The sequence below is a fragment of the Stigmatopora nigra genome, chromosome 15 (assembly GCF_051989575.1).
Source record: "Stigmatopora nigra isolate UIUO_SnigA chromosome 15, RoL_Snig_1.1, whole genome shotgun sequence".
NCBI classification, from domain to species: Eukaryota; Metazoa; Chordata; class Actinopteri; order Syngnathiformes; family Syngnathidae; genus Stigmatopora; species Stigmatopora nigra.
The window spans coordinates 11687817-11800160 of record NC_135522.1 but is presented as its reverse complement, the minus strand read 5'-3'; the positions used below and the strand labels follow the sequence as shown (position 1 = coordinate 11800160).

The 112344-nt window shown below is 39.5% G+C and overlaps 4 protein-coding genes and 1 long non-coding RNA gene across 7 annotated transcripts; 2 read left to right on the top strand and 3 right to left on the bottom strand.

Moving 5' to 3' along the window:
* Positions 1-10180: 10180 nt before the first annotated feature.
* On the bottom strand, positions 10181-23719 carry retreg3 (reticulophagy regulator family member 3). Of its 2 annotated transcripts, none has more exons than XM_077734041.1 (10): positions 23610-23719; positions 23124-23514; positions 20816-20922; positions 19566-19596; positions 19330-19456; positions 19172-19256; positions 17399-17536; positions 16812-16885; positions 16610-16742; positions 10181-11914 (listed from the first exon to the last, which is right to left on the bottom strand). In XM_077734041.1, exons 2-10 carry the CDS (start codon positions 23369-23371, stop codon positions 11370-11372), a joined length of 1488 nt encoding a protein of 495 aa, XP_077590167.1. In that variant the 5' UTR covers positions 23372-23514; positions 23610-23719; the 3' UTR covers positions 10181-11369. The 2 variants fall into 2 exon arrangements, with proteins under 2 accessions (XP_077590167.1, XP_077590168.1); XM_077734042.1 differs by having other exon boundaries at positions 23124-23371; positions 23610-23704.
* Positions 23720-24213: 494 nt separating this feature from the next.
* Positions 24214-31189, top strand: tubg1 (tubulin, gamma 1). Its single transcript, XM_077734043.1, has 11 exons — positions 24214-24380; positions 24623-24735; positions 26197-26364; positions 26456-26524; positions 27201-27280; positions 27481-27607; positions 28302-28388; positions 28645-28794; positions 28863-29015; positions 30003-30164; positions 30233-31189. Exons 1-11 carry the CDS (start codon positions 24332-24334, stop codon positions 30428-30430), a joined length of 1356 nt encoding a protein of 451 aa, XP_077590169.1. The 5' UTR covers positions 24214-24331; the 3' UTR covers positions 30431-31189.
* A 175-nt stretch (positions 31190-31364) lies between these two features.
* On the bottom strand, positions 31365-31824 carry LOC144208284 (uncharacterized). Its single transcript, XR_013328863.1, has 2 exons — positions 31730-31824; positions 31365-31513 (listed from the first exon to the last, which is right to left on the bottom strand). It is a non-coding gene; the product is annotated as an uncharacterized LOC144208284 (long non-coding RNA).
* Positions 31825-34432: 2608 nt separating this feature from the next.
* Positions 34433-76338, bottom strand: plekhh3 (pleckstrin homology, MyTH4 and FERM domain containing H3). Of its 2 annotated transcripts, none has more exons than XM_077734881.1 (13): positions 75779-76338; positions 63038-63096; positions 56471-56565; positions 54180-54362; positions 53100-53257; positions 50776-50899; positions 48626-48923; positions 44564-44771; positions 42253-42380; positions 40263-40383; positions 37946-38404; positions 36240-36431; positions 34433-35581 (listed from the first exon to the last, which is right to left on the bottom strand). In XM_077734881.1, the coding sequence occupies exons 1-13, from the start codon at positions 75911-75913 to the stop codon at positions 35426-35428; spliced, it is 2316 nt and encodes a 771-aa protein (XP_077591007.1). In that variant the 5' UTR covers positions 75914-76338; the 3' UTR covers positions 34433-35425. The 2 variants fall into 2 exon arrangements, with proteins under 2 accessions (XP_077591007.1, XP_077591008.1); XM_077734882.1 differs by lacking the exon at positions 75779-76338 and adding an exon at positions 69628-69689.
* Positions 76339-89704: 13366 nt separating this feature from the next.
* cntnap1 (contactin associated protein 1) lies at positions 89705-107863 on the top strand. The gene is made up of 24 exons (XM_077734254.1): positions 89705-90422; positions 94472-94573; positions 94664-94857; positions 95917-96070; positions 97083-97286; positions 97357-97541; positions 97621-97770; positions 98972-99233; positions 99315-99464; positions 100660-100834; positions 100924-101030; positions 101116-101238; positions 101328-101531; positions 101599-101755; positions 101832-101959; positions 102036-102209; positions 102276-102494; positions 102571-102810; positions 104750-104989; positions 105074-105201; positions 105670-105763; positions 105849-106079; positions 106160-106204; positions 107501-107863. The coding sequence occupies exons 1-24, from the start codon at positions 90362-90364 to the stop codon at positions 107692-107694; spliced, it is 3921 nt and encodes a 1306-aa protein (XP_077590380.1). The 5' UTR covers positions 89705-90361; the 3' UTR covers positions 107695-107863.
* Positions 107864-112344: the final 4481 nt, after the last annotated feature.

Below are 112344 nucleotides of genomic sequence, written 5' to 3'. Positions count from 1 at the left end.
GTCGTATGCATTTGTGAAAAGTGTTAACGAAGGTAGTAATCTGGCAGTCTAATCATTGCTGTACTATAACTGGAATGTCTGCGTACATTGTTCAACCAGTTTAGCAACATTCTCCAAAATACACTTCATCATCAATGGTGCATACAAGACTACGCAGCATAACAGCTGAGATTGTTGAGACACCAATGAAATGCTGTATTTCAACTTAAAAGGTGTTTGACGACTCAGGTATCAAATGTACTCTTCTCTCAGGTTCCATCGTTTTCTTCTATACACTAAAGTGTGATTTGACTTTAAATACAATTTTACTATTGTACTATTATTATGAACAATGCACATTATCATTTACGAACTGGTAATTTATTACACATTCTTAAAATTCCATGTTTTGTAACAGTGGATGAAACTGGAACCAGGGTCACTTCAAGTTTACTTCGCAGTAAACTGAAAGCTGAAGAATCTAATTATACCCCCTACAAGGTAAGAGAGAGAGATAGGCCTACATATCAGCAGTTCCCCCAAGGTCTGCCCCTGCCTAAGACACTCATCAGGATTAGCACCATGGTAAATTATTGAAGGAATGAATGTTATTTTTTTTTTAACCTAAATATGAGAATTAAGATCAGAAAGCTTCATTGACTAATCTTTTCTCTCGAGACCTAATCACAGTGATAGTGCAAAATAATGATAATAAATGAAGCCCAGTTCTTTTGTTTTTACCACTACATGATGCAATAATATTGCCTCAAAAAGCCCGGTGAGGTAATTATGGGTTATTTGGGAAAGAAACATGCAGCTAAATACAACCAACCCCAATATTTTCCCAACCCACTGACCAGAATAATGATATTGATGAGTTTACAGTGGGTCGCAAACACCACTTTAACGTATTACTTGCATGTTTTCCGCAAAATGATAAAATACCATTTTGAATTAAGCAGCGTTCCCTACGACTGACTGGAAACCAGTCTATGGTGTAGTCTTCCTTTTGCTCCGAAGACAGCTGGGTTAGGCTCCAGCGACCCCTGCAACCCTTTCGAGGATGGGCAGTATGGAAGATGAATGAATAAATGAATGAATTAATTGAGTAGCATTTTTGTTACATAATTTGCTGCACCCATGGTATCCTTCCAAGTTTTGTACGTATTGTATGTGTCAAAATGCATTGCCATTTTTATTTCATAAGAACATTTTTAATTTTCACAAACCTTTGTTGCCCATAATAATCTAGCCAACTAAGTAAATGGAAATGTGTGGGTGGTTGTGTTGCAGCATTACTCCACGAAAGAATGAATGGAAGTATGGTCTTTTGTTGGGTTTCCACATTCCCTTTGGAGGTGGGCCCGCAGCTACTTTAAGGTGTGTTTGTCTGTCCCTGAGGTTAATTACATGGAGTAGGAGGGTTTCGAGTAGGTATGACAAATATGCCACATTGTTGCCACGGATGTTGGAATACGCCCTGAGTCTGAAATAACTTTAGGTGTATTGTTTTGTTATGTTACATTCCTTGCTTTATTAGTGGTAGCATCCACACAGCAAATGCTCTGAATCTTCGTGATTTATGTTACCCAAGCAAGAGATAATCCAAGAAAAATTAAATGAAGAGTTAAATGATTTCTTCACGAAATTAATGTCTATAATCAGTGTGACTTTTATTTTATTCAGTAATTTTCCGTAACACTCATCTTCACAAAGATCCACCCGTAAGCAACGTTCCCTTTAAACTGCACGCATGCGCAGTTGCGCACTACTCTCGTGTTCTCTGCGTAGAGCAAACATATGCAGTGCACAAAATAAAATCCAGCATGAATTGTAAAAAAGATAAACACATTTAAATTGTTCTGTGCTATTTTGCAACGCAACTCAGAGAGTGGCAGCCTGTCACTGAGAAACGACAAGAAATGGTGAACTACATACCTGTCAATTTGTACGTTTCACGCGTATTTTAGACGTTTTTTTACCATTTCAACTCATGTATGCCGTACACCAACGTTTGTACGGGGAATTTTTTTTTTTTGAAAAATCGCCAATATTCATGAAAACCGATTTCAACAAGACCATTTTGGCTAAAATCCAGATAGTCTCGTGGGCTGGTAGCCAACGGCGCTACTGTCATCGATCATTACCATTGTCACGGTATATCAGCAAAAACTATCCTCAATCGTATGTATTTTTTTAGCGGTGCGTACGGCAATAACGATAAAGGATGACATGCGCATGCGTAGATATACATAGAGTAAATATCGTGGAAGCGAGGAAGGAGGAGCCACATAGTAAGAAACGAGTTACCGCGAGTAAACATGCGTCGTACGATGTTTGTACGTTTTTTGGGGGGTTTGTTCGGGGAATCATAATCATTTATAAGGGCAGTTATCGGCAGAGATTGACAGGTATGGAACTATAACTTACACTGTACCCAATCAAAGATATGATGCGGTTTACGTCATGTGTGTTTATTTCTGTGGCATGAGTAAATGTTGCAGATTATCATATACAGTGTTCCCTCGGTTATAGCGGTTAATGGGGACCGGGACCACCCGCGATAAGGGAATTTCCGCGAAGTAGGGATTCCCCTTCAAAAATGCTTAATTTGAATTTAATTCCAAAAAATATATATCTTTTTTAAATTTTTTTTTAAAATTTAAAAAAAAATGTTACCCCCTGTCCTACAGTACAACATATAGAATACGGGTAGAGGGAGTGAAATTCATGTTATAACAAAAAAACCTGTTAAATATGTTGTTTAAATGTAATATTTAGTATTTTTCATTTTTTTTTCCAAAAAAAAATCTGCGAAGCTCTGAGTCCGCGGTAGCTGAACCGCGAAGTAGCGGGGGAACACTATACAGTAATACCTTGAGATACGATCTTAAGTTCTGGGACCAAGCTCATATGTCGATTTGCTCGTATCTCAAATCAACGTTTACCAGAGAAATTAACTAAATATAAATTAATTTGCCCCCATCCTCTGAAAAAAAACAACAAAAAACAGATATCACAGTGGAAAAACGTTTTTATTGGATGTAATTCACCATGTACTAAAAGAGTAACAAATAAAAATCTTGTGGTTATGATGTTCAATACTAAAATGAGACATTAATCAGTACAACGCGGACTATGCGGAAGGGAAAGAGACTGAGCGAGAGAGATAGCGAGAGAGAGAATGAGAGAGAGCGTGCTCGTAAACATAACATAAACATACATTTGACTTAGATTATGATACAGATACACTGTAAAATAAGAAGCTTTAATCTTACTTGACACCAAACTTAATTCTAATTTGTTTTACTTTTTTTTACTTTTCTTCATCTGACAACTCTTTTTGCCTCGCTTCCATCCTCACTTTTAGCTGGCTCTTTAAAAGGAACCTATCTAGGTTTGTTTTCTTTTGTCTAACGTTCAAAATATTACGACAATGACGCACACAAATGTCCTCTCGATAGGATAACGCACGACCACTTGCCAACTTGTCTGAGTGCTCCTCTCGTATTGGCGAGCCAGCTCCGTCATGCGTACATTACTCTCATGGTTTTAAATTATTTTATGCTTAACATCGATTGTCATCATACGCCTTTTATTTGCTCTACACTTCATTACACCTGCTTGCTTTGAACCCATTGTTTTTCCCTTATTTCTGCACTGACAAATGCAAAACAAGACATGGAAAAAATGCAACGCTCTGGCCAGTGCTCGTAGATATCTTTACACAAGGGAGATTCGGCGAGAAAGACATTGCGCTGTTGTCATAAGCAGCCGCTCGAGTCTTGGCCACCTGGCTGTCTTATATGCTCATATCTGTTATGATCGTGGGTGCGGATCCCAAAGCAGGCGAGGGTACAGATTAGTTCCTTTGCCAAAATCTTTATTTGGCTAGTCACGTGGCAGGCAAGCACTGGCGGGTTCCGGGTAGGTTGCGTGGTCGTAGTCCATCGATTTCTGGTCTGTTGTCTTTGTTCTGTAATCTTGGTCCGTTGTCGTTTATCCGAAATCTTGGTCCGTTGTCCTTGCTCCGTAATCTTGGTCTTGTTGATCCTTGTTCCGTTCCTTGGTCTGTGGGGCTTTGCGTGTTCGAAATCCTGAGTACAAACAGAGGTCGTTGATCTACTAGCAAGCAATAGGAAATGCAAGAGGGTACTTTACAGTAAACTGATAAGACGATCCAGCAGCATGGTCAAGTTCTGGTGGCCTTAAATACTGTTTCTTGGCTGATTGCTTTCACCTAGCATCACTCCAATCATTAGGGGCTGGGCCTGTGATAGGGTGACAGGCAAAACCAGTCACCAGTCTGGTCTCAGGCCTGACAGTTCTAGTCCTTCAAATTCCTGGGGGTCCGTGTCATGGACAAGCTCTCCTGGTCTACCAACACCGCGGCAGTGGTGAAAAAGGCCCAGAAACGACTCAATTTCCTTAGGGTAATACGGAGAAACAACTTGGACACTAAGTTTCTGGTAACCTTCAATAGAGCCACTCTGGAGAGCATCCTGGCATACTGCATTACAGTGTGGTACGCTGGAAGCACGGTAGCAGAGAGAAAAGCCATGCAGAGAGTCATCAACACCGCCCAGAAGATCATCAGCTGCTCTCTGCCCTCACTGGATTACATCGCCAGCCCTCGCTATACCAACCTGGTCACAACTGTTCAAGCTACTGCCCTCTGGCAGACGCTACAGGACTCACATAACACGGGCAAATAGACTTAGGGACAGTTTTTTCCCCCACAGCCATCAGGACTCTGAACTCGCGTTAGCACGGCACACAATCTCTTCTGTGCAATAACTTCAGATTGTGCAATAACAAGCACCGTTCTGCCAAGCACCGTTCTGCCAAGCACCGTTCTGCCAAGCACCGTTCTGCCAAGCACCGTTCTGCCAAGCACCGTTCTGCCAAGCACCGTTCTGCCAAGCACCGTTCTGCCAAGCACCGTTCTGCCAAGCACCGTTCTGCCAAGCACCGTTCTGCCAAGCACCGTTCTGCCAAGCACCGTTCTGCCAAGCACCGTTCTGCCAAGCACCGTTCTGCCAAGCACCGTTCTGCCAAGCACCGTTCTGCCAAGCACCGTTCTGCCAAGCACCGTTCTGCCAAGCACCGTTCTGCCAAGCACAGTTCTGCCGAGCACCGTTCTGCCAAGCACCGTTCTGCCAAGCACCGTTCTGCCAAGCACCGTTCTGCCCAGCACCGTTCTGCTGAGCACCGTTCTGCTGAGCACCATTCTGCCGAGCACCGTTCTGCCGAGCACCGTTCTGCCAAGCACCGTTCTGCCAAGCACCGTTTTGCCCAGCCCAACCAACGCCTGCCCGGCCAGCGCCCCTGGATGTGACGGGTCCGGCGACGGCAAGAGCAGCAATGCGCCAGTGCCCCTGGATGACGGGGCCGGCGACGGCAAGAGCGGCAATGCTCCGGCACCCCGGGACGAGGGAGTTGGCGGCCCTCCAAGCAACCAGGGTAGGGTGCCCAACCGTTTTTAAAATTCTCCTAAGGGCAGGGGGCATGGCCAATACTTAAAGGACCAGCGGGGACGCCCACCAGACCAGCCACTCCATGCCTCGTCACCGGCTGGCGCGGACGCCCGCCGGACAGACCACTTCCTAGTCTCGTTTCTGGCCTGCGCGGATGCCTGTCGGACCGACCACAGCCTCTTCTCGTTTCTGGCCGGCGTGGACGCCCGCCAGACAGGCCACGCCCACTCCTGTTCAACGGCCGGCGCGGACACCCGCCAGACCGACCACTGCCTCTTCTCGTTTCTGGCCGACGTGGACGCCCGCCAGACCAACCACGTCCTCGTCTCGTTCTTGGCTGGCGCAGATGCCACCCGGACGACGTTATGGCTTCCACCCGCCCTCCCTGCTCGCTTCTCGTTTCTCATGTACATTTGACCTTGGGACATCTAGGATCCATCCCTAAGAGGAGAGGTACTGTCAGGAGTGGCTCGTTTGCCTCTCCTGGCTTGATGACATTTTCAGTTCAGCTGTGTTCAATTACTTGATTATGTTTTCCTGGGTTATTTAAGGACTATGGTTTGTGTTCGTCATCATCGGATCGCCTCTTCCTTCATGCTGACGTCACTTCCACCACACCACGCCACGCCGAGACGTAACATTCGGCACTTTGTGGGATATCATGTTTCGTTTCAGTTGCAGTTGGTTGATTCAAGCCCCTGTTGTTTTATAAGTTTTGTCAAGTTATTAAACCAAGCCTACCAACGCGAACAGAACGGACTCCTTCTCTCGTGCGTCACCGCTCATGGGTAACGTTTGGCCCCGGTCGCGCCACTTTACGGGGCGCGTCCGTAACAGATGCTGACCCGGATGATGTCCATCATGGACAACACCTTCCTCCCCTTACATGAGTCTGTGTAGTCCCTTCCAAGCTTTTTCAGCAATATACATCAGCTGTCAGGCTCTAACAAAAAATGGCTGTGTTAATACCTACCGTATGTATGCATGCACATCTATGTATATGTATAAATGTGCTTATATATGTATGTATATATTTCAGCAACACGCTTATTTATTTATATATTTATTCATGTATTAATTTATTAACTTACTTATTACCTATCTATATATGTCTAAAATGCCTTTCCTATTCCTGCATCCTCACCCTCTGGCTACTGTGACAACAAAATTTCCAGAATACGGGATGAATAAGGTCATCCAATCCAATCCAATCCAATTTAGCCATTCCATTACCACTTTTGATGTGTGTTTGTCCTGTTGGAACACCCAACTGCACCCAAGACCCAATCTTCGGACTTTAGGTTATCTTAAAGACTTTGAAGGTAATCCTCTACCTTCATTATCCCATTGACTCTCTGTAAAGCAGTTCCATTGGCAACGAAACAGCCCCGTAGCATAATACTACCACCACCGTGCTTGACGGTAGGCATGGTGTACTTCGGGTTAAAGGCCTCACCTTTTGTCCTCCAAACATATTGCTGAGCATTGTGGCCAAACAGCTCGATTTTTGTTTCGTCTGACCACGGAACTTTCCTCCATAAGGTCTTATTTTTGTCCATGTTATCAGCAGCAAATTTCAGTCAAGCCTTAAGGTGCCGCTTTTGGAGCAAAGGCTTCCTTCTTCCATGGCAACCTTTCAGTCCATGGAAATGCAAAACACGCTTGAGTGTGGACACTGACACCTATGTTCCAGCAGGTTCTAATTCTTGGCGGATCTGCATTTTGGTGATTCTCGGTTGCATCTTCACCCTCCTGACTAATTTTTTCTCATCAGCAGGTGATACCTTGCGTTTTCTTCCTGATCGTGGCAGTGGCAAAACTGTGCCATGCACTTTATACATACAAACAATTGTTTGCATTGTTGCTCTTGGGACCTGCAGCTGCTTTGAAAGGGCTCCAAGTGACTTTCCAGACATGTTCAAGTCAAGGATTCGCTTTTTCAGACCCATGCTGAGCTCCATTGACTTTCCCATTGTAGCGTTTGTGGGCGTTTGCAACCAATGAGCCCCTTTAAAATGACCTCAGAGAAGTCAAGAGCTGTAGTCACTCATAATCACTCACAAGAAGTTAAGAGGCCATGCTATGAAGCCCATTTCACTTACACAACTTTCTAAGTCACCAAAATTGCTAATTCGTGTTGCTGTTTGTATATTTTTGACCTCGCAGATTTGATCACTTTTTTGTTAACCCATAATAAAGTCATAAAAGAACCATACTTCATGACATTATGTTCTTGACAAGTGTTTGTAAACTCTTGACCACAACTGTAGGTATTAAGGTGTTGGGTTTATTCTGTAATACCATTATAGATATGTGTGTATTTAATCATTTCTTTGTTAAACCTTTCTTCCAATTGTTCGAAGAGAACTCGGGGTCGTAACCAGTCACTTAGTCCTCTCACAAGGACTGTTTATCTGACATCTCACCCAGTCCCGGGCTCTGAGGACTGTTCATCTGGGTTTGCAGCGAAGAGTCGTCAAGGACTCTTGCTACCAGCAGATGGATATCAATCACTTCCAGGAACACTCGCATAGTGTTCCTACATCGTGACGCACATCGCGCTTCTTTATGGAATTGTTATGCAAAATGAAGGTGTGATTGTTTTAATTCAAATGAAGTTTATTTTTAGTTTCCTCTTTTCTCTTAATTGTGATTATAATCGCAGATGTTGTTTTTGTTTATGCAGTTGGATTAATCAGTAACCTTGTAATTGTTTTGATTTATCGCTTTAAAGCCATACGAGAAATTACTATTCGAGGAGATACTTTGGAGATCGGGAGGATGTCTTGAAGTCTTGATGTATCTACCCTTATAAGGTTGTTACCAGAGATGCAAATTATTTAATTAAATGTCAATAATTGAATAAGATGTCTGCCTGCAGCGATTGATAATTACAGAAGTGTAATTATTAATGAACCAATCATAAGGTTAGTATTTTAATGATCGACCACAAGACCTTTCATCAGCCTTAACAATTATTGGGATGTGCTGACATGGTAAAAGAAGACATCTATCAAGGCTACTCGCGTCTACCCAGTCAGAGCACATTTAAGATGGCAACACCCTGAGCGAGCAGTAGCAGGCACAAGTGAGTGAGTTTTTCATATTTTATGCAAGATACAGTTTATTTCCTTTTCTTGAATTTTATTCATAAATCTAAATCTCATCTCATTTTCTGAACCGCTTTATCCTCACTGAGGTTTCAGGGGGTGCTGGAGCCTATCCCAGTTGACTTCAGACCACAGGTGGGGGGGGACACCCTGAATTGGACACCAGCCAATCCCAGGGCACAAGGGGACAAACAATCATTCATGGACCAAACTCAATTTAGTCACTGAAAACACTGTGCCTCTTCAGTTCGAGGGAAATTATGCCTATCCTAAATCAATTATTTTATTTTAACCAGCCAGGGACAATTTATCTAATTATTCATTATTACCTAATTATTCCTGGCCGGTCGGCCAGCAATACGACCGCCCATGACCGTGGCGATTGCACGACTCGTGAACTTTTTCAGGATGTTTTTTCCACCAAGTCAAAAAGTCCATAAAATTTCTCCCCCATTAATTTTCTGATTTATGCTGATGGAATCATGAATGCTTCCTCCTCAGCTACCTTCTCGTTGAATTCTTCATCTATTGCCGATCAAAAGTAAATAAGAGAATCCTGAATCATGGAGTTATTGTCAAGTGCGAGTTCATCGAAGGCACTTGGCAAAATCTTCCTCCAAGGTAAGTTCAAGCACACAAGGACGAACGGTGGTCAAACAAACATAAGAGGTTCTTGAAACATGGAGTTTTTGTTGCGAGACAGCAAATGAGCCCAGGGATGTAGTGGACGTGTCAAGCAAGAAGCAAAGCATCCGAGAAAATTTCAAAATAAAATAACGGATACAGAAACTTTATTGACATTTTCGTAACTTGTATAGTTTACGTATCTTGAGGCCTTTATTTGCATCTCAAAAGCTTTCGGAAATGGAAAATTTCGTACCAAGAGACATTCCTAAGTAGAGGTGTGACTGCAATAGGGATGATCCTACTTAGCGGTTTTTCGATTATCACAGCGATGTCTGGTCTACATTATCTGAGAAATTGGAGGAAAGACTGTACTTTGGTTTGAGTCTATGGGTAGTCTAGTACAGCGAACCCCAACCTTTTTCTCACCGCGGTCTGGTAAAGCTCTTTCTATTTCCTCGTGGACCGGGCTTAAGACCAACTTAAGGCAAAAATCAAGTCCTAAGCATAATAGCAATTATTTATTATTACGATAACAACTTTTCTCATTTCAAGCAGGAGGGCGAGACTGAAATCTTAAATATGTTTTACTCAGACAGGCCAGCACTAGGTAGCTTGTGGACCGGTGGTTGGGGACCACTGGTCTAGTATCCCTCAGAAATGGAGAGATTGGTGCATTTGTCATAGATTATTAAAATTTCCTGAAAAAAGGGCAAATGACAGTGTTATTGATATTTTCAAATCCAACATCAGATTTTGATTGGACCAAGTACTTTAGTTCAATACTTGTGGAATCAAATAAATGTCATTACATACCTAATTAATAAATAAAAATACTGCTATTTCAATTAATGAATTACTCCCATTTTAATCAATGCCAAGTTTATTTATTGTATTTGTTTAAGGATGTATATATTTTTGAATGTCCTGCTGGGTCGGTCCTCTATATTAAAAGGGAGTCCTTTTGTTTTTCACATAAAATCACAAGCATTTTATATTTCAATATTTTTATTCAATATAATTTGCACATCAAAACATATAAAAACAGAAAAGTGAGGAAAATACACAATTGAACAAATTATCAATTGTTCTTTGCCTGTTTGTAAAGTGAATTGTGATTGTGAAGATGCTTTTTTTGTGCTGCTGGTTCACTGAAAGGTGATTTTCTCTCAAAATCACTTATTAAAAGACAAGAATTCTGATTGACTGGCTCACTTGAATTTACTGTATAAATGGCTAATTCATATTATCATCATGTCAATGCAGTCAGCTACATATTCACAGGTCGGTTTTACTTCACTGTAGTACTGAAAAGATTGGCCACTTTCAAGTAAATCAAATGTATTTGGTGATTGTATATCGGAGTAAAGCTCCTAAAAAAGAATAAAATAAAACATACCTCAGCATGAATTTCGGTTGCATTGGGCCATTTTACTCTTTCAGTACTATTCACCATGATAGCCGTCCAATCATTCTTCTGCTGTGAGAAACGCATTTGAATTCACACCAGCAGAATGATTCGACACAACATGATTGGATGTCTACCAATGTCAATGGCACTGGAAAGAGCTCATTTTTAACATTTTCAGTACACTTTTTAGTTAATGAGTGTTAATAATTTCTGATTTCATTGTGTCAAACCGGATTTGTCTTCTAAAAGATGTGCCAATTTTGGAAAAAGTGCAAAGAACAATAAATTGGTAGAAAACCAACTCTGATAACTTAGGCAGAAACTACTGGAAAAGTAACATCATCACGAACAATGCTAGACAGCCAATAACCTATGGCTAGGAATTTCATTGAGTTTATCCTTAGTAGACATCCAATCCAGTTTTCAAATGGGACATACATCTAAGCATTGTCAATGGAGCTAATGAGCTAAATAGCAATGACAGCACCTCGAACGATGTTGATTGTTCAATCACGCGGTGTCCACTCAACTTTCTGCTGTGAACTTCCTTACATTGAGTTTATCAGTATTAGCAACCACTTCATTTGAAGTGGGAGGGGGCAGCAAATTTACATCACTGGCACTGTCGGTGTCAGTCACTGAGGTAAAATATTTTCAATGCACTGTCCCACAACATATCCAAAGTGGTAAAGGTGATGCTAAACAGGCGGGATAGGTTGAGCTTTAAAATATCTTGCCACTGTCTAATATTTCAACTCACTAATTATTTTATTTTTTCACTGCACTTTTACCAAGCAGGCTGGATATAATGTTGGAGCTTTGACTCTCTCTATGTTGCCCTTCTCCGATGGGGTCCATTTGACTCAATTCAGACTGATCCAGCATCTCGAAGTCTTCTACATCGAAGTCTGTGTCCAGCTCTGAGCTGGACTGCTTGCGGGGTCTGCGGCAGGCACCTGCCCTGGGAGGCGCTCGTCTGTGCTGAGCAGAGGGATGTTGGGGCACCATGGCTCCGATCAGTGCTGCACGGATCATGTTGCTGGCGATGTCACCGGCGATGTCACCCGCCAGGTGGCTTGCAAAGTTTGTGGCAGGCGGCAAGCCACTCAGAGACATTTCGGCATCCAAGTCCTCCTGGTCCGATTCCAGATGAGAATCCATGTCAAGTAAGGAGGCGCGATGACTCTGCAGGCTGGGAAGCCCAATGCTGGTGTCGTCATCGTCCTCCAGGATAGTGGCCTCTGGGTTTATGGATGGGAAATCGGGAAGGTCTTGAGCGAAAGATTCCTCGGCATCACTGTGTCTGTCCAGATCTAAATAGGAAGATACAGAAATGGAGTAAAAGAAAGAACACAGTTGTCATGTTTGGCATATCACATTCTGTGGTCAGCCAAAGTATATCATCAGCATGTATTAACCTTGTTTATCTGCTCAAATGACATTTAATAAAAACATTTCTGAATGAAAGATCAAGGAGTTTAACTTATTTTCTTTAATAAATTGTTTTAAATAAATGAACAAGTCCAACATTTGTCCAAGATGGCACCGTCACACGGAAGCCAGTGGCAGTAGCTCTGTCCACTCTTATTTGTTTTTCGTGTTTTACAGCTCTTCTATATTTTTTTAATTACATTTTAATATTTCATAATACATTCCTTTTTATTTTCATTTGTACTTTATACTTTAATGTTTTTACAACTTTCTTTGTTCTGTTAGCTTGGCTTCTTTCTGCTACTTCTTTTTTGGAACCATTCAGCCATGCCTACGCTGTCATACACATGTATGTACTGTTACAATAGGCAGCAGAAGGAGCAAGACCTCAATACCGCTGGAAATTTGGAGCTGGACAAAAGTGCCGGGAGAAGAAGCAACGCTTCAGACTAATTCATTCGTTTTGTACAGGCTCTTGACTAATTCATTCAGTCAAGAGCCAGTACAAAGGTAACAATTTTTACTTACTTTTTAATATTAAACACTATGAATAAGCTGCCATTCTAAAAAATATTTCATTAAAAAGACAAAGCAAATTCACATTTTTCTTGACGCAGTAAACAAACTTACAAATTATTTACAAAAATTAAAAATACAATACAAAACTATTTACAAAAATTGCAAATAATACAATACAAACTTACAAGATTCCCAGATGTGTGGGAGTTTGTAAAATGCTTTATACTACAGCCTTTTCAAAATCAACAGTTATAGAACTAGGCTCCATAACATGGCCTTCTTTAATCTTAGAATATATCACATCATGTTCTTTGCTTTTTAGCTTTTGTGATGCAGTACTGCCCCCCGCTGGACATATTTCTATATACTAAGTGCCTTGGACATACCAGAGGGGCCTAGAGAACAATACCATGCCATGGAGCACACTTTTACTTATAGTTTAATTTTAAATAATTTCCCATTATTTTAGAAAATATATATTCTTTTTTAGAGTAGGATTTCTACTATTTTCTACTATTTATTCTATTCTGAATGCCCTTGTTATTCCTGAATGAACGTTATCTGTAACGGGTTGTATATGGTCCGCGGGCCGAGATTGAAAAACTTGCACACACAAAACCAGGGGCAGGGCGAGCACGCGTGGCGCAACGTCCGGTTAGCTGGCTATCCAGTCGGCTAACTATCCGTTCGGCTAACTATCCGTTTGGCCAAACGCCCTCGGCGAACTGTCCATTGGCAAAACGTCTTTGGGCGAACTGTTTTTAGGCGAATGGCCCGTCGGCAAAATGCTTTTAGGCGAATCGCCCGAGTACCGTTGTCTGGTATACATTATCGGCGAAATGAAATTGGAGGGAAGACTTTAGTGGGTCAAGGTATTGCATTTCTTGTCTCGTCCAGGTGGTGAATTCCTGATTTGTGTGTTGGCCCACATATTTTAAGTAGTGGTTATATTATTGGTGTGGTTATAGTATCATATTTTTGACATTATTTGTATTACATTCTTACGTAATGTAAAGAATTGGATTCTAATGTTGATTTCAAATGCTGTTCTTGCCGCTCCATGTGAGTGAAGTTGAAGACAGAGCAAGCAAGGGAGACAGAGCAGAAAAGCCTGACTTGTTTTGTTTGGTTTGTCGTCGTGGTGTTATTTTAATGGTTAATAAATAGTTTTCTTATATTTTTGCAAACATACATTTGCATTCATATTACATTCAAAATTGCTAGACTGTTTATTTGTTATTGGTTGGCTGGTAGAACTGTTAATTTTGGAACGAATTATGCTAATTTAATGTAAAATGCTGCACAACTTATGAAAAAAAAAATCCTATTTAGAAAACAAGTTCTGGAACCAATTAATTTCACAAGTAAAGGTACCACTATACAGTAATCGGTTAAAAACCTTGGATAATGTAGACCACTCACCCAAATTATTACTACCATACCAAATGTTTCCGCGCCTTTACAAAAATTCAATTATCATGAAGTGTATTAATAAATTACAAGTTATAAGGATATGAAAATGCTTTACTATCTAAATATACTATATTTACTTGCACATCAGCCACTTGTGCGTATAAGCCGTGTGAAATATGAAATACATTCGTTTAACTTTAGCAACTAGAATAGAATTTTATTGACACCTACTGGCCAAGGCCTATCATCACTTTGCATATAGCACCTCCCCTTTCTTGTTCACGCCTAAAGTTTGTCTCCGCCTACCTTCAAGAAAACCCCTCCCAGTCATCAGGAAGGTTATATTTGGCAGGGGGAGCTACAAGATTGACGTATGCTCTGTCTGTCAAGCGAGACAAAGAGGCAAGGGAGTGGCCATCTTGGAAGCGCCCTGCCATTCTGCCTTCATGATCGGCCGATGGAGTTAAAACGGTGCTCGGACGTTTGGTCGCCGGTCTTTTGGTCGCCGGACGTTTGGTCGCCGGTCTTTAGGCCACAATCCGTTCGTAAATACGTAGTAGCTAGCTAGTAGCTAGCGTAACTACCCCGGCGCTGCTAGCCACCGTTCGTAAAGCTGTGTTGATGTCGATGTCCAGGCCACAATCCATTTTCAAATTGTAGCTAGCTTGCACCAAATTATAGTGTGTTCGCTGTCATACTGGGTGTATTGACAAAAGAACTATATATCCCTGTCACTGCGCAGCACTTTTATACGGGGAAATAGTAGTCGGGGACTGCTTGCCGCAGTTGTGAGAGCTGTAGAGGATGTTCTACCCTGTCGACTGATTTATTTATTTTATCGTGATACATTTTTTTAGTATTGGTCCATATATAAAGCGCACTGGATTATAAGGCGCACGGTCTATTTTGGAGAAAATTTAACTTTTACGTGCGCCTTATAGTCGTGAAAATATGGTACATGGTGTGTGTGTGTGTGTGTACGTATATATGTATATGTATGTACGTATGTACATATATATATATATATATATATATATATATATATATATATATATATATATATATATATATATATATATATATATATATATATATATATATATATATATATATATATATATATATATATATATATATATATATATATATATATATATATATATATATATATATATATATATATATATATATATATATATATATATATATATATATATATATATATATATATATATATATATATATATATATATATATATATATATATATATATATATATATATATATATATATATATATATATATATATATATATATATATATATATATATATATATATATATATATATATATATATATATATATATATATATATATATATATATATATATATATATATATATATATATATATATATATATATATATATATATATATATATATATATATATATATATATATATATATATATATATATATATATATATATATATATATATATATATATATATATATATATATATATATATATATATATATATATATATATATATATATATATATATATATATATATATATATATATATATATATATATATATATATATATATATATATATATATATATATATATATATATATATATATATATATATATATATATATATATATATATATATATATATATATATATATATATATATATATATATATACATACATATACACACATATACAGTGATAATTTTACAATTGGCACACTGCGAGTCCCAGGGATTCGCTTGTCTGAAAACTGTGCGTCCCAGGAAACTTGTCACGAGTCCCAACATACTACGGATGCAAATAAAACATAAACAACGATATATAAACATTCAGATTTAATTTATTTATTATATGGTTTAGGGTTAGGGTTTATTTATCATTGTACTAGTCTTTCAGCTCGTAGATCCTCCTCTCTTTGCAGCCAAAAGTCTTTTGAAATGTGCGTATTTTTCCTTGCTTCCCCCGTTTTGCTTCATGATCATCGATCGAATCTTCTGCAGTTCTTTTCTTACTAGTTGTATTTTTAACTGCGAAATAACTATCCAGACTGTTTAGCTTTTTCTGAAACATTTTTTATCTTTCTTACACTATTACGAAACTCTTGCTATCGCTTTCTCTCCTTCGTCTGCTAGTGTCTGCTAGTCTCGCGAGAATTATTTCGCAAAGATTATGTGGAATAAATTGGTTTGCTATCGGATATATGTGTTTTGGTTTTTTTTTTGATAAAAAATTCTTTGCGTCCGGAAAAAGCACATTACTTGAAATTGTGCGTCTGGAAGAAAAGCTGTGCGTATCAGACGCAGGACGCAGAGGTAACGAGAACACTGATATATATATACACATATATAAGTACAATAATACAGGAATATTTGCTATTAATATAAAAGAAAATGAAAGACGAATATTTTTAGGAGAACAATAGCTCTCAACAGCTGAGTGGCAATCAAAATACTAGTTATAAAATCATTTAGACTAATTGTTGATCAATTAATTAATTTTCACATGCAAAAATAACGACCGTCTGAAAAAAATAAAATAAAATTGTGGCCGCTGATAAAAAATGATTTTGCAACTCCTGAGAAAGTTAAACAAAAAAAACCTCACCCTCAGAGCCCTCGGTTAATGGTGTCTGTCCCCGGGATAGGTTAAATGTCCCATTCTCGGTGTAGGAAATCTCTGCGTCAGAGTGTTCTGAATCAGTCAGCGTGAGTTCCTTTGCTACCACGACGTCATCAAACTGTAAGATACAACAGAGCTGATATAAGCTAAGATTGTTTGTCTGTGTTATTTGGGGAAGGGGACTAACCGCAGGCCAAAAAGCAGCAAGCTCCTCTTCGCTGTCTTCGTCGGTTACAACGCCGCGCAGAGGCATGCGCAAAACTGCAGAGAAGGTATTAAGAGGTTTTCATTCATTCCAAAAAAAGTTAAATCCTGTTTACGCTGTGGTTCTTAACCCGGGTTCAATCGAAACCTATGGGTTGAGGGAGTCGGTCTCAGGGGTTCGGGGGTGCCTCTGCCGCGGATGTCAAAACAGATTGACTCTAACATAACAACATGCCCCGGCTGAGCATCACTGGCTGCAAATTATCACGTGACATTGTTTGGCCAATCAGTAATCTATATCTTGTCATCATATTTTCGATGAATGCGCATATGAAACTGGTGGGGTTCGGTATCTCCAACAAGGTTAAGAACCACCGTGTTAACCTCCTAAGACCCAGACTTTTGCAAGGCATGCATTTTTATTTTCTCTTTGATATTTAGGCTAATTGGACATGAAATCAAAAAAATATCTTTTTACATGTGGTTTCTGAGAAAAAATATGTCCACACATGTGGACGGCAAGTTCTAGGAGGTTAATGAATGACGCTGCGTGATGGCGACACTCCTCACATTGATTGTCCAGCGGCTTGGACATCATGTATCCGTAGACGCTGAAATCGAGGCGCCGCAGGCCTGGCTCCAGCTTCACAAACACGCGCTGAAAAACTCTGTAGTAGGCTGCTAGAGGAGCCAGAAGTGCTGACAACACTGAACCAAAAAGAGAAGAAAAAAAAGATTACTCAAATGGATAAGACGTAAATATGTCCGGTCTGCGTTGATTGAGAACGACTAACTATTTTTTTTAAAAAGAGGGTTTGTTAGTACTCCTTTTTCATGGCCAAATTCTATAAATCTATTTATATTTCATTTCAAATTTTTTTCCTTAAAAATAACAGCATTTTTTAAAATTAACAGTAGTGTTAATGGTATTTTACTTATTATTATTAAATTTGACTTGATTTTAAACTACAGCGGTCCTACATACGAGCAATTCGAGATACGGGTAAAAATTCGGGCAAATATTTATCTTGAGAGACGAGACAAATTTTGATATATAAGCAGAGAGCGGACGTGAGATGTTGCTCATAAGAACATCATGGGCACTGTCTTCTTCCCCGCAACTCCCTTGTGTAATGTCTCTGGTCGCAACTCCCTCTTTGTAATGTCTCTGCGAGCACTGGGCGGAGCATTATATTTTTTCAGTGTTTTTTTTCTCGTTAGTTAGTGCGAATGGTGTATATACTACTTCTTGTTGGCAAGTGTTCGTGCGTTATCCTATTGTGAGGACATTTGTGTGCATCATTTTGGGAATACAAACACAGACAACCCTCGATATTGTCTGAAAGTCTAAAAGAGCCAACCCGGGAGAAGAAAGGTATCAAAATGTAAAACAAAATATGAATTAAGTTTAGTGTTAGGTTCGATTAAACTTTTTTTTGAGTGTCTGCTTCGTAATCCAAGTTCATTTAAATTTGTTTATTATGAAACGAGCGTGTTGCCGTGCAAAAAGCCCGCCTCTCCCCCTCTTAGAAATCTGTATAATTTTAGTACTATTAAACAAATTTTAGTAATATTAAACCACTTGTTATTTGCTACTGTGTAAATAGGTGCCGAATTAGAACGAATAAAACATTTTTTTTCCAATCGAGTATCCTGTTTTTGGTCTTTTCAGAGGGTTGGAATGAATTAGTTTTTAGTTCATTTCAATGGGAAATGTTCGTTTGAGTTTCAGTCCAGGAACGAATTAAGTGCGTATCACGAGGTACCAGTGCTAATACAATTACCTACATTAAAGTACTCTTTTTTTAATTATCATTAAATAAATGTTCAAATGTAAGTAACTCTGAAAAATACGGTATTATTCATTTAGTATTTTTTAGCTGCAATGCTTCATCAAAACTTCTTCAAAGTCAAATGGATTGGATGTCGTGTGGTGGACCTTCGACTTGTCCCTCTCAGGGGTCACCATGGCAAAACTTTAGAATCGCCCGCTAGATTTGCCACACAGCTTTACGCAGGATGCCTTTACTGACGCAACCCACACATCCGGGAATCAAACCTTGCTTATCACAACTGTAGTGGGGCGCTCAGACCACTGTCTCACCAAAAGGTCCGACTCGCGATAAAAAAATTGATGGGCAACTTGGCCGGAAAAAGAATAGAATATATGTTTTCACCAAAAAGGTGATTTTAAAAGAAGGTGCATAAAAAGTTAACAAATTCGGTGCCATTGATGGCCAAAGACAATTTGTCCCCAGTCAACGTCCAACCCATTAATGGATTGGACGTCGACTAGTGACAAACTCATTTAAATTCAAAGCAGAGGCAGTGCAAGGGACTGACCAACTGAGTAGGAGAGCACCAACCCAGGAACATAGCGTCCAATCACAGCCAACGAGAAGAAGAGGCAAGAGATGAGGATGCAGAACTGGAACACAAAAACAAAGCGCACATAAGGATTAACACTGATAGTATGCTGATAGTAATTTCACAAATCTCACCTTGCCGGGGTTGGATCTTTTAAAATGCACCACGTTATACACAAGAACAACCACGCTGACCCAAGCCTCAGCAATGTGGTGACACATTTCGGGCACGCTGAGGATGCCGGGCTGCACCAGCCCCCAGCTAGAAACAAGATACAACATTATTTATGACAACATTGCATCTGTATTTTTCAGAAATAGTTTCCAATATAGTAGTAATAGATATACAAATATTTGCCGTGGTGACTAACCTCTCACTTTCAGATTCATCTTGGTTCCTGACTGTGAAAAACAGGAATGAAAACAAGGAGTCAAATGCAGTTTTTCATTTGAACTAAAAAAAAAACAGAAGACATTCATTTAGAAATATGATTGCACTTTAGTTTACATATTTAATTGTTCATTAAGATGTGACAGAAAGTTTTTGTATGATTTACATGTTTTTTCTCAAATATATTGCTATAATCGTTTTTACTGCAATTATCTTCTGTATCAAAATTTAATTTGGTGTTCAAAAGTTCTTTTTTCAAACTGGAGTCTCAAAATCAGGATTGTCTTATGTTCGGACCAATGTTACTGTGCAGCTTGGAAATTATGGTTAGTCATTTGGAAGGCTTGATATCCTTCATCCTTCTGCTTAAGGATGGTACAGATTGTCGAAGTACTCCTCTCGTTTTGGCAAGCCAGCTCGCCAAAACCCCACTTATGTTTTTCGATTATTTCGTGCTAAATGTCGATCGTCATCATACACCTTTTCTTCTCACTACCCTTCATTGCACCGGCTTGCTTAAGACCCATTGTTTTCTCTTAATTCTGCACTGAATGATGCAACAAAAATAAAAAGTTAAATATCCAATCTGTACGTCCAGTGCTCGGATATATCTTTATGCAAGGGAGATGAGGTGAGAACGACAGTGAGCTGTTATCAAAGCAGCCTCTAGCAGACTCAGACCCCAGGCTGTCTGTTATACTCGTATATCAAATTACTAGTGTGTCAGGGCACTCTTATGTCAAGGTGTTACTGTACTTTAATAGTCAAGGTATTACTGTACGTTAATAATTTTTGAAGGGCTTAAGTGAGGACATATACATGCGCTAACTTAGTTTGGCTTGTCCACCTAAAGTATGCAAACGCAGGGTATAAATTCTTATTAGAATTTTGCCCCTATTTCGCGATAGAAGCTGGGCATTTGATCTTGAAGCCCCCCACCTCCTTTGAAGCATTTAAACCAATAACCGGCTTCCAGTTGTTGATGTTGATTTATCCGAACCAAATATAGCCCTGATTAATCTCACAGGCACCAGCCTATTGGCTCGTCTGCGTGGCTTGTCAAGATCAGGGACACAAGAGACACAGTGAGAAGCAAGAATTGGAGATTAACTGCTGTCGGTGAACCACAAATCCCTTTTTGAGTCCAGTAATTGCGGGTGGGATTGTTCCCAACAGGTGGCTCAGCTCTTCACTTTTGTGACTGGCTCAATGAAAAGAAACATGAAGCACCTCTGAGCTTCGGCCAAATCTTGTTCCTCCACGTTTCGACACAGATCACGATCGACAGGCCGGACGCCAGCAGGAAGAAAAGACGCAGAGACGCCAGGGCAAAGAACCTATGGGAGAATACAAGCTTGTCAACAATAACACGCAGTAATTGTTTGTATGTCTGCCGACTGACAAAATAAATACAGTAATACCTTGACATACGAGTGCCCCGACATACGAGAAATTTGAGATACGAGTAAATACGAGCAATAGTTGCATGAACTAAGTAACAGCAACTCTATTTTGTGATTTTTTTATATTTTTGTCATTTTTTCCCTTTGGTTTATACTGTTTTAATAAATATAACACCCAAACATTGCATAAATAGGTAAAATTCATCATCCTTTCTTTTGAAATTGACCATCAGTTTCCTAACTTTTTCCTAAAAGGCATACTCCTGCTTTGGTATTCCTGTACATAATTGTATACATGTTTGCTGTGGTACACGTGTAACTGCAATTTTCCTTTCTCATCTAACCCATTTTTCAAAAGAGATTTTTTTTATTGCGCAACTGTCTTTTGGCTCTAAATGAGTTTGTATTTGTAAAGCTGAAAGCAGACTTCATGTATGAATCACATTGTTTTTACATGATGTGCCGGACTGAACACACCATTTTTGGAATAATTTCTGCCAGCGAGTTTTAAGGTGCTCCTCGAAACACTTTTTTCCCCGTCGTGACGGGAAGACTCGGCGAGACACGAATTTGACTTTGATCATCGTCAATTGCAGGCGCTTTGCTTTAGGGGAATGACTGCAACGCACGGATAATCTGCATAACGGAGTAGTTTAAATTTTGAGTAAAGAGAGGATGGATTTTGAGTACCAAAATAAAGGGATTAACCCAGTAGTTATTTGTTAATTTGTTAATAGGTGGCGAATTAGAAAACAAATAAAAATGTTTTTGAATTGAAATGAATTAGAACAAAATGTTTTTCCATTTCAATGTCCTGTTTTTGGTGGGTTTTTTTAAGAGGGTTAGAATGAATTAATTTGTTTTAGTTCATTTCTATGGGAAACGTTCATTCGAGTTACGAGTAAATCGACATACGAGCTCAGTCCCGGAACGAATTAAGCTTGTATCTCGAGGTACTACTGTATTGTTAAATATTCCAATTTTATGAGGTTATTATTGATGGTTTGTTTTTGTACGTGTTGCACCTGTATCTGCAGTCAAAAGTTTTATAGCCATAAAATAGTTATTGAGGGTTGGATTGATTCAGATGGAGCACTACTGAAGCCTGTATGCACAGCCCGCCACTGATGAGAACTATATGAAAAGTTTTCTGAACTGCTTTATCCTCACATGGAGCCTATCCAAGCTGATTTTCGAGCATGGGGGAGGGACACCCTGAATCGGTGGTCAGCCGATTACAGGGCAAAAGGAGACAAGACAACAATTCAAACTCAAACTCTTTTGGAGTATCCAACCAGACTACCATGCATCTTTGGAATGTGGGAGAAAACCGGAATATCCAGAGAAAAACCATGCAGGCCCGGGAGAAGATGCAAACTACGTACAGGTGGACCGACCTGGATTTGAACCCAGGAGCCCAGAACTAAGGCAAAGTGCTAACTACTTAGTCGCCGCACACCCTGAAACGTATTCAACATACCGTATTTACTAGCATATAAGACGCACCCAGAGAATTGCCTTAAAATCGTTGAATTTTACAATTTCCTTAAAATTGTTAAATTTAACAATTTCCTGATTTCCTCCTGATTCACATTTTTTACCTCCATCCATGGTTTTAATCAGGAGTACAAATTAGTTGCTTTGAAGGGAAAATCTTAAGAAAAATTATTACTCGAGGTATTTCTGAGATACTGTTTGAATAAATGCACATTATCAAGGTCAATATCATAAGGAATTAATTCATCCAAAAATGGTTGTTTTCACAGAATAGAACCAATAAATAGTAAATGTTACTTTGCCGATCTACTCATGAAAAACAGTAAAGCAAGTCTTGTGCGCATATAAGCCATACTCTTAATTCAGTCATTTTTTGGTTACAAATACCGCTTATATGGGAGAAAATACAGTACTCATTTTAAATGTACTGGGATATTAATTATATTAATGTAAACCTTTCTGTAAACTAATTGTAGGGCCTTATTTAAACAAAAACAAACTTGGAGGGGAAAAAGATAAGGGCAGAAAACATCAATAACTCTCCTAAAAATGACCCAGTTCTGGCTTATTCCTTTAGATATTGCATCGGTTCCCAATTGTTGCGGGAAGTATAATAAAGCAAAGAGATTGGGCCTCACCAGAACACAACGTTGACCAGCAGGTAGAGTAGTAGACACTGGACGGGTTTTTCCCACACAAGCACCGACTGGAGGTAGGTGAGCAGCGGCTCGTAGGGCCCCAGGCGGGACTGCAGAACGGCTTTCACTGCCCGCACTTGAGAGTCCCTCTCGGTGGAGACCGGTCGACTTTGGAGAGCAGCAGTACTCGAGCTCGATTTGTCACCGGCCACCGACCCCACTTCTTTCAAACCCGCCGTTTCAGCCATCTTTTGTCAGAAATGTGTGAAAAAATAGTACTTTAATTTGGAAATACGAAGAATACGAGTGTTATCAGGCGATACGCAGTGGCAGTCCAACTTCGGCTTGCTTCAAGCTAGCGGATTTTAAAAGGATAACACCGGCAGAGTGTCTAAAAGAAGACGCATGGCGATATTAGATATTAGACAAACATATTAGATCTTATCGGAGCCATTGGAGGAAGTGAGGAAAGGGGCTAACACTTACTCTCCAGACATTTTATCACGTAAGAGCTCTCTTTGTCGAACTGAAAAATGGCGTAACCTGTTTTGCTGAGCCTTCTACCGCCCAATCAGAACATGCAGGAATAAAAGTGGCATGTTGCATTTAGTAAAATCGGAATAATAAAAACCTTTAATGTTTTCTTTAAAAATAAATATCACCCGACGAACATAGTTGATGAACATTACGGCCAATCATTTTAAATGTGGCAATCACATTTAAGTTTTTTTTAAATTTAATTTAATGTCGCTCAGTCATTTCGATCGAATATGAAAATTACCGTCCACAACTCATAAGTCAGATAGAATGCAACAAAATTCCGACCGATACTAATTGGATGAGTTGTAACATAAATAAAAATGAAATCAAAATGTGAAAAAAAACGTAACTACATGCTTGGATTTTAGTCAGTATTTTTTAGTTATGTCAAAAGTGTGTACGACATCAGAAGACAGTTTAGTTGTTCTATGATAAGTAAAACTTAAAATGTTTTTGTATTACGAGTTGGCCACCGTACTTAATCATCATGTTTATAACGCAACTAACAGTTCAGTTTCCCATATCCACCTCTAGAGGGCAGTGGTACTCGATCAAACTTTAATACACAGACGAGAAAGTGTGCTTCGAACGTCAGATCAGCACCAAGCGGGAAGAAGCCTAGCAGAGGTTAGCACGCTGGCAAAATAAAGGGCCGCCAATATACCAAGATGCCTCGGGAAATAATAACGCTTCAACTTGGGCAATGCGGCAACCAAAGTACGTGTGCCATAAAATACACAAGTCAATATAATTCGGAGCTCTCCCCTCCATCTGAGTTGTTAGCTTGCTTGGATCGGTGATTCTCTCCATCGACGTCACCGATATTCTGTCATGATGTCGGTTTCCATCTTTTATGCCAAAGAAAGTTTAAGCATGCAACTTTGCAATTCTACTTGATGTAGTAGTGCCAAAGGCTATATCCAAAGTCAAAGCAAGTGTTCGCCTGTGTGTGTTTGCAGTTGGCTTTGAGTTTTGGAAGCAGCTGTGTGCAGAGCACGGCATCAGTCCAGAAGGTATCGTCGAGGAGTTTGCCACCGAGGGAACCGATAGGAAAGATGTTTTCTTCTATCAGGTACGCCATGGTCATTCAACCCATTTATGCTAGCCTTCGAGATAAGGCATATTTGTTGTGGCTCTCAAATGGTTAGATGCGAGTGTTGTTGCGTGCCACTAGATAGCAGCAGATGAACGGAGAATGTACAACTACCAATTTATACATACATCTTTCAGTCCTTTCCGACATGCATTGAAATCTGGCAATGTGATCGTTTTTAGCAGTTTACGCTTAACTCTTTCTGTCTTTGTTGGTTGGCTTTTCAGAAAAAATGCAAACTCTTTAAATTAGTAATCTGACGCCAGCAGTGATCGACCGATGCTGTCCAAACATACGAAAACAAGATCCAAGTTCCGAAATCCCCCAAAACTTAAATGCAATTTTGGTATCCGTTATTTTATTTTCAGATTGTCCCATTAGCATTACTGCCTGCTTTACTTCCACCTGGAGCCTCCCACAACAACAACTACCGTATTTTCACACCTATAGGGCACACTTATAAGTCTTAACATTTTCTCTAAAATGGTCAATGCGCCCGATCAGTCAGTGTGCATTTTCTGTGCACTAAATTCAATTTTTGTATGGCCCTGACCGCTCGAGTAACTGGTTATATATCTTGTTAAATTTCTCCTGCCCCTTTAAGGCCATAAATCAAAACAATTACAAGGTTATTGCAGAAGCAAAAACAACACTTGCAACAATCATAGCATTTCAGGTGTTCAATAATAACAATTAAGGGGAATTCAAAACAAACTCCAATGGAATTTAAACAAACAAGCCTCCATTTGACAAATCAATTCCATAAAGAAGCGAAAAGAGCGTCACAATTTACAACAAAATGCAAGTAATCACGAATGTTTCTTGGATAGCGATCATGCTGCCTAAGCATCTTCTTAAGCGTCTTTCTAGGTCTGCATTCCTTGGGTAAACGTCCAGTAAACACCCCTTGGAACGAGGACTCGGTGACTTGTTACGATCCAGAGAAATTGAAGAAGCTTTCATACAAAAATGATTACATGCACACACATATATATATATATTATAGTCTTACAGAATTAATCCAACAATGTGTATACCAAAAGTGGATCTAAGTACTCTATGTACCCATTGTTGCAATAACGGGGGCTAAATGTTTTCTGTAACCTCACAAGCTTTTTACACACTTGCTGGTATTTTAGGAGGGTGATAATCACTGAAATTACCAACAGAAGGATAAGAAACATCCATGGGCATTTTCTTTGTCCATCCCAATGAAATAGTAAAAAAAATAATAATAATTTAACGGTGGTATAATAACCATTTTGTTTTATGTATATATTTATTTAATTGTATATGTATACGCATATATATTTGTATTCATTCGTTTGATATATTTATGTATTTATTCGTTTGATATATTTATGTATTTATTGGTTTGATATATTTATGTATTTATTCGTTTGCTCGTTTGTTCGTATGTTCATTTACTTATTTTGCCAGGCCGACGATGAGCATTACATCCCTCGCGCGGTCCTCCTGGATCTGGAGCCACGAGTAATTCACTCCATCCTCAACTCTCCCTATGCCAACCTGTACAACCCCGAGAACATCTACTTGTCCGAGCACGGCGGAGGGGCTGGCAACAACTGGGCAAGCGGGTTCTCACAGGTGCGAGTAAAATCAACTAAGATGTCTGTGAACGGCCTCGGGAATTGTCGATTCACGTTTAATTATGTGGGGAAAATCTTTTTGTCTCTAGGGGAAAAAACTCCAAGAGGACATTTTTGACATTATTGACCGTGAGGCAGATGGGAGCGATAGTCTGGAGGTAAGTTCTTAACAAGGTTATTAGAGTTCACGAAAATGAATGTATAAATTTTCTTGAAAAAAGTGTGAGTGGCAGGCCAAAAGTTAACAAAACACCATCTTAGTGCAACAGTTTGGTATCGCTTTTTTTAAGCATTGACACCTTTTTAAAAGAATATATTAATTCTTTACCGGACCATATCCATTATCTTTCAGGATACAAGGTATCACAATATGTCACCATTTGATAAATTGTCACAATCTGGATATACCATTTCAATATCGATACTTGTGTCAATTCTATTTTTCAGTTTACTAGTACACTGCTGTAAACGCTGACTGTCTCCATTTTTTAATTCTATGACTATTATTCTTAGGTGTTTTGTGTGCTTTCTTTAGCCACCGCCTCATGAAAAAACAACCATTTCCTCTCTAATGTCTGCAATTCCTGTAAGACACATATTCTTAACCCCACATCTCACCATCATTTAGTGTGTGTGAGAGAAAGTTGAAGGTTGGTCCATGTGAGCATGTGTATATTGGGAGGGTGTGGTATGTAATAAATGCCGTAGTAATAGCTAAGGCCTGAGTACAAGGCAGGTATTACAAGCAGGGAGGTTTTGGACTTTTTTTTCTGCATGTATGGTAATAATAGGCTCACTGCTTCTCATTATGAGTAACTTGAATTCTAACTGCAGGGTTTCGTCCTCTGTCATTCCATTGCTGGGGGCACAGGATCCGGTCTGGGCTCCTACCTGCTGGAGAAGCTAAATGACAGGTGCAAATATTTCTTCAGAAACTGAATACATAGTGATTTCCGTATTTTGACACCTATAGGGCGCACCAACTGAAAAGACGCCGTCTCATTTCCGGGTGCAATTTTGTTTTATTTGTAATTTTAGACTTCGGTGCGCCATATAGGTGTGAAAATATGGTATATTTACATCGATTTTTAAAACTTTTTAATGTTCTCACTAGGTATCCAAAGAAGCTTGTGCAGACCTACTCGGTCTTCCCCAACCAAGATGAAATGAGCGACGTTGTGGTGCAGCCTTATAACTCCCTCCTAACCCTCAAAAGGCTTACACAGAACGCAGACTGTGTGGTGAGACGCATTTGCTGCTGTTAACGGTGATATACGTCCAATCCAATTGATGCGGGAGACCTGACAGCGAGTGAATGTTCATTTGCTGCCAGCCTCTCATTTAAAATGGATTTCACGTAGATACACATGTATGTACCGTATTTTCATGACTATAAGGCGCACATAAAAGTCTTAAATTTTCTCCAAAATAGACAGTGCGCCTTATAATCCAGTGCGCTTTATATATGGGCCAAATACTAAAATTGTTATTGCGATAAGATCAAATAAATCAGTCGATAGGACAATTACGGCAAGCAGCCCCCGACTACTATTTTCTCGTAGATAAAGTACTGCACAGTGACTGCTGGGAAATATATATTTGGATGAATATCGGACCACAATAGTGCTGACAACTAAACCAGACTCTATTTCCGGCGCGCATTGACTGCTGGGATATAGAATTCTTCAATACACCCATATCTCTATCTCTATCGAAAGAGCATCGAGAGATCTCTCTCGCACGCTCTCTCGCACTCTCTCGCACTCTCTCGCACTCTCTCGCACTCTCTCGCACTCTCTCGCACTCTCTGGCGCTCTATCGCGCTCTATTGCACTCTATCGCACTCTCGCTCTATGCGCACATCTATTAAAGACTGAAGTGTTATTTTTGGCCATGTTACTTGTCCTTTTCATGTAATTGTGTGTGAATTTGCAGGTGGTTTTGGACAACACAGCGCTAAATCGCATTGCCACAGACCGGTTGCATATCCAGAACCCTTCCTTCTCACAGATTAACCAGCTGGTAAGTGAGCGGGACCATCTTATTAACCTCCTCCTCCTATATTTGGCTTCACGTCCCGCGATTAGCAAACTATTCTGGGCAGTTTGTTGCTTAGCAAACTTAAAATGAAATAAAAATTAAATGAGTTTGAATTGGTTATTGCAATCATGTGATTGGGTTTCTAATTCAGTAGACTTAATAATGACGAGTGAACAGTTCCTCGTTTGGATGATTCTGGAAAAACTTAAATTCTTCTTTTTTTAATTCTTGGTAACAGGTATCGACTATCATGTCAGCAAGCACCACCACTCTGCGCTACCCGGGATACATGAACAATGACCTGATCGGCCTCATCGCCTCTCTTATCCCGACGCCGCGCCTCCACTTCCTGATGACCGGATACACGCCGCTCACCACTGACCAATCTGTGAGTGGACTCACATAGGCAAGGGGATTTTTGTCATGGATTGGGATTGACGCGCTGTTTGTTTGCAGGTGGCCAGCGTGAGGAAAACTACAGTGCTGGATGTAATGAGAAGGCTCCTGCAGCCCAAAAACGTAATGGTGTCCACGGGGAGGGAGCGCCAGCCCAGCCACTGTTACATTGCCATCCTCAACATCATCCAGGGAGAGGTGGACCCCACTCAGGTACCGTAAAATTCCGATCAAATATATGCCTTGAGATACGAGTATGAGAGGCTGTTAATGATTTTTGTGCACGGTCTCTCTCGCCGCATCTCCCTTGTGTAAAGGTATCGGAGCATTGCATTCTTTTTTGCGTTAGTCATTGCAGAATTAGGGGAAAAACAATGGATCCAAAGCAAGCAGGTGCAATGAAGAGTAGTGCAAAGTAAATGCATATCATGGCAATTGATATCAAGCACAAAATAATCGAAAAACATGTAGTGTACGAAAGATCGAGCTGGCTCGCCAATACTAGAGGAGCCCCCGGACAAGTTGGCAAGTGGTTGTGCGTTATCCTATTGCGTTATTAATATAGCAAACAATCAAAAACTAAATATGTTCCTTTTAAAAAAATGCGGATAAAAGGGAAGGTGGAAGCGATGCAAATAGGGCCAAGCCCGGAGAAGAAAAGTAAAAAAAGTGATAACAAAATTAGAACTCAGTTTAGTCTAAAGTAAGATTGAAACTTATTCTTAGTGTGTCTGTAACGTAATATAATTTCATTTACCTAAATTAAATGTATGTTTGTTATGTTTACAAGCCCGTTCTCTCGCCCTGTGTGAACTCAGCGTTGTTCTGAACAATGTCTCATTAATTGGGCTGGATTTTTTCTTTTTTTTTTAGCCCGATTTAACCTCTTTCAGGGTTAGTTCCTACCGACTCCTGGGTCAGCTTTTAATTTCACGTCACTTCTGTCTATTTTATTTGTTATGGTCTTTTTTGTGTGCCTGTTAATTTTCGGTCAATATGCTGTCAGTTCCTGTAAATTCTGAGGCAGTTTTTGGTCGGTGCTTGTCAATTCATCGAGTCCCTTTGACAATCCACACACAACTCGCTGTCAATCCTCCCACTGGATAGAATGTCTCCTACCAATAAGCATTCAGTTTTTCAAGTCACATTTTGGAAATTTTGGCATTAGTAATGTACTGAAGCTCACCATTATGTGGGCAGGTGCACAAAAGTCTCCAGAGGATCCGAGAACGCAAACTGGCCAGTTTTATCCCCTGGGGTCCGGCCAGCATTCAGGTGGCGCTGTCCAGGAAGTCACCGTATTTGCCGTCGGCCCACCGCGTCAGCGGCCTCATGATGGCAAATCACACTAGCATCTCCTCGGTAAGTCTTGCATCAAGGGACACACTTTCGACTACTCTTTTGCTGAGGTTCCCCATGTTTTTGCCTAGCTTTTTGAGAGGACTTGCCGGCAGTATGACAAGTTGCGCAAACGTGAGGCCTTCCTGGAGCAGTTTCGCAAGGAGGACATTTTCAAGGACAATTACGATGAGCTGGACAACTCACGCGAGGTGGTGCAGCAGTTGGTGGATGAGTACAGTGCCGCCACCAGGCCTGACTACATCTCCTGGGGGACGCAGGAGCAGTGAAGGAAGATCATTTCGTTTTCTTGCACAATGTTTGAAAAGCTGTCAATTCCTTAGTGGTAACATTTTGATTTTTGAGTTTGTAGATATAACAGCCCTACAACCCAAGGTGTAGGTTATGGGTGAACTAAAACTGTCCAAATGCTTCCTTTTTTCACTTAAAAAAAACATATTTTTCCACATTAAGGGAAGAAAACCAAAGTTTATTTATTTCTTGTTCAAAGCAAGGCAATGCAGAAAATTCTCGCTGTAGTTTTAGCTTAATTGATATTAAGTTTTTTAAATACATACAAAATGGCGGAAATAATTTTGGGTTTTTAAAATAAGAGTACAGTTAGTATTCTTTAATTTTTAAAATCACCTTTTTCATTTTCAGCGGTGTGGTCATTTTCTTAGTGGCTTTAATTACACCTCACTGGCTGATGAAGCACACCTTGCTGGGCCTGTGATTGGGTGGCAGGCACAACCAGCCACCGATCCTTCGTGTTGTTTATCACGGTTGCAAGCAGATGTACTAAAAATGACTTTTAATGTTCATAAGCTAAGTAAAGCAAATCATTCTTCATTGCAAGCAGATATCTAATAATGTAACATTAATAAACCTAAATAAAGCAAAGCAGTCTTCATTGCGAGCAAATATATAACAAATGTGAGACTAATGACCCTAACATTCCCCCGTTATTATATATATGTACGTAATCTGATAATCTTTTTTTATTTATGACAAATACACTTGGGGGAAATCTGTTGTCTCAATCTTTACCAGAATTCACCTTACTTGCATATCTGTCCTGAAAAGGAAAAGCAAACCAACCCATAAGTCGAATCGCCATTCCTCGATGAGGTTCAACGTCGTCAATAGAGGCCAACCGCCACACTGAAATTGTATCTCCTCCACTCTAAAACTAACACTGGTAAAAACAATGAAACGAAAGCAGATAGTCCTGTTTCTTTTTCGACAGGAGTTCTATAATTTATTTGCCCCACTTCACCACCATAAGCCAAAACGTGGAATCCATGGTGCGGTTTGTCTTGGACAATGGGTACACCATGTCTCATCTACTGCACCCAGATTCAGACCATTCCCTGTAAGGTTCAAACAGGTAAAGTTAGCTCAGTGGAAAAATTGACTTGTCATTCACTGCTTTTGTAACAGGATAGACACTGTCTAAATATTTTTCTCTACAAGTAAGACATGTTTTTCTTTTGTAAAAACTTTCCCCAAAGAATGTTGCTCGAGGGAGTTGTTATATACGATCATATTTTCCTTCGTCTGGCCAATCAAATGGTAAGAAATCTTACCTTTTTCAGTAAGCATTCAACGCCTTCCCCTTTAGCTCCTGTGTCTGACGCCAAATATTGGAGTTGATCAAAACTAACCAGAAGCTTCGGTTCCAAACAGGAGGCAAGACCGACTTTGTTGCACAACTCAGCATGTCTTATAGAGTGAGTACAGTACAGTGAAAACATGTGGGACATTCTGCCGTCATTCGTCATCGTTTTGGGACCGTCTGATATCTTCATTACTCACGGCCGTCTGCTAATTCCACAGTAGACGTTATCTAGACTAATGTGTGCCACAATATTCCACAATAAGACTAAGAACAGCTCATATAGATGTTGCGCTGACAAATATATTGTAAGCAGTTACTCATGACTTGAGTAGTCTTTTCAATTAATACTTTCTCATCGACAGCTTGACCCACTGCATCACAGATTACATCAACTTCTGTGTGGAGAACATCGTACCCTCCAAGAAGGTCCGTTGTTACTCCAACAATAAGCCGTGGGTCACCAGGGATCTAAGGGCCCTCCTGAACAAGAAGAAGAGGGCTTTTAGGTATGGGGAGAAGGAGAGTCTCAAAACGGTCCAGAAGGAGCTGAAGAGAGAGATAAGGAGGGGAAAGACCAGCTACAGGAGGAGGCTAGAGAAGCAACTCCAAAGAGGCAACACCAAAGAGGTCTGGAGGAGCTTGAGGACCATCTCGGGCCATGGAGGCAACAGTGGGAAAGGCCCGGAGTCCGGAGACGGGGAGTGGGCCAACGAACTGAATCAGTTCTTTAACAGATTCAGCCCTGCCCCTGCTCCCCTGACCCCCCAGACCAGAAGCAACTCTACCCCCTCGTTCTCCTCTTCCTCCCCCTCTTCCTCCCCCTCTTCCACCGGTCTCTGCATCACTGTCGATCAGGTGACAAAACAACTAAAGAAGATCGAGGCAAGGAAGGCTACCGGTCCGGACGGCCTCAGCTCCAGACTACTGAGAGAGTGTGCGGATCAGCTTGGCACAGTGATTCTGCATATTTTCAACCTCAGCCTCAGTCTGCAGAAGGTCCCAACCTTGTGGAAAACTTCCTGCGTGGTCCCAGTCCCAAAGACTGCGAACGCCAGGGAGCCAAACCACTTCAGGCCGGTAGCACTAACCTCTCACCTGATCAAGACACTGGAGAGGATCATCCTCAACCACCTGAGCCCCCTGATGAATGCAGAGCTGGACCCTCTGCAGTTCGCCTATCGTCCAGGCATTGGTGTGGAAGATGCTACCACCTACCTGATGCACAGGTCTCTTTCACACCTGGAGAACTCGGGAAGCACGGTGAGAATGATGTTTTTTGACCTCTCCAGCGCATTCAACACCATTCAGCCGGTCCTTCTGAGAGGGAAACTGGAGGTGGCTGGAGTAAGGAACCACCTGGCTGCATGGATCATCGACTTCCTCACCAACAGACCACAATATGTGAGACTCCAGGACTGTACGTCTGATGTGGTAACTTGCAGCACGGGGGCCCCACAAGGCACAGTGCTTTCCCCACTCCTCTTCTCCCTCTACACGTCAGACTTTAAACATAATACAGACACCTGCCACCTCCAGAAATTCTCCGACGACACCGCCATTGTTGGACGAGTGACTGACGGGAACGACCTGGAGTACAGGGGAGTCATCACAGCCTTTGTCGACTGGTGTAGGCAAAACCACCTGCACATCAACACCAGTAAGACAAAGGAAATGGTCGTTGACTTTCGGAGGACACCTCAACAGACCACTCAGGTGAACATCCAGGGTAAAGACATTGAAATCGTGGACAACTTGAAGTATCTGGGTGTTCACCTCAACAGTAGACTAGACTGGTCCACAAACATAGATGCCCTGTACAGAAGGGGCCAGAGCCGCCTCTACCTGTTGAGGAGCCTACGGTCCTTTGGTGTGTGCAGGTCACTGTTGAGGACCTTCTATGACACTGTGGTGGCATCTACTGTGTTTTATGCAGTGGTCTGTTGGGGAAGTGGGAGCACGGAGAGGGACAGGAACAGGCTGAACAAGCTGATCAGGAGGGCCAGCTCTGTTCTGGGCTGTCCTTTGGACTCTGTGGAGGAAGTGGGAGAGCGGAGGATGCTGACCAGGATGAGGTCCATCATGGACAGCACCTCCCACCCCCTGCATGAGTCTGTGGAGTCCCTCCAAAGCTCTTTCAGCAATAGACTGCTACACCCTCATTGCAGGAAGGAGCGCTTCCGCAGATCCTTCCTCCCATCAGCCGTCAGGCTCTTTAACTCAAAAAAGGCTGTGGGTTAGGACCTCCCGAATTTCGGATACAGTGTAGATGTGCTTGTATATATATGTATGTGTATGTATATATATATATCTCACCAACACAGTTACCTATTTATATATTTATTCATGTATTTATTTATTATCTTACTATTAAGTACCCATTTGTGTATAATGCCTTTTCTATTCCTGCATCCTCACCCTCTTCCTATTGCAACAAAGAAATTTCCCGATTACGGGATGAATAAAGTTATCCAATCCAATCCAATCCAATTCATGGTCATTTGAGTTATGATTAAATCGACATACGAGCTCAGTCCCGGAATGAATTAAGCTTGTATCTTGAGGTACCACTGTACTTGATTTACTCCCAGGATTCTATTTAGACACATGTTTTATGGGAACTTTGATGCACAAGATTGCCACACATACAGACAAAAATAAAATAGAAATGTGATAAAATGGTACTGTTTTTATTAATAATTACATATGGTATTTATCTTATTGCACTTTAAGTTAGCTAAGAAAAATAGTGCAATCAACTATAAACACACAGATAAAGAGGTACCATGCAGCGTATAAACAAGCTGAATACAAAATAACAAAAAAACTTAGTTTTGCCACATCATCCCGGAGCTGCCTGCAGCTGCGTAGCAGGCAAAATTTGGCATATTGATCTCAATATTGAGTGGCTGCTAGCAATTTGTTTGTTTATTGTTATGTGGGCAAACATACTCCACAATTAGTGCCACATAATCGCTCATACAATACAATTAAACGCTTGAATAGAAGGCAGGGAGAGGCAAAGTTTTTGAAATCCATATCCAAAAACATCTTTGGTCCGTCCAATATTTCTAAAACTTCCGTTTTTAAAGCACCAACACAAAAAGCTCACAATTGCCAAAGGGTTCCTATGTCACGATTGCTTGAAAAAAAAGGCTGAAATTACGCCATTTCCCAAATCTATCTTTTAAAGTTGAATATTATGTTGTTGTGCTAAAAGGTTTTGTGCTTAGATTTATTTGTGGGTACTTCATTGTTCCCACCTAAACAGATGCCCCTAATTGCGCAACACAATGCCAACGGTAAAAGGCAACTAACTTTAAGACATGTTTAAACAAAATAAAAGCAAAAAGAACTTCATTGGAGTTAACTCTATGGCTGATAGATTTGAAGAGGGAAGGTTGACTGCGAATGAACAAATGTTTCATATAAAATAATACAATATAATTAAAAAGTTTTTTTAACTAAATCAAAGTTATAAAATAACGTTATAATATTTCAAAATCTCACTTGAATAAGACAGTTTGTATAAAATAAACTGTATATAAATCTGTCAAGGATTCAACAAATGAATCCTTTCATGGAGGGATGACGACCGCCTTGGTTAAAGAGAGAAAGCGGACGTGGAAGTTCTTGGTGGCAACGCCGACTTTGCGCAGCCTCCGCGTCAGACAGTGTGTGAGGGCAGCTCCAGTAGAGCATGTCCGGATGGGTGGCAGAACCCCATGGGTGTCCCGTCATGAATTTTGACGACATCGCTCTTCCCTCGTTGCATATGGGTAGCGTTGAAGTAAGCATTCATCAGCTGCGTGATCTCGTTCAGCTGGGAAACAAAGAAACATTGAATACAATTATGAATTTAAATGAGTTCATCACTAAGACCCTTCCATTTCAAATGGATCGGACGTCTATCACCCTCAATGACAACGATTGAGGTAAACATTAGGATTAGGGATTCCTGATCACATTGACTTACCGGTTCAGATCAGTGTCATCTAATTTTGAGAATATGCCGTTACAGACTACGTATCCAATATGTCCAATTTGTTAAATGAACATTGTATAGTATTTACACTTCAATGACTATTATATGAGCATTAGGCACTACTTGTACTTCAAATAGTATTAAATTAGCATTATGTAGTAGTCTACAGAAATCTAAAGACTTCACAATAAACATTACAGAAGCATATTTTGGAAATAACTAACTATTTAAACTCAATGGTTAATCCAAAGTTTTCCCAATTTAAAGATGACTTGAGGATATTATGGCTTCTGTATGATTTTTGGCCACCAGCCATACATTAGCCTTTAAAAAATATTTTTGGGAAAATTTTAAAAATATCACATAGTAAAAACATATTTTTTGACAATAGCCTTGATATTAATTTATTAGTTTCTTTATTAGTTTTTTAAAGGACTATAGTCGTTAAATATAGGGTGAAAATATGTACCTATTTAATATACTTGCATTGTTTTACCTTGTTGGTTTCAAAAAGTATGTCACGGCCATCGGTGCTGATCTTAAAGGTGTTGCTGTCAGAGACGCCATAAGAGCAGATTTGCTGGTAGGGAAAGGACTCGAGGGCCTCGGCCTCTCCTTGGCGATACAGAGAGACGCTGCCAGCTGCCACTCCCAACCATAACTTCTGGGAAAAAGTCCCCGTTGAGCTCTGGAGAGGACAATCAAAATTTCAGTGTGACTTGTACAGGGTGACTTTGTCAAACTTTTACTGATACTTCCCTTTGTTGACAAAAATTTAGTCAATGGATATAAAATATACAAAAATAGAGGATCCAAATATTCACAAGGTGAGACATAAGATAATTTGATATCATGCTGAAGAAGTCTTGATATAAAAATGTAAAATGTGAGCAGTATTTTTATTTTTTATTATGTGGGACTTATTTTTTGACTTTTTTTCTAAGCCACATAAACTGGTTTTTCAGATTTATTTTCTTTCTGTAAAAGAATTTACTGTAATTGATTGGACCTGATCATAAGCCACACCCAACAAATTCAACAAGATTGTTTTTTCTTGTATAAGGCACACTAGACAATATAATCGACATAAATTAGAAAATTAAGAACAAAAAGTTACTGCTTATAGTCCAAACATTTTATTTTTATTTTTAAGAACAATATTGGAAAATAAAAGTAATTAGAAGTAATTATTACTTATAAAAAAAAAAAACAATTCTTTCTCTGTTTATCCTCAGGTTATTGGCACACAAAGAGACGACCAATCAAACCACCAAGAAGCGGGAATCAATCCCATGCTTGCCCAAACCGAAGTCAGGCGTGTGAAGCCCTGCACAGTCAGGTGGCCAAAATGTTTTATATTTTGTGTAAAAAAAATTAAAAAATAAAATAAAAAATATTAAAAAACAAACATCAAAAGGTCAATCAAGTCAATTATTTATATAATTTGTAATGAAATGTTGATATTTTTATAGCGCCTTGTTAGCCGAGATAGGCCCTAGCCAACCCACATTTTGATGGTAAGTTGGGGTTTTGGTTTGTTTGTTTGCTTTTCGGGCTTCCCTTTCCTCTTGTGACCATTCTGCATGTACTTTGAAATCAACCTTTGTCTGTCTATTAAAACCCTATGTGTTTGTGAGTCATTGTTGGATCGTCTGCCCTGTTGGCTTTATGCAATGTCACCATGCCATGTTCCTCATTTCCCCATGTCAGGTTTGATTTTGTTATTTATTGTTAAGTCCTCGTTATTTTCTTGAATTCCGTCCTGCCTCAGTTGCTAAAGTTTCGTTAGAACACTCCTTGTTCTTTTCCCGTTTCCTGCATTTGGATACACAAGGATACGCAAAGCGGAAAATAAATGGATGAAGAATATTACTAAGAATATCAGCGTTCTTATTCAGTGGAGAGCATGTATTCTTTTTCATTTGAATTAAAATACTTTAAACTTAAAAAAAACAGCATATAATCATACAAAGAACCCAATTCTAAAGTGTGAATACTCTGAATATGGAAAATAAGCATTTATAAATAATCAACAAACTGAATATTCATATTTCAAAACTGTAGACAGGACTATCCTGTTAAAGTGATTTAATTCAATATTAAATGTAACAAAATAGTTACCAAGCCAAGTGTTTAATAATGTGGCGTTTGACCAAATAGCTCCAGGTTAGATCGCTGCATGTCATTTTTAGAAGTACTCACAATGTAGAAGTCAACTTCATAGAGCGTGCATCCGAAGCCAGACCACTGGCGTGCGATGGCAAGGTAGGCGGCCATACTGTTTCTCCTGTCGGAGCCCGCCAGTCCCCTCCACCGCTCCAAAATGGATCCCATGACGGCCGCTGCCTCCTCCTTCACACGGCTGCGGAGACGCAGATCATTTTCTGCCTTTTGCTTCTGCCCCGCGGCTGCGTGGCTCCACAGCGCTCCAGCGAAAAGGCCGCCAGGGAAACGATGAGCGGTGGGGATGCCTGTCGCTGAGGACACCAGTGATGCCAGGACGCGGGCTTCCAGCACGTGGCCGGGAAAGAGTTCATCCAGGGGTGGGCAGGGCATGTGCGTGCTGAAGTCCCCCATGACTGCTTGAAGTCGGAGAGCCGCCAGCATCTGGAGGTCCTCCTCGCAGGCGGGCAGCTGACCGCGGACCACCATCTCGTGACACTGAGGATCCAAAAATCACCAAGGTTGGAAAGGATGATAGATGTCAGTTCCATTTGAAGTGGGAGCACTGCAGCCAAAGTCCCTTCAATGTAAAGCATCCCACTTCAATTTAATTGAAGTTCTAGGTCAATGGTTGCCAATAATTCAAATATGAACTAACGTATAGTTTGTAGATAAATTGTGATTTCGGAGATAAATAATCCTAAAAACAAAATTTAATACAAAAAGTAAGGATACACTGAAAGGAAAATTACAGGCAAAATTGTAAACCGAATATAAGAACTGAGGCAAAACCCTGAACCAATAACCGTATTTTCACGACTATAAGACACAGTTAAAACTCTTAAATTTTCTCCAAAATAGACAGGGCGCCTTATAATCCAGCACGCCTTGTAAATGGACAAATATTAAAATTATCAAGATAAAATAAAATAAATCAGTCGATAGAGTACACCATCCTCTACAGTTCCTGAACGACGGTAAGCAGCCTGCGACTTCATTTCCCCCCATGTGCGGTTCATGCTGGGATATGTAGTCATTTTGGCAATACACCCAGTATGACGGCGAGCACACTAATTTGGTGCTCGCCGTCATTCCGTCTGGATTGACAAAAGAACTCCAGCCGATAGATTGGGATCAACAGATCATTCAAAGCGAGACTGCGAACTATATATATATTATATATGGATCAATATTGAGCCGCAACAGCTCTCACAACTACGGCAAGCAGCCCAAGACTCAATTTCCGGTGCACAGTAAATTTTGATATATATAAAACGGTGTTTGATTTCGGTTGAGCTCGGGGCTCGATCCAGCACATTAATTCTATGTTCGCCATCATTCCCAGTGGAAGTCTCAAGTTTGGTCTGAGCTTTCAGGGAGGGAGAAATTAATGACGACTTTGGTGAGACAGACGTGCGTGTTGGAGGCCGAATTCGCCCACCAGTTCTACATGAGTTATTAGAGAAAATAATGTTTATTCATATTGGGAGTGAATGGAGTAGTCAAAAAGCTGATTTGTAATCTATTAATAAAGTTGGACTGACCTATGTGACTGTTTTGTTGTCATTCCCGCAGCGCCATCTAGTGGATGCATAACCTAATCCCAGCCTCTACTGTAGACCATATAATGCTGAGGTAGGCCAGTGTAAAGTGGAGCAGCGCACGTTATATATGGAAAAAACATTAAAATGCTTCATTGCGCCTTATAATGCGGTGCACCTTAAAGTCGTGAAAATACGGTATCTAAAATATTTAAAAAAAAGAAAAGCGCATAACTAAGCCAAAATTTGATTTTTAAAATCTTTTCAGGTCGTTTAGTTTTTCAATTAAAAAAATATATAGGAATTCTTAATGCTGAATTACTAAACTATATCCTTGATACTTATTTAGTCCTGACATGCAAAGCATAAATTAGTTAACTTGACCACTGTAGTGTGAAAAGCAAGTTTAAAAATGCTGATAATAACCTGCTGATAATCACTGAGAAAAGTGCTTTGAGATTTAGAGCAAATTAAGTTTCCAAAACTGGAAAGACAACCTGGTAGTCACATTTTGACCTGGAGAAAAAGGAACTATGTTGCGGCTGCTCTTCCTCTCTATGTTCTAGTTGGATTGGATTGGATTGGATTGGATAACTTTATTCATCCCGTAATCGGGAAATTTCTTTGTTGCAATAGGAAGAGGGTGAGGATGCAGGAATAGAAAAGGCATTATACACAAATGGGTACTTAATAGTAAGTTAATAAATAAATACATGAATAAATATATAAATAGGTAACTGTGTTGGTGAGATATATATATACATACACATACATATATATACAAGCACCCAACACACCCTCATTCACATTCTTACCTGCTCAAAGAGGAATATATACTCAATGCTGTCCACTGGAATGCTGTCTGCATCTAGAAGGCAATAGATCTTGAAACACAGTTTCCGTTGACCTCTGGATCCGCAATCTTTGTTGGAGACGCTGCACACAAAGTCACCACACCAACAATGGATTCTCAGGGCGGATTAAACTAATATTGGAAAACACATAAATTCTAAAATTTGGCAGGAAAGAAAAAAAGTCTAACACTGTCATGATGAATTCTGTGAAATTAAATGTTTACACTGCTAACCAGTCACCTTATCACCGCCCATGCTTGATTACGTGTACAGAAAACATTTGCAATCACTGGATTAATACATTAGTAATTCTAAACAGTTTTTGTCAGTTTTGATGATTGCTGAAAGTAAAAAATGTTTTTAAAAAAATCAAAAACTAAGTTTAAGGTTAGTTTTTGATTTTTTTTGGTTACTTCACTTGGCTTTCATTTAGCTTCACACTTATCACCATGTTTTTTTATTTGTTTATTTCATTTAAAAAAAAGGTAGGACACAATAAATATTACAGTGGTACCTCGTGGTACAACATGCTCAATGTACGACATGCCCGTGGTACGACGAAAATTTCGATCGATTAATTCGCCCGCGATCAAAATTTTGAGATGTGACCAAGCCAGGTGGTCAAGACATGAGAGGCTGTTTATCATTGTAGCGCACTGTCTTTTTTGCTGCATCTCTTTCGTGTATAACAATATCTACGAGCACCAAAATATTTATTCAGACGAGTTTCGACCAGGAAACGCACAATGTGCATGCGCGGGCAAAAAGGGCTTTCTGGGTGATGAAGTATACTCGTGCATACAACGGCGATAGGCAATAGCACTCTTTCTCAGAATACAATTACATTACCCACAATCAATATCTGGGTAAGCTCAGCAGTAGCATTTCCTGTTATTATTATCTAATATGAGAAGTATTATATTACTTCTTGTTTGCTGCTCATAAGAACATCAGGGACACTGGCTCGCAACTCCCAGTGGGCCTCCTCCAAATACTAATAATGAGTACCAGTCTTGAAAAACCCATACCGGTGGATCTCCAATGTCAATAATAAAATAAATACTACATAAAAAACTTAAAGTAACTGTTGATTTCTGCTGGATTAATTCTGTAATACTATTGCAAATACTGTGCATTTAATCATTTTTGTATGGAAGCTTCTTCAATTTGTCTGAAGAGAACTTGGGATAGTAACAAGTCACAGAGTCCTCGTTCCAAGAACTGTTTACTGGACTCTTTACTGAACTTTTACCCAAGGAAGAAGATGCTTATGCTGCATGATTGCTATCCAAGCAACCTTCATGATTACTCACATATTGTCGTAAATCGTGACACTCTTTTCGCTTCTTTATGGAATTGTTTTGTCGAATGAAGGCTTGTTTGTTTAAATTCCAATGGAGTTTGTTTTGAGTTCTCCTTAATTGTTATTATTGAATACCTGATAGGCTACGAGTGTTGCAGGTGTTGTTTTTGCTTACGCAGTTGGATTAATCAATAACCTTGTAATTGTTTTGATTTATGGCCTTAAAGGGGCAGGAGAAATGACTGCACGGTAGATTTTATTCGTGGCAGAGACGATGTCGGAATGTTCCTTTGCAAGTTGATCATCAGAGAAGCCAATTTAATTAAATGTCAATAACTGAATCAGATGTCTGCCTGCAGTGTTTTCTAGTTATATTAAAGTATAATTATATATTATTATAATTATTGATGAATGTAACAATTTCTTTAATCATCTCTACTAGTTTATTACAAGTAGTCACCCAACCCTTGTGAACATTTTAGGATTGGATATTTGTTTTATGCTCTTGACAACTCTTTGTGTAATAACATTTGTTGAAAACAAGAAAATTGGATTTTTAAATTTCCCTCCTTTGTCCACTAACACCAACACAAAGGTTGCTATCAAACTGACACATGACGGTCCACAAGAGATGAAAACAAACCAGACCTGGTGAGGATGTCTACGATGAGCACGCCGCCTGACAATGGACGCTCCCAAAGCATGTTCTGCTCGTGCAGTGCAAATGTATTCTTGCTGTCCTGTAGGCCTAGTCTTTGCTGCATCCGCTGCACCACCTACAAAGAACACAAAAAGCGTTGGCTAAATGAAATGTCATCCATTACTTGAATGGATACATAGATTAAAGCAAAAAACTAAAATTAACATATTTTTTTCTGGAGTAGAAGATCGTCGATTAGTATCATTCGAGGTGGTTAATTAATAAAAGATAAAATAACCTATTTTCAGAGTTTTTATATCATATTATACATTTGCTTACAAAAAAGCACAGTAGGCTTGGCCCCTGCAATTGAAGAATGCTTTGCTCACCCTTAGTTATGCGCATATTATTACTAACATACTTTGTTTGCAATGAAGTATAAGCTTTGCTCCTGTAAGCCTTGTTTAGTCTAAACCAGTGGTTCTTAACCTTGTTGGAGTTACCGAACCCCACCAGTTTTAAACGCGCATTCATCGAACCCCACCAGTTTCATATGCGTATTCACGGAACCCTACAATGGTGTGAAATAAAATGTGATTTTTTTCAAATTCAAGATAAATAAATTCCTCGCAGCACTGATTGGCCAAGCAATGTCAAGTGATCATCTGCAGCCAGTAATGGTCAAGCATTGCATGTTATCGTGAATAGACAGAGTCTTTGTGTTTTGACCTCCTGTACAGACACTCCCTTACTTACGAATATTCAAGTTATAAACAACGGTACATAAGAACATGTCTGCGCATTGCGTTTATGTCGAAAAATGTTCGTAAGTTCATTTTTTTTATTGCGTGCCTTTTTACGAGTAGTGCTTCTTTGCGCTGCTAATACCATTGCTAATACCATAAAAGGATGAGCATGTGTGATCGAAGCGAGCGTCCCATTCAGTTTTTTCCCCCGTAAACTATGCACTTTCTGCAATAAGGGATAATGAGCAATCGTACTGCTATAAAGTTGTGTCCTAAAATAAAGCAGAACATTTCAATGCTTTCACCAGTATTTGGGAAAGGAGATGTATTCATGGCATACTCATGGATAATTCTTGCAAATGCTCGAAGCTTGAGTTTAAACTCTGAAGAAATTCAATCACTCTTCTATTAGGACCACTGAGAGCCCACAAGGCTTGTGGACTCTCAGTGGTCCCTACCTGGAATGTGGGGCTTTTGATGGACACTGCTTGTACAGTAATACCTCGACATACGAGAAATTTGAGATCAAGTGAAATTCCGAGCAAATATTTACTTTGAGATACGAGACAAACAATTGAGATACGAGCATACAGCCAGGTGGCCGACACGAGGCTGCGTTATGATTTCGCCGCACTGTCTCTCTCGCCACATCTCCCTCATCCAAAGATCTCTACGAGCAGTGGGCGAGCGTTGCATTTTTCTTCTTTCTTTTTGCATTAGTCAGTGCAGAATTAAGGGAAACAATGGATCCAAAGCATGCCGGTGCAATGAAGGGAAGCTCAAAGAAAATGCGTATGACAATCAATATTAAGCACGAAATTATCGAAAAACATGAAGTGTACGGGTGACTGAGCTGGCTCGTCAACACGTATGGAGAAGCAGGAAGTTCGCCACGAAAGCCGCGGTGGAATACATGAACATCTTTACCTTGGTTGTTGCACAAGAAGGTTTAGATTTAGTGTAACATGAGATTAAAACTTTTTTCAAGTGTGTGTAAGTTAATTTAAGTTACATTTAAAAATTCTGTTATGTTACAAGCGCATCTGTCAAGTGACTCTTTCTCTCAGTCTATCCCCTATCCAGGAACTCACCGTTGTATAAAATAATGCCTCAATTTCATAACCACTAGTTATGGAATCATAACTTGTTTTTTCTTTCTTTTTCAGTTTGACATGAATTGGACTGGGGAGCATCACACTTTCATTGTGGAAACTTCATCAATACAAACAAATTTGTAACTGCAACTCAATGAGCTTTCCAGCACTCCTGCGACCCGTGTGAGAATAAGTAGCTAAGGCCACGTGATGCTCCATGTGGACCATTCCAGGGCGCAAAGGCCGATGGGTTTGAACTGCACTGTGGGTGTAAACTGTTGTGAAGTCGACAAAGTGGGTGTAGCTAGAAGTGGAGTTATTGACCATGGCTTGAATGATGGCTGCAGTATGTGAGTTTATGTGTGTTGCAGCATTTCCTTGTTAATTATACATACCACATCATTCCTTTTTTAATGTTTTCATAACTTGGACAAATGTTCGTATATTGGAGCAAAACATTTTGATTGAGAAATCCAAACCTCATTGGCAGTGGTATGTGAACTGATGTAGATCTGGCAACACCCAGGTCCTGGATAGTGCACTATGCACATCATCTCCTGCCTGCTTATCAGCATCTGGATCTCCTCCCACGACGGTACGCGCTCACGACACTTTGTCTTCTCTAGAGCCTCGCAGATAAAGGAGGCGTAGTTGTCCATTTCCGATTCTGGACTTTGGTTCTGAATCCTGTAAGAGAGAAGTGAGTTTTGATCCGTTGGTCCAGTTTGTAATATGATAATGGACCAAAAAATTAAGGGGCGCCCCCAATGGGTGGCCAGGGCCACCTTTATAAAGTTAGCGTGTACCCCACTAGCCAGTTGACCATCGGACTGGAGTTGCATCACTCATTCATTCATTAATTTCATCCCAAATACACAGCCAAGCAAGCTGTTGCTCACTACCATTTCCTAACTCTCCTCCGTGCCTTTAAGGCGGTAGCCTGCGGGTGAAAAAAACTGCTGGCACCAAGGACACATACACACCCACGTGGATTTACTGGCCATCCCAAAATATTCAGAGGCCGTGTCTGCCCACTCCTATTAAAAATGTCTGCAGGCGTAACTGCCCCACCGTAACTGTAACTAGGAGCCTATCCCAGCTGACTTCTGGACGTCAGAGGGCCTGAATCGGTGGCCAGCCGATCGCAGGGCACGAAGAGATTGACAACCATTCACTCTCACACGCTCATGCGGATGGCAAATTCAGTGTCCAATCAGACGGACAACCATGCACACTTACACCCATAGCTAGGGGCAATTTAGAGTGTCCTATCAGCCTACCATGCATCTTTTTGGAAAGTGGGAGGAAACCAAAGAACCCAGAGAAAACCCATGCAGGCCCGGGGAGAACATGCAAACTTCACATAGGAGGGCCGACCTGGATCTGAACTCAGGACCCCAGAACTGTGATGCCAACGTGCTACCGACTCAATCGCCGCCTTAGTAATAATAATTATGAAAAAAATACTTTAGCCTACATTAAGGGTGTCAGACTCGGGTTGGTTCGCGTGCCGCATTAACGTCAACTCAATTTCATGTGGGCCGGACCATTTTAAATAGAATATTTAGATTTTTTTAATAAATGGATTAAAGGAACTGGATTAAAATCCCTAAATATTCAATTTTTTATAGATTTGATATTTTTTTTAGTAGGAGAAACTCATTTATCTAATAATTGGTTTTATTTTCAAAAATGTTCCATATTAAAGTGGAAAACATCTTTATATATTTTTAGATTATGCAAGATGATTTTTTTTACCTAAAAACACAAAGAAATTGATTAAAACATTGCAATTATTGATTTAAAAAGGAGGAAATTTGGGAAATGGAATATACATTTATATCCATCATTTTAATTTTATCCTAAAACAGAGAGTCGGCACTCATGATTTACTTTCCCGGGCCACACAAAATGATGCAGAGGGCCAGATTTGGTCAACGGGCCGCCACTTTGACACCCATGGCCTACTTGGTTCGAAATATAGTGCCCACTTATGCAAATCCTGGTTTTTAAAGTTTTTTCTTTTAAATTAACAAATATAGGTACTTATTCTTTGTTCTAAACATAAGCAGTGCAAAACATATGCCTTATATATTTTCACACCACGCAGGCTGGGGAGAACATGCAAACACCACACTGGTCAGGTGGACTGACCTGGATTTGAACCCAGAACATGCTAAACACTCAAGCCGTCTGGCCACCCGCTAATGAATGTTTGAAGTGCAAATCTTATACATTGCTCCTTTGAAAAAAGGTCTCAGTTTTGAAGCCCCGACATGACATTTGCATCCCTCACGTAACACGATTCCTTCCTTCCTTGCCCATCCCTGCTTTGTGTTTAGCCAAGACTAAGGTCATGTTAACCAGCGGTTATCTTTTGTCATACTTACAGTTAAAGACTGTTAACTCGGTCCAGTGGATGATTGGTTAGCGCATCGTCCCCAATGGGGATAGAGGGTTCAAGCCCAGGTTTGGACTTTACTGTTTGTAATTTTTCCCAGGTTTGTGTGCGTTTTTTTGTTTTGCAGGCCCCCCGATTTCCTCCCATGTCCCAAAACATGCATGGTAGCCTGGCTGAACACTCTAAATAGTCTCTAGGTACGAAAGCAAGCATGAAACTGTCCTCCACAAATCAGCAAATCACAAGAAAAGTTCTTTGTTTTCATTCAGGTTGCCAAAGCTCTGTTCGCTTTATAAACTAAGGGTGCAGAAATAACTATGTTTACTTATAGTACAAGAACATATACTTGTGCTTGTATTATAAGAATGTGATTTTGCAATGTTCTTGAACCACTTTGTACTACACTACAAGTAATAGACTTTTACTCCAAGTACGCGTACTTGGTGAGTGAATACTTTTACAACAAGTACATGTACAAGCGTTTACTCGCAGGGGTGGGAATTGGTCCCGCAGTTGAAACAAGATAAGGAATATTCCAGCACGGCTGTGGGATCCCCTCATATGTCATCTTTCTTGCTGTTTTTTTCTATCCACACATGCTTTTAGGGACAGACTGAGGGACGGAGGGGAACATAAGCTTTTTGGGGGCTTATGCCAAGCTCCAGCTTTCCAAAGACAGCGGAAAGAAAAAGTCTATGAGAGCAATTGCTCCCTTAGATAATAATTTATAGATTAACATGCTGCAAAATGGCTTAATCAGACTTGCAAATCCATGGCCTAAAAAGACAACGGGCCTCAATATTTTTTCTCTTTACTACTGTCTCACAGTTAAGTCCTCTCAACTGTATCTGACTAATTATTGCTTCAGATTTTAACCATTTCAGGGACAGAGGTCACTATGGAGGACAGTTATTCAAATATTGGCTGTGGCAAATATTTAATTATTCATTTTCTGTGCCTTTTATCCACAAAAGGGAGGTAGGGGTGCTGGAGCCCCTCATTTCCAACTTCGAGCAGTAGGCGAGCAACACCCTGATTGCCAGTCAATTACAGGGAACAAGGAAACAGACAACCATTAAGACTCACACTCTTACCTAAGGACGATTTAGTGTTAAACCAGGAGCAATATAATGATAGCAGCCAAAGAGCCCAAGAAAACATAGCATCAAGGTCAATCAACTGTTTAGGAAGGTCTTTTTTTCCTTTTTTGTGTTGCACTATGGTCACAAGTGGCAAGAACCTGCAGTTGTTTATGGTCGTTTAATAATGTTGTCCGTTTGGAATGTGCTTTAGTGATGCAGATTATTCAATTCTTCCTATATGGCCAAAAGTTTATTTCATTTTCCCACCAAAGAGGCTCCACAAAAACCAAAGGAACACCTACAAAAACCAAAGGAACACCTACGACAATCGAAAGGTTAAAGTCGGTGCTGTCAGATTATGATGGTATTCTTGTTGTAGTCTTTTTTTTTTTTAAATCACCATGTAGTGACTGGAATTGCATTAAGTTCATGTCGTATTTAATATGATAACCTAAATGTTGCAACAATCTGCACAGAAATAGGTCCAGTCCCAAGTGGAAGCCACAAGGGATTAGTGCACTACTACGTCGATCATTTAAGTATTCTAAAGCGCTTTGAACAATATTTAAAGTATGCTAAAGATACTCAGGCAAAGGAAGATAAATGATAATCTGACAAAATTCTGGACAGTGATAAAAAAAAAAAAAACTTCTGATAACCACAGGGTTTTTGGCCACTACTTGATCGCGGATTTTTGACCAACATTCTTCCCAAAATTATTATATTTGAAGCTCCTTTAAAAATATCTTCTGGACTTCATAAGTTAAAGTGTTTATATCTAAATCAGTCATTTTGCCTGTTAACTGTTCGTCACATCTTTCAATGCAGGCATATGCTCGTGATTTTTTTGCCACCCAGACAATTGCGTATGCATCCAAGTTATGTCAACAAAGGTCTGCTTATCCAACATCTAAAATTCTGTCTTTTTTTTCTCCCGAAAATAAAAGTTTGATCTTTATCTTGTGCTTAAAATTTGTGTTGATAGATCCAAATTGATGCAACATATCCATGAGAGAATGAGTTAAGGAATTTTCTCCCCATATATTTAAATATGTCACCTCTTGAGATGAAAACGTAGGTACTTGAGAACTGTGGCTCCAGGCAGGAAGGTGCAGCTCAGGCAGGTGAGCAGTTGCCAATATCGTAGGTGAGCAGCAGTGAAGGGTGAGGGGGTGTGGCTGGTCTGCTTCACCAACTGGCAGTAGACCTCATCGCGCAGTGGCCTCAGGTCAAGGCAAGTCTGGAGCACGCCCTGGATGATGGGCACGGCGTCATGCGCTGACTCTAAATGCTGAAGTCCATTAAAGATCTTGACGGCCTCCTCGCACAGTGAGCCGTAGCCTCTGCTGTGGTGGCCTGTCAATCATTCAAAACATTTACAAGATGTGGCGTTAAATCCTGCTTCTCTTGTGACTTGGAAGTATTGACTTTAATCTCATACTAATAGTGATTTTTTTTTATGTAATACCACATCTCATCTCATATCGCATTTTCTGAACCGCTTAATCTTCATTGGGGTTGTGGGGGTGCTGGAGCCGCGGTACACCCTGAATTGGTAACCAGCCGATTGTAGGGCACAAGTAGACGGACAACCATGGACACTCACACCCATAGCTAGGGGCAATTTAGAGTGTTCGGTCAGCCTACCATGCATGTTTTTGGAATGTGGAAGGAACCCGGAGTACCCAGAAGAAACCCACGGAGGCCCTTGGAGAACATGCAAACTCCACACAGGTGGACGTGACCTTTATTTAAACCCAGATCTGTGCGGCCGACTCGTACTACGTCTTTACTTTTGCAATCCTATTTTTTCTGGCATACCAGTCAACCTCGGCCAATTGCTCCGCTTTTTAACGCTTGCAATACCCTTTATTAGACAGTACAAATGCAACGCAGCACATATTTACATGAGGCACACTTAAACATCTAAAGTTTTCCCCAAAATGTCCAATCTGTCGGTGCGCCTCTTGTATTCACTAAATTCAAGATTCTGTAGATGTCTGTGTGGGTACATTGCTTGCTGACGTGCTATATTCATATAGTGAAAAGGGGGACGCGTGAAAGGGGAATGCACGTGCGCACATCATGCTTAAAGCATGACAATATTAGTGGTCGAACATGAAAATTTCGCTTGCTACCAGTGACCGAGACAATCCGGGTTAGAGCCGAAATGGGTAAAACGAGATCGGTTTCACAAAAAACGTACTTACAAAAATTAAATCCCATACAAAAGTGATTATACGGCGTACACAATTTGAAATGATAAAAAAAAACTATAAAATACGGGAAAAACGTTTACTTTGACAGGTATGCAGCACTCCAGTTGCCTCTTAACTCAGTGGACTACCTAGAAGTAAGATCAGGCCGAAAAAATCCAGCCTGACCAGGCCCGTGGGTATTAATTTTCGGCCCGACCCTATCCGAGCAATTAACATGATTTGCAAGTCAGAACCCGAAGCAAACATGAAATTTTATATTTTATTTTTGAGGCCTCGGAACTCCCAAACCGAACCCCGGAAAGAGGAGTAGTGTTTTATGATAACAGATTGAAGCCTGTCTTTTGTAATGAAATTTAAGTTAAACAAGACAGTATAAATATGAATACATCTTTTATATGATAATACAGATGATTGACAATTTCAATAATTTAAATGCCTCTTCAGCATCGAGGTGCCCGTATGAGAGAAAAGTGGCACATTGACTACATTCAGCGAAACCAACCCAAATTAAAATGTATCTAGCATACTCAACAATCAATTCGAAGCTTTTCCAAAATTCACACTTGTATCGGTGCGTATTTAGTTGCGGAACCGCAGAGCCAGAGGATGCACTGCTGCTCCGCCTCCAATTGCAATTTCATTACAGCGCCTTCTGTTTTACCCAAAAATCCCTAATGATTTATTTTATAACAATTATTCCTTAATTTAATATCTACACATTGTTTCAGTATACATTTTTTAAAACTTTTTTTTTTTAAAAAAGGTCAGCGAGAGAGACCATACATATTTTTAGTATAGATTTGTTTTCAGTGAGAGAGAAGCCCCACCCGACCGGAACCCGATGTAATGATTGACATTTTATGCCCGGGTTCGGGTTAAGGCTCAAGATCTTACCTCTAAGGCTACCGTACACTCTTACATACAAAAAGTACATAAGAAAACAGGTTCAAACCAAAACATTTGAATCATGGTTGTGTAAAAAGACTCACATGTGTGCTCCAGGGTGCCATAGGGGAAGGGCAGCAAAGGGGCATAGAGGGGGCCTTGAGTATACTTGAGAATGGGGTTGTGCTGGTAGATGTGCTCGATCACTTCAGGATTGAACTTATTCTCCTGAAGGACAAAAGGTGAAACAACAGCTCAGAAAGTTCATGTTGTTCTAAAAACATGGTCATGCAGGTGATCGAGTGCATTGGACAGCAGCTTTATGGAGTCAAGCAATGACCGGGCAAACTGTCGTGGCACGACAAACACGTTATATTTTATACCCACATGTCAGCCAGGTCAACATGTTTAAGTCTTTGAGGCCCAAGTGCCCGAATGCCTTCCAGCGGCAACAGATGGCTCGCACGCAATACGGCACTTCAGCACCTGTTGCTCATTAGTAACGCTGCTGCCGCCTCACTGGCAATTCCTCCCTGGTCCCTCAAACGCGCAGCCGACTTCCCCAGCAATAACTTCCAGATGAGCTTACTCAGCGGGGCCGAGCTGGTGACAGCCTTGTCTGTTTGAAGGCTAGGAATGTCACCAAAACACTTAAGTTCTTGTGTCATTCTGCTTCGACAATAGCGTGCCGCTGTCAAATGAAACGTCAGACAAAACTGCTCCCAAGTTTTCCTCATTATCCCAACAACGGTAAGCATGTGTGCCTTTTGTGCAACGTAAATAGTTAGTCAGGTAGGGATGAATATTCACCGCCAACCCTCCCACTTCAGATGGATTGGACATCTACTTTCATCGTGGGTGCGTTGCTGGAGCTTATCCTAGCCAACGATGGTCATCAGGCAAGGGACACCCTGAATTGGTAGCCAGCCAATCAAAGGACAAGAGGAGACAGACAACCATCCACACTCTTACTCATACCCAGGGGCAATTTAGAATGTTCAGCTAGTCTAACAGGGGTATTTTTAGGATATTGAACGAAAGCGGAGTACATGGAGAAAACTCAAACAAGCCCGGGAAGAATCTGCAAACTCCCCACAGGAACGGCCAGATCTGGGAATGAACCCTTGATCTTAGAACTGTGGGCCGACGTGCTAACCACTTGATTACCGGGCCATGGGCTGTCAATAACATTATAAGCACTTGAACATAAATTTGATTATTCCGTTGCCCATAACCAGCCTAATAAAAAAGTGAACATAAACACAATGCAAGCCACAATTACCCAAAGATCAACAAGAACTTAGTTGAAAACAGCATGTGATTAGAATATACTGGGAATCCACCAAAAATTAGCCAAAATTATGATGAAGTCACCAATACTTTATTCGTATGGCAAACCAATTTTTCCCATATAAAATAACTACCGTATTTTCACAGCTACAGGGCGCACTTAAAAAATTGAAAATTTGCAAGGCATCTGACTTCTCTGTGCTAGCAGCACTTTTAACCCTTTTAAACACTCAATATTCAAAGAAACAGCATATTCTTTATCCACGGCAACACACTCCTAACCAAACAAACTAATTTAAATTAACTTGGATTAATATATACAGACACACTCAAATATACATTTAATGTAACTTTTTAATTCTAATTTTGTTTGCATACCCTTCAAAATATTTTGAAAATGACGTGCACAAATGTCATTACAATACGATTACGCGCGACCACTTGCCAGCTTGTCATGGTGCCTATTTTCTACAAAATCCGAAAACTCTTGCCACTTCGTTGTAACTTTCCTGAGTGATAATCGGGGCAAATATCTTAATAAATTCGACAGCGGCTTTAGAATTGGAACTATCTATTATCCACATAAAAGAAGGCTCTCCATCTCGTCATGAATGTCACTGCGCCGATGGAAAATTACAGTTAGTCCTTTGGAAGGACTCTTCTCCTTAATTGCGTCCTTCTGCTTAAGGATGGTGGAAATGCAAAGCTAAACTCCGTGCTCGTAGATATATTTTATACACGAAAGAGATGCGGCAAGACAGTGCCATGGCCACCTGGCTTGGTCGCATCTCGAAATTTTGATCGTATCTAGGGCGAATTATTCGATCGAAATTTTCATCGTATCTCAAGCATGTCATAGGTATAGCTGATCGTAGGTCGAGGTACCACTGTGAAGTGTTAAGATTAGACACCCTGACAAGCAGATTACTCCAACAAACTAAAGCAGAGCGGCTTGCTTATCTGACCTAGGCCAGCCTTGGAAGGTTTGTGCTTCGGAGGAACACAAAAACAACATCTTGAAACTTTGGAGATCTGGACTTTTGTGGGGGTTCTTTGTTAACTGGGGGAGGGTGTGGATGGTTTGTAGCTAGCCTGGTGGATGCTTATCTTTGGCTGAACAAGCTTTTTTTTACCTTACCTCAATGTCCTGGATCAGGAGCTGAGTGGGTGTCTGCATCGGCGATTTGGTGTCAATAATTTTTTGGATGGCACAGGCCCAGTGCACAGCCTCATTGAAGTGCTTGGTGTACAGCCTGAAGCAGTGTTTCCGCCCATATAGTGCAATGCTCCAGTATCCTTGAAGAAGCATATTGAAATAGATCAATGACAATGACCTCATCTCATCTCATTTTCTGAACCACTTCATCCTAATTAGGGTCGCGGGGAGTGCTGGAGCCTATCCTACCTGATTCCGAGCCAGACGGGGGGGGCCACCCAGTGGCCAGCCGATCGCAGGGCACAAGGAGACAAATGACTATGCACACTCACACCCATACCCAGGGGCAATCTAGAGTGTCCAATCAGCCTACCATGCATGTACCCGGAAGAAACCCATGCAGGCCCGGGGAGAACACGCAAACTCCACACAGGTGTATTTGAACCTAGGGACCCTAGAGCAGTGAGGCCAACGCGGTAATATATGCAGAGCTGCCAACCTCAGGAGTACCCTTGTCCCATTTCCAGAGTTTTTCTGGAGTGAATGAGATTCAAGCAAAATTGATATAAAATGTAAAAAAATAACACTTGAAATAAAACTGCTATTATCATGTTTTTACATTAATTGAAATATTGTGTGGTTGCAAACTATTGAGAAAGTACAGCATCATAAAAAGACGTTTATCTTTGCGTTTGGGTCCTTCTACGTGCGTTTTACAGACAGTAATTCCATCATGTGTCACACTGAAGTCGGACAGGCATGTTGTGCAAATGTCGATCCTTTTGGAGACGGCTGACTGAACACTGAGTGGTTTCTAAACAAACCTTCAATCCCATTTTGGACCAAGTTGCTTTGGGACTTCCCAAATATACTCACAATTACTGTGCGTGTGGATGCACAAAGCGAACCACAAGACATCACATACATCAGAAAACATGGAAAACATCTGCCCCAGGATTTGAAAAAGTTTCCAAATGACGAAACAAAGGGGTTGAATACTGTAGACGTTATAGGCTGACAGATACAGTGATGGTGAGTCACTCGTGTTTGCAAGACACTCACCCGTCTCCTTGAAGGTCTGCTTGTCTGGCCAGATGACAGAGCAGAGGCTGGTGAGCACCAGCGTTCCTAGTCGGCAGGCTCCCTTTTCTGGGCTGCTGTAGTAGTCAAGCGAGTCCTGGCTTAGCACGAACCAAAAGCGCCGCTGCTTGATCCAGCTGCCTTGCACCTCACGCAGCAACCAACCTTTCACAAGAAAGAAATAAAATATAAATCAACACAAATTACACAAGCAACACAAATTAGCAATTTTGGTGACTTAGAAAGTTGTGTCAGTGAAATGAGCTTCACAGCATGGCCTCTTAACTTCTTGCGAGTGATTATGAGTGACGACAGCTGGTGACTTCTGAGGCCATTTAAATAGGCCAATTGGATGCAAATTTTGACATTAGAAGCAGTATGACTGCAACAACATCTTAAACTTAAGGTAAGAAAATTGTAATTTTCGTAATTAAAATGCATTAGGTTCTCATTAAGATAGACATTTTTTTTCAAATGTAATATTTTATATTTTGCATTTACAAAGACAGGCATTTTAACTTCATTATGATATTGACCCAAATAATGTGCTTTTATCATTCATACAGTATCTTCAAAGTAAAAATTTGTACTCCCTTTTAAAACGTAAATCTGAACATCAAAATTAGGAATAAGTGGGCGGTTTATATGCAAGAAATTGTAAAATTCAACAATTTTAGGGGAATTTTAAGGGTGCGGCTTATTTGCAAGTAAATACGGTAAATTATCTATTTCATTCCACAGTTCTTACACAACCACCAACTAAACCCTTTAAAATTGTCCAGTGTCCCAATTTTGAATGAAGATGTGAGAACCACAAAAATGAGAGAAAACTATAGGAAAATTATTAATGTCTTAAAATGACTAACAAGCATAAAAAAATCTATCCTTGTTGAAACGCCGAGGAACAAGAGGAAGCTAACGGTAGGAAACAGAAATATGAACACATGAACACATCTCATAAATCCAACAGTAAGAATTAAAACAACATTATTAACAACATAAATCAACAACAAACATTAATATTTTAGGATTTCTTTGGAATTTAAATTTTCGCCCATTTTATTAGTCGCTACTGGTTCTTAGCAATTTGGATTTAAGTTACCCTTATGCAGTGCATTTTGACCTTTGACGACTTTTCAATCATGTGTCTATAATATAACAGACAAACATCAGATATCCCTATGCCCTGTGAATGTTGGCCACCGATTCAGTGTCCCCCGCCAGGTGCCCCGAGTTAGCTGGGAAAGGCTCCAGCACCCCTCACAACCCTTCCGAGGATAGATATACATATATACACATACACACACACACACACACACACACACACACACACACACACACACACACACAAGTATTTAAATATGTGGGCATGAGGCCGAAAAAAGCTTACGTTCCCCTGCGTCCCTCTGTCTGTCCTCAAATAGCATGTGTGGATAGAAAAAAAGAAAGCAAAAAAGAGGGCATATGAGAGGATCGCACATTCTTGCTGTAACATTCGTAATTTCGTTTCAAAAGTGGGACAAATTACCACCCCTGCGGCAGTGTTGTTATTAACTCATCGGCAGTAGACATCCATTCGATTTAATGTGGGAGGGATAGTACTACTATGCTTACTTGCAGTACAAGTAAACACTTGTTCATGTACGTGTAGTAAAAGTACTCACTCACCAAGTATGCATACTTGGAGTAAAAGTCCATTACTTGTAGTACAGAACCTGGGTCGGTGGAGCCTCTGCTGCGGAGGTCATGGAACATTGACTCATCATTTCTATACGCGATAACATGCCCCGCTTAACCATCACTGGCTGCAGATGATCATGTGACGTTCCTTGGCCAATCAGTGCTGCGAGGACTTTATATATCTTGAATTTTTAAAAAATCCTGATTTATTTTACACTAAAGTAAGGTTTGGTGAAACTGATGGGGTTCAAGAGCTCCAACAAGGTTAAGAACCACTGATCTATCGGAAGTTCAATGAAGTTAATTTGCTGCTGACCCTCCCACTTAAAATGAAAGTTGCTCCATATGTCCAGTGCCTTGGTGCAGTATAAATACACTTAACCCTGTGAATCCCAATACACAAAGTGATTGACAGAAAATTAAAATTCTTTACACTGTAAACTTGTACATTTTATTCATATGATACATCGGTTTGATCATGTAGCAACTAGTTATTAAAATTTGGCCAAGGCCATTGCTTGACACAGATGCATCAGCATCAAAGCAGGAAGTGATGAACAGCAACAGTGGTGTTTATTTTGAGTGTGACTTACCTTTGACTAGAATTTCAGGTTCTTCCTCAAAGGCCATCTTAGTGTTCACCAGGATAAGGGTCTTCATCTCGTCAGCTGCGTCTGACACGGCCACTCTGCGTTGGAGAGCAGAACATAAGTAAATAACGTGTGAGCACTCCCACACCCGGGACAGGTGTGCAACCTAGAGAAAGTCTTCCCCAAACAGCTATCCCACCTACCCACACCCCCTTGGAGTTTCAAGTACAGTAATACCTTGAGATACTAGCTTAATGCGTTTCAGGACTGAGCTCATATGTCAATTTGCTCATATCTCAAATCAACATTCCTATAGAAAATAACTAAATACAAATTAATTAGTTCCCACCCTATGGGAAAAACACAAGGTAAAAAAATACTTATCTAGTGTTTATGATCTGCAATAAAATGTGACAATTGTTTACAGTATTCTACAGAGTTCTTACCTTTGAGACAGACGGTAGCAGCTAACGGCGGAGGAGAGAGACTTGACAAGTTCGGTTCGCTAAACTTTTGTGACACTATGTAACATAACATAAACTTTAACTTAAATAAACTTCACATACTAAACACATTCAAAAATGGATGTAACCTTGTTGTGCTAGAACTGCAATAAAGGTGGAAATATATTCCGCTGCGGCTTTCGAGTCGTAACTGGTTGCTCACAAACAGGTGTATCCCCGTCAATTTTTTTTTTACTTATCGAACCAGCTACGACTCGTGTTGAAGGTTTCAGCTGGCGTCGAAGTATGACCCTTTCTCACATGCTTTCTTTACTTTCAAGTGCTCGCAGATTCCGCAAACTGCTTCTCGTTTATCCATATTAAAAGAAGCCCTTCCTTCTTGTCATTTCACTGTGCTGCTTGAAAAGGACCATCATAACAGCCCAATCTTAAGCTCGTGGGTTAAATTCGGTGAGGCAACAAGAGGTGATGCGATGTTTCCATCGTGGCGGAGTGCTAACAAGTCTGAATATGTCAGTTAAGGGGTCTTGCCTGGGATGGCGGACCAGTGGAGAAGCACTATACAATTTCGTCATACGCAGCTGAGGGTATGATGACTACTAGGCTTTTTGTCAAGTCAATGATGACGACAATGCCTATGTCTGATATATTGTCTCGTATCTCAAGGCAGAAATTTGCTCAGAATTTTCCCCGTGTCTTAAATTTCTCCTATGTTGGGACACTTGTATTTCAAAGTATTACTGTCCGTCTGGGTGATCAATCAATTTCATGAATTAATTCAGTTCTTTATTATGAATGTTAGAAAAAAAAAATCTAAAAAGGAGCCTAGTAACCAATTCAATAGATTATTACATAAGAAACAATTTTGCTTCTTTGTGAAATTATTACGACTGGTAATAACAAATGAGTAAAAATAATATTTATGATATATATTTTGCATTTTATTTACAGGGTGTATGATGACAATCGATTATTAAGCACAAAATAATCGAGAAACATGAGTAGTGTACACGTGACTGAGCTGGCTCGCTAATACCTATGGAGAACCAGGAAGTTCGCCTCAAAAGCTACAGTGGAATAAATCAGCCGTTTTGCCTTGGATATTGCACAAGAAGGTTTACATTTTGTGTAATGTAAGATTAAAACTTTTTTTAAAGTGTGTGTATAGGAATCTAAGTTAATTTAAGTTAAATTTAAAGTCTATGTTATGTTACGAACACATCCGTCAAGTCTCTTTCTCATCCGCGAACTCTGCGTTGTATTAAATGTCTCATTCTATTATTAAACATCCTACCCACTAGTTATTTGTTACTCTGTTAGTAGATGGTGAATTACCACCAATCAATTTTCCATTGTAATCTCCTGTTTTTTGGTGTTTTTTCAGAGGGGGGGAACAAAGTAATTTGTATTTATTCTATGGGAAAGATTGATTTGAGATACAAGTAAATTGACATACGAGTTCAGTCCCGGAACACATTAAGCTGGTATCTCAAGGTACTACTGTGTTTCTTTATTTTTAATATATTGCGACTTTAAATCTTGTAATTTTCTCGTTATGCTATATTCTTGAATGCTTATTTTTTTCCTCTCTTTTTATGGACCTAACCCTTTGTTGTTCATTTGAACAGGGATGTCCAGAATTTTTACTTTCATTGTAAGCATTGCAAGGATAGTGTACAAACAATTTACTGAATAATTTCTGTCTATAAAACCAGTCCAAATAACTCTGAACCCCAATTTTACAAAGGACAGTGCAAAATTCAAGCATTTTTGTAACACATAAAGTCGATGCATTAACATCATTCATTGCCAAAATAAGTGAAAGACATTAACATTCAAACCTGTGTTTCTATTCTTGCTAACTAATATCTAGCAAAATGACAATTAAAATTATCTCATTGGTAAAGATGGAGGAAAAACTCCAAATAAGTACATTGACTGTGCCAGGCAACCTGCGCATTGTCAGTGTCAAGTGTTCCACTGAAGCTAGGTGGGGGTAAAAAATAAGAATATGGTGATTAAGACTCCATGGGCTTAAATGACCTTCCTGCTAAAAATACACTGTTTACCCAAGAGCACAGCCCAGAAATTGCTGGACTCAATGTGGGAGAAAGGAGGTGGGGGAGGGTGGGGGTTTGAGGGAGGACATATTTTGAGAAGGAAGGGGGTGGGTGTCAGTGACATGAAGTCTGGGCGTGGTTGTTTATGTGTGGGTGCTTATGTTAAAAGAGCGCAAAAAATGTTATAGCAGTGGCGGGCCGTGCATTTTACACTTAGACCTTCAGTAGTGCTGTGTGTGAATCAATCAAAGTATTTTATGGCTATAAAACATTTAATGCAGCTACAGCTGCGACACATAAAAACATAATCAATAATAACCTAAAAAATGAAATATTATTTAGGAAAAAAGATGTATTTTACTCAACAAAAATTTTCATATACAGTGTTCCCTCGCTTATCGCGGTTAATGGGGACCGGGACCCCCTGCAATAAGTGCATTTCCGCAAAGTAGGGGTGCCTCTTCAAAAATGCTTAAAGAAGTGTGTAACACGTGCACAAAAGCACCACCAAACAAAAACATCATAGTAGTCCGGATGGAGGATATTCTGCAGTTTTTTGCACATAAGAAACATCGTTATTGGGAGTTGTGAACATTGTTTTTTTGGGCCGTGAAGATGCGCCATGACGTCATCAATGCGATTCCTGAAGTCTCACCATGTTATTGACCATTTCTTTGATGCAATTACTGATTCTTATTGAATATTTTGTTTCCACCTCTTGTAAGATGATGTAATTTATATTTTTAACTTAATATCGTTACATTTTTTATATATATTTTTTCCTGAAAAAATCCGCGAAGCTCTGAGTCCGCGATAGCTGAAGCGCGAAGTAGCGAGGGAACACTGTATACACAAAATCCATCCTCCTTTCTTTCCTCAATAAAATTTCAATTACTCTGTCATACAGATTACATGTGCGTTTCAGGTCCATCAAGAAGTTCTATCTAAGTTTTAATTCTGTTTTGAGCTGAAAATGTCCGTTCGACAGAAACAGTGAACATGGGGATGGTCACTGTCAAACCCACTAATGTGTACAGCCGCCCCATGCTCTCACTCAGATTTTTGAAGGAAGTCAAGGAGATTAGTGGGAGATTTTCCTGTAAAATCAGCTGTGGCATACATTACAATCAGTTCCGTTCTTAGCCGAGACAGATCGAAAAGTGCTCCGCGGCTCTGCATTAAGCTGGAGAAGGCTGTATGTGGAAAAGTTCTCTGGTATTCCCGAAACCTTCTGCTTATTATTTCACCCTTGTTATTTAACCTTATGCTATTATTGCACCCATAGACTTGTTGAACACTATGTACAGTTGTGGTCAAAAGTTTACATACACTTGGGAAGAACCTAATATCATGGCTCTCTTGAGTTTCCAGTAATTTCTACAACTCTGATTTTTCTCTGGTAGTGATTGGATTGGATACAGTGTTCCCTCCCTACTACGCGCTTCAGCTATCGCGCACTCAGAGCTTCGCAGATTTTTTTCAGGAAAAAAAAAAAAAATTTAAAGATATTAAGTTAAAATTGTAAATTACATCATTTTACAAGAGGTGGAAACAAAAATATTCAATAGGAATTAATAATTGCATCAAAGAAATGGTCAATAACATGGTGAGAGTTCAGGAATCGCATTGATGATGTCATGGCTGTTTACAGGCGCATCTTCACCGCCCAAAAAAAACAATGTTCACAACTCCCAATAACGATGTTTCTTACGTGCGAAAAAACTGCAGAAGAGCCTCCATACGGACTACTATGATGTTTTTGCTTGGTGGTGCTTTGGTGCACGTGTTAGACGTTTCTTTAAGCATTTTTGAAGGGGCACCCCTACTTCGCGGAAATGCACTTATTGCGGGGGGTCTCGGTCCCCATTAACCGCGATAAGCACTGTACTTCTTTGTCACCAAAAACATTCAAGTTTGGTTCTTTTATGACTAAATTATGGGATAACAGAAAATGTGATTAAATCTGCTGGGTCTAGATTTACATACAGCAACACGAATTAGCAATTGTGGCAATTTTTAACTTCTTTTGAGTGATGAGTGACTACAGCTGGTATATTCTCTGAGGCCATTTAAATAGGCTTGGATTGGATGCAAACGCCCACAAACGTTACAATGGGAAATTCAAAGGAGCTCATTATGGATCTGAAAAAGCGAATCCTTCACATGAAGTTAGGAAAGTCACTTGGGGCCATTTCAAGACAGCTGCAGGCCCCAAGAGCAACAGTGCAAACAATTGTTTGTAATTGTTTTGTCACTCCCGTGGTCAGGAAGAAAACGCAAGCTATCACCTGCTGCTGAGAGAAAATTGGTCAGAAGGGTGAAGATTCAACCGAGAATCACCAAAAAGCATATCTGCCAAGAATTAGACGCTTCTGGAACACAAGTGTCAGTGTCCACAGTCAAGCGTGTTTTGTATCTCCATGGACTGAGAGGCCGCTGTGCAAGAAATCTGCCCTTGCTCCAAAAGCGGCACTTTACGGGTCGACTGAAGTTTGCTTCTGATCACATGGACAAAGATCAGACCTTCTGGAGGAAAGTTCTGTGGTCAGACTTAACAAAAATCAAGCTGTTTGGCCACAATGCCCAAAAATGTTTGGGGGAGAAAAGGTAAGGCATTTAACCCCAAGTTCACCATGCCTACAGTCAAGCACGGTAGTGGTAGTATTATGCTGTGGGGCTGTTTCGCTACCAATGGGACTGGTGCTTTTTCTTCAAGATAACCTAAAGTCATCAGCCAGAAGATTGGGTCTTGGGCACAGTTGGGTGTCTGTACAGGACAATGACCCCAAACACACATCAAAAGTGGTGATGGAATGGCTAAAACAGGCTAGAATTAAGGTTTTCGATTGAAGTGAAACTGGCCATGGGACATCTTAGCAAATATTATTACTGCTATAAATATATATATTTTTGATCCAGCAGATTTGATGATTTTTTTGTTCACCCATAATAAAGTCATAAAAGAACCAAACTTCATGAATGTTTTTGTGACAAAGAAGTATCTATTCAAATCACTCCGTCAGAGAAAAATCTAAGTTGTAGAAATAACTGGAAACTCAAGAGAGCCATGACATTATGTTCTTCACAAGTTCATGTAAACTTTCGACCACAACTGTATAGCGCTATGGAAATATTTCCTGGTTGTGCTTATGTTACTTCCTTTTTGAATTTGTCTACGTGCAAACAACACCCACCCTTTCGGAACACATTTGTGATTATGAAATAAAACAAAATTCCGCTTTGATTTTTTGTCTTTGTATTTCTTGTTCTAATGTGACAACAATTGCTGTTATATGAACCATCGGGGAAAAAAATCGAGATATTTCGACATTAAAAGCAATTTGGCCACATCTAAAACTTTTAAAAAGCATCGGGTTCTCATCAAAATAGACTTATTTCTTTCTTCAAATTGAATAATTTGATATTTTGCATTTCCAAAACAGGCATATTAACTTCTGATATTGACCCTAATAATATGCTTTTCATTCATACGGTATCTCAGTATCTCAATACCACGTGGTTTTTTTCTCAAGAGATTTCCTTCAAAGTAACACATTTGTACTCCCTATTAAAACCATAAATATAGAGGTTAAAATTGAGAATCAGGGACGGCTCATGCGCGAGAAATTGTAAAATTTGACAATTTTAAGGCAATTTTAAGGGTGCGGCTTATGTGCGGTATCAATACGGTACGTTTATGCAATACCTCTGACATTTTCATGCTGTACAAATAGTTCATATCTGATGTTTCCAAATCTGACCTTCTTCATTTGTGGATATAAATCGAGTATGTATCCGATATCTCGTCACTGTGAACAATTATCTGTACACATCTGAGGTATTTGTCATCAGGTAAAATACGTTATCAGTGTTTTGGGAGGATTGAGGATTTGTGCGTGTATGTGTCGTGTACAGAGGAAAAGTGATACCAGAACACGCATAAATGCTAAATTGCTATTTGCACAAACTTAGATATGGGGCCCCATAGGATAACTTTCATTATGATGGGAAGTATGTTTAACTACGTCCACTGTTCTGCAACTTACCCGTTCGTCCCATTGGCTGTACGAGTCGGTTGAGATATGTGAATCCCATTGACTGGACTCTGTAAACAGAGGAGACAAGAGAAACAGTTAAGAAAATCATTGTATTCATATTGTACTCTGAATGTACTCTAAACCACACAAAAAGCACCATTTGAAAATCAGTCATCGTTTCGAACAGGTTGCTGCTCGAATTGCTTCTTTAACCAATATGTCAGGAGCAAAATTTGACCAAATGCCAAAATGAATAACAGTTTTACACAGCTACTGAGCTCATGTCCAAAACTATTGGATTTATTCTGGTATGAAACAATTGGGTCTAAAATAGTCTAATTCTATCTGGATCCACTCTCTGGTGAGCAGGGCAACACACTTTTTCACTGCAGTATGACGGAAGTACAGTAGAACCTTGTGATACGACCGCTCCGTCATACATTCTTGTCTTAAGACAAAAATTTTGATCGAATAATTCGCCCGAGATACAATCAAAATTTCGTGATGAGAGGTGGCCAAGGCACTGTCTTTTTTGCATCTCTTTCGTGTATAAAATATCTCTACGACCACTGGGCGGACTTTGCATCCCCACGCGTTTTTTCCCCCATGCTGGTCTACATTTACATACCAAGTAAACAACCACTATGGATCGGCAGAGTTCCGCAAAGAAAAGGCGTTGACAATGGAACGAAATGCGAAATAATTGAAAAATATGAGTGGGATATGTGTTACTGAGCTCGATAAGCAATACGAGAGGAATACGTCTACCATCTCCACCATCCCTAAGCAGAAGGACGCATCAAGACATTTGCCTTGATTATCGCTGAGGAAAGTTACATCCCCCACCAATTTTTCAACTGCAACAAAACGGAGTGCGTTGTTGCCGTGGATAAAGTCCCCCCAAACAGCCCCCACCTCCGCATCTGTGTGTCATCGTGTCTCCTCTCCGCCAAATGCATCTAATTTTACATCTATTAAACCCATTTTATTACTATTAAACCACTCGTTATTTATTACTTTGTCAACATATGGCGAATTAGAAGAAATAAAATCTATTTTCCAATCCAATATCCTGTTTTTGGTGTTTTTTCAGAAGGTTGTAACAAATTAATTTGTTTTCAATTCATTTCAATGGGAAACGTCCGCTTGAGTTACGATATGCTTGCCATACGATCAGTCTCGGAACGGACTACCGTCGTAAGTCGAAGTACCACTGTACACCCTGAACTTCAGTCTCGAACGTGCCATTAAATGCTCTAATTGCTGCTCTTCCTGAAACACTATCCAGGTCAGCCCTAGGTCTACTCAAACACACTTGCTTCTCACACACACCACACTAAACTACTGGGAAAACTAGTATAAGTATAGACCTTTGCCTTGCAAAAACATATTGGGTGACTCCAAAATAACTAAAAGACTAAAAAGGAAATGACTCAAATAGACTTGTACGGAGTTGTAATATATTTATGAATCAGGGGGCAAAAGGGGGCTTGAAGGAAGAGATTGGATAAATGTTTAACTCGGAGAGAAGTGCTTTAAATGTCAAAGCAGACGGCCAGAAACTATTGAACCGAGTCAGGAAAGCATCTTGCTGTAAGTGTTAAAAATATGTACCTGCACTTAATTTTGTTTTTGCCACTGATGATTTTTTTTGTTTTACTTTGTATTTTGATACTGCAAGCACAAATTAAGGGCTGAAAAGATATAAAGTATACATTTTGCACTTTACATTTTTAGAACAAAAATCAAGTTCCTATATTTGGTAATTTATAAGAAAAAACTTTAAAGCTCAGGTATCCACATAAGTTGGCGCTATATTTCGGACCATGTAGGCCAGGGGTAGGGAACCTATGGCTCGGGAGCCACATGTGGCTCTTTTGATGGGTGCATAAGGCTCTCTGCCAATCTTTGATGTAAAATATGGAAATCGCTGGTGAGAGCGCTGAGTCCCAAAAGTACCAATAGGGTGCATCACGTCGGCATTGTATCGCGACACTATCTCTAGCGCCACTTTAATCATTTTTGTTTTCATTACCCTCTTAGTTATGCATACATTGATCCTCATTAATTAGCAACAGTATAACAATGTTGTCAAAGGAATTAAGACTTTTTGTAGTTTAAAAGCGGCGAAATGACCCCAAAAATGTTTGTTTTCTTTTCAATTTTGAGTATGGCTCTCAATGAATAACATTTGAAAATATGAATGATTTAAGGTTCTCTCTGTCAAAAAGGTTCCCGACCGCTGATGTAGGCTAAAATAATTTTCTTTTTATTATCATTATTAGGGCGGTGGTGGCGAGTTTTTAGCGAGTCAGCCTCACAGTTCTGGGGTCCTGGGTTCAAACCCAAATCGGTCCTCCTGTGTGAAGTTTCCATATTCCCCCCGGGCCTGCGTGGGTTTTCTCCAGGTTCTCCAGTTTCCTCCCACATTCCAAAAAGATGCATGGTAGGCTGGTTGGCCACTTTAAATTGCCCCAAAGTATGAGTGTGAGTGTGAAGGGTTCTCCATCTCCTTGTGCCCTGTGATTGGCTGGCCGCCAATCAAGATGTCCCCCGCCATGTGCCTGAAGTCAGCTGGGATAACCTCCAGCATCCCTATGAGCCTTCTGCGGATAAGCGGTTAAGAAAATGAAGGAATTAATTATTTAATAGTATTCAACTCATTGTCTGCCATTGAATGTGATAGACATGCAATTCACTAAAACTGGGAGGACTATCTGTGAATCTTTCTGTGACGCTAGACGTCCAGTCCATTTTGATTGGCAGGAGCAAATTAAAACAGGTTTCACGGATTTCAGTCAATGAGTTAATAAGGCATATACTAAAGTAGAGTAAAACCAAATTTACTCCATGGTAACATGACAAAAACAAGTAAATATTTGAATAATTGATACTTTTGCAAAGAATGATAAATGAGTCCAATATTTCAGTAGTTTGATACTTTTTCATTTGACAACCATAGATTAAAAAACTGAGCCAAGCTGACAATCACTGTAAAGAAATCAAATCTCCAACAAGAAATGAATGAATGTCATGACATTGAATTTAAAGTTGTAATTCTATAATATAAACCAAACTTTGTGCCAAGAACGTGGCTATGGTTGGTGTAGTCAGTGAGCTAAAGATTGAGATGGATAGCCTTGGTAAAATTGGCCCCTTGGCCGAATATTCAAGAATAGAGCAGAGCATGGAAGGAGAGAGGTAAGGATGCCGTAATTTAGTTCCCTGGCAGTCTTACATTCTGCCCCCACCGTACTCCTTTCCCCTCTCTCTTATTTAGTTCCCTGGCAGTCTTACATTCTGCCCCCACCGTACTCCTTTCCCCTCTCTCTTTCCAGTTCTCCTGGGGGGCTGAGTAACCACAAGGAAATGTTTGGGCTCAGCCGGTGTCGGGTCAGATGTGTGGCCTGGAGGTGGTGAGGTGGAGACACAGCGGAAACCAGTATAAAAACACACTAGAGTAAATGGCCCTGACTACAGAGGGCAGCATTATTTAAAACCATAAATATGGAGGTGAAAATTGAGAATCAGGGGGTGGCTTATACACAGGAATTTGTCAAATTCAACAATTTTAAGGCAATTTTGGGGGTGCGGCTTATACGCATGTGGTACTTGTATACGAGTAAATACGGTACATACAGACGCTCCCCTACTTACGAGCGTGTTAGATTCCGAGCGCTTGTTCATATGTTGAAAGTGTTCATAAGTTGAAATAGTTCAAATTGAATTTGATTCAGTGCTATATTTTGTATTATAATTTATTTTGAAGGCCTATAAAAGTATATTGAAGGTTTATACAAGTGCATTGGTATGTTTAAGGCTTGTATAAGTAACCAGCATTGGTTTGTAAGGAAAAAAAACATTAAATAAAATGGAGAGAATACATACAGTGCTGTATAAATACATTAGAGAGATGGAGAGATTTATGAAAAACTGGCCGAAATAAGATATCTAATGAAGATTGCACAGTTTTCTTCTTTTTTCCATCATAAATGATGCGGTAGTACTGTATGGCATCATTCAATTGATTTGCAACCTTTGTGCAACATTCAATATTTGGGTCCTGCTGCTCGATCTTTCTGTCTATAAATGGTACTGACGGTCGAACGATTCAAGTTGTAGTATTCCCGTGCAACGCTCACCACTTTCTCACGCGCATCTAGCTTCTTTATTATTGCCACTTTCGTTTCAAATGAAATGGCTTGCCTCTTGGACCTCCCTCACTAGAAGTCTTTCGCTTTTCACCAACCATGTTGAATAATGGATGCACGAGATATTTAATGATAAAAATGAAAAGTGTTCTTTGCGCACGGTAGATACGTCACGCATTTCCACATTGCAGAGGAAGGTAGATGCTGGGTAATCTGAGCTCTCACAGCGCCAGGCGTCGGTATTAGCGGTGAAAGCACTACTTGGAAAAAGGCGCGCAATACAAAATCGAACTTATGAACATTTTCGACATCAACGCAATTTGCAGACATGTTCGTATGTACCGTTTGTTCGGATGTTGAGTGTTCAGGTAGGGGAGCGTCTGTATATGTACATATCTATGTATCTATTTAAGAGTTTAATTTTCAGCTGCATTTATATTTATTCGTTTTTAATTATAAGCATTTCTAAATGACTTTTTTTAATGTACTTCATTTGCTAATTTAGAAAAAGTAGCTTGAGGCATAAAGAGTTAAAACAAATCTTTATAATCTTATTTTTAAAAACTTTACTTTGAATATATTAAAACGTGATAGGCAAGTGGTTCACACAGAGGTGGGCATACCGTTCCTCAAGGGCCACTGTGGGTGCATGTTTTGGTTCCAACCAATCCAGCACAGACATTTTAGCCAATGAGATTTCTGCAGAAAACAAGAAGCACCTGACTGCAATCCACTTATTGCACTTGTGGGACACCAGAATGTTGAGTGTTGTCTATATGGGTTGGAATTAAAACACGCACCCACTGTGGAATAGTTTGCTCACCCCTGGGTTAGCGCCTCAGTGTCATAGTTTTGAGGCTTCAATCCCAGTTTCTGGGTGGAGTTTGCATATTCTCCATGGACATGCATAGGTTTTCTCCAGGTATTCCATTTTCCTCCTAAATTACAAAAACATGCAGTGTAGGCTGGTTGAACACTCAAAATTGCCTCTTAGGTATGAGTGTCAATGGGAATGGCTGTCCGTCGCCTTTTGCCCCGCAATTGGCTGGCTACCCATTCAGGGTGTCCCTCGCCTGGTTCCCGAAATCACTTAGGATAGGCAAAACACCAATGCCCCCCCCCCCTCCCCCCACGAATCTTGTGAGGATAACCTAAAGAAAATGAATGAATGAAATGAGTTGGACGTCTATCAGTAACAATGGCAGCCAATGACTTAGTTGTGTTATTTCGGCCTTTAAGACCCCCAAAATTGACTCATACTAAAGTACCCTATAACTGACTGACTGAAGTAATACGGGTAGGAAAGCAAAGTTTGCCCACACAGGACTAACTTCGGCCAAATCAAGGCCTGTTGAAGAAGTCTTTGAAATACACTGAGACGAAAGTGGCAAAAACATTAAGACTTTGCCATTCGTGGTGGAAAAATGAGCTTCCTCTCCCCCTCACTCGGGGTGTTTAGTTCAGTGGGACTATTTGCACAGCTGTTGGAAAGGGGAGCTTCATAAGGAGGACTGCAAGTTGGTAACTAGTAGACTTCAAATTCATTTTAACTGACAAAATTGGCACTGTATGAATGAATGTGGCATTTAAAAATTGAATTAAGCAGTAATCAGATCCATTTCATTTGAACTTGGAGGGTGGGACCAAATGCACCTTTATCAGCTGGTTCTCCTGCTCCACTAAAAGGCAGCCAATTTGTAAAAATGAAGGTCAAATTAATTGAAGTCTCCCAGTCTGAATCAAGTAAAGTAAAGCCACATGATTGAAAGTCTACCAACGTCAGAGGCACAGAGCTAACAAGGGCGGTACAAAAAATCTTCAGCATGCAATTGTCATTAAGTGATGATATTGTTACAGTCCAAATTTAAAGGTTTGTATGAGACTTTCAACTGTTTTATTAATCAAATGGACGGATTAGAAATTCAAATGGAGTTGTAGAAAGAATGCTGTATAGAAGCCTTTCACCAGTGGCAATGTGGTGCTGCAGGGTTTCTTATGAGTAGAAATCCAATCCATTTGGTATGGGATGCTGTCTTTACTGGTGGGAGGCCTATAACTGTCAATCAATGAATGGGAGATGGAAGTAAGGGTTTTTGTATGTTTTAAAAGTGTGAGACTCCACCAGAAATTTAGGTCACTGTGTTTATCCCTGTAGTCTTTCAGAATTACAAGGCCCCATATTGATAGACACACCCATGGAGGTCCCAGCTACTGTACAAAACTTTTCATCAAATGAAGCACTCGGCGCAGGCAAAGCAACTCAGACCCGAGAAAACCTGCCTTGGAATCCTCCAAATAACCCCCACCTTCCCTTTTTGTTGACACCAAGGAAAGACAAACACAATCAGCTAATGTGTGTATTCTGAAAGGAGTGGCTGGTGGGTAGCGTAACAAATTGTGCTGCTCAAAGACTAGGTCAGCTGATAAAATTGGCTCGAAGTGCTTTACCTGTTGTCTTTATCGAGTACTCAGTATGAACTATTTCACTCTGATACAGGATCGAGGGCACGGAGGTGTGAGTCAGACCTATAGGAAAGTGGATAGGTGCATTTATTCCCTCACAAGGTCATTAATGATCAACTAGATGTACAAACCGCTAATAAAAACAACCAAGTACAGTTGAACCTTGTGATTAAAAAAAAATAATTTAATTTAATTTACTCTATATATATATATATATATATATATATATATATATATATATATACTATATTTGATTTGTTTGTATGCACCAACATAACACCTGCATTCTAATGTGGAATAAAACACCTGAATGAACAGCATATTAGCCTGGTGGTGACTATAAAGCGCCTTTAAGTCTTAAATTTTCTCCAAAATAGACAGTGCGCCTTATATATGGAAAAAAATGTCATTCATTGAGGGTGCGCTTTATAATGCGGTACGCCTTATAGTCATGAAAATACATTATTTGTGTGTGTCATTTTCGAAACATTTCGAAGGGGAGGCAAGTTCCTAACAACTCCTGATACGTTCGTTTTGAAGACTCAGGCAAAGCGTCCGGGTGGCGTCAACCCATGGAACTAAGGTAAAAAAAGATTAAAACATAATTAGAATTCAGTTTTGTGTGAAGTTACATTAAAAGTTGAGTGTCTGTATATAGCCATCTAAGTTAATTTAAATTTGTTTGTTCCTTTACGAGTGCGTTGTTGCCATGGATAAAGTCCCCCCGGACAGCCCCCACCTCCGCCTCCGTGTGTCATTGTCTCTCCTCTCCGCCAAATGCGTCTAATTTTACATCTATTAAACACATTTTATCATGATTAATTCACTCTTTTTTTATTTTTACTTTGTCAATACATGACGAATTAGAAGAAATAAAACCTTTTTTTCCCAATTCAATATCCTGTTTTTGGTGTTTTTTCATAGGGTTGGAACAAATTAATTTGTTTTCAATTCATTTCAATTTGAAACGTCCGCCTGAGCTACGATATGCTTGCCATACGATCACAGTCTCGGAACGGATTACGGTCGTAAATCGAGGTAAATGTCTTTGACAAAGTTCTGCTCAGACACTAACAAATTATTGTCGAAAAGAACCTTTTCTCTTTTCATCCAACATTGACAAACTATAAATCGCCAACAAAAGGAAAATTGCATTACAGTGGTACCTTAAGATATGAGCTTAATGTATTCTGGGACTGAGCTCGTATGTCGATTCACTAGTATCTCAAATCAACATTTCCCATAGAAATGAACTAAAAACAAATACATTTGTTCCAACTCTGAAAAAAACACCAATAAACAGAATATTGGAATGGAAAAACATTCGCACAGCCAATTATACAACCACCAAGCGGGAATCGATCCCACACGAGCCCGCATTGAACTTAGGCAGGTGAACCCCCTACAGCAGTGCTTCTGAAATACTCGAGTGGGCTCTCATGGATGGGGCATGGAGTGGTGCCAGTGGGGCACGAAGCAATACATGGGGGCTTGTGACTCAAGAAACATACCAGACTAGTAAAAAGTAATTGCACAATCACTCGGTGGCACGCTCTCTGTAAGAGTTTACTCATGGAGTTTTGCAGAGGTGTTCTTAGAATTTCATAGAAAAATACTAAACGTTCATTTCTTCCTTTATTGCTACATAAAATTATTGAGATAATTGAGAAGCACTGTCCTACAGCATCAAGTGGGCGATAATGAGGTCATACATTGTAATATTAGGAGAGAAAAGTTGTAATAATACACAGATTAAGTCATACATTATCATTGTGTAGGATTAAAATTGTAGTTGTTAGGAGGTTAGAGTAGTGTTGGTGCATATTGAAATGTTAAGTGGACCGGAGGTTTTTTTTTATTTCCGGGGTTAAAACCTTTGGCAACGCAAGGCTTGTATCAACGAATACACTGAATCTAGCAAAATTTGAAAAAACGCGAAGAAGGTTCACCTCTATTATTACGACATACCCTAGTACACAAGTACAATTATCAAGAAGTTTATTTATTAAATGTTACAGTTACAGGCATATGAAAAGACTATACAAAATTAATCTCTCAATTTAATCTATAAATAAAATGTTAATACTTTATTTCTGTACTCACTGTGAAAATAGTTCCCATCTGCTTGATTAAAATCATTTTAAAAATGGTTATTGGAGCTTTAGTCTAAGTCCTCTGTCAGATTTAAGAGACATTTTTCTTGCATAAGTATTGGTGGTGTTGTTTTTGTTGTTGTTGTTCGGCACTGAGAGATGTAGCGCTGCTCTGACGTCTGCCATTTTCTTCCACTATTTTCATGTCTTCCGGTTGCAAGTTTCAGCGTAGATTTAGACATTTGAGACTTAAAATATCGCTGATAAAAATGCAAAGTCTCAAAGTGAAGAAGGATCGCAGTAACTTCTTTTGGTGCAATATTGGGATATTGAAGTATTATCAGGAAAGGGAAAAGCCCCAAATTACAAAGTTAAAGTTGTTTTAAAAAGCCCAAACCTACAAGGTTAAAGTTGTAATATATATATATTTTTTCTTACATGAACACAAAGTTATTAGGTATACGCAGACTTCAACCTTTGGCAACGTATGTTCAGTCTCAACAAAACAGCATTTGGCGACGGGCAAAATACCCTCGTATTTGGAATGTAGAGCTTATCTGTTTTCAATCTTTTTTTGCAAATTGCAATGATCCCAGACTGGTCTTTGACAGTGCAAACAAGGGTCACATAAAGACAGAATGGTAGAAATACACAATAATAACATTAATATTGGTTACATATGGTGCTACTTCCAGCTGAAATGCTTTGAACTTAACTAAAGATTGTGGAAACGTAAAAAAAAAAAAAAACATCGAGAATCATAAGTATATATAGAAAAACTTTTTTCTGTCATTATATTGAAAAATGTTAAAGTATTTTTTCGAATATCGAGTTGAAAATGTTAGTATCGTGACAACAGTAATATATATTACAACACAATCCAAATCCACTTTCCCAATGCCGGTCTGCTCCTGCCTTACTTCAAATGTAGGCTTCATATATTATCATGAGGTTTTCCATCTATACTGTACATTATACACGAAAGGGGCATACAGTGGCACATACAGAAACCACCTAAACACCAGACATCAACAATGCCCCCTTCACAAGGGAATAGGGGCAACGCACAATACGGATCTCTATGTGCCTGATCACATGATGAACATTACAGAGGAGACAAGGCTGCTGTTTTATTTGAAGAAGGACACACAAGGATCCCTTCAATACTACACTGAGGCTTGCATTTCTGTGTGTTCATGTGTGATTGCACAATGATTACCAAGCTTGCAAACCTCAGCAGGTGCACACACTAAATGCTTCCACCGTCACAAAGTGAGAATTACCACAAGGCACGTGTGAACACTTGTGTGCTTCAAAATATGGGTCAATTGCAAAAACACCATACTATATGTTTGACCTGGATGATGAAAACAATAATGATAATTATCTTCAAATATTTTTTGTCCAAGATAAAACAACTTTTAAACAACTTTTATACATTTAAACTGCTATTATACCACCCAAACACAGCAAAGAAGGGGGGCGGTGATGCAACATGAAGGCTTGTTTCAGACCAATGTTCAGTAGACGAGGAAGATAGTCAGGAACAAACATCTATTTTTAGCATGGTTAGCAATAGAGTGAAGGCAAAAAGACTATAACACAGCCACAAATATTGATTATGAAATGCAGGAAAATGCAAAGCTGATCCACTAAAACATCCAAGGGAAGATTCCCGGTCATTTCTTTCTTTCTTTTTTCTCAAACATGTGCACAAAAAGCTCCTCTTACACATTTAACCCACGGTCCTCATTTCAGGACAGCCTGTAATTCTTTTCTTACGGATACCAAGGAGTTTCCCCATTTTATGCAAAGGTTATTAAAAAAAATGCAAAAATCCCAAACTTCTTGATTTAAAATGGATTAAGTTCATTCAACCTATTGTTTTTTAATGGCTATGTGAGTAAAGTTTACATTGTGTGAGGTTGACAGTGGTGTCTCTGCCAATTGTGATGATGTCTTCAGTTGATTATGGTAGTATTTTCAGATTGCACATCAACTATTGGTTTGAAGGCAAAATTATAAAAATAAAGACGCGTGTCAAAATGTCTGCAGGTTTTATTTTTCATTATTTTTCAGAAAGGATTTGTCTTTTCTTTATTACACAACAGAACAACAAAAATACTTAAGTCATTATATCATTTTTTTCTTTTCTTATAAAGTAAGGTAAGTTAGTTACTTTCATAATTGAACGAGGAAAGTAATTTATTTACTTATTTAGGGAAGTTTGAACCTTGAAATATGAAATAGAAAAGATGTCGCAGTTAATGTGATAATTATCAAAAGACTTTTTGTGAGAACATTTTTTGTCATATTGCTCAGGCCTATTTCATGTTATTTAGCTATTAAAGTCATTTGAACAATTTGCTGGGCATCCATTGGTTCCCATTGAAAGTGTGAGAACAAACATTGATTCCCCATCCCCAACCCAATCAACGTGGAGTAATCATTCCGGCCGGGACCGTCGGTGGCACTTAAAGGTGAGATGTCAGAGGCAGTTCTTACAGTTGAATTGAATCGGATTTTTATTGTCAATGGCACGTAATGATTTAAATACTATGACATTCAAAATACTGCATTTCTTTTTTTATGGAATCATTTATTCATCTTCCATACTGCACTTTCTCCTAAGGGTTACGGGGTTGCTTGTGCCTATCCCAGCCAACTTTGGGTGAAAGACAGACTACACCCTAGACTGGCTGCCAGTCAGCCATAGGGCATACAAAGAGACTGACGACCACTCAGACTCACAATGCGACAGCCACCAGCGGGAACCAAGCCCACTCCAGTCCACACCAAACTCAGGTAAGTGAACTACTACACCAGGAGTGGGCAAACTTTTCGGCCCGGGGGCCACATTGACTTAAAAAAAATTGACAGATGGGCCGGGTCAGCACAATATACGATACATATAAAAAAAAACTGCATCCGTTAACAGTACATATGAAACAAACAGAAAAAAGGACTTAAGTATTAACATACTCATCACTCATTAAAGTAAAAAATATAAAGTACAAAGTAAAGTAAAAAGGATTGTATTAAGAAATATTAAAATGTAATTTTATAAAAGATAGAGGGGCTGTAAAACACGAAAAACAAATACATAAAACATATATACATAATATATAATATATAATATATATATATATATATATATATATATATATATATATATATATATATATATATATATATATATATATATATATATATATATATATATATATATATATATATATATATATATATATATATATATATATATATATATATATATATATATATATATATATATATATATATATATATATATATATATATATATATATATATATATATATATACACATATATACATATATACATATATACATATATACATATATACATATATACATATATACATATATACATATATACATATATACATATATACATATATATACATATATATATATATATATATATATATATATATATATATACATATATATATATATACATATATACATATATACATATATACATATATACATATATACATATATACATATATACATATATACATATATACATATATACATATATACATATATACATATATACATATATACATATATACATATATACATATATACATATATACATATATACATATATATATATATATATATATATATATATATATATATATATATATATATATATATATATATATATATATATATATATATATATATATATATATATATATATATATATATATATTTGTCATAACTCAGGTGTATACTTCTCATCAATTGGTAACTAATTGGTCATAAGGAACTAATTATTAGTTTATCAATAGCAGACTCCAATCCATTAGCAGTGGGATGGTGGCTGCTATACCTCCCACTTTAAAAAGGAATGGACCTCTTTCACTGTCAATGGCAGTTAACGACATCAAGTAGGCTTTGTGGGAAAAGTGGTCCATATACATCATCCACAATACTACATTGTATAGCATCAAGGGTTTGTTTGGGGCAGAAAATGCTAATGCTTTACCTGTCCTTTGGGAGAAGGGTCGTCCTCGTTGCGCAACTCGAAAGACTCTTCCTCTTCTTTCTCTCCATAGTCCCTCCCCAGCAAACTGAAGCCCTGGCGGCAACACAGCAACCAGCAAACACCTCGCAAAGGCATTCAAATGGGGTTATGTACGTCGCCTCGTCGTATCCAGGTCACAAGTGAAAGCAAACTGCGCGCCTCTGCGGGGAAATATTCTCCATTGAGATCCGACGACGAGGATGGAGGAAAGCATGCGAGTCTCCTGCTTGCAAATAGACACAAAACTCCGCGGAATGGAAGCTTCCCCTCACGGAAATTCGAGAAGTCCACTTTGCTGTCCGGTATGAATTACCTCGTCCCAAAGAAGTTAAGCCACAGCGCACGAAGCCAATCCCGTACACGGCACCTGGAGCTAAATCGTGACCCCTAAAGTTTTTGGGATGTCAACAAAGCTTATAGAATATAGGAAGTAGAGTTACGAAGTCACACTCGAGAATTTCAATGTTGCTTCGAGCGCCAATGTTGCCCTGACTCATGCTCGTACTGGGATCGAGCGAACGTGATCTGAAAACACGCCCCTAAAATAGCATCTGCAACCTGATTGGCCAAGAGCCTACACTCCCCGTAGCGCCGGGGTCATAGACGCGCCCAATTTCCAACATTGCCTTGGGAACACGTGTCCTGAAGTGACGGTACTGTTCCAATCCGTAACATTTTTATGACGTATGCTAATTTCAATTATTTTATAATCATTTTGCATTTTTTCAATCAGAATTGCACTATACAATGAAATAAATAAAATTTAAAAAAGAAACAGATTTGAGTATGTTTTCCCCTGAAACATTTTGTTTAAAATTTCCATAACACCGTAAATCGTAAAACCTCCACCCGATGAACCTCTATTTGAACGACACCTCTAATAAAATGGCACATTGGTGGAAGAATTGAAAAATAGAACGGGACCATCTAATTGAATGGCACCTCTAATTGAACAGAATCTCAAATTGAACGGCACTACGGGGGAAAGTTTGAAAGATAAAGAGGCATGCCGGTGAAATAGAGTTTTTTCTCAACTTCAGAAGGTTGTCAGATGACAAGGGTCTTCTTACCTGGGATTCATACTGTTGTCACATTAGCAATGCCACCAAGAAGCAAATGAAGTAGCTCCATATTTATGTGGCCGTGATTCCAGGAGGTTGAACCAAATTTATACAGGCCCCCGAGGTCTACTGGAACGCCCCATTCAAGGCCAAAGTCTGACAGTTCTATGAGAACTGGATGTTGCACCGTGTGAAGAGCTACATACGCCAAATTTGGCAACATGTGTGCACCAACAATGGAACTTTATCTGAAATGGATTGTCGATGCTTGGGATCATCTGCCAAAAGATCATGTAGTTAGTCAAGGAATGCGGACCTACCAACGCTTTCCATGGCTCGAAGGATTGCCAGATCCATTGTTTCAGGTCAGACGGCCCAATTCAGACTGGTTTGCAACGACTCCAGCAAGCGCGAGCAAATGCTGGCGACGATGAACGTGAACTCACTCAGTCACTCGACACTGATGCGGAAGGTGATGTGAATGACGAGGACAGCTACAACAGCGACGTGTCACTTGATTTTACCAGTAAATTTGGAATTAATTACCAGTAATCGCCTTGTACTTATATATGTATATATATATATGTACTTGTGCCTTTTGTTAAATAAATATGTATGTATGTGTGTGTATATATATATATATATATATATATATATATATATATATATATATATATATATATATATATATATATATATATATACATACACATACATACATATTTATTTAACAAAAGGCACAAGTACAAGTACAAGAAAATACATTTTCATGAGGTGAGGAGGTCATTCTTATATATATATATATATATATATATATATATATATATATATATATATATATATATATATATATATATATATATATATATATATATATATATATATATATATATATATATATATATATATATATATATATATATATATATATATATATATATATATATATATATATATATATATATATATATATATATATATATATATATATATATATATATATATATATATATATATATATATATATATATATATATATATATATATATATATATATATATATATATATATATATATATATATATATATATATATATATATATATATATATATATATATATATATATATATATATATATATATATATATATATATATATATATATTAGAATGACCTCCTCACCTCATGAAAATGTATTTTATTGATTCCCAGCATACAGCTCGTCACAACACCCTTGCATCATACATAATAAATAATACATTATTATTGAAAGCTAAATTGATAATTTTAAAAAGAATAAACAGAAATACATACTGTCATTCTAGTCAAATTTTTTCGTAGTATTTAAAGAGGGGTAGTGCATATTTTCAAGAATATACGAATGTATATTATCATTCTAAAGAACATACAAGTAACCAAAGCATACAAGTAAACAGAGCATACAATCAAAGAGCTCCTTCTCGGTCATTCTTCTTCTAGGGTGAAATATTACTTCTTATTCAGCGCTGAGTGGCGCCCAATTCAGCGCTGAAGAAGAATCGGGCCACCGATTTCTACCATTTTGCATCCTGTCTTCCGCCTGCGAGTTTCAGTATGGATTTATGAACTTTTTTTTATACTTAAGATTTTAAAAAAGACGTTATATATTGAAGCCACAAATGTTGAAGCCGCAAACTCATGAAGGATCACAGTACTATCTTTTTCATACGGTTCTTTCACCTGACTTAGTGCAGGCATTCTGGAATTGACTGCCACTTTTTGATGGTGTGATTGTGATTGGGGATGGTTGTCTGTCTCTGTGTCCACTGTGACTGATTGACGACCAGTCTTGGTACGTGTAGTCCGCCTTTTGCCCAACGTCATCTGAGATAGGCACCATCTATTTCATATGTCTTCAAGGAACATTGGCTTAAATGGCTCAAAGAGGGATGCTGTTTTTTTAAAATTGCAAGTGGGATTCAATGAATATTCTTGTGCCTGTTATGGGTTAACAAATTAAATCATAATTTGTACAAAAAAAAGGTTTAAAAGTTTTTCACTAGTGGGGTTCCAACCCATTTGAACTAAAATATTAGCATGTAACTAACCCTTTAGTTAACTGGGCACTGTGGAGTGCTGGAAAAATTAATGCATATTCTCTTTGATGCACCTTTTCAACTGTGAGAACCGTCACAATGCCTACAAACCTTGCCCCTAATTGAAGCAGTTTATTTTCCCCTGCATGCAACAGCTAATTCAATATTTCTCCAACTCTGTTCTTCAAAGGACAGCACAGAAAACTCTCTTCCCCCACCCCATTTTCTGCAGGCAGAATCTTCTTGGACCAGTTCCTCCCCCATATCCCAAAACAATACGCTAGGGGCTTCTTCTGCTCTCCCGGCAATGCTAAGAACATATGTTTTATTTTTAGAGCTGCACCACCCCTCCTCGCTTTCAGAGAGAGAAAATAAAATCCCTCAAGGATTTAGTTCTCAAATATCAAAAGATGGTAAAACGAATAGCTGTCAAATATCCTCCATCGTAATATCTTCCAGGAGAAGATACAATCAAAAGGAGCTGGACGTCTAGCGCCGTCAAGACCAATGAAAAATTAGCTATCAGAGCCAATATTTCCAATTTAAATAAAATGCTGTCAATTGAAGGCAATGAGCTATCCTATATATTCTCCTATGTTAAAAAAAGAAACAAAAAACTTAGTTTCATAATCCCCCAAAAATGTTATAAAATGAAAAAATAAGGAAAAAATGTATTTCTTCATTTTATCTTCTTTTTTTAAATAGCATAAATAGTAATAAGTAGGCGGCCCTGCGGCTGAGTGGTTGTTGCTGGGGTGGGCAATCCGGTCCTCGAGGGCCGGTGTGAGTGCAGGTTTTTGTTTCAAGTGATCCAACACAAACAGTTCAACCAATGAAGTTTCTGCTGAAACAAGAAGCACTTGGGACACACTACCCATTAGTTCATCAGCCTCATCTGGAGTCCTGGGTTTGAATCCAGGTCGGTCCAAATGCAAGTTCTTTTTCTCGGTGTACTCCGGTTTCCTCCCACATTCCACAAGACATGCATGGTAGACTGATTGGACACTATAAATTGCTCCTATATATGAGGGCGAATGAGAATGGTTGTCCGTCTTCTTGCCTCTTCCCTGCGATTGGCAAGTGCTTCTTCTCTATACTTTGGGTTGAGCACCCAGGCTCCTTCAGTCTGTTTCCTGTTGAGAAGCACAGTCTCCTTCTGCTAACCCAAATTAAATGCAATTCAATTCAATAAAGTTTTTCTTTTATGTAGATAGCCAGATTAGCATCATCATCCAGTTGCAATTGTGTAGTGAATAATGGCGTTTTGTATTGTCTACTCAATAGGATTTCCATATGTTGTCGGGTTGAGCTCGTTATGTAGGCGCAATGATTTCATAATGAAATATGGAACATTTTGTCAATCCTGTCAATTATTCTGTTAGCACAATTTGGATGCCATTATCACTATAAGTCAATGGTTCTTTGGAATTCCATATCGTGCACTGTCTTAGTTTTTTCTTCTCAGTGCTCCCAAATTCCCCATTTCGCATAGCAGATTTCTTCCTCCACCTCAAGTTTAACATTTGGAATACTGCTGCTGCATTTTCATAAAAAAATGGACTAAATAATTTTCCATTATTTGTCGTCGCCATCCCTGAAAAAAAGAAGGGCTCATTGGCGATTTCAGAAATTGATTTCAAATTTCTAAATCATTTTCCACCTTGATATCTGATCAATTGATTATATCTTGGTGGTCGGCCAATAAAAAATACAAAAAAACAAACAACCATTCATACTGACACTCAATCAGACAGTGGTCTGCATTTTTTATCACCATTGGAGGGCGCCGTCCCATAGTGGGGCTTCTTAGCAGCTAATCACTTTTCGCTGTCCCATCAGCAATAATCATTCTCAAAGGAATTATGTCAACGTTGTTTGGTTGACTTCAATTGTTTGACTTGGGGGCTTTATGCAATCCGTAATATTCGGCCAATGTGTGGAAAAAGGCAGAGACTTTCAAATTCCTGGGGGTTCATATCTCTGCTGACCTCACTTGGGCAGCAAACACCACTGTACTTGTCAAGAAGGCGCAGCAGACGCTACATTTCCTGAGAGTACTCAGGGAGGAGCAACTCATCACCGACCTGCTGGTCGCCTTCCTTTCTACCGGTCAGCCATTGAGATCATGCTGCCCTATGCTGTGCCAGTGTCGGACTAAAGTTGCACAGAAGCCAACTGGAAAAGACTGCAAAGGGTGGAAAACACAGCTGAAAAGATCCTCGCTTGCCCCTACCTCCTCTTTCCACCATCTACAACTTCTGATGCCTATGACATCATAAAAGACAATACAGATTCCAGCTTCCACCTCTTCAACCTGCTGCCCTCTGGCAGACGCTACAGGACCATATCAGCCAAAACAAACCGACCCGGGGACAGTTCCTTCCCATGAGTCAAGTTTTGCACGTAGGAGTACCTAATCAATACTCAATTTAGTACGTACTGTCTCTACGTATGTAAAATGCCATAACAATGTCAGATGCATATCAATAAGGAATGTTCTCAGACTTATACTTTATTCCGTCTTAGCACTGCGAAGTTCTGTCTTGCACTTTGATACCTGCACTAAAACGCCATAGCTACCTCACTTGATTTTTCTCTTATATACCATATTTTCTCGCGTATCCGTCGTATTCGTCACTCAAAAAATGATGACTGAATTGAGGGTATGGCTAATATGTGCGCAAATTAGGCTCAACATGACAGTAGCTCTGTCCACTCTTACTTGTTTTTCATTTTTACAGCCTTTCTATCTTTTTTTTTTAATTACATTTTAATATTTCTTAATACATTCCTTTTTACTTTACTTTGTACTTTATACTTTTTACTTTAATGTTTTTACAACTTAATTTGTTCTGTTAGCCTAGCTTCTTTCTGATACTTCTTTTTTGGAACCATTCAGCCATGCCTACGCTGTTATACACATGGGACTACCTGTTACAATATGCAGCAGAAGGGGCAACACCTAAATGATGTCGGAAAATCGGAGCTGGACAAAAGTGCCGGGAGAAGCTACACTTCAGACCAACCATTCCATCATAGGATAACATGGAAGAGCTGTCGGCACTTACCAGACCGGAAACGGATCAAGGGGTTCTACTCTGCTTCTATCTTTTTCAGCTCCAGACTACTGAGGAACTGTGTGGCTATGCTTGAAAGAGTGACTCTGTATATTCTTTACCTCGGTCACAGTTTGCATTAGTTCCCCATCTTGTGGAAGACTTCCTGCGCGTGGTTCCATTTTATCCAACTCTACAACGTCTTTTTCTTGAGTCTGTATCCGTTTTTGCTACCGCAACTAAGGTGGCGCCACTCAAGTGTCAGCCGGTGGTGGTAGCTCCGTCCGCTCTGGCTCGTTTTGTGTTTTTGCTATTTCTGTCTTAATGATTTGGAGGTTCTTAATGATCTCATATACTTTTCTTAGCGCTTTCGGCTTTTCTTTGTTGTTCTGCGGCCTTTGCGCCTGTACTGTCTAACTTGTAACTAAATGTAACTATCCCATTCCTGTTACTGTATTCTTGCTACTCCCACAATGAAATTTCCCGAATACGGGATGAATAGTTATCCAATCCAATCCAATGCACGGAACTGCAAGATTACAAAGACGAGAGACAAAGACGAAAGGCCAAAACGCAAGACAATGCGGCCAATACGATCATTAATTTCCAAAATAGAGAAAATTTCTTTTGATGTCTATGAATAAGATTCAAACAAAAATGTATCTTGCAGAAAATTGGGAAAAAAGTCACTTGTGCCTGTCATTGCTCGCTCAGTGCACCGCCATCTTACCGTAGTTAAACGTGCTTTGCCTGGTCAGATGCGAGTAACCTTGATACATGTGTTTACCATGTCAGCACATCCCAATAGTTGTTAAGGCTGATCGAATGTGTGTTATTGTGTGGTCTTTTGGGCTGTGTTGATCACCCTTGGCAGGCTCGATCTCGGGTTTGGCCATAATGTTCAAAATGTGCTAAGAACAAACATGCCAAAAAATAAAGCCTCATTCATTTAAAGTAAAAAAACATCACATTTCTAATTTTTACAAAAATGATACATCTTTGTTTTTATCCAATTAACAAAGTTCACAGTTCAGATACGTATGAGAGTTACAAAATCCGTGAACGTTACGCTAGTGGTAAAAATTCACATTTACGAAAATATTTCAAAAAATAATTCCCAACACGTTTGCAATGGATCCAGTCATTCAAAGTGGTTGCGTTTATATAGACACAATTAGTTGGATTAGAAGCTTGATCGGGATAAAATAAAAAAAATTATACCAGAATAATTGAAATGGACTAGATGACGTTTGAATAAGATTTTATTCTAACGAGAAGGGTGGTCTGTGTCCATTCCTATTCTGATCAGAGCACAGGAAAACACGTATTCAATATGTCGTAACAAACCATATTTACCGCGCATGTCTCCGTATTAGAGTTTGTATCAGAACAAACAGCTGCTGGAGATATTCAAAGATCGATAAAGAATATTTGATAAATAATGCGCACATTCAAAAATATAATTACACAGAGCAATATTTTGTTGACTTGCATGTTGCTATGACTTCAACTATTTCCAGTATGCTTGGTCACAATCGGCATGTCAAAATGATTTGTTTTGATCAAAAAAGATTTGAACAACACTTCTGTCTTCAGGCAAAACTTTGCAAGTTCCAAACAAAAAAATAAGTATCAAAAATGAAACTCAAGCAAACAAACAGAAAAGTATGACTTAACATTTACAGTTTTTTCAATTACCTTTCCACGTTCTTTGGATCCAAACTTTTCTTTTGATGCCAAACTTTGTCACAGGCGCCACAACTTTTTTTATTTGCTTGAGAAAAAGATTTATTTCTTCCCTTTCTCATATGCTCCCAGTTTCTGTGTTTATGGTATTTGACACAAATTATTGGAAGACTGTCCTCAATGGTAAAATAGATTTCTCATATGCCAGGAAGTTATTGCGGGTTTACCACACTGTTTGGAGTGAAATCATCTGCCTTTATAAAAAAAAAAAAGTTAAATGTGCTTGTTATGTCCATTACTTTACTACCTACTACATTTATGAAAATATTTCAATAAAGTCTGTCCACTGTTCATAAAGATGAAGATTGGAGATGATTCGTGCGGATGTAGAGCATAATTGTTACGTCTTTGGCAAGACTTCGAGGAGAGGTAACGAAGAATTAGGACCCCATCACAGGGAAGCGGGCGAGGACGGGGGAGGTGGTGCTTAAACCGAAACTTTAATGACTTGAAGAGAATCTTAGAATATAACAAATACTTAGAAATCAAATCACATAACCAAACCTGACGAGGGGAGATACAGGAACGCGAGGAACGAGGCATATGTAACAGAGATCGAGGTAACGTTGAAACATGGACAAACAAAAGAAGACGATCCGCCGAAGGGCATAACAATCAGTGGGGTTTTAATAGACTGACAGAGTTCCCTCTAAGCTGTGCGCATGCGCAATTGCGCACTACTCTCGTCTTCTCTGTGCAGCAGTAATCATATGGCGTGCAGTAAATAAAATCCAATTTTTTAATTAATTTATTTTTATTTTTTTACCCCTTTCCCGGTGATGCCGCCATTTACGCGGCAGTCAGTGGCAGTAGCTCTATCCACTTTTATGTTTTTTTTTTATGTCTTACATCCCTTTATCAAGCGGTGAAATCAGGTGAGAACTGTCAAAATCTACTGTGTGTGTGGTTGTGTGCCTGTCTGTGTATCTAGTATGTGATTGTTTGTTTTCAATAGAATATAAATGGAAATGAGCCCTCGGCTACAATCTTATATATGTTCAATAACATGAATACAAATATGTTCATTAATATGCCCTAGCCCTTAAATAAATCAAAGCAAAATCATGGAAAAATATTGCATGTAAATGGAAACTTAAAAATCTCAGGTGACACGTTCAGCAGAAAAGTCATTTGAACGAGAATAAGAAGTGAGAAGGACAGATGTGTAAAATAAGGTAACATTTAAGTCGGATTTGTGCATATTCTAATGGCATTTATGAAGATGTTTTAATCAGATATTTTTTCATTCATTTTCTGAACCGCTTTATCCACTTCATCACTCACCTTGGGGGGGGGTGCTGGAGCCTGTACCCGGCTGACTTTGGGCCAGGAGAGGGGGACAGAACCCTGTATCGGCCAGCCAATCGCAGAGCACAAGGAGACGGACAGCCATGCACACTTAGACCCATACCTAGGGGCAATTTTAGAGTTTCCAATCAGCTTACAATTCATCTTTTTGGGATGTGGGAGGAGAACGGAGTACTAGGAGAAAACCCACGCAGGCCCATAGAATTCAACACAGGTGGACCGTCCTGGATTTGAACCCAGGACCCCAGAGCTGTGAGGCACACACGCGAACCACTCATCTGCCGGGTCGCCCATTCATATATATTAATCATTAAATTTTATTATTACTAAATAATTTATGTGTAGTAGACATGCGCCTGCTTATGGCTGGTGTGATACTGGTGTGTGCCCATAGCGAGCAATGATGATGTTGCTCACACTGGTATTCAGTGTGCTCAGGGAGGTTGTCTTTCTGCCCAGACAAACAAAAAAATAGAGGGAATATTGGTTAGGAACACCTCGGAAACACACGAGGGAGCAAGCAGGGAATAACACTAGGGGCGGAGAAACGACAACTGAACACAGGGCAATCACTCACACGAGACACCAGTGTGGAAAAAAAGCATAAAACCAAGCAACCCTAACAATAACTGAGATTCATGACAGGATTTACCGTTTAAAATCAGCATTTAAAACATTGCATATTCGGACGAACATCTTATTCCACAAAGAATCATGGTCTTTGTTCGAACCGATCCAATGCGGACTGTTTAACCAATGCGACGTCTTCTAAACTTAGTAACACTACACTGCTATCAACTGATTAAACTTGCAAAAGGTGTCCTCCTGTTCTGGTGGTATGAAAACCATACCCGTCAACCTCTGTCGATAACTGCCCATATAAATGATTATGATTACCCTTACAAGCCCCAAAAAACCTTACAAACACCGTACGACGCATGTTTACACGCGCTAATCAGACAGTGTCATAGAAATAACAAAGGTAATTTGCATACAAAGTCTTATATTCAATTTAAAAAGTTTACAATGCAACAAATTGCCGTATGCACCGCAAAAAATATACATACGATTGAGAATAATTTTTGCTGGTATACCGTGACCATAGTAACAATCGATGACAGTAGCGTTGCTGGCTACCAGCCTACGAGACTATCTGGATTTTAGCCAAAACGGTCTTGTTGAGATCGGTTTTCATAAATATTGGCGATTTTAAAAAATAATAAAAAATTCCCCGTACAAAAGTTGGTGTACGGTGTACATGATTTGAAATGGTAAAAAACGTATAAAATACGTATAAAACATACAAGTTGTCAGGTATGGAAAACCTGCACCCACTGCGCTCCTTTGGGGAACAGTTTGGTGCCCCTTATTTTAACAAACATTGAGGCATGAGTGGGAGGACTACACATCCACCCATGGAGCTTTTCAGGAGGGATTACATGGAATAGGAAAGGCTAGGTCAGGGGTGTCAAACTCCCTTCGGTCTGCGGGCCGAATACAGCTTAATTTGAGATCAAGCGGGCCGGACCAGTAAACTCATTGCAAAATTACATAAAACTAACAATTAGCCCACTTTTTTCCTTTGTATTAGTCACTAATACTAATAATTAGTCAAAAGAATGAGTAAATTATCAAAATTTTTATTAACAGAATTTTCCTTTTACATTATGAACAACCTTTTACCAGGTCAAGGTGGTCCTAGTTCCTCCGCAGTGTTGCTTTCATGTTGTCTGCACGTACTAAAACACTGCGCACTCTAGCGGATAATACAAGAACTACAAATTTTAAACAAAATTCATATATTTTTTTATACAATGCACCTTTCTTCCCCGGGCTGCACCAAACCACTAAACGGGCCGGATCCGGCCCGCGGGCCGTATGTTTGACACCACTGGGCTAGGCAGAGCTTAGGCTCCTCTCACAGCTCTGTTTACGGCCATCGACGGGAAGCCGTGACAGCAAGTTCCCATGGGAACCAACTAACATAAACACTCATCCTGTAGTTGAATTCCCGAGTTTCCTAAAAGGCCTCTGTCAGCCTTATCTGCCTGTGTTTTGAGTCAATCTTACACGCACGTATGGCAGCTCAAGGTTCCTCCATCCATCTTCATGACAAGTAGTGCTCACCGATGATAACAGATCATCATAATTATCACATGGAAACATCTGGGCACAAGCTGTGAGCAATAGGGGTTGTCCTCGGTTGTACGTGCAGTTCCACCCTGTGTCTGTGTGTCTTACTCAATCTGCACCCCTATGGAAAATTCACTGAAACAGGGGCAGACCAAGGTCCTATCTGGTGAGAAACAAGCTCCATTTGTGTTTGTATGCAAAACAAGTGGGAGCATCGAAGTACACATGACCGCCAGGCATATCTTATTTTTAATTTATTCATTCAGATTTTTTACATTTTTTAATTGCATAAACTAAAACGTGATCATGTGGCCTGGTGGATGAGTGGTTAGTATGTCGGCCTCACAGTTCTGGTGTCCTAGGTTTGATCACAGGTCGGTCCTCCTGTGTGGAGTTTGCATGTTTTCCTTGGGCATACGTGGGTTTTCTCTGGGTACTGCGTTTTCCTCCCACATTCCAAAGATTCATGGTAGGCTGGTTGAATACTCTATTTTGGCCTTATAATTGCCCCTAGGTATGAGTGTGAGCATGAATGGTTGTCCTCGTGCCCGGCGATTGGCTAGTTACTATTTCAGGTTGTCCCCTGGTGGGTGCCCGAAGTCAGCTGACATAGTTTCCAGCACCCCCCGCGATCCTTGTGATGGAAGTTCAGAAGAGGAATGACAATGAATAAAAGGTCAGAAGTCTATTCAAGAGTGAGAGAAAATTAGAGACAACACTGCCATCTTGTGGCAGTTTGAAACAGTCACGTTTGCGCCAAAAATAATACATTGCCTCTCATTTATGTTTCAAAGTACAACAGGATTGACCAATTCTATAAAGGACCTCAGCAAGAGAATGATAAGATGTACAAAATATCTTGGAGCAGAATTCGCGTATTTTTAATTTGAACATGCCATACTATACTTTAACAGTATGGAACAATTAAAAAAATAAAGAACCAGAGAAAGATGACAATTTAATCACTTTCGCTAGAGGATGTAGGCAATGAATGCTATTCACGTTTGAGCACCATTTTGAGAATTAACCTTAAAAGAGGCGTGCATAAGGATATGGATAAATATTCATTTATACATACATATGACCAAAGTTGTTCAGATTACTACTGTAAGGCCAGTGACACAATTACAATGAAGAACGGATTTGAGGGAGAAATCACATCCATAACTGAGTGCCAGGGCAGACTCTGTTGCAGATCAGAAAAAAACATGAAAGGTTTTATAAATTTTAGGCAAATCTGAATATTTCCCAAGACCTTTGTCAAGAAGAGTGAGAGACAGTGCCTTAGACCAAACAAAAAAAAATACTATCACGAGTCAAACATTCTAGTTGGCCTGCTTTGCTGCTTTGATGACTTACACTACTATCTAGGATCGACAACCCAAAATGTTTAATTAGCCACATTGGACAAAAAAAAGAAAAAGATGAATATGTCTGGAGCCTCAAAAACTTAAAAGCCTTATAATAGCCTAATAATGAAACCAATATATGCTGTATATATCTGTAGTAATCTACTTCAAATAATAATTTTTGGCAAAAAAAATCCATCACAAGTATTCATTATAAAATCCTTGTGCATTCTGTCGAGATCGACACACCACATGACGGGTCTGTTGTACGATGCTGCCTTAAGTTTAGTAACTTACTTCCAATATTAATGAATTAAGTTTAATTGCCAAGATGAAAATATTCATTCATCCATCTTGCATATATCATGGTTTGCAGGGTTTGCTGGAGCCTAACCCAGCTGACTTCGGTCCAAAGGCAGAATACACCATAGACTGGTTGCCAGATAGTTGTAGGGCACACACATCCTTCAGCCTCACAGTGGGGGATTTGGATGGAGTTTGCATGTTCTTCCCGGGCCTGCATTGGTTTTCCCTGGTTTCCTCCCATATTCCAAAGACATGCATACATTTGAATTCAGGCATTAAATGGGTTAACCTTACTAAATGTGTACATGTATAGATCATTTAGACTGGCATAAGATTTAAAGGAGGGACAGATGGTGGGCATGACCCCTACTTCATCTATAGTATATAGGAGTCATTTTCTAATGATTGTGTTATCATTATAGTTTAACGCCTTTTGTAATATTCATTCAGACTGGTAGTCTGGGAATCCCAAATTAGTGCCAGGGTGTTAACCAAGCTCACAAACAATCTGATTTGATTGAAAACACAAGCAAATCCAAACACACACACACACACACACACACACACACACACACACACACACACACACACACACACACACACACACACACACACACACACACACACACACACACACACACACACACACACACACTCACACACTCACACACACACACACTGGCATTCAATCTCACAGACACACTGACATCCCATAAACCCACTTCTTAATCTCAAAGCTGTTTTTATTTTTTCCCCTATTTGTGGCCGCTGTATTTCGAATCAACGTAAATCCCCATCTGACTAAATCCACCCCGCCCCCTCCTGAAATTTCTCCTATCCTCAGTCCTCTAAACTCATTCACAGCAGCTGGCATCATTGTTGTAATCTAACCTGTTCTAGAACATTTCTGACCGGACATTGGATCAGGACAAGGATTTTTGAAGCCAACCTGCAAGGATGCCTGGGTTTATTTCCTAGAGGCGTTAACCAAACATGTACCGATTTGACCATCTTAAAACTGGAAAGTGTGCCAACCTGGAACACAAAATGTCAGACAAGCGGCGGGACGTGTTTTTGTACCTGCTAGAGTGAAGAGGACAGGTGGATTATTTTTTCAGAAGGATTTATTTTCAGAAAAACATCTCTCAAGACTTCTTTTAAAGAAGCTATTTTGAGAAACTTCGACTGCAGATTTGTTCTTCTTCTACACACCCGCAACACCCGTTATGGTCTTAAAAACTTGCCTGAGAATCCTTATATTCAACTATTTGGAGTTTTAAGACTGGGCAAAGGAATCGCGCGCTCTCGGCTGGTCGCACCATCAGGACCAACATTCCATGCGCGTGCCCGCCCCGGTCGAGCCTGCCGGGGTTGAAGAGGAGTTGGACGATTTAAAGTTGGCTCGGCGTGTGGAAAATAAGGAGCCGATGCGATGAAAAGAGCATTCTGCGTGGAAATTCTGTCGTGTAATTAACATTTCCAATGAGGGCAAGGCAGTCTAACGCACAGGATGACTTGCAAAATATTGACTTTATCCCTGTTGATTTGGGCGGTGCGACACTGCTCGTCACGTAAGTCATATCGTGCAGTAAATGTGTTGATTTTTTGTGTGATTGGCATTTTTGCGTCTTTTAGGGAAAATATTGCGTGCGTGCTTAGCAGTGAAGGGCATTACGTGTCTGTCCTGGAATTCCGAAGGACGTGTTATGATAACTAAAGCATGCTTTGTCGCTGTAAAAACCCCCAGTACACATTTATCTGTGAGTTCAACTTGAGGGATTCAGTCGGGCATTTTGTGGTGTTTTCGTTTGCGTCAGTCCTGCAGAATTAAGGTGAGCGCTGATAGGACTGCCTGCATTGCAGTGCTTTCACCCTGCACGCAAGTTTGTCCCCGGTGCAGCCTTGCTCAACTTGCAGGAACAACGCCGCTGAATTGATGCGACTGCGTCAAACATAGTGAAGCGTACATTAAAAATGATGTCAAATTGAACTAATTGCCAGCCTTTGACGTGGATAGACGTCCAATTCATTTGAACTGGGAGGGTCTACTCGTGATAAACTCATTCCAACTAATTTCATACCCTTGATGATAATAAATGTCCAGTCCATTTAAACGGTCAGACATTCCAGTCCAAATGGATTGGCCGTCTATTAATGATGAATTCATTTTAACTCTTTAATTGCCATTGGCAGGTATAGCCGTCTAAATTGTTTGAAGTGTAGGGGATGGCAGCAAATGGACAAAATGGACTGAATGTTGTGACTTGTTTAAATTCACAGCAGAGGGATGAACAGCCCACATGATTGTCATCAATGTTACTGAAAGAGTCAAAATGATGACGGTTAAATATAGGCTGAGAGCCCTGGCTGGGACCAGCCCACTGCAGCACTTTTTGGAGGGAGTCATAAGCTGTCAATCAAAAAGCCTAGCCTACAATGAGGTACAAAGACCTCCCTCGATGTAAAAATTGTTTGAAAGTAATATAATTAACATTTTAATGATTTCAAGACGAATTAGGTTTCTGTACAGTATACTATAAAACACACAGAATGTACTTTTCTTTGCATGCAATGTCAAAAAAGTAATATAATTAACATTTTAATGATTTCAAGACAAATTAGGTTTCTGTACAGTATAATATAAAACACGCCGAATGTACTTTTCTTTGCATGCACTGTCAAAGAGATCATGAAATCACACATGAAGTTCAACTGTGCAGCATGACTCAGTAATTTTGCCTTGCAAGAGGTGGGGGTGCAGGGAGGATGTTGGCCACTAGTCACATGACTTGAATTTGGAATTTATAATTAATAAGCAGCCAATGTCGTTTGGAGGATTTGTGTGATTAAAGTTGGCTTCGATTCCGCTATGAAAGAAACATGAACCTTAATTAAGCATTATATTTGAAGTGAACGAAAGTTTATTGAATGCTGAGTACTTCATGATGTTCCAAAAAATATATTTGTGCACAGTTGAAATGGGCCAGATGAGAATGGACACTCCTCAGAAGACTAAACCATAGTGAGGTTAAAGTCTGTTCATTCAAACTCATTGGTTGCCATTGATAAGGATAGATGTCTAATCATCCTACTCTGAAATGATTGAATAAATCATAAGTACTGAATGTCAGATGTCTATTGCTGTCAATGGTAAACAATGTGTTTGAGAGGCTTTTGGAGAATTTTTGGACAATAAGAAATTCAACATCTGTCAAAATGGTTGATTAATTTGATCAATGAGTGAAGAAAAGTTGTCTCAAGTAAGTAGAAAGGCTCCCCACAACAGTGCCATTGGGACGAGACATTTAATCCATTTAAAGTGGGAGTGCTGGAACGGAATACATGAATTGTCACATGCTTGGATGTCTACTTGTGGTAAAGTCATTTCAATTTAAGAATTGAAAGAGCTATATGACTTGACTTGGTGGCTGCCGAGTGGTTGGAACATTGGTCTCACTGTTCTGGTGTAGAGGGTTCAATCCCAGGTGGGTGCTCTTATGTGTGGGGTTTACATGTTCCCCCTGGGTTTGGGTGGGTTTTCTTCAGGTCCTCTGGTTTCTTTCCACATCCCAAAAATGCTTGTTTGGCAGGTTGAAAAATTGCCCATAGGTATGAGTTTCAGCATGAATGGTTGTCCCCTGCCTGGTGTCCATAGTTGGCTGGGATAAGCTCCAGTGAAGCCCATGAATGAACAAACGAAATGAATGAATATATTTTTGAACTGTTAAAGGTAAATTTAAAAAGATCGGGTTGACCTTTTTTTAAATACTAAAAGAAAAAACAAATAAGAGAAAGTGTGTATGGTTTCCCTTAAAAAAATCTAGTTGTAATATAAATTATATTTTATTTTTTTACCCTTATTTCTACCCTTGATATTTCTTTTTTTAAATAAACATTGATTCCTCCTGGTTTAAATGAATTAGATGCCGACTACTGATAAACGCATGTGAATTCAGAACAAAAGGATAACAGAACGCCACATGATTGGACGTCGTTCATCGCTAATAGAACTGAAGGAACCTTATACAGTGAATAAAGTGCTGGTTGTAACAGCAGTACTAGTGATAAGAGCATCTGCAGAGAAGGTACTGCTCTGCCCCTCACCCTCCTCCTCTGATTTCTGCATAGCACTGCTGCAAAAAGATGTGTCAGCTTGCTGGGCCCGTCCCACACTCATACAGATGACGCAGCAAAAATGGAGAAGGTGCTCTAAAAGTGTCCTCACTGTTTCTACTCCACAGACGCAAACTGATGAATATATGATAGGAGCATCGAGAAGGGAAGTATTTTTGAGGGAGACATTGAAGGGTCCTTTGAGGAGACATTTGGGATATAGAGCCTTTATAGTGTTAGAAAGGAATGCTTGAGTTCCTTTCTTTACTTCTGGAGTTATTAAAGCCAATCAATAAGACTGCCTTAGAAGCAATGCAGATTTCCTGTCATTGAATATTCTGGTTCTGGGTGTGCACAGATGAATATTCTGTCAGAGCATGCAGATGCATTTGGGAAGGTCACATTAACCTTGCCTGCCATCACTCGTTCATACGGGGTAGTCCTTGAGGGGAAAAGCAATGTGGTTCTGACCTCTCAGGGTGTGACATTTATTCAAGCTAGCAAATAAAAGTAGGAAGTTTTGTATTTACTTGTTATTTAGTCTTTTGCAATGACAAGGTTAGATGTACAATCGTCATTCTTCTGTCTATATGAATGAGGTTATCTGTATCTCTAGCAGACATGCAATTCACTGGAAGTGGGAGGAATGGCAGCGAATGAACGTTGAAGTGTAAGAGTGGCCTTGAATAAATGAATTACCATTCCTCCCATTGCCCAATGATTAAATGTCTAGCATTGTCAATGGCAGCCAATGAATTATTAGTTGGAATCACAACGAACCTTTACACAACAGAAAGTGTTTAGGTCAAAGCCCAATAATGTTTGTATTTACTTGTCATCATACAATGTCATCCACAAGTTTGCTCTTCTCTCTTCATCTATTATCATGAGATGGCAAGGTTTTCATTTAAATACCCTGGAAACAATAGATCAAGTTTACCGAGAATATCATGTTTATTTTTTTTACCATATTGTGCATTTAAAATCCTTTCTTTTTCCCCAAAGGTGACAGTGTACCTTACAATCCAGTGCGTAGGATGTATGAATTCTAATAGAAATATTGTTTCTCCAGTAATTTGCTCAAGACATACATACATTTGCCGACTTAATACCCATATGAAAAACAATACATTGATAAACCAAACAAATACAATATTAAAAGATAAAGAACATCAACCAATATAGTTTAGCTTCTAGTAAAAAAAAAGCATCTCATTCATTACAATTAAAATAACCCTAACCCCAACCCTAACCCTAACCCCAACCCTAACCCTAACCCTAACCCCAACCCTAACCCTAACCCCAACCCTAACCCTAACCCCTAACCCTTAAAAACTATCTTTGCGATACTTTGGGTTTCCTTTATTAGCACGATTTTAAGGTTTATTTTCCAATAATTTTTCGATTTACCACTGGCAGATTTTTTTTACAGTTGTTATTTATTTGCTGTGTCATATTGCTGAGCGTGTGATTGTCTCCAATGGTTGATTTTTATTTTTGCTTCCAGAAGAATGTGTGGACCCACTAGTCTCAGGACTCTACTCTTCGTCCTTCTTGGCCTCCTCCAGATATAATTTTCTCTACTCTGCCAATTTTGCCAAGTTGTATGGTAAAGTTCCTGCTCACTCATAGTAATGACATGAATCTCAGAGTATTTACATTGCAACTAATTGCAAACATGCCTTATATGTCTTTATAGGTAGCAGCGGCTGGTCGCCCTCCCTTAGGGATCGGCAGCCCTGGCTGCAAGTGGATTTGGGTAGGAAATACCGCCTCAGGGCCATCGCCACCCAGGGAACGTTCAACTCGTACGACTGGGTCACAAAGTACACCCTCCTCTATGGAGACAGGCCTGACTCATGGACACCATATATCATGAAAGGAGGCAACTCGGTTAGTGCCGGAGGAGGGAAGCATTGAATGCATTGGTGACACCCTATCACTCATAGAGTGTTGGTTGGGGCTGGGGTGGGCATGTTAATTTTTATTTTTCTCAGGGGCCATTAATTTCCTGCTACTCATTGAGATTTAGGTCCTTCTAAGCAGGGATTTCTGTACCTAGGAAGACTCCTTTTAGTTCAAGATGTCAAACTAGGGCCCAAATCTAGTCTGGCCTGACTGGGCCCATCATTCTTTTTCATTGACTTTTGTTTGTAAAATTTCTGTAACTTATTTGTCGCACACCAATAATTAACCAAATACATGAAAAAAATAATGCTTGAAATTCAGGAGAATATTGATTGTTTTTTTTAATGCAAAAATGAAACTATAAAACATGCTGTGCTTAAGCGCCAACTTTTTAATTAAAATTGGTGAATACATAAAAATTAAAAATAAATGAATGAATATATAAAACAAAAATAGTTATAATAGTAATAATAGTTATTTAATTTTGGCCGACCCTGTTTAAATGGCATTGATGCCAATTTGACTGTGTAATGTTCCAGTAAAAATTAAATGGATGCCTAGTGTCCTCAACAGCAGACAATTCAGTTAAATTTGTATCTACATATATTGGCCAACATTTTCCTATAACAGTGTGTAAAACCAAAGCTTACAAGGCCTACATATTTCTTTCAGGTTTACAATTAACAATCAGGACAGGAAACCTTTGAGGCCAAGTTCACATGATTGTTTTATCAAAGCTTGTAACCTTTTGCTAACACTGTTAAGTAATTATAGTAGATTTTGATCCTTCGTTTGACTTTTTACATCAACAGTATACTGTAGCGGTATTGGATTACTACAGATTCATGATATGTTGATTTTAGCATCCTGCAGTCCCCAAGGAGCAAAGCTTTCCACAAGTTAATGAAGATTTCAGGGGGTGGACTGAAATATAGCACATTATTTCCGCCACTGACAAAGCTCATTTAATCGCCCCTTCATCATTCCAGGCGAGTTTCTTAAAAAGACTATGACTCAATATCACTCCCTCCTGTTTTTTTGCAGACTCTGCCTGGCAACTGGAATTATTATCAAGTGAAGAGGAACGTTTTTCATTATGCCTTTACTGCAAAACACATTCGCCTTCTGCCTCTAGCATGGAACACAGAAAATGGAGGGAAGATTGGTGTCAGGCTGGAGCTGTTTGGATGCCATTATGGTAAAAGATCATTTCAGTTTAGTTACTGCTGGCCTTGTTCTCATGGAAATATAGTGAGGCAATGCAATGTGAGGCACTCTAACACAATGTGCTTTAAAAAAAGAAAGTAATAAACAATTTACAAAAAAACTATCTATTGAGGCAGCCCAGCGCCCCGAGTGGTTAGCGTGTTGGCCTCACAGTGGGGGTCCTGGGTTCAAATCCAGGTCGATCCACCTGTGTTGAGTTTGCATGTTCTCCCCGGGCCTGCGTGGGTTTTCGCCAGGTACTCTGGTTTCCTCCTATCCTCCAAAAACAAGCATGGTAGGCTGATTGGAGACTCGAAATTATGCCTAGGTATGAGTGTGAATGGTTGTTTGTCTCCTTGTGCCTTGCGATCGGTTGGCCACCAATACAGCATGTCCCACGTCTTTGGCCTAGAGTCAGCTGGGATAGGCTTCAGCACCCTCTGTGACCTTAATGAGGAAAGAGTGATTCAGAAAATGAATGAATGAATGAACCATTTATTGAAAATAGAAAAAAACCCTCATCAAACTCACTATAACAGGTTCAAACAAAAAAATAAAACAGGAAAAATGTCATACATTACAGTTTTGAACAACAAGTGCAGTTAGGAAAATACTATAATAAAAATTGTGTTTTTAGGACTGAACTATGTGTTTGAGCACACCTCAGATTTTTCTGTCATTTGTTACAGAGAAGAAAAGGTGATTCCTCTCTTACATTGCTTGGTTCTTGTTCTTTAAACATACAACAAACCAGTTCCAGGTGACTTAAGGCATAGCCGTTCAAACTACAGCCCTTGTGCCGCCTGCATCCCGCTACACAGTTTTAACTGGCCCGCAGAAAATTATGAAAATGTAATTGAATAAAGCCTTTAAAACAATGTTAAATTTCTTTATATTCTGTATCTTTTCTCAGATTTAACTCAGCATATATCTTGGTCCAAGTATTGCAAAACTTCCTCTAAGATAACCTACGTGTCCTGTCAAAATGTGCACCACTCCCCCAGATTCCTATGTGCTGCAGTATAACGGGGATGACTCGGTGGTCTATATGTATCCCGGTAAAAGGTTCCATACGCTCGACGACCACATTGAAATCAACTTCAAAACCCTGGAGCAGGAGGGCTTGCTGTTACACAGCGATGGAGTACAGGGGGACCTCTTCACCCTCAAGCTAAAAAGAGGTCGTCTCCACCTTGATATCAGCCTTGGTATGGCCTGACATCATTTAATCTGGGTAATTCAATGTCATCAGCTACAAAATAAATGTCTCTGTTTCAGGTAGTAGTGTTATACACAAAACAGATGGCCGGACCACTCTAGTAGCTGGAAGCCTTCTCGACAACTTACACTGGCACTATGTTACCATCAAGCGATGGGGCCGTCAGGTAAACTTCACTGTTGACAGCCAAACGGTGACGGCTATCTGTAACGGTGAGTTCAGTCATCTGGATCTGGACAATAAGGTAGGCTACAATCTTTAGAAAGTTGAAATCTTAAGATGTCTGAACCAAGGTGTTAAGGTTCTTTGCGCCTGATTTCTAGTTATATGTCGGTGGCGTAATCGAGCCCAAAATGCCTCACCTGCCCACCACACCGAATTTCCGTGGTTGCCTGGAAAATGTCTTCATCAATGGCATCAATATCATCCAAAAGGCTAAACGACAAGAAGAGGACATTGTCATACCGAGAAAGGTATTCTTTTTAGAGCACATGTCAAAAACCAGACGGCCAGATCAAACTGATTTTGAGTGCGCTACCAAAGTAAATTACATGCATTTATCAATCTCATGTTTTTAAACAATATTCCTGTAGTCTTCAATGAAAGCTTGAGGAACAGAGAAAGCAGAGAGTGATGAAATTTTTGTTTCTTTCGTAAATAAATAAATAAACGAACAGGTTTTGGGTGGCCTGGCGGATGAGTGGTTAGCACATCAGCCTAACAATTCGAATGTTCGATCCCAGGTGTGGCCAGGTTTTCTAAAATGAAAAAGAGAATCGAAAAAAAAATTGACTAGATTGTCTTATTTTAATAAAAAATGAAAAGATAACAGAATAATTATATTTTGTCTTTTTGTGTTAGTGAGTCAGTTAAATTTTAAAAATAAGGATCTAAACATAAAGATAATACTTCTTTTAATAAAGCGATTGGCTGCCCACAAATTCAGGGTGTCCATCGCCTGGTGCCCGTAGTTAAGTGGGATAGGCTCCATCACCCCCCGTAACCCGTGTGAGGATCAAGAGGTACGGAAAATGAATGAATGGAGTGTTGTGGGGTCTGCTGGGTGAGTGCTTAGCACATCAGCCTGGCAGTTTTGTGGTCGAGGGTACAAGCTCAGGTGAGTTCACAGTGTTGAGATACCATGTTCTCCCTGGGCTTGCGTGGGAGTTCTCCGGGTCCTCTGGTTTCCTCTCACATCCCAAAAACATGCATGCTAGGATGGTTGAACACTCTAAATTGCTCGATGGAATGAATATGAAACGGAATGGTAGTCTGTTTCCTTGTACGCTGCAATTGGCTGGCCACCGATTCAGGGTGTCCTCCGCCTGGTGCCCTTAGATAGCTGGGATAGGCACCCCCCGTGGCCCTTGTGAGGACAAGGAGTTCAGAAAATGAATTTATTTATTAATGAACAAAAATGAATAAATAATGTTGATATTAACTTTTTCACTGCCATCAACAGTGTAAGACCACCCAATCCATTTGAATGGTTCGCATTGAGAGATCATGTATACCTGACAATAACGACTATAAACGTCTAATCCGATTTACTATGGTGCCTCCTAATGACAATGGGTTGGACATCTATAGCCGTCAATTGCAGCCAATGAGTTAAGAGACTCAAAATTACTCGCTGTGGAGTAGATGATTAAATAGATTTTGGATATATTACAGAAAAATATGCATTTTGCCTGCCGTGACATTCTTCTTAAACCAATGACCTTCGCTGGACCCAACAACTACCTGCAAGTACCAGGCTTTTTCAGACGGCCTCGTATGTTCATCAAGTTCAAGTTTCGCTCGTGGGACTACACAGGACTACTCATGTTCACTCGCTTTGCCGATGACTTGGGTGCCCTTGAGCTAGGACTGAGTGAGGGGCAGATCAACGTCACTATCTTTCAACCCGGAAAGAAAAAACTTCAGTTTGCTGCAGGTTGACCTTTCACAAATGTAATGATCAGACATAATAAGTGATGAGAATCAGTGATTTGACAGGCTTTTCTATTCTGTCCAGGTTATAGGCTTAATGATGGTTACTGGCATTCAGTGGATTTGGCAGCCAGAGATAACCTGCTAACCCTCACAATTGATGAAGAGGAGGGTTCTCCGTTGAAGATCACTAACCCCTTCACAATTCGTACTGGGGATCGTTACTTTTTTGGAGGTGAGGTTCAAATATGTAGTTGTTTTCATCTTTTCACTGTGAAATTAATTCAGTTTACCAGTGTCCAATCAATTTGAACTGCAAGAGGTGGCAGCAAATGAAGAAATGGAATGGACTCCCACTTCAAATGGATTACAGGTTTAGCGTCATTAATGGCAGCCAATGAGTTAACGTTGGTTCCGCGGATGTCTCTTACATTGGGTTTGCCCATATCTACACTCGGCTATAAGTTGCTATCTCTATCTGTGTCTGATACTGCTAGCAGGCTGTATCCGATTTGGTCACAAGATCAGATTCGATCCAGTATTCATATTTCAGCACCCTTGCACTTATTGGCTGCTGTTAATCAAACCACAATGTAAACATGTTGAGAAAATAATATTAATGACAGATGATCGTGTCATATTTTTAATCAAATCAAATCAGATCAGATTGGATGTCAGATCTTCCAAACATCCCTACTCAGACATATTCCTCGGGTGGTGTATTGGATTTTATCTGATAAAGGGTGCTACTCAAAATTAAAAAAAAAATGTTTCAGGGGTTCAAATGATTCTTGGATCTGTACCTCCAAAATAAATAAATACAAATTTATTAAAAAAAAAGATTTTTTTTCTGGAATTAAATTCAAATTAATCATTTTTGAAGGGGAATCCCTACTTCGCAGAAATTCACTTATTGCGGGTGGTCCCGGTCCCCATTAACCGTGATAAACGAGGGAACACTGTAAATAAAAATACACCCACAAACATAAAAAATTATAATAATTGCAGTGCCACATCGAATACAGCCCAGAGTAAACTTGAAATAATTATACATAAAAAGTAATAAAGAAAAATATAATAAAATTTACATATCACTGACTTTCGGCTAATCCCCTCAGCAATCGCCACAGCAAAACAGTCTGCTAGTAGATATGTCACAGGTTTTATGCCGCAACAGGCATAGTTTTAAAAAAAATGCATGTTTTTATTCTGACCGATTACCACCAGTTGCTTCGGAAACTATTTCAAACCTCCTACACTTACAAAAGAATAAAACAAGAGACCACTAGGGTGTGGTATCTCTGCCCCCTTGCTGCTGTACAAAGAGAAAGGTCGCAGATTGATCAGTACTGTGGTAATTGTAAACACTAAAATCTGGAGATAAAAGCAAATCAATTTCTTCTGGAATATCTTCATGCCTTTTTGTTTAGGCTGCCCGAAAACCAACAACACCATCAGGAAGTGTGAGACCAAGTTGAACCGCTTTCACGGTTGCATGCAGCATATCTTCATAGACAATGAACAGCTTGACATCGACATTATATTACAGCGACAGTGGGGGCGCTACGCTGAACTCTTGCTGGGAACATGTGGAATTACGGACAGGTGGAAAGTCTTCCTTTCTGTTACTGTTGCGCGGAATATGAAGTCACTGCTGATGGGTATGGAACATGGTTTTGCTTTTTGATTAACAGATGTAGTCCCAATCCTTGTGAGCATGAAGGTAGATGTATTCAGTCATGGGATGACTTCATTTGTCTGTGTGAAAACACAGGTTATAAAGGAGAGGTGTGTCACATGTGTAAGTATCAAATACTATAATAACATTGTTTTTAAAGACAAAACCATCCCGAATTATATGAATTGAAATCTTTTAACCCTAACAGCGGTGTATAAAGAGTCATGCGAGGCCTACAGACTCAGTGGAAAGTACTGGTCTGGAAACTACACAATTGATCCGGATCTGAGTGGTCCACTAAAGCCATTTGAAGTATACTGCAAAATGAAGTGTAAGTAAGAACTTCACTGATGATTCACTTCCAGAATTATATTATTTGCTTTCCCAACAATTATCTTCCACTTCAAACAACCTCACTAGCATACAAAGCTTGGACGGTCATCTTGAATGACCGCACCAGTGGTACAAAGGTAACAGGGAGTTCACTTGATAATCCATTTATTGGAAATGTCAACTACTGGAACGCATCCTGGGATGAAGTAACCGCACTGGCCAACACCTCCTTATACTGTGAGCAGTGGGTTGAATACTCCTGCTACAAGTCCCGTTTCCTCAACACACCAAGTGAGTCTGTTAACCAAAACTATAAGTGAAGTGAAGCTTAGTTGTGCTCAAACACTCTCTGATTCAGATGGAAGACCTTTTGGTTACTGGATTGGGCGCAATAATGAAAGCCACTATTACTGGGGAGGAACTTTTCGAGAAGTCCAAAAGTGTGGTTGTGCGATTAACCAGACCTGTGTTGACCCCAAGTATCAATGCAACTGTGATGCAGACTACAGACAATGGTGAAAAAATTACATATTGTTTTTGTGTTATGTAACACTGACCTGACAATATTAGAATGGTCTTGTTAACCCTTAGGTCCTCTGATAACGGTTACTTGGACTTTAAGGACCATCTCCCTGTCAGGAGGGTGGTGGTTGGAGACACCAACAGGACTGGCTCAGAGGCAAAGTTTACAGTTGGACCTCTACGCTGCCATGGAGATAGTAAGGACACCATTATTGGTTTACCTTTGTAAGGTTTTTGAGTCGCTTTCTCTCCATAACATTACACTGTTTGCAGGAAACATCTGGAACACTATAGCCTTCACAAAACCTGCCAACATAACCTTCCCAACGTTTAAGCCAGGCTCCAGTGCCGACATCTCCTTCCATTTCAAAACATATCGATATGATTCAGTTTTCATGGAAAACTCCGACGACCACCTGAAAAACTTTATCCGACTAGAGCTTAACAGTAAGTTTGCCCAGAAGCAAACTATTCTCCTCATTTGCCTGCTTTGTAACCCTCACTTCTTTTCAGCTACGCATAATCTGGTATTTGTCTTCATGGTGGGAGATGGCATCCAAAATGTGACTCTTCGCTCCCATGTGCCACTCAATGATAACGAGTGGCACTTTGTTCAGGCTGAGATTAATGTGAAATTGGCTCGACTCAAAGTTGACTACCAGCCTTGGGCTGTCAGGCGTTTCCCCAGTCAGACCTTTGTCACCATGAATTTTACAAATCCACTTGTTGTAGGTATGTGACCGCAAGAATAAGTAATACAGTTAAAGTAAAAAAAATGGTATATTGAATACATGTTGTTTTATAACAGGTTCACGCAACCGAACCCAAAAACCTTTCTTGGGTTGTCTCCGAGGGTTGCGGCTGAATGGTGTACCTATCGATTTAGAAGGGAAAGTCGATGAGGAAAAAGGTATAAGGAGGAACTGTACTGGCCATTGTCTCAATGCTACCATACCTTGTCGTAATGATGGACAATGTATTGAGGGCTATGCCTCTTACACATGTGACTGTAACAACACTGCATTTGATGGCTTCTACTGCCATAAAGGTGAGTTCTTAAGATAAATTGTCCATTCAGTCTATTGTCCATTGTATGCATGCAAAATTTCTAATTAAGACCTCCTCATACTCAAAACAAGATACACCTCCCAACAACAGCCAGTGGCCAAAGGGTGCCAGTGCATGTTTGAAATGTAGGGCAGCATGCGGTCGTCATCACATGTACAGGTGCGGCCAGTGGCTGTAGTTGGGAGGCGGATCTTTTCTTGAGAATGAGGAGGCCTTTACTCTCTTTTTTGCATGCATAGTATTTATATGCGAGTACAACATTTAAGTATTTTCATGCACAAGTGAGTATCGTCAATGGTTGGATTGGATTGGATAACTTTATTCATCCCGTAATCGGGAAATTTCTTTGTTGCAGTAGGAAGAGGGTGAGGATGCAGGAATAGGAAAGGCATTATACACAAATAGGTACTTAATAGTAAGTTAATAAATAAATACATGAATAAATATATAAATAGGTAACTGTGTTGCTGAGATATATATATATACATACACATACATATATATAGAAGCACATCTATACTGTATCCAAATTCAGGAGGTCCTAACCCACAGCCTTTTTTAAGTTAAAGAGCCTGACAGCTGATGGGAGGAAGGATCTGCGGAAGCGCTCCTTCCTGCAATGAGGGTACCGCAGTCTACTGCTAAAGGAGCTTCGAAGGGACTCCACCGACTCGTGCAGGGGGTGGGAGGTGCTGTCCATGATGGACCTCATCCTGGTCAGCATCCTCCGCTCTCCCACTTCCTCCACAGAGTCCAAAGGACAGCCCAGAACAGAGCTGGCCCTCCTGATCAGCTTGTTCAGCCTGTTTCTGTCCCTCTCCGTGCTCCCACTGCATTACAATGACAATCAGCGTCGATGTAAAAAGCATGCAATCGTTCATTGGGTTGGGAATTTATCTGGTAACAGAGTTATCAATACCTGTGCATTTTTATGAACCACTTGGGTATGGGTGACATCCACTGCTGCTTCATAATGCCCAATCTGATGATGGCTTCTGTGCTACAGTGCCTGCCCGAGGCCTTCAGGTTGGTGTCCGTCTGAGACACCCACCTGTTCAGGTGACTGTGCGGCGTGCCATTGGTGTGGTTCATCATGTATATCTCCTTTGAGTACACCATGGCCATGTTGCGTATGCTCACTCATCAGGACGTAATCAAGGAATTGAACACAGCTGCTATGAAATGACGTCAAGCCAGGAGGAGCAAACGAGCCGCTCCTGACAGCTCCGCCCAGTGCTCGCAGGGACATTACAAAGAAGGAGTTTCGACCAGAGAATTACACGAGGGAGTTGCGGGGAGAGAGACAGTGCCCATGATGTTCTTATGAGCAGCATCTCGCGTCCGCTTTCTGCCCGTATATCAAAATTTGTCTCGTATCTCGAGATAATTATTTGCTCGGAATTGTACTCGTATCTCGAATTACTCGTAGTACTCAAGGCTAATGAGGCAGACACAAGAGGAGTAAATTTTAATAACAAAGAGCTAAATAAAATCTTAATTACAAATAACGTGGAAAGATTATCAAAGCAACAACAACACCAAAGAAAACAGGGGAAAACATGAACGGACACGTGGAGAACTGGACAGCCCACTGACGTGACCAATGCGATGCTGGGTTAACAGGGTTTTAATACACCAACCTGGCTTGATGAAGACACAGGGTTTAAATACACGCACAGGACATGACAAAGACACAGGGTTTAAATACACGCACAGGACATGACGAAGACATTTTAAATACACCAACAGGGGTTGACAAGACAATTGGCAACCCATGGGTTACATTAGGGTAGCAACAGAAAAGACACAACAGGTGAAACTAATGTGTTACCAAAAGGGCAGGTCACACAAAGGAAAAATGCCCAAAATACCAAATCCCCAACATAACATGACACTCTCTTTTGTTGATCTCTTTTAAGATATCGGTGCCTACTTTGAACTTGGATCCTGGTTGAAGTACAATGTGCGGAAGAAACCGATATCTGACGAAGCGGCATGGGCCAACTGGATAGACCCGCATTACGACAATTTTAGCCTGGGCTACAACGACACAGCTGATGACATTGAGTTCAGCTTCAGCACCGTTTACACACCGGCCGTCCTGCTCTACATCAGTTCCTTTGTACATGACTACATTGCTGTGGTACTAAAGAACGATGGTAGGGATCAAACTCACAAATGCTTTTTCTACTGTACCGTAGTGTATACAATGTCAATGCCTATTGTTGATTTTCTTGACATAGGCAGCGTGGATCTGAGGTATAAGCTGGGACTCATCACCCACAAGTACGAGCTTACACGCCGTAATCTTGCAGACGGATACCCACATTACATCAACATCACCAGACACAACCGGACCATCAAAACACAGGTCTGCGGATTCACTCACTACAAACAGTATTTGCCTTAGTTCTATTAAACTTAACAGCACTTCCAACAGCCCAAAACATTGTGAGAGATACTGCTATTTTTTTGGGCAATTCCGTCTTGTCAAGAGCTTCTTGCTGAACTTCTGTCTCTTTTTTTAATACTGAATAAGGGCCAATAACATCAATCAATATTGCCATGGATCATCTTCAGGAAACATTTATTATTTAGCATTGAGCTACTGTGCCGTCTAATGTGGAAAATTGTCTAGTGTAAGTTCTATTACACATCAACAACCACTCCAGTGTGGAAATTTTTCAGTTTGTCGTTTTCAGGAATCGGCTCAAAGTTTCGGAAAAAATTGACAAATCTTTGAAAATAGGTTTACCCACATGACTATGGCACATTTTTTTGCGTGAGAATGAAATCCAGATTTACACTTGTATGAATCAGTAATTAATTGTCTCTGCAGGTGGACTTTATGGAGCCTATTGTCGAAAAGATAACATTAGTAGAAGATGCAAGATTCGACTCTCCAAGATCCATGTTCATGGGCAGAGTAATGGGTAAATTTCTCTTTTTCATGTCGAGAACACACAAGTAATTTTTTTTTAAATTAATACATTTTGACTGTATCTTGTTGTCCCCCAGAGGTCGGTGATATTGATTACGAAATACAAAGGCACAACGCCCCAGGATTCATCGGCTGCATCTCTGGCGTCAGATATAATGTCTATGCCCCTTTAAAAGCACTTTTCCGGCCCAATGAAACAGATCCTCCGGTGACTACTCAAGGTTACGTCTCTGAGTCCAATTGCGGAGCCTTCCCTCCCGTCCTGGGTTACGTCCCATGGGAAGTGGATCCCTGGTTTACCACCATAGGTATGCCAGTTAAACCATAAATACAGAAGTTAACTATAAGGACATGATTTGAGTTCTTATCTTGTACATGTATTTTTCAGATTATATATATATCCATGATGACCTTGGCCTTTTCTGGATAATAGGTGAGACTTTAAAACATCTAGCTAAGGTATTTTCCAAACTATAATGTGCATCTTAAATTATTGACCCAATTTTCAATTTAGTTTTAATTGTAAAACACAGAAATAGTAGCGTTAGTAGTAGGGGGTTGTGTAATACATCCCCTAGATCACGTGTCAAAGTGGCTGCCCAGGGGCAATTTTTTTTCTGTTTTTAGTTCATAAAGCATTTTGTAAAATCGAAAAATATATTAAAAAAGCTAAACATTGTTTTAGGTCTATAAAAAACTGAATATTCAGGGATTTTAATCCAGTTCTTTATTTATAAAAAAAAAAAAAATCTAAATATTATATCTAAAATGGTCCGGCCCACGTGATGTTCAAGTTAAAGCGGCCCGAAAACCAACCCGAGTCTGACACCCCTGCCCTAGATCAGGGGTGGGCAAACTTTTTGGTCCGGGGGCCACATTGACTATAAAAATTTGACAGATGTGCCGGGTCAGCACAAGATACGATACATATAAAAAACTGCATCCGTTAACAGTATATATGAAACATAAACAGAAAAAAGGACTAAAGTATTAACATACTCATCACTCATCATTAAAGTAAAAAGTACAAAGTAAAGTAAAAAGGAATGTATTAAGAACTATTAAAATGTAATTTAAAAAAAGATAGAGGGGCTGTAAAACACGAAAACAAATAAGAGTGGAAAGAGCTACTGACTTCTCGTGACGGCGCGATCTAAGGGGATTGAAAAAAAAACAAAAAAAACTTTTAAAAATTATTTGGACAATTTCGGAGGAACGGATTAAAACGCCTTGTGGGCCGTAGTTTGCCCATGTCTGCCCTAGATGGACCTTTATTATTAGTAATAGTAGAAGTGGTTGGGAGTTGTGTTAAACTAGATGGAGCTGTGCCAAAGGAAATTTCATACAATGATTAACAAATATTGATCCATATATAAGGTAGATCGGATTATAAGGCAAACTGTGAGCTTTTGAGAAAATAGAAGTCTTTTAGTTGCACTTTTAAGTGTGAAAAATACGCTATTTATCTCATATATCTGAGCCCTGATGTCACCACCAACAAACTTTACAGTCATTTGAGCTAAAACAGTAGATAGTTATAAAATGAAAAATAGTATGAAAAATCTTAATAGTTTTTATGGTAATTTGTAGTAAATTTGACAATTAATATTTTATTTGACAATGAGATGCTTTAATTCATCATAAAACAATTCTGCTGAAATGTCAAAACATGCACTCTTTTGTCCAGTGGTGTTTACCTGTCTTTTTAACAGCTGTTTCTGTCCCCTAGTCATTGTCATCCTGGCACTACTCCTTCTGCTGGCGGGCTTGTATAGCATCTACGTGTATGCATACCAGCAAAAGGGCACCTATCGCACCAATGAGCCCAAACACCTAGAGTCGCCCAGCAGCTCGCGGCCCCTCACCGAAACCCTGAGACGAAAGATCCTGCCCGAAATGGATGAAGAGTTCAGGGGTGGCTAAACTTAAAAATGCCATGTGGAAGTAGTGGGACTAATAGACAGCGACTTTAGGAAGGATTCACACTTTTTTTCCCTTTGATTATTATGTTCATACACCATTGGCAGTCCATCTGAAGTAGTCACTTGTGGGTTTAGCTACCAAGATTTACTGACTGTAAAAAAATAAATAATCAGAAGTTAAAGGAACAGCAGTTTAATGCATGCATTGCCACACCTTAATAAAAAAATTGAATAAACTGCAACTGAAACTATTTATAAGTCATCCCATCAGTATATCAACCTACTGTTGTTGGCCATCAATGGGTTGTCCAAGTCTATGCTGTTCTCAGGTGTACTGGTTACCCATTAGCTGCCATTGACAGCACTTGATGTCCAATCCATTTGGTAGCAGAAAAATGACATCTTTCGATGCCACCCTCCCAGTTCAATTGGATTGGACGTTCACCATTTAAATTAACACTATAAAGTTGGATAAATAGATATCTTCATCGATGGCAATGTAAAAGATGAGTAATTTCTGAAATTTTTATTTTTTAAAGCATTTCAACTCATGAATGAATGTTCATTCGCTTCCACTTTTAGTTACAATGCAATCGATGTGTACTAGGTACAAATTTAATGGTGAGATGTATAATCCCTTGCGGTCCTAACTACTGAAACTTAATGATTGTCAATACTCCAACATGTTACCTACAGTGGTGACAATGTGGTATGTACTGTATATAGTGTGTATATACATTCTATTGAATTTGAAGCTTTAACATTCTATCTCCAAATTTCAATTGAATCTAAACTTTTTTTCTCCTGGCAAGTCTTACATTGGGTGCCATTAAAATCTCATCTCATCTCATTTTCTGAACCGATTTATCCTCACTAGGGTGACGGGGGTGCTGGAGCCTATCTCAGCTGCTCACACTCATGCCTAGGGGCAATTTAGAGTGTCCAAATACCCTACCAAGCATGTCTTTGCAATGTGGGAGTAAACCGGAGAAAACCTATGCAGGCCCCGGGAGAACATGCAGACTCTACACAGGTAGACCAAACTGGATTTGAGCCCATGACCCCCACTGTGAGGCTGACACGCTCACCACACAGCTGCCAGGCCGCCCCTGTCATAAAAATATATTCATCAGAAATGTTTAATTAATGGCGGCCCGGCGGTTGAGTGGTTAGCACATTGGCCTCACAGCTCTGGGTTCCCGGGTTCGAAATCCAGATCGGTCGTCCTGGGTGGAGTTTGCATGTTCTCTCCGGCCTGCAGGGGTTTTCTTCGGGTACTTTGGTTTCCTCCCACATCACAAAAAACATCCATCTTAGGCCATTTCCACATTCTAAATTCTACCTAGTATGAGTGTAATTGTGATTGGTTGTCCATCTCCTCATGCCCTGTGATTGGCTGGCCACCGATTCAGTCCCTTGGCACTGGCCTGAAGTCAGCTGGGGTAGGCTCCAGCACCCTCCACAACCCTAGTGAGGATTAAGCAGTTCAGAAAATGAATTACCTCACCAATTAAACCCACAAGCAACCACAGAGAATGAAGCCAAAATATAATATCTCCTCTATCTTTTTTATTTAACTTTTTAAGTTTTATTTTTCCCCCCAGCCATAGTTTGGTGCTGTACAAAGTTTGTATTTTGCAACGTTTAAGCGCCCCAATCCAGACCTGCGTGTCTCACACCGTCCTGGAGGATGAAATACTGAAGTGCCTCATTTGAGCAACCTTAACACCGCCCCCTTCCCTCAAATATCCACAAAAGCTTCATCAGAAGAAGTTTTGGATCCATGATAGGGAACCTATTTCAGGCTGTCAACTTTGTACCATTTAAACTGTGTGAAAGTACCACAATAGCTTGCAATGTTTCCATGTAAAAAAAAATCTAATTTAGTTGTGAAAATCAACCAATCTCAGAGACATGAACATAACCATTTCAACATCTATACTGTATTGTAAACTTAAAAAAAATAAGGCTTAATTACCCATACGGAATGATACATGTGCAGTTAAGAAAGGCCATACTGTATTAATATAGATCCCAGCTTTGCTGATTGCATTATTACACCTGTTTTATCACGCCAGACTTCAGATTGTCGCTTTAAAAAGGTATCTATCATATATCTTACCTGTTGTTGTCAACTCAACAGCTGCTATTTACAGTGCTTGATGTACAATTGAAGTGGTAGGGTAATGAGCAAATGTTTGGATGTCATGTGATTGGACGTCATTCACCGCTAATGGCGCTGAAAGAGTACATCTGATTTTTGGGATTTAAAAAAAAAAAAAGAGTGGGTGGAATTAAATGGGGTTGATACTGTTACATTTTCCAGGTTTTGGTAGATAGACTCACCTCCCTTATAAAAATAGAACAGAAATCACCCATGAATGACCCTTTTGAGGATAAGCAGTTCGAAGATAAATGAATGAAAACAGAAACGAGTAACATGATGGAAAAAATGTAGATGTCTTAATTCCAGTTGACACACATTTGCTGATCAATTCACGATAAAACTGATGTTTGTCATCACTCTTTGCCTGCATCCACTTCGTGTGTGAAATAATGCTTCTCACATAGCACTTGACAACAATGATCTTTTTTACGACACTGGTGTAAGTTTATTCTGCCGGAATGTAAAATGAATGTAGTGCTTGCTCAGGACAAAAGAAAGTACCCATTAGAGTGTATGCTAAACAGGTGAATATAAAACCGTCAGTGTTGCTAGTAAGCAGGAGTTTGAGCGTCTTCACTGTTTGGTCACCAAGATACAACCATTTGAACAAGCAAACATACACATATTACAAATAACTTTACAATACATACCAATCATGCTGAAGTAGAATTGGTGCCCCTGAGATCAGAGATCTACTGTTTTCGTAACAACGCATTTAACTCAAGACGCTAAAATTTTTCAAGACAAAGGAGGAGTCAGTGTGGAATTAAAAAAAAAAATCACTGTGAACTCAAGCTCCACAAGAGTAAAATCTTCCACATAAAAATCATTCCAGTTCATGTTGTAGTCCAACAAACCCAAAATCAGCATGGATAGGCTCGAGCACTCTGTGACACTGATTTGAAGTGTTAAAAATGGATGGGTGATTTTCACCTATGTGTAAGAGAATCGCCCCCATTTTTTTTTATTCCTTAACAGTATTTTTATTTTGCCAATGCATCCTTCTTGCAAAGTGCAGCGCATTATTGCAAAACCGTTTTTTTTTAACTTTAAATATGGAAAAACATTTAAATTGAATTGAAAGCTTTTATTGTCATTAAACATAATACATACACTAATAAATCGTGAAATACATCCTATTCTCAATACAACTTTAATGTAAACAGTGCGTCAGTTACGAACAGTAAGTAAGTGCGTATGGTAAAACTAGAATTTTAAAATAACAGGGCTGTGAAGTGAAGTAATGTTGTTTTGGATATAACGATCAGAAAAGGACTTTACGGTAGTGACAATATTTTTAAACACCAACCTAGTCCAACGTGGTGTAAGTGGTTAACCCAGTAGTGGATAAGATATTCCACAAATGGCCTGTGTGTGCAGGTTTTTGTTTTAACCCTTCAAGAGGACACCTTTTCATCGTTGTGATGTCCTACAAGTGCAATAAGTGTTTTGCAGTCAGGTGCTTCCTGCTTCCGCGGAAACCTAATTCGTTAAATTGTCAGTGCTGGATCAGGTGGAACAAAAACCTGACTCACGCGACCCCGGCCCACCTCAGGGCTTATTGCTATTTGTGCCAACACAAACTACAACTATATTAAAGTCACCCTTACTCTTTTCCTATTGAAATTCTCAAAAGAATGATTCGATGCCAATGTTTAAGAGTCCGTCACTGTCTATGGCAGCCATTAAGTTAAAAGGTGCTGACTACAGACTCAGTGATGGTGGTAGTACCTACAAATTGATAGCATATGAGATGTTAAAGACAACCAACACAACACATCTCTTTGTGTTTCGTTCAAGTCCAATTGCAAAAAGGAGAGCAAATAATAAGGACCATGCTTGTGGCAAGTAAATTCTGGACCATCTTGCATAATGCAGAAACCCTCCTCTGAAATGCTACCTGTCCGGAATTAGCGTTAAATTAGCAGAAGGAAAGCCAGTGTCATTGGTTAGAATCTAAAACACATTGCTGTGGATTTGGTTTGACCATTAACATCAACACACTCACGCACATCACTTCTGTCATAATTGTTTTTTTTATTTTGTAATAGTCTAACTGTAAATGCCCATTGTTGTTATACTTGTACAAATCATGCCAAACTCACCTCAATAAAAAGCTACAAGGAGCCCACACAATGTCATAGTTGTCATTTGGAGGATTTTAAACCAATTTTTCCCCACCTTACCCTTTTAACTGTTGGACTGTGAGCAGGACCCAGAAAAAAAATATTTTTGAGGCAAAAATGATTTTGTCTCTGATTTTGGCTGAAAAAAAAAATATATTATTTTTACCCGTTAAAACAATAATTAAAAATGATTGCAGTATTTTTCAAATCTTGCTATTAAATCTTTTGCACATTTACAAAAGAGAATCAGTGTGTAAATTGCTGTATTGAAAAAAGTCTTGCAAAAAACTGAATTTAGCGCTTTTGTGTAATTAACAATCTGCAAAAATTTCGAAAATTTCTGATAGCCATAGTCTGC

Coding starts and splice junctions, on each gene's coding strand:
- cntnap1 (XM_077734254.1), top strand. CDS start 90,362: ATGACTTGCAAAATATTGACTTTATCCCTGTTGATTTGGGCGGTGCGA. Junction 90,423..94,471: donor GGTGCGACACTGCTCGTCAC/GTAAGTCATATC, acceptor TTTTGCTTCCAG/AAGAATGTGTGGACCCACTA. Junction 102,210..102,275: donor TATCCGACTAGAGCTTAACA/GTAAGTTTGCCC, acceptor ACTTCTTTTCAG/CTACGCATAATCTGGTATTT.
- tubg1 (XM_077734043.1), top strand. CDS start 24,332: ATGCCTCGGGAAATAATAACGCTTCAACTTGGGCAATGCGGCAACCAA. Junction 24,736..26,196: donor AAGATGTTTTCTTCTATCAG/GTACGCCATGGT, acceptor TTATTTTGCCAG/GCCGACGATGAGCATTACAT. Junction 30,165..30,232: donor ATCACACTAGCATCTCCTCG/GTAAGTCTTGCA, acceptor GTTTTTGCCTAG/CTTTTTGAGAGGACTTGCCG.
- plekhh3 (XM_077734881.1), bottom strand. CDS start 75,913: ATGCCTTTGCGAGGTGTTTGCTGGTTGCTGTGTTGCCGCCAGGGCTTC. Junction 53,258..54,179: donor GCAGACCTTCAAGGAGACGG/GTGAGTGTCTTG, acceptor TGCTTCTTCAAG/GATACTGGAGCATTGCACTA. Junction 36,432..37,945: donor ATGAAGTTGACTTCTACATT/GTGAGTACTTCT, acceptor TGTCCTCTCCAG/AGCTCAACGGGGACTTTTTC.
- retreg3 (XM_077734041.1), bottom strand. CDS start 23,371: ATGGCTGAAACGGCGGGTTTGAAAGAAGTGGGGTCGGTGGCCGGTGAC. Junction 19,457..19,565: donor GATGAATCTGAAAGTGAGAG/GTTAGTCACCAC, acceptor TCTTGTTTCTAG/CTGGGGGCTGGTGCAGCCCG. Junction 16,743..16,811: donor TTGCTGCTTTTTGGCCTGCG/GTTAGTCCCCTT, acceptor TGTATCTTACAG/TTTGATGACGTCGTGGTAGC.